The sequence below is a fragment of the Trichogramma pretiosum genome, unplaced genomic scaffold, assembly GCF_000599845.2.
Source record: "Trichogramma pretiosum strain Unisexual culture from Peru unplaced genomic scaffold, Tpre_2.0 scaffold29, whole genome shotgun sequence".
In the NCBI taxonomy this organism is placed as follows: Eukaryota; Metazoa; Arthropoda; class Insecta; order Hymenoptera; family Trichogrammatidae; genus Trichogramma; species Trichogramma pretiosum.
Window position 1 is genome coordinate 560,743 of NW_019641669.1, and position 144,179 is coordinate 704,921.

The 144,179-nt window shown below is 41.3% G+C and overlaps 6 protein-coding genes and 1 long non-coding RNA gene across 7 annotated transcripts; 3 read left to right on the top strand and 4 right to left on the bottom strand.

Annotated features, from left to right (window-relative positions):
• Positions 1-1,728: 1,728 nt before the first annotated feature.
• Positions 1,729-5,081, top strand: LOC106660062 (protein FAM76A). Its single transcript, XM_014382892.2, has 6 exons — positions 1,729-2,054; positions 2,871-2,935; positions 3,016-3,229; positions 3,295-3,431; positions 3,502-3,745; positions 3,821-5,081. Exons 1-6 carry the CDS (start codon positions 1,956-1,958, stop codon positions 4,118-4,120), a joined length of 1,059 nt encoding a protein of 352 aa, XP_014238378.1. The 5' UTR covers positions 1,729-1,955; the 3' UTR covers positions 4,121-5,081.
• Positions 5,082-9,709: 4,628 nt separating this feature from the next.
• LOC106660040 (PR domain zinc finger protein 1) lies at positions 9,710-21,450 on the bottom strand. The gene is made up of 5 exons (XM_023460425.1): positions 21,374-21,450; positions 12,642-12,956; positions 12,432-12,557; positions 11,129-12,335; positions 9,710-10,291 (listed from the first exon to the last, which is right to left on the bottom strand). Exons 2-5 carry the CDS (start codon positions 12,939-12,941, stop codon positions 9,741-9,743), a joined length of 2,184 nt encoding a protein of 727 aa, XP_023316193.1. The 5' UTR covers positions 12,942-12,956; positions 21,374-21,450; the 3' UTR covers positions 9,710-9,740.
• A 15,828-nt stretch (positions 21,451-37,278) lies between these two features.
• Positions 37,279-39,909, bottom strand: LOC106660118 (AMME syndrome candidate gene 1 protein homolog). The gene is made up of 4 exons (XM_014382962.2): positions 39,185-39,909; positions 38,339-38,449; positions 37,807-38,012; positions 37,279-37,649 (listed from the first exon to the last, which is right to left on the bottom strand). Exons 1-4 carry the CDS (start codon positions 39,325-39,327, stop codon positions 37,480-37,482), a joined length of 630 nt encoding a protein of 209 aa, XP_014238448.1. The 5' UTR covers positions 39,328-39,909; the 3' UTR covers positions 37,279-37,479.
• Positions 39,910-40,351: 442 nt separating this feature from the next.
• On the top strand, positions 40,352-42,959 carry LOC106660067 (ras-related protein Rab6). The gene is made up of 6 exons (XM_014382898.2): positions 40,352-40,702; positions 41,055-41,113; positions 41,381-41,540; positions 41,625-41,830; positions 41,897-41,963; positions 42,148-42,959. The coding sequence occupies exons 1-6, from the start codon at positions 40,633-40,635 to the stop codon at positions 42,213-42,215; spliced, it is 630 nt and encodes a 209-aa protein (XP_014238384.1). The 5' UTR covers positions 40,352-40,632; the 3' UTR covers positions 42,216-42,959.
• Positions 42,960-48,371: 5,412 nt separating this feature from the next.
• On the bottom strand, positions 48,372-97,927 carry LOC106660039 (neuroligin-1). Its single transcript, XM_023460380.1, has 13 exons — positions 97,906-97,927; positions 96,300-96,461; positions 87,935-88,132; positions 82,609-82,721; positions 81,748-81,980; positions 78,654-78,866; positions 78,371-78,509; positions 61,197-61,348; positions 57,604-57,722; positions 50,661-50,791; positions 50,093-50,556; positions 49,915-49,931; positions 48,372-48,826 (listed from the first exon to the last, which is right to left on the bottom strand). Exons 1-13 carry the CDS (start codon positions 97,925-97,927, stop codon positions 48,402-48,404), a joined length of 2,388 nt encoding a protein of 795 aa, XP_023316148.1. The 3' UTR covers positions 48,372-48,401.
• A 16,325-nt stretch (positions 97,928-114,252) lies between these two features.
• LOC106660107 (venom acid phosphatase Acph-1-like) lies at positions 114,253-116,248 on the bottom strand. Its single transcript, XM_014382950.2, has 7 exons — positions 116,153-116,248; positions 115,782-115,996; positions 115,600-115,710; positions 115,267-115,532; positions 114,915-115,198; positions 114,632-114,831; positions 114,253-114,571 (listed from the first exon to the last, which is right to left on the bottom strand). Exons 2-7 carry the CDS (start codon positions 115,875-115,877, stop codon positions 114,344-114,346), a joined length of 1,185 nt encoding a protein of 394 aa, XP_014238436.1. The 5' UTR covers positions 115,878-115,996; positions 116,153-116,248; the 3' UTR covers positions 114,253-114,343.
• On the top strand, positions 116,166-117,154 carry LOC106660108. Its single transcript, XR_002763544.1, has 3 exons — positions 116,166-116,254; positions 116,765-116,825; positions 116,956-117,154. It is a non-coding gene; the product is annotated as an uncharacterized LOC106660108 (long non-coding RNA).
• The last annotated feature ends 27,025 nt before the right edge of the window (positions 117,155-144,179 follow it).

A 144,179-nucleotide genomic window follows, 5' to 3' on the forward strand; every position in this document is an offset into this window, starting at 1 on the left:
ATTCTTATGATTGGTTTTAATAGTGTGATAATTATTGTACATATATTTCCTGTCAATACAGCCGTTTTTATAATTGATAACTTTGTGCAATAAAACAATATTTTCATATTTAAAAAAAAACTGAATAGTTGTATCATTCTACTTTATAGCACCTCCCTTACTCGTAAACATTTGATTTCCTCTTGAAGAAACTCATTAATTCGTAAGAAAAACTCTAATTTGTAAATTCGGGCGTTTATTTTCGTTCGCCTAGAAAAAAATGTACATGTGAATTCACCTCTCTAACTCATAATGTTTTTGAGAGGCTATTCTAGTTTATATCTATATATTTTTCGATAATAAATGCCTTCCAGACTACCACAGATTCATCAATCATAAATCAATCATAAAAGACCCATATATTGGACAATAATAAATTTTATGCTCACCGTAAGTTTTTTGCTTTATATAAAAGCAATTTTATCGAAAAGCGCACTTTTTCACATTCAATTTTTTTGATCGTCTATCGTATATTATGTCTTGCACGTAAGTCTAGATACCCAATGATCTACAGCTTTGTCTTCAATTCAGATGGACTCATCGAGATATTTTCAATGAATTTTTTGCCGCTGATTATGAACATCAAATCAATTTCAGTTATATTTATGAAAAATGAGAAATATTTTTAGATTTCTTAGACAATTCTAAACAACAATGTACTTTTATTATTTCATCTTTTGGTTAATACTTAACGTACGAAAAAAGCTTATGCAATAAAAAAAGATCTTCGTGAGTCATTTATATTTAATACGGAGGTCGAAAAAAACTAAAGAGCCGTTTGAAACAACACCCGATCCCTAATCAGCTGTTTACCGCGCTACGTTCTATACCACTAGAACCCTATCTCATTCATTCGACGCTCATGGTATGTTATTTTATAAATTCATGCCTGACATATATTTCTCCGTATGTGCGACGATCGGATTTCGAAGCCGAGCCGATGTGCAAAGTGCATACCACATGAAACTGATGATGCCAAGGAAAAATTACTTGCGATACGATGAGCATTAGAAGTCAATTATTACATTACAAGGAGCTCTTTTCATTATAGTCTTTAAGAAGAGACTGAAATCAATATTGATCGGCAAGTGTGTATTACACAAAGTTTATCTAATTATAAAGCTTCTTAAAATGTATAAAATGGTTTGTTTAACTTGAACGATTATATTTCTGCGACAATATCCGCTTAAGTTGTCCTTTGAAAATCTGCACCTTTTAACGATTCTTTTGATAAAAGTACGTCTTTTCGTTTACATTTTTATTTTCCTGCTTTTCCCTTTACTTTTCAATGGGATAGTTATAGAGAGCTTTTTTTGTAAAAATTCGGAATTCGCGCCCTGCATCTTTACCAACTTGACGCGTTGTCACTGGACTGGTCGGCTTGTAATTTTCAAATATACATGATACATCAGCTTACTCTAGTAATAGGAGTATATATACGGTATGTGCTATAATAGCACATAGTGTCTCTTGCATGGACAAGAGAATCAAAAGGAAAGACGTAAGCATAGAAAGAAAGAGAGAGAGCGAATGAATTTAATACGAATTTCGGCGTCACGCACCAATCAGACTGTTGTCGAACGCTCGAGTAAGTATCAGCCGCCGCCGCCGACTGCGGGGCCATCGCGCACGCTACACATAGACACATTACACGCAGTCTTCGGAGAGAGAGAGAGAGAGAGAGAGCGAAAAGTAGGAGATTGCCGACCAGACAGCGGCGGCGACTGACTGGCATTGCCAACCAACGCGACATCGCTCCACAGTCGCGCTTGTGATCCCATCGTCTACGACGACGACGACGACGACGCGCTAGCAGCAGTAGCAGCAGTCGCATTTTGCACGTCCAACCCCCCCAGGGGCACGCGAGCCAGGATCCATCTTCCCTTCTCTCACCCACGTCCCCAGTGCACCACACCATGAGCGGCAACAACACCTCGCAGACGCTGTACGCCTGCTCGAGATGCTTCTCCCGACATCCCTTCGAGGAACTGTCCTCGGGACAGCAGCTCTGCAAGGTTAGAATCTGTGTACACAGCATTTTAACTCTCTCTCTACTTTATATACAACGTATACACACTATATATACATAGAGCCTATGCACAACACAAACCCAAACAACTTTCAAATGTAATGCGTTAAAAGATGAGATGATGCATCGTCGCTCGAAATTTGTCACTCAGAGGCTTCGCTTCTCTAATTTGATTATTCACTCGGAAGGACAATCTTTTTTCTCCACGTACGCACGAATAAACGCTGTGCGTCCAACGCGATGCCCTGGCTTAAAACGTGGCGCGTGTGACCTTGCGCCCGTGTTGTTTTTATTTTGACCGATAGCTCATACGAAACGCTGCAATTTTTTCAGTGATGACTCCGACTTTTACGATCATTGACATTATGATACAATTGCGTTCACGCGCGTTCGCACGCAATGACTCGATTGCCAATCGATCACTGGGTTTTCTGCACTGCTTGGCTTCTCCGATAAAATTTCATCGCACGCTAATTCATAATTCCTCGTACTTTTGCCGGAAGTGAAATAACGAGGCATTGTGGACTATGCAGAAATTTATCGTAGCTTGCTACACCTATGCCAAATGCAGATTTCAAACTTATTCTTAACCTATCTACAAGGTTGTTTTTGCTTGAATGTCAGAATCTGTGCATTATGAATATATGTGCACACTTTTGTCTTATAATCTTTTTCAAGAAGAGTCTAAAATGATGATGCTGTTATGGTTGAAGGTTGAATTTGATTCACATTTGTTTTGTCACACATTTACACAATTACTTGACATTTGATAATATTCATTATCGATTATCATTTTTATTAGGAATGCAGAGGTACCTTCCCTGTTGTCAAATGCACATACTGTCGATCAGAATTTCAACAGACTATGTAAGTATTAAATCTCAAATCGACTGGAGATAATATAGTAGCAGTGTCATTAATTGATTCTGTAATTTCCGAATGAGTAGGAAAGGAAATACAAGCACGATTTGTAAGAAATGCGAGCAGAATGTTAAGGCATATGGTAAACCATCAGCGTGCGAATATTGTAATACTATAGCTGCATTTATTGGAAGCAAATGTCAAAGATGTACAAATTCTGAAAAGCGATATGGACGACCCGTCACTTGTGAACAATGTAAACAAAAATGTGCCTTTGACAGACATGATGAAGATAAAAAGGTAATACGAATAAACAAGAACAATCATAAAAAAAAACAGTACTTAAAAAATGTCTCTAATCCAAGGTTGATGGTAAATTACTCTGTTGGCTGTGTACATTATCTTATAAACGAGCTTTGGCACGAACCAAGCAAACTGAATCGGAAAGAAAAGCACATATGAAAATGGTACAACAAAGAGCTGCTAAGCACAAAGAACAAAAGTAATTATTATTGATATTCTTCATATCTTTGAATAATATCTAAGGAATAATATCATTTTTTGATTGACAGACTAAAAGGTCATAATAAAAGGCCTCACAGAGTAGATGTTACAAAACTTCCACCACTTTCTGATACAACTGATAATAATGGTCCTACACCTATTAAAGCTGCAAGAATGGCTGGTGTACACGATCCACATGACCCTAACATTTCAGACCATGTAGTTGCTGTGACATCTTTGAAAGAAAAAATTGCCAACTTACAAAAACAGATCAGTCAAAAAGATGGACAATTATTAGCCAAAGAGAAACAGGTGAGCCCTTGAGCCTGTTTACATATTTTATGAATAACAATGAAAAGCATTTTCTAATATTTCGATTGGTTTTAGATAACGGAATTGAAAGCTCACAATTTTACGGCAGAAACTGAGCTTAGAAATAGAATGAAAACTTCAGAGAAAGAATATGAAAATAAAATTTCTAACATGCAATCAAAAATTACTAATTTGTTGAAAGAAGTGGCAACTTTATCAAAAAGTACAAAAAGAGAAAGATTATCTCTTAATAAAAGTGATAGAGCTGACAGAGGTGATAAAAATGATAGAGGTGATAGAGGTGGTGATAAAAGTGATGTGAAGAGTGAAACTGGGACCAACAGTGAGAGTGGTACAGATAGCCCTGTGCCCTAGTAAGGTGTAAAATGTTAATTTCTGCTTTTGAGCTGCAGTGTGGAAAAATAACTCACATAACTTTCAGGCTGTACAAAACAGTTTTGACTTTCCAAGAAAATATTAAAAACTCATTTACAGTTTGCAGTGGTCAAAGTTATATTTTATCATTTTTCAACTATAAGTAAATAAATATTATTTTTCTAATCATTATTTTCATATGCAAATTATTCCTTTTAAAAATCATTTTTAGAAACATTGTAATTTATCTAATAACGTCTAACAGATGCATAGATAACTCTGTAATTATTTCACTAGCAGAAAATTGTAGCATTCTCTTTTAACTTTTTTTCATGTTTAATATAATAATTAATTATATTATTATTATTACTATCATTATCATTATTATAATTACAATTAGTAGTACTATTTCTATTATTACTAAAATAAAATTCTGTATCTTCTTAGATAGACCAAGTATCAACTCTTGTACATTGAACATTTTAACTTAACAATGAACTATATGAAATGCATGAAAATGTTGAGTTTAATCGAAGCAATTACAATTGCTCATGGACTTAGTGAAAACATTTCTAGCATGGTGATGGTGCTTCAAAATGTTCATGAAGTAATATCTTGTGTGCGTATTCTTTGACAATGATTTCGCAATGAAAAGTTGAAAGGCCACTACTAACAATTCAATGAAGAAGCTAGAGATGTCTTTCCACAGGTTTAATAAAAATATAACGATAAATATTGTGAATATTTGTCAATGATCAGATAGTTTAATTTAATAATGGTGAACACTGCATCGATAGATTATCTTGTAGAATTTTGTGTATACTGCGAGTAAAGAGCGGCTGTTGATCCTATTTTATTACTCCTAATGATTAAGCATAAAATTCATGTATGTCAATGGCCAGTGGCCAATTCACTTTGGTGAATAATTGTAGAAAAATTGCAATAAATATGTGAAAAGAAATTTTTGAAATTGTTGAAGTTGTTATTGACCTGCTTGTAGTTTTAAATGTTGTCTTTTAGTTGTCTGGTATTCAGGTAATGGGAAAACAAGGAAGTGATTAATCAAAGAAACCTCATTTTTAAATATCCAACAGCCATATATTTATTCTGTATTTTTAAGAAACAAATGCTAAATCGAGCATCATCTATTTTCATAATTATAATCCACAATAATAAATGCATAACAATCAATTTATTCGTACCGTAAGTTATTGCAAAGAAGAAAAAGTATATAACACACAAAATCAAGAAAGTTTTTTTAACGAAGCACTCGTTCAAGTACATAATAATCGTATTACAAAGTATATAGTCGCTTGCATTCGATCTAACTTTAACTTGTTGGAATGTATAGTTTGCTAAAACTATTGTTTTTTTTGTTTCTTTAATATTTGTTTACTTTTTTATGTTTTTCGTGAGTAACGTCGACGCGAGAGAGACACAATACAAAGACTAAATATTGCTTATTGTTGCGCCAAAGTTCTTTCCTTTTTTTTCGTTTTATAGCCGTAATAATTTGCAGACTCATGAGTTTTATAAATTGTTGCTCGTGACTAACTCTGCAACTATGTTCCTATTATCAATAATTGTTATCGTTTTTAATATTGTGATTATTTTTTTTTTGAAGTTGTTGGTATTGGTTACTGTTATCAACTATCAGCTATTATTATAGTTTTATAAATATTACAATGATTCGTTATTATTAAGTAGATTCGTAATGGAAATATCAAAGGTATGTACAATCAAAAATTACCGAGTCGAGTGTCCATATAGCGCGAGCACATTATGCGTTTAAGAACGTACCCCCCGTTTACAATACTTGTGTAATAAATAAACAATGAAATTCGACGATCCAATTGACGCTCGCCTCATTTGCCATGCGTAACGCGCGCGCGAAACGACGTCGACTCCTTTTTTCTATCGAAAGGCGCGCGTTCCAACGCATGGGTGTTATAACACACAATGGGCGCGACAAGAAAATCGCCTTTACAGTCTTTTCATTCGTGATTGTGTGTGGTGACGATGATGATGATACACTCGGTTACATGTAAAGAGAAGAAAGAAAGAAAAAAAAGAAGAAGGAAGTACAGACACCTATAGACGGGTCTGGTTTCATGTTATTTTGTATACAGTCTTTATTTAATGCTTGGCTTGAACAATGAGTGAATGTCATTCCTTTTTTTTTACTTTTTCAACGTCCAAGATCCAAGATGAGAAAGTCGTATATAGCGTTTGAGCACGATGACGATTGAGACAGCCGTAGAGATATTTTTTTGTTAACAATTAGACGTTCGTGTGTACTCTCATGACACGCGTATAGATTTCAATTCTACAATTTGATTAGTTTTGTCGGTTCCTATTATTTTTCATCCTAATTTAATCGAGCACCAATATGCCACAGTTCACGTCGATGATTTTATTTCAATTTGTTTTTTTTTATTTTTGATTCTTTATGACTACAATGATCATTTGCTTTTTTTCTTTTAATTATACAATACATAACGAATTAACTATTGTGCCACCGGATATCAACATAGTCGAGATAGGCAGCTCGATGTTCCAATGATGATGCCTTATTGCTTTAAAAGTTGCAAAATTTTCACAAATTCAGCTCACACTCACTCTTTTCCATACTTTTTTTTTACAAGCGCGTACATGTTTCACACTTTTCTACAAGAATTCAAACACCTATTATTATGGAAAATTTTTTGAAAAAGTTTATTGCACAGTCGATGCGGCCCAAGAGGTAATAAAATAAAAAATTAAATTGAGGATCGTTTTAAAATTGTTTGAAAGAAAAATGATAGGATTGACAATTTTTAATTGAATAAATTTAGTGATAATTTAGATTACTTTGACAATTTAAAGCCGTCTTCTTTTTTCACATTTTTGAGCGAGTCGAAGATTTTTTCCGTTAGAGCTGAATACAAGTGTGTGTATATGTTGTATGTTGTGTGTGTGTGTCGATGTAAATGAATGTGTATGTTTAAATAATCTTAAATGTTACGTTTGACGGTGAATGAAGGAAAAACATTTTTATTCGGCTTACGAACTAAATTACAATTAATCAGACTCTTAAAGCTGTTGCTGCTTATGAGGTTGGAATCTTTTAAAAATTAAAAACTAAAATATATACTCTATAAAATATTTAACGATACTATAATATGTCATTTATAAATTTTTCGTATATATATAAATATATTCGTCATATATTCATGTATATTTAATAATATTCGTAACCAAAATTTACACTTTTGTCTCGATTTTAAATTCAATTGCACAATGATTAGTTTTTGTTTTTGTTTTTCAAGTGAGGGTTTTATCAATCATTACGTGATCATTGATGAGTACGGTGGGTTAATGTATCATTTCTACATGGACCATGGTGAAGAATGAATCAAGTGGTGGATTTATTAAAAGTTGAAGGCACCCCGCCGAAGATCAAATTAACGCGTCGGAGCATAGATCATCTTGCATGTGTAAAATTTAGTAATGCATGTAGAAAATAAATCTACATCCATTTTCGTGCAGGGTACGAGCAAATAAATTTCTCTTTTTTTTCGCTTTAAATAATGAACACACACACCGCAGGCCGCGAATATTTTCGTCCCGCGCTTGAATTGATTTTTCACCAACAACAAAAGAAAAAAAAAATTAGGTAAATATACAAATTTAATCAGTCCTTTTGGCCTATAATATACACATATATACAAATAACTTTCGCTCAATTTTTCGCAATTTTATACAATTCACGCTGTGTGATTTTTAGTCATTAAAAAAGCCTCTCGTTTTCAACAAAAGGGCCCTGTACACATTCGGTGATATCAAAAGTAAATAGAATATACCAATCGTTTAATACTAACTGCATCTTATACCCATAGAATATAAAGATAATAATATAACAACGGATTCGTCTTTCATTAAATGCACCAATTTTTCAGTTTCTCTATCTCTCTCGTTTGTTTAATTTTTATAGAAAAAATTCGCACCTAAACATATATTTATACGCTTCGCAATCATATTATAATAAACGCACATTTAAAAAGAAAAAATTATATTATATCGAATTTCCGATTGGAGGCCGGTGAATAGTCTTTTTTGTTCACGTGTAACATAAATATACAATATATAAAAAAATTTTTTTCGCTTTAACAAAGAGCATCGCATTACAATTATATATCACAAATTAGAATTTCATGTGTATTACCAATGAAATTTTTTTTCTCTTTAGCTATCTATATTTACATAATAATCGCAATAGAAATATTCGTCCCCTTAGAGTTTAAATATATATATAATAATATAGATATATGTATACTATACATATAATTTTTTTCGATTGAAGCAGTTGCACAGCGAGCACACGTTCCGTAGCTTTTTGTTCAAGTTGGTATTATTATTGTTATTATTATTATTATTATTATTATTCTTATTATTATTATTATTACTAATATTATTATTACTATAATTGTTTTTATATAAAATGAGTAAATTTGCAAGTTTTACGTTACAGAAAAAACATCTAATCAGTCAGCTAATATAATATGTCAGTCAAGTTACGATGAGCAAATTCGTGAAAAATTTGTCCGTTTTGGTATCTATATAATATAACATAAAAGCCTTTTTTCGCCCACGAAAATAAACAAACAAACAACCGAACAAATTTTTAAAAAGTTTTTTTTTCTACCGATTAGTACCTTTACACGCAAAAATTGGTTCACTCCTATACACTCTTTTTCTTTCTCTTTGTATTATGTTTTCGAGATCTTAAGTACGTAGTACGGTATGTAAAGATGCGCAACCTACACCATTTTTTAAGTATTAATTATTTAATATTATGAGTTTGTGTGTGTTCAACATAGTCGATTCGTATAAATACTCTATTAAATTGATTCTCTTAAAAGTTATAGCAGTCGTGTCAAGATGTCTCGATAGACGATTGTGAGGGGTTGGAGCACCTCGTTGTTACTTTTTTTTTTGCTTTGCTCGATACATTTATTTTTTTTATTATATTATAATCGCAGAAAATTCGTCTTTCGCGCGCGCGCTAACGCATATTTAAAATCTTTTTTTTTCTTATACGATAGTACGCCGGATTAATACATCTCTAAAAGTGTCTAATAATACATAATGTAAAAAATTGTCAGTATTTACAGGTACAGGTCTCGTTAAGTAAATATTCAATAATAACGTGTGTACGTGTACGTGTGTTTGTGTGTAAAGATTAGCTGTATCAATAGTCGTTTCCCTGTTTTAATTTCGTTCTTTTTTTTAAGTGGTATATATAACACACGCAGCTGCGGAGAAGTCGGCGGGCAAATCGAATGCCCAGCGAGCCGCCTCGTTGCTGTTTCTTTTTTCTATCTTCGTTATTTTTTCTTACTCGTAATAGCCGAGGTCGACCCGAGTAGCCGCGTCCTATGTGCACTCGATTATGTGAGGCTGCGACGTCTCGATGACGCTCGGCCGACCCACGCTGTTCTCGAGGTTGTGCAGCGACGTGGTCGGCATGTTACCTGCGGATCATAAGAAGCAGATCCAAAAAAAAAAGGAAAAAAAAAAGAAGAAAAATACGATCAGTCAGATGTCGATCGGTAAGATTTTCTTTTTTTGTTTGTTTGTTTTATTGCACGCAAGACGTTATTACGCTGAACGTGGAATAATACAAGTGCGGAGTAGTCGTGTGACACGGACCTACGACATTGACGTCGGGCCCGTAGTCGTAGTAGGGATTGGGCGAGCCCGAGCCGAGGGCCAGCTCGTCCTCGACGCTGCTCGGCCGACAGCTGGTGGTCTTCCAGTGGGTCCTGAGGCCGCTGGCGCTTATGTACTTCTTGTCGCAGACCTGGCACGTGTAGGGCCGCTCGTTGGTATGCAGCCGCTTGTGCAGCTTGAGGTGCACGAACTGGGTGAACTTGGCCGGGCACAGGTCGCAGGCGTAGGGCTTCTGGCCCGAGTGCAGCCTCAGGTGGGTCTTGAGGTTCGAGGTCGAGCTGAAGCGCTTCTTGCAGATGTCGCACTGGTGGGGCTTCTCGCCCGTGTGCACCAGGTGGTGCTTCTGCAGGTGGGCCAGCTGGGTGAAGCTCTTGGTGCAGACGTGGCACTTGAAGGGCCGCTCGCCCGAGTGCGTCCTCAGGTGGACCTTGAGGTTCGACAGCTGGCCGAAGGTCTTGGCGCAGACGTTGCACTCGTAGTGCATCTTGCCGTCCTTCTTTTTGAGGGGATAGGGCAGGGAGCGATAGCCTCGGGAGCCGCCGCCGCCCTGGGACGAGCCCGTGGGACTGAGCGAGCCGACGCTTTGGGAGGAGCCGCAGCGCTCGTCCGGCGACATGCTGCCCGCCGGGGGCGAGTACCTGGCCGACGGGCTCAGGCAGCCCAGATGCAGACCTCGAGTGCTGGCGATCAGTCCCGAGGCCTCGAGCTGCTGCTGTTGGTGCTGATGCTGTCCGCCACCACCGGGCGACGAGGTGGTCGTGGCCTCGCAGCGGCCCACTCGGCGCTGCTCCTCGTACATGCCCATCGTCGGGGGCGGTGGTGGAGGAGAGTAGACCTGCTGCTGTTGCTGCTGCTGCTGCTGTTGCTGATGATACATGCCATAGGCCGGACTGTAGGCTGGCTGGGGTCTCGGCGACATGCCAGCGCCAGCCCCGTTGCTGATGTACATGGGTCCAGCCTCGGAGGTGTAGTGAATCGCTCCTCCGTTGCTCGTGGGCGGCGGTGGACTGTCGTCCATACGAGCGAACTTGGCCTCGGTCGAGTGGGCCAAGCCCGGACTGGCCGACCTCGTCAGTTGCAACAAGACCTGACCGCTCGAGCTCGGCGAGTTTCCGCTCGTACTGCTCGGCACTTCGTTGATCACCGGTTGCTGTTGCGGCAGTTGTTGCTGCTGCTGCAGTTGTTGTGGGTGCTGCTGTTGCTGCTGGGTCGACACCTGCGCTGGCATCTGGTGCTGGTGGTGCTGTTGGGGCGGGCCCTGGGTCGACTGAGCTTGGCTCGAGCTGCTCGAGTCCGGCGAGCAGGGCAGTATGTTGCTGTAACGATGCGACTTCTTGTACGAGTAGGCCATCTCCGTGGGGCTGGACGGCGACGGTGTGACCGAGTCGACCTGCGGTGGCTGGACTTGGCTGCTGCTCTGCACGATCACGTGCTGTTGCTGTGGACAAACGGCCGCCGCCGCCGCCGCTGCTGCGCTCGAGGCTGCGTCGGAGCCTCTCAGCAGTATGTTCTCCAGGATCGACGCTCCCGGACGCGGTGGGGTCTGTTGTTGCTGTTGGTATTGCCGATGCTCGCTGGAAGCCTCGAAAACTCCGGCGTTGCCGGGAGCGTAGCGCAGCGACGACTTATTGGTTTCCTCGTAGTACATCGGCTTGGGGCTCATCGGCATGGGCTTGTCCTCCTCGCTCGAGCTCGCGGCCAGAAGCAGTGTCGAGTTCTGCCTGCTGCTGCTTGATTCCACCGGGCTCGGGGAGCGTCTCAGCGCTTCGCTGGCCTCCTCGATCACGACGACCTTTCCGCTGGTCGTCGTTGATGGAGTCGGTGGCGACGTGCTGCTGCTCGCCGTCTGGAAGTTACCGCACGTACGGAACATCTTGATCTTGACCTTGCGGTAATCGTTACGCGACATGTTCTCGTGCTTCACGACCGAGCTCAGCTTCGGCAGATTGTGATGATTGATTTGCTGCGCTCTGGTGGTCTGTGGTTGCTGTTGCTGTTGTTCGGGCTGTTGTTGTTGCTGTTGTTGTTGTTGCGACGTGACCGAACTGGCTATTACGCTGCTGCTAGTGCTGCAGGTAGCCGCCGCCGCGACGACTTTGCTTTGGTGCTTCTTCGAGAAATCCAGCACGTAATTGGACTCGCTGTCGGACTCGCTGCTCTCCTCGGGCGGCGTGAGGATCTCGTCGTGGTAACCATTCGAGTGGTAGCCCTCGTCGGCTAAGCGCTCCTGCGGTGGTGTCAGTCGCGCCCGCCGCTGATCGTAAATCACCGAGGGTGGCGATGACGTCGACGAGGACGATTCGGCCACGTTGCCGCCTGCCTCGTTACTCATAGCCACATTATCCACCACCGCCGCGGATTGCTGAGCTTTCATACATATTTTTTGAAGCATCTCCTCGCCAGTCTCTGGATGGTTGAGCCTCTTGGCAAAGTCACGACAATACCAGACCAACAATTCTTGATTTGGCTCGATCTCCCTCACCGTATAAAAGTAAATGTTCATCTGTAAGTAAAACACGAATAGGTAAGTATCAGTATCATCACTGTTTCAATGTTTGTAATTATTAAGTCTGTAAAATAATAATAATGTCAATTTTACCTCATACTGGCACGCTATGAGATTTTGTGATTCTGTCGAGTAAGCCGGATTCACGTATCGCATCCAATTGGCTTTCTGCACGTCGTAGCCGTCGATGTAGTAGCATAGCTCGTTATTTTGATATATCTGCCGAAACGAGTTCAATTTTGAGTATACACGCTTTCAAATTAATATAGACGGAATACAAGCTGGCGCAGAGATGACTCTTACCCTCCAAAAGTACTTGCGATCGGCGTCGGGTGGCACCGCGTCCTTGGGGTGTATCTGTCCGACCAGCGGGCCGAAGCGCGTGCCCTTGGGTATGCGATCGGTGCTCCAGACGCCGCAGACGTTGTTGCGCGCATTGTTGCCCTCCTGCGACGGCTTGAGCACGAGATTGCGCGGCAGCGAGGCCTCCGCTCGGTTCTTCTCGTCCGGCCCCGTGTGCGTGTCCGGCGCTATGTAGTTGACCTTTTGTTGGAACTCGATTTCGCTGAGCTCCATGAAGTCGTTTTCGCTCGACGACCTCATTGTGACGTTCGACTACTGAAAAGCAAAAAAAAAAAAAAAGAAGATATAGAGTCAAAAAACGCAAGCGCCGATAGTATTGGTGTACATCGAGAGGTATTTTTATATGCGGGCGAACGAGTTGCTGCACCATGTTTGGTGTTTGTTGCTTGCGATGTGTGTGCGTGAATGTGTAGATAGTAGGATGGGTACGCTTGTATGTGCTAATATTTACAGGTATGCCTTTCGGACTACATGGAGCGCCGAGCAAAAGCCATAACATATACACTGTGCACTCTCTGCGTGTGCTCGCGACTCGAGGAAAAGTTCATTGGCCTCTCTCTCTCTCACTGTGCGCGAGCAACGATCGAGCGGGCATGCGGGCGGGTATAGGGTGAAAAGAAAGTGCGCGCCTACCGTACGTAGTATATATGTAGGTATATGCTGCAGCAGTATAGCAGTGGGGTCGCTTTCGCCCGAGAGAGAGCGAGCGCGAGGGGGTTGACGAGCGAGCTGTGCGAAGAGGAGGTAGAGGAGGAAGAGGAAGAGGAGGAGGAGGACGACGACGACTAGCTGAGAGGCGCGCACAGAGCTATATAACGGTATATGCTTATACAGACTGAGCGAACGAGCTGCGAGTGAGCGCGAGAGTGGGGAGGGGGTATAGCAGCGAGCAGTAGCGCGCGCGAGAGCCGATCTCGCTCTCTCTTTCTCTCGCGCGCTTTGCTTCTCTCTTCTCTCCTGCGCGAAAGTGAAACCCGGGGGTTGCTCGCGATCGCCCGAGTAGTAGTAGTAGTAGCAGCAGCAGCAGTCGTTGTACGTGTGTATATAGATAGAATTGCGACTGCTGCGCATTGATCGGCGCTCCATACCCTCGCGCTCCGCGTTTAAAACGGGCGGCTAAAGCTATATACTGGCTGTGGGGTGACTATTATATATCTGTGTGCGTGTAGCCAACGTGCGCCCCCTTCACTCTCACCCGGACTAAAAGCAGTGCACGGAGTAAAGAGAAAGAGAAAGAGCCGATCGTGCGCGACCGACCGCGGGGTGAGACATTACTATATGATTTGCTTGGCCCCCTTTTTCTACGTATGTATGTAATGTATGACACTTTTTTCGCGCCCGCAGGCGTGCATTTTTCAAAAATCATATCTTACGAGGAAGCTACAGCGAGGTTCGCTTTCTCGCAAACTCGTGCTTTTTTTTCGACGAGCTTGCAACAATGGGCGTTTGCACAGCCCTGAATGAACAAGTGAAAGTTTCGATTTTATCGAGAAGCGATAATAAGCACGATGGAAATGAAAAAATGCATATGCCGAATTCGAACTATTACAGGATAAATTGGACGACTAGATTTCGGGGGGGATCTACGAATGAGTCGTTGCGTGGTGTTCAGGGCGTATAACGTATTGTGTATTCATACACATATATAGTAGCGCGCTGGAGTTTTGGGGTGAATAAACCCTTGTCGTCGTCGGTTGCCTCTACTATCCCCTCCCCTCTGTCGCGCGCGCGAGAGCGGTCGTCGGCATTCGGCGCGCGCGAGCTAGAGTGTACACCAGCAGCAGCAGCAGCAGCAGAGCTTTCGCTCTCGCTGTATCGATCTCGGGGAACGATATGCCTCGCTCGTTCGCTCGCTCGCGCCGTCGTGTGCGCTTCGTCACTTGTGTGCATGTGAGTGTGTCGCGCGCTGCTGCTGCTGCTGTCCACTTTTTCCCCGTTTCCCGATGTCCCGGAAAAATGAACGAGCGAATGTGCGGACAGGATGCAAATGTTCGGATGCCACTACTTTTACCGCGGGCTCAAGGTGAACACGAGCTGGAGTTTCGTCACAAAGGAATTCTCACCTATATAATGTATATTTATGATGGCTGTTGCAGCGGAGTTTCTTGGCCTCCCCACACACGATATTTCACGCTTCACTCATTCACGTACTCGGCACACGCACTCACAACAACACACTCGCGGAGATGTATACGACGATGATGACTGGCGCGAAATTTACGTGATCCTCTGATTCCGCAGCGACACCGACTGCAGTAGGCGAACATTCGAGAGGAGCAAGCGCTTGAGTGCCGCCTGCGGCATCGAGTCGTCGGTTAGGTACATTATTGCGCTGGCAATCGGTACAACTCAATAACAAATAATAACGTGTTTCAGTCCTGCTTCTTGCTCGCCGTCATCGACGGCACACAAGGTTGTTGCGTCTTGGATCACTCGCACACCATACGCACACGGTTAACGCGCGGTCCACACAGTTCACACGGCAAACAGAGCGAGATCGTTTCTCCGTCGTCAACGCTTTCGGCAAGTTATTGGGAGTAGAAAAAGTCAGAGCTCGATCAAAAAGTGCCGAAGCACGTCTTTCTTGTTGCATTCGCGAGCCCCGAGTGTCGTTGTTGCGCTCCGTTCTGGCTTCGGACTGGCCGCTCTTGTATACTCGCGCTCGAGCTCTCGCACGTTCGTCGGTCGCTCCTCTCTTTTAACGCACGGACAGTCAGTCACTTTGTGTTGTGGCTTTACGTTATACGGGCCTGACTGCCAGCCTGACTGCTAGCGCCGAGACGGAGGCTGAAAAGCTCTCTGTGCACCGCGAGCGAGAGTGAGCTGCGCACGAATCGCGCAAGCGCCCTCCCTGCTAGTTTCCCTAGGTATAAAAAGTACCGAGTATCGCTCTGGTACTACAACGCCGTATAAAGGGCTCTGCTGGGCGCGCAAGCGCAACGACCCTCCCTCGCGAACTCGGAGCGCCGCGACGGACGTTGACTCGTACCACTGGAACGAGCAACTCAGTGCGGCTTGGTCGTCGCGATCGAGCAGTCGTTGCCAGTCGCTAGGCATTAGCAAAGGTCGTCAACGAAAATCAAGAAGAATAAGCAGTTGAACCGTCGAGCCGAACAGCCAAATCCTATGGAGCTCGAGCGATTTCGATAGCCCGAACGTAATGGGGTTGCCCGTGGCGCACCAAGTGGTAGGGATGCTATATCATACAGACCGTTGCTGCGCATACAGCAGTAGAGCTGCACTCACACAAGAGGTTTTAGAGCTAGCACAGCTAGCGGCTCGCTCGTTACGAGAGAATGTTTTGCTCTCAGGCAGGCGCGCGCGCGCGCACATAAGCAAAGTCTAAGCAACTACTAACCCAGATTCGCGAGGTCGTTGGCATCGCGGAGAAAAAGTGTGCAGCGGTGGCGATCGGCTGCGGCGTCGTCGTCGACGTTGCTCGCGCTGCAGCCTCGATCCGCGGTGTCGTTGATCCCGCTACTGCACACACGTATATAGTCGAGGTGTACGAAACGAAACGAAACGAGCTCCTTCCGCGATTCTCTTTCCTTGACTATTACTATCTATACTACTATTACTTGGAGAAACTCCGGAGCAAGCTGTTGCTGCTGCTCTCGCGCTCTGCGGCCGAGGAAAATTCGCTTGGCCTCGTTTTTCCCTCTGCTGTGCATGGGGATATATAATGCTACACGTTCGTCGACGTATATAGATATATGTACGTATAGGCGCCTTGGGGCCCCGCGTGCATCTTGGGTCATTGTGCTACTTGTACTGCCGCTGCCTCGGTCGGTGCATTCGCGTTACGCGAATGAGGTCGTTGCTCGATCGGCTCGTGTGCGCGACTCGTTCATTTATATATATAATAATATTGCCTCTCTCGCACCTTCTCGCACGCTCGCGCTGCGCGTGCATCATATGTGCTACGGCACGGCCTAACTGTACTATATACTCTTGCATTTATGTATGTATGTATGTAAGCAGTCGCAGCTCGAGCTGCTGGGGCGAAAGCTCTGCGGTACATAGCATATATATATATGAAAATGTGTATAAGCGGAGCTCGAGTCGAAGAACTGTTACTGTGCTCTCTGATACATCGGGACGAGTTCGTTGACCCAGCGCGGCCGGGGCACGGAGCAACTCGCAGGAGGAGGCGGCGCTCGAGAGTGCAATTTTTCGACCTCGAAGCGACGCCGTTGACGACGACGACGACGACGAGCCTATAGCTCACTCACGGGGCTCGCGCGCGTAATTCCAAGTAGGTAATGGATCGACTCGACGTCGCTTCCGCCTTCTCTCGCTCGTTGCAGTTCATCTCCTCGCGTCCGCGCGCTCTCTCGTCGGTCGTTCTCGCTCTTTCTCGGCCGCTCTCGCGAGCTCAGCGTCTACCTATATATTGCTTACTCAATGTCAATGTCGGCAGCGCGCGCGCGCGAACGAACTCTGCAGCAGCAGCGGCTTTCGTAAGCGGCCAACTCGCGTGTATTCCATATACCTGTATATAGTGCAAACACGACTCGTACGAATAGTAGGCGGCCTTTCGCCTTATATAATGACTTGCCCCCGCGCGCGCGCTCCGATGCGTTATTATTATTAGGAAGTATCTCTCGCCATCTCTCTATACGGTTTGACCTGCATCGCGCGGTGCCATTAGTAGTAAAGTATTTGCGACGTCGAATATCACATCTTGACGCGCGACTCCTTCTTCGAGCTCGACGCGTCGTCAAATATTAGCTTATAAACGATGCGAAGCATAGAGAGAAAGAATTAGGCTGCGGCTCATTATATACTATATCGCTGCATAGACGAAATTAGGACGTAGCGCGCTGCAGTTATGTACAGTAATAGCTACCGCATATCGCTCGGTAAAATTGGCCTTGAAATATATTCGAGTGTCCGCGTTTGTGGCGCAAGCAATATAAATAAATCTACTGGCAGCTATGCAGAAATAAGGAATTCTTCCGAGCGCAGTGCCATAACTGCAGATTCGGAGCTAGATGCCGATTTTCCGATCGGTACCGATCGTATTTTATATTTTTCTAACTCTGCGCCATACGGATAGTGACGAGGCGCCCCCGCATGACGATCGAGAGTCACGCGGCCGTGACTTTATAATTCTCTACTCGCTATCAACGCGCGTGTACTTATATTACGCTCGCTAAGGCATGTAGCGCATACGCGCACGGCCATGGCAGTAGCAGCAGCAGCATGAGCTCTAGCGCGGCGCGCGTCAATGTAGAACGGTCGTTGCACCCGACTCCGCTTATATTCTGCAGTCTCGTGTATGTGTGTGTGTGATGTGCAGCTCCTGCCGTACACGGCACAGCTAGCTATTGTGGCAGCAGCTCCTCTTTTTCCTCGATTCATTCCTTTCTCCTCGCTCTTTCTCTCTCTTTCTCTCTCGTATGCAGCTCCTTCCTCCTTTTTTCTCTTTCTCTTTCTCGTCAGCTTCTCTCTTCTCTTGTCGCGCATTCATGTACGTACATGCAGCTCTCGCTGTTACTTGCGCATCTTGTGCCGATGGCGCTGCCGACGTTTCGATTCCTCTTTTTCGTCCTCTTCGTCCTCTCTTCTTCTTCATTTTCTTATATACATGCGGATATAATCAGGCGCTCTCACTTCGGGGGCGTTTTTTCTGAATCGCTGCATTCCACCGCCGCTGCCGTCGTCGCGATCGTGATAATAATGATGCTCGCGAGGGCGAATTTCCATGCGATCGCGGATGAATAAAATGAAAAAAGGAGTCATCCTTTCGAGATCGACGTATTTTTTTTTTTCTCATAAGCATCGATACGCGTAAACGTTCGTATACTCTCTTCTCTGTCTTGCGCTTGTCCGCGTTTATCTAACGCCTCTCTCTTTTTCTCGGGCTTTATTCGAGTCTCCGCGTATATATATATATATCTATATAGCAGCTGCATGCATGGTACGTAGCAATTGATTTTAGTAGCACATGAAGTCTAGGAAAGGCCGAAGCAACGGTACATGCGAGTCGAGTGTGTGTGCAGTACTGCACGAGGCCGCGATCCCATGAAAGTGTGTACGTACGTATGTGTGTGTGTGTGTGTATGCACCGATACATAAGAATATCATACACGTTCGTAAGTATGTGTGTATAAAAGGCAAGAAGAGAGTGCAACGACCGCTCCAATAACTCGCCAACTCCCCCGAACACCTTTTGCTCCGCTCGTTCGTTCCTTCATTCTCGCGCGCGCGGTGCACATGTCATGAGAGTGTGTGTGTGTGTGTGTACGTTCATATACGCGATATATGTATGTATGTATGTATACGAGTCGCACAGGCCAATGTGTATGTACCGTTATGTCACTCGGTGCGGTGTTGCAGCTCCGCAAACTTACTCGCGTACGCATATACGGCTCGTATGACGAACGCATATATATGCATGCGTGTAAGGTGTGCATCTATGTGCGGAGCTCCGAGCCGATCTGTGCGTCGCCAACGCACGATATATATTTTGAGCGATTCTTTGACGGTTGGAGAGAAAAAAGTTGTGCAAGATTAATAATGAACTAATCATGAATAGTTCTAGCATCGAAATGATCATAAATTGCTGAAATTCTGCGTACCTGTGTGAAAAACACGTTTGGACACTGGGCGATCGTTTGAGCATTATATATTATAATGTGTAATAGTTTTAACCGGTATCGAATGAATGGGCAAATTTGTTTTTATTCCTTTTCGACGAGCAATTGCGTAATTTTACAAAAGCGCGCGTGGCTGAACTTGACCGTTAAATAATAGTCGCGGGCTCATGGGAACGATCGTCGTTGCGTCACGTATATGGCGAGTTCACGAATTAACATCCTCAACGTACATAGAGATGTTACGCTCGCATGTCACGCAGATCGTGACATTTACAAACCCGCACGTCGCTTACGCGTTCGATTCGACGCGATCCGATCGGTTTATACGTATAGTAGGTATTCAAATGCGCGCGCGGAGCCGCAGACGCAGAAAAAGATCGGCAAAGGAGAGCGAAAAGCGGAAGTATAACGGAGCTCGCGCGCGCGAATTGTACTTTTGTATACATGCGCGCGCTTATAGGCTGAATAGATTCGACGCTGGAACCGTTATGTATATAGCACGTATTTGTGTAGTAGACGTATATATAGTTATATGCACTGCTCGTCGGCAGAGGTGGGTGATAAAAAGAGAAAGAGAGAGAGAGAGAGAGAGAGAGAGAGAGAGAGAGAGAGAGAGAGAGAGAGAGAGAGAGAGAGAGAAGTCGAAAAGGACAATTCGTTTAACGGTTGTTATTATATATATTGCAGCTCACGCCGCGCATGATGTGTATATCTATACGCGGTCGAAAGGAACGCGACGAATACGAGGGATAGAGAGAAAGAGAGAGAGAGAGAGAGAAAGAGCCTGGCTGTGCACCAGGAATAAAGAGAATAGAGAGTATAAGTAAAGCTCGAGTTCATGGACCTCGGGCGAACGGAGCGAATGTACAAAGAGAGGGAGAGTCGACGAGAACTCGCGCGAGTGGCGGCCAGTGCCGAGGAGTATAGAAAGAGCAAGAGAGAGAGAGAGAGAGAGAAAACGAGCCGAGAACGCGAGGAGAAAGAGAGAGACTGAAAAGGAGGAGGACGACGACGAAGACGACGACGACGACGAGGCAGGAGGACGAAGGCAGCGAGGACGAAGACCTGCTGCGAAACGGTCAAGAAACGATCGCTTATAAATGCTCTATACTGGGTGCGCATACCTATATTTATATTTGTACGCATTACTGTATATGTATGCGCTTGCTGATAAAAACGAAATTCTTTCGCGTTAACCTTCTCGATGCGTTTTTATGCGTAATACCTTGAGAGCCTTTAGATTACAGGACAATGATGCGGGATCGCGTATACGAGTACATGACTAACTTTACGTGAATCATATTTGTGAATTGACGTAATCTCTGGTTACAATATTCTATGGTTTTTACATTGACTTATTTTTTATTATTTACAAAAATACAATACTTAAAAATTGATTGTTTTTTTTTTTAACAAATCGTAAATCAATCGGTCTACAAATAGCAGCTCAGTAGCAGCACCACATCCTTCACCTCACCACCTCCAACAGCAGCAGTATCTATAGTGGTAGCAAGTCAGCGAAAGAGATCGCGAAGGAGCGCGCGAGAAAGAGAGGAAGAGAGAGAGAGAGAGAGAGAGCAATGATCTCTGAGCGTCTCACACTTCAAGGTCAATGTCCTTTTTCGACCTTAACACTCGAGCGAAAGAGAGAACAGAAAGAGAATGGAAAGAGAATGAGAGAAATACTAAGAAGTGGACGATTGTGTAACTCAAAGCGGTCTGTATGAGTGTGTGTGTCTATACTACATGCCGTGGGTATGCGCGAGTGGTTTTTAAATATGCTAATCGTTTTCTTTCAATTTGGCAAGATAAAGCAGAGCAAGCTCGAAACACGAGTGAAAAACAATTTAGGATCGTTTGTCATGCAATTAGAATACATAATTTTCGATAACCAGTCGGAAACAGGGATTAATTAACGATACGTCATTACCCATTCGTTTTTGGTGATATGATTTTGTTGTTTATTTTTGCGTGTTGCCAATGTAATTAAATTAATCAAAAGCTCGATACGAGGGAAGTTGAATGAGGTTGAATGAGCGATAAAACAAATAAAACGTGCATCAAGCTTACCTCTTTTGCCGATTTTCGGGAAAATCGTTATCTTCACTCTTCTTCTTCTCTCTCTTAGCCGGTTGGGCGATCTTCAGGGCATATCTGGATCGATTTTTAGATTCATGATTATCGAGGTTGATCGGTACTCAGACGGTCTTAAAAAACGCGTACGAGCGATCGGTAGCGTAGAGGAGTGTATTGTCTCGCTGCACTTGCAGTCCTTTAGCTCATACCGCTTCGGCGGTTCTCTATTACGATACACCTCACACTTGTGTGTCACAAAAAATTATTTATTAATTTTTTTTTTTGGAAAAAACCAACCAAACAATCGCACAAAATCTATCTCGATCGTGTCAATCAACTTCGTTCGTCGATCGATCGTCAGTCACTCGAATGCACACATCGGTACGACGATATATCTGTATCTAATACAATACGGATATACGGATGAAAGTATAAGCGCGCATGCTACTATATATTATCCAGCACAGCGAAACACCACTGTGTTGTCGTTTTAAACGCGTGTGCGAAACTGAAACACAACAGGAAAGCGAGGCATCCCGAGAGGAGCGCACGAGGAGCAAAAGCATATCCTCATGGTGTGTACGTGTGTATGTCTGTGTGCGTGAGTTTGGTTTGCCTGGGTATATTCTATACAGCACCGGGGGTACATACACTTACACACGTATAGCGCGTACAGTGTATACACGGCATAGGTAAGTAAAGGTGCGCGCGAGGCGATATACAGCGGAGGGAAAAGTGGGAGCAATGGACGGAGTAGTTTCTCTGCTCATTCGTTGATTCTCTTTCGTTCTCCCCTCTGTGTGTTCTCCGCGTTCTGTTCTCTCTCTCTCTGTGCGCTGCTGTGCTGTGTGTGTGTGAGTGTGTGCAGTGACGGTGGCCGCGCGGCTACAACAGCAACAGCAGCAGGTCTGCGGGCGCACACACACACACACACACTTACACAAACATCGCCACCGCCAGCAAACGGTACTCGCAATTGCCTTTTTCGTTTTGCCTTCTCCGATCTCCACCGCCGTGCCGTGGCTCGAACCATCAGCCTCCACACACACATACAGACACATACAAGAGTGTGCGCCGCCGCGGCAGTGTTAATGACCTTGCCCCGGCTCATACCCACGTACTATGTAAGAGTACCTATACGGTCCCACATAGCATGCGCGGCTATATACATAATACGGAGCGTCGTATTATGCATTGCAACTTAACAAAAGGCATTACGCGCGCGGACACATTTACTTTGCACAGTCCCGATATTTTGTTGCGTATACCGGTATAATATGCTTTCGAGGATCCTTATCGGCCTGCATACGATACGGAGTATCGACTATAAAAAAAAAAAATAGTCGTCGTTGTAATAATATCAATTTCTATATCCGTCATCGTGCTCTCTACCGATCGCTAAAATAATCGCTGAGGATCCTGGAGGGCAATCGCATTTATTTCCTTTCTTTTTACTCTCTTATTCTTCTTCGCCGATCATATTTTTCGTCGAGTTTCGCGCGCGCCTCGAGAGTTTGCCGCGTTCGTTGACTCTTGCGGCCTGCGCTGCGTATATAATATAACGCATAGCACGTATCTTTCTCTTTCTCTCTCTCTCTTCCTTCTGTGCGTTCTCGTCCTTTTTCGCTCTTCAGCTATAGATATACTTTTATATATATAAATGCGCGAGAGGTGATTACCTCTTCCGCGATGTTGCCCACATGCAGCCCATGACGACGACGACGACGATGATCGTGATTATCGCGTCTTTCGTACGTATATACACGGCTCTTCGTACTCTCTTTCCGTTTCAGCGCCGTTCACGGTATTTGCCTTTCCCTTTCTCCATCCCGATATATCGCGATGTTGCCTTGCACCTCTCTTCGCGCGGCTCGCTGCAGCAGCGAGCTCTCTTCTTCGTTTCTGCGCTTCTTTCTCTTTTGCGCGTGCTTCACTGTCTCCTCTTTCTCTCTCCCTCTTCTTTTTTTATTCCATCCTTAATGATATCAAAGTTAATGCATGTTCGAGCGAAAATGAAGGAGGCGGTATATAGCTGCACATAACAAAACAATGTCAAGCGCCATCGCGGCAAAATTGATCGATTTCTGCTCTACTTCTCCGGCTCGGAAAAGTTTTCATGAAAAACGTACATAACGTATTATTATATACGGGTGCTTATGTAGAGTATACACAAACTGCCGGAACTCTCTGCGATGCAGATGAGGATTTTTTAATCGATAATTCTGGCGTATACTCGTGAGTCGTGGTTTATTTGGGAGCTGCGTAAAGCATACATGATTATAGCGAAACTTATTGACTTCGCGGCCCACTTTGCACGTGACTTTTCACGTAATCGTTTTTTTCTTGTTTGTGACGTTCGATCGTTTCGACATGACAAAAAAATAAATGAAAACAGCGACTAGAATGTTCGAACGCAAAATAAAGAAAACCCATCGAAAAGGTGCATTCGTCTTTTGACATATAATACAGGAAGAAGCTCGCGGATGAAATTGAGGTAACACGTTATAGCGCGCGTTTAGGCTCGCGCGAGCTGTGCTGTGCCATGCGTCGTTCGCGAGTGTGCTTTAGCCGGGGCCCCCGTAAACATAAACGTATACAGCGTCGAAAGCAGGTCAGTGATAGAACTCCGAGGAGGCTAACGAACTCTCGAGACTCGCGCGCGCGCGACTCCGCGATCGGGCTCTGCAACTGCGCGCACACGGCTCTGTTGTTCCTTTTTTTTGCGCGCGCCCGCAAAGATATATAGATATGTGTTTTCTATATTTATGTCGCCTCGTATGTATGCTTTTGGGCCTTCGAGTCGGGCATCTCAATGGTGTTTATTGCGCGTCCTCGAAGTGCGAGGGCGATATAAAACGAGCGTGTGCCAATATCGTACCGCAAATTATGCATCCAGAGACTTCTCGGCGTTTCTGCTGCTCGCGCGCTCACCAGCTGATTCGGTACTTTGCACGCACTCGCGAGTACAAAAGCGCAGACAATAACAATTGGCCATAAGGGCCGTGGCGCGCTCCGGCGCGAGCGATCCGTTATCCGAACTCCAGAGAGAGAGACGATATATATATTTTTACCCCCGCGCGCCCGCGATTCTAACGGCTCGCAGCAGCAGCAGCAGCAGCAGCAACCAAAGTGCAACAGCTTCGATCGGCCCGCTGCTGGCATGTATACATTATAATATGCGCTTGAGCGTGCTCAATCGTCATCGCCATCATCGTTTACGATATATATACGTCCGCGTATATACTTTTACATAATAACGTGACTTACGCGCGTACTTATAAGTCGATGCAGTGTGTGTGTGGCTTGATGCGATCCGCCAGCAGCAACAAGTTATTTTTGCTCGATCGCTTTTCTCCCGAACTCGCACACGTATCAGCACATATAGCGCATAGGTAGTCCCAAGCCATATAATCGGAACACGAAGAGAAAGAGAGAGAAAAGAGAGAGAGAGAGAGAGAGAAACTCGCCTCATGACTGCATCGGAGCTGCTGCTGGTTAGTGACCTTTGCGCTTGCACTACTTTGCGCGCGACTACATAGTGACGATCATCATCAGCGAGCCGGGAGGGAGGGGGCGAGCCCATATAGCGCGCGCAAAACGTATTTTACCTTCACCTTGTGTGCCGCTGCTGCTGCCTCTCGCGCCTCCGGATTATATGTGGGCAATTCGCATAAGCGCAGCATACGCAGGTATATGTATAATACTTGCGTCGACTGCGCGGCTAACTATATAATAAGCAGCGAGGGAGGGAGGGAGAAAGAGATATCCTCGGCGAACTGCATAATCCAGGAAGTGATTCGCCGATACATAAATAATGTGATGCGGGCTTTTCCAAGACCCATTTTTAATTCTCGCTTTATGATGTAGCTGTCGTTTTCTACCAATCGTTCGACGACTTGCCAATAGGTATCTTTCGATATGCTATTGTAGTACGTTATGGACTATATGGATGGGCACTCTTGCTTCATCATGAATTTCAATCAAAGTACACGACCAAGCGGCAATTGATAATGAAAACGTGCGTCGATTAACGCCGATTGCGTGCTGGGATAATAATACTATCATCATTTATATATAGGCTGAAAAGAAAAAGGCAATTAGCCGATTGCCGTTAAATAAGGAGCTACAAGTATACGTATGCACGCGAATACACGAAGCTCGTCGAAAGCGAGCTATATAAGCGGCAGGTACAGCTACGTCTTTTGCCTAGCTTATACTACATAAAGTTTCTTGGGTAAAAGAGAGAGAGAGAAAGAGAAAGAGATAGACGAGAGAAAGAGAATGAGAGAGTGAGGCTCGCGAGAGTGCAGCGCACGCGGGGCTCTCCTTGGCAAAAGGTGGTTACTCCCGGTCAACGACACACATCGCATTTTCTGCACGCGTACACATACAGACGCACACACACACACACAGACACAGACAATCGAGAAGGAGAGAAGAAGAGAGAAGTCGTCAGGCGCGCGCGACGATCATCGTCGCGCAGGATGATCGTTACGTTTAAGGTATATATCATCGCAAGCTGCCTGCATGAAGGGAAATCGCGAACGTGGTATAATGAGAAATGCGATGTGTGTATGTGCAGGCAGCAGCATTGAGGCAGCCCGCGGGTCCCTCGAGTTCGTCGACCCATACACGCGCGTCCTCGATGCAGCTCCAGCCAGCCAGCCAGCCAGTGTATGACAGGGTTAAGCACGCGGCTATACGTATATATATCCTACCTAGGTCGGCGAGCGCAGGCAAGCAAGCAAAAATCCCCGAGACGCGATCGTCGTCGTCGTCGTCGACCGTTAGTCTTGTTACTTACTTTCCGTACGTATAGCCACCAACTGCAGCCGCATGAGCCACAGCAGCAGCATGAGAAAAAGGAGAAGAACGAAGTAAGGAGCGCATAATGCAGCATACATAAAACACACGTAGACAGGGGGGGCCTTTTATTTTTTTTTTTTTTTTTTATTAGAGCTTTATTTAAACCTATGCAGGTTTATTTAGCTATACAATTTGGTTTCATTTTACATAGTATATCTTATTACAGTATATCACATTATTATTATAGATAGCCGCAACTTATGATAGTTTAATAATTATTATACAATCAATACCATATTTAACAATAATACAATTAAGATACCCATAAGCTAAGATTACCATTATAGATAACTAAGTACTTCATTTACTAATTTAACATTTTTATTTTAAAAATAATTATTAACACTGATAGTTATTACTAATGTTTTTAGTTTGAATCACAGTTTCCTTTTGTAACTGTTTGTGTATTAAATTTGCAAGCCACAGTCTTTGAAAAATTTTAGGATTAATTTTAATGCTGGTATATCGGAACATATTAAGAAGCTTTCTATGTTTAGAGGGAGTGAGTATTTCAATGAGCGAAGTGATTTTAGTAGGCTTTGTCTTGGGGATTCATATTTATGGCACTGCCAAATGACATGATTTAAATTTTCTTCTGAAGTCTCGCAAGAGCAAATTCCATTATCTATCATCCCCAGTCTGGCGAGGGAATAGTTTAGGCTGTAATGATTTGCTCTGGCTCGATTAATTGTAACAATTTGTTCTCTGTTTAAGTTTTTCTCCCAGTACCATGGTTTTTTTTGGCTTCGGTAGTATCTTTCAAAATAAATAGTTCCTTTAAATAGACTTTCGGAAATCATTTTGTCTTCGTTGTGGTCGTACGCATTTTTTTTGAAGGTTTCGAGCATGTCTGTGAATGGAATAGTGCGTAGAGAGGGAAATTCGGATTTTGTCGCAGACTTTGCCAGGAGGTCTGCTTGTTCGTTTCCGTCGATACCTATATGAGAGGGTATCCAAAACAGTTTGATCTCCGATTTGCCACGTGCCTTTTCAAGGAATTCTGCATACAGTTCTTTTATTTTGAGAATATAGGAGTTAGTTTTGAGACTGGTTTTGCTTGATGCTAGAGTTTGAAGAGTACTAAGGCTGTCAGTGAAAATAAAAATATTTCGGTCTAGATGTTTTATGGCTAAATTAAAGGCTTCATGCATGGCAATACATTCGGCTGTGTAGACTGAAGCTTTTTTTTCAATAGAGAGAGTTTCGTATATTTCGAGTTCAGGGCAAAATACTGCGCTTCCTACGCAGTTTGATTCAGAGATTTTGCTGCCGTCGGTAAAGAAGGAGAGAGCATTATTGTTTTTAATTATTGCATCAATTTCATTGTTAGGTTTTGGGGCGTCTTTGAGGCTTTCGCCGAGCAGGGAGTCAAATGGAATGGGGTTGGTAATAATTTCGTATTTTTTGGTGTATATATTTTCATTTTTTTGAGATTCTATAAAGGAGATGTATTCCATAAAGTCGTTTATGTTTGTGGCAAGGCTATTTTTGAGAGCTGAAGGTTTGTTTTTTGTAATATTGTGAAATTTTGTGATATTTTTGTGTGTTTGTGAATTTTGAAGTGCCATCGTTTTTGCAAGGAAAGAGTGACAGAGAAATTGTGCTCGGTTTTCTATGCTGATGAGTTTTGATTCAGCTAGTAGAATATTTAGAGGAGTGCTAATTCTAAGGCCTAGAGAGGTTCTTATTGCTGAATTTTGAATTCTTTCTAGTTTTTCTACGGCTTTTTTTTTGGAGGGAAAGTAGATGGGTAGACCGTAATCAATGATAGATCGGATGTAACTTTTGTATAGTATTATGAGTGTTATTGGGCTGGAGCCCCACCAGGTCTTGCAGAGGAATCTTAGTATGTTCATAGCTCTGTGGCATTTTTTTTGGACGTGATTAAGATGAATATCAAAGTTTAGTTTATAGTCAAAGTGTAAGCCAAGAAATTTGAGGCTTTCGCTGGATTTTATGGTGCAGTTTTCTATTTGGATTTCAGAAGAGCCTGGTGGAATGTTTTTTAAGTTGAAATGAACAAAGACAGTTTTTGATTCTGCAAGGTCGAGACCTATGTCAAGTAAATTATTTTTTAGCTTAATTATGGCTTTCTGTAGTATGCTCTTTCCTCTAGATGTATCAGCACATTTGGTGTATACACAAAGATCGTCAGCAAACTGGGAAATGGAAATACTTTTTTGGAGGCAAAGAGAAATATCGGAAACGTAGATTATATATAGCAATGGGCTTAATACTCCTCCTTGAGGCACGCCCTTGTATACTAGTCTGAATGTATTTTCAGGTAAAGAGGTTGTGAATATTTTGCGTTTATGTGTCAAGAAGTGAATAAACTTAATTGTTGCGGATGAGCAACCTATTTTTGATAATTTTTGTAAGAGAATATCAATGTTTATATTGTCAAAAGCTCCCATCACGTCGAGCGATGCTGCGAGAACGTCTTTTTTTTCTAAGAAAGCTTCTTGGATTTTTAAAGCTAGATTTAGCATATTATCGGTCGTGGATTTTCCTTTTCGAAATCCGTATTGATTTTCTGGGAGAATGTTTTTGTGCTCGACCCACCATTGTAGTCTGTTTTTTAATATTGTTTCAAACAATTTACATAGGCAAGACGTGAGTGCTATGGGTCTGACATTTTTGCCGTCTGACTTTGGAATGAAATGTAAAAAAGAGTGTTTCCAAGATGTAGGGAAGTCGCCTTCTGTGAACATCGAATTAAAAATGTCTGTGCAAATTAATTTGTATTTTGTAGGAAGATTAGTTAGAATTTCAAAGTCGATGCCATCCATCCCTGGGGATGAGCTTGTTTTTTTAAGATCGAGGGCTAAATTGAATTCGGCAAAACTGAAAGGGGTGTCAAAAAATGGATTTGGTTGGCTGTCGGGAATTGCATTGGGATCCGTTTCTGCCGAAGGAGGGCTGATTTTGTCCAGTGCAATCTCAGTATATTTTTCTTTTTCTTTATTGTTATTTGGATTTGAAGGTGCTGTTTTGATCCAGCGATTTTTGAAAATTTTGCATTTTTCCCATACGTATTTAGAATTTGAATGAAAATCTAGGCTCTCCGCAAATCTTATGAAACACTCTTTTTTCTTTTTTTTGAAATTTTTTTTAATTTGGGCACATGTTTTTTTGTAATTAATCAAATCATCGAGATCCAAGGTAGATTCCCACTTTTTGAAAGCGGCGCGGCGAAGGCGTTTTAGCTTGGCGCACTCATCATCCCACCATGGTACTGGGTTACTTTTTTTGAAATTGCTTGGTATTCTTTGAAAGCCTGGCGTACTATCTNTATCACTGAGACGGCTCACGAGCGAATCCGGGGCCTTTTATAAAAACCCGCGCGTATATACCCAAGGCCCACAGGATGATTATTATATATATGCCGATTTCACGTTTGTGTGTGTTTCGCGTGCTATAAGGTATGCTGCCGCTGCTGCTGCGCGGCATAAGCGCAAGTGGCACACGCGCGTACACATAATAATTGCAGCTGCATGCAGTATACCTTATAGCAGCACGAAACACACGGCGCGGAGGATCGAGAGCGTGTGCTTGCACGTACACCTATATGTTATACATGCCGTGTGCAGGCGCAGAGATCGCTCGAGCTCGAGTTCGTCGACCGCTCTTGTTTCATTCCATTTCGCGCGATCCACGGCACATCCTCCGCGAGCTCGAGCGCGGGTCTTTGACCGCGCCATATATACCTCGACCGTTTACGTATACGTAAAGGTGTAGCATTAAGATTGCCTTAAAAGTGGCCAAAAAACCATGATGCACGCGAGTGCAGTAATAAGCCAAAAACGAAGTTTTATTTTGGAGCTGAAGATCGTCTAATACGTTGAGTAGACTTTTTTTTCAAATCATATTCCTCTAACACCAGGACCCCGATTCGAGCGTCCAAGCTAGCTTTTGGGAATAATTATACCAAACTTTCCTTTCGCAACGCGGGCGGTTTGTTTTGGTAATACATATTACGGCAAATAGTCGCCTGACTTCTTTTGCTCTATGGCAAATATTATACATCCTGATCATCGAGTGAAATCGAATTTAATTTTTTGGCCAATTCGCAACTCGAGTGTGAGTCATTTTGAAATCGTAAGTATTCATTCAAGATCAAGGTAACCTGCGCCTATAAGCCTGTTTTTTATTTGCGAGTGGTATAACCCGGCCGTGAATTGTCAAACACAACTATGAGTCTACGTAGAAAAATTCGTGTAGCGCGTATACGCACGGAGACGCGTGATCGTTTCATTTTCGTTTCGCATAACGGGACAATCTTTGTGCCTCGCGTCGCGAGTATATAATATAAACCCAAGAGCCGAAAAAGTCAATGACCAGGATTGAACGATGACTCCGTGTATACAAGTATACGCAGAGAAGAAAGAAAGAAAGGAAAGAAAGAGAAAAAAATCAAAGTACTTGTTTTTTGCCTCTTACTTCTCCGTGTATAGAGCGAACGTGTTACGATATCGAGACAGCTGAAAAAAAAAGAACGTGTGTCTGGTATTTTTACTTTTTACTTTTTAATTTTTACTTTTATCCTTTTGCCCGTGTGCTGGTGTATTCGGCAACGCCTAGTTCGAGTTCAAGTTCAATGTACGGCGAGCGAATCTATAAACTAGGCTTGAGTATTATATTATATACATAAAATTGCAGTTCTTTCCTCGATACTTTGGATGATAAAAAGGCAGTGATATCGCAAAATTATTCGCCCATGCATCACACACCGCGAACGCGGAAACGATTCACCAATTCAACTATTTTTGCTCGACTATTTGGTAGCTCGCAACGCGCTCCCGCGCGCGCGATCGCAAGGAAGACATTGACCCTGGAAATGCGGCTCAAGTAAAATCTGGTGTGCAGCAGCTATGTATATATAACGGTAACGAGCTTGCAGCTCTCCTCGGTTCGGCGCAGTCGGCGCGTGCCGCAATTCACTATATAACACAATTGCTGCATTATTTTTATATTTATTGTCAAAAGTATCATCGTAAAAATCGTCGTTTTAAATTCGTTTGCGAACGAGTATCGATGCGAGCTGAAATCGAGAGAATATCGTAGCGACGAGGTGCCTTATTGACACTGAAATATTGAATGCGTTATGATAAAGCCCGGTGCAAATATATTGTAGTCCGGGTGTCGACGCATCGTACACATGTAGAGCGAGAATAAAAACGAGACTGCGCGTTCGCGTGCGGTTAACGTATATAGACTTGGCATTTGCATCTTTACGTACGTGTGTAAAAATGTAGAGCTATTTTTTGTGCATCTGCGAGGCCTGTCTGCCTACTAAATCCTTGTGCATAGATCGTACGGACTAGCACACATTATTTTAGCTTTAACCATTTTTGCGATCGCGTTTACAGAATAAAGAAAACTTTTCTTCCTTTTTTTTCATTTTCTCGACTAAGCCTAAGCCGGGGAGGATAATTTTATTTTCGTTCTCATTCCTCGAGATATGTTCAGACTTAGGAAAATGCATCGCGCGTCAGCCTCCGCGCACGGACAAAAGTGAATGCAATATATATCCACCACATATTATATCCAATGGGTGCTTGCAGCAGCAGCAGCAGCAGCGGTGTATATTTTCTTTTTCCATGTTCACCTAGAGAAATGTCTTTAGCGAGCGCCTCCTTGTGAAAGAGGGGAAGAGAGAGAAAGAGAGAGAAGTAGGCCTAGTTTTCCAGAAGAAGCGCGAGTAGTGACGGCACTAGGTCACGCATATTGCAAAGTTCCTTGGCGTCGCACGCGTATATAACTGCAATCTCTCTCTCTCTCTCTCTCTCTGTTCTTACTTCTTGGATACCTTTCACTGTACGGATACACAAACGTGCATGTGTGTGTGTGTGTGTGCATGTGCAAGTAAGTGTGCGGTGTGTGTGTGCATAGAAAGAGAGAAATTCAATTTAAGCGTTAGAAATCGCACTCGAAGTAAATCAAGACGGCACAAAAACAACTGAATATCATGTATAAAAAGTTTATCAAGAGATAATTTATTAATAAGGCGATTTCAATTTTCATTTGATAAATCGCATAACTATTGCCTTCGGTGATTTAAACTCTTATCTTAACTACGATCACTACGTGAATCATTACGAGGGTGCAAAATCATTTCTCTGAGTTTTCGTCAAAACGGACCATCTAATCTTTTCCGTATCCGCTTGCACACCTTTTATAATTATGGGTTAATGAACAATTGATTACAAAATGCACGCGCAAAATTGTATTTTATGCAACACACTCTGTAAAACCGTCTATATATAGACTCCGTGTGACTAAAGCCGACTATACAGTAGTAAGAGTTGTGAGTGCGCGGCAAAGGACATTGACCGAGACCTTGATACGCAGAAGCAGCTCAAGTGCGAAGCAAACTTGCACTGCTGCGCGTGGCAAGTAATACACACACACGGACACACGTATACACACACACACACACATACACTCGGGCTCGCGTACTCGTTCCGGGAGAAAATCTCATTCTCGATGTGCACAGACATCGTCGTCGTGACTGTCGAGTATTTTATTTATTACGGGGACACCGAAAATCACCAATAGACACGATGGTTTTTATGTAGAATTCATCCAGCATACACTTGTCGATTTTTTGGGGATTCACGTTTTACGTTGACGTTTTTCGAACGTAAACAGTCTTTTGTAGGATGCCCACTTTAATCTCAGTCTCGATAATTTGTTTTGTTTGTTTTAAAACCACAAGATCCAAGGGTTAACATGCTGACGGATAAAATTAAAATCGTTTCCGCAAAATGTAAATGAAGAAGACGAGCCTGCGTCAGGTTATTCAACTCTATTAGGTGTCGAACGCCGATGTATGATATAGCTTTGCGAACTTCTTAATGATACACTCATTGCTCCATTGTCTCGCAGTTTCATTATACGTTTTATAAGGACGATTTGAATTTATCTCGCGTCAAAACAAGCGATAAAAAACGAAATTTTTACCGAGGAGCCCGCGCGCGCGATCAAGGTTAGAGGTCGATGAACTCTGAATTAGTGAGATCGATGGGATTTTAAATTTCAAGGCCTCGTCATTACAACATTTTTCGAATGCTCAAGAGTTGAAATTGAGAGTTTAGATATTCGTGCCGAAAATGACAGGTCACTTGAGAAATTCTATGGTAATTAAACCAACTCTCTTGGGACAACGAACTCTCGTCACAACAAATACACGATGTCTCGATGCGGCCCTAAAGTTGCATATGGCTTTATCACGATTAGATAAAAGGAGTAAATTTTAAAACAAGTTCCACTGCGTCGAAAAATATACTCAACGATGTGAAAGTCTGTCTAGATAAGTGTTATTAAGTAACACTCCATTCCTCGTTTGTAAATAATTATATCACTGATCTCGTGTTTATAAGCGTTGGAAAAGAAAATTTTAATTCATCCCGCACTACTTTCCGTTTTAGTATTCAATATTTGTCGAAGAAGAAGGGTACACTCATTTGGCAGCATTGACCGTGAATCGTGTCTCTGTGTGTGGGTATATACGTATGCGGCAACAACATCCATACGCTCGCTAAACTCAAGTGGGACAACGAACTGCGATGAACTCCGATTGAGGCCGATCTCATGTAAGATTTCGCGCGTTACGGTCTTCCGTATTGTTGATTGTATATACATGAGTATTATCCTGATACTTGTTGCATCAATGCCAAAATATTGGTTGTAATGTAGTTTTCTATCTCGAAATTTTTCATATAATTAGAAAGAAAGGAGATAAACTTGAAAAAATCAAACATTATTTTAGAAAATATGTAAGGGTAAGATTTAGAATTTTTAAAATACTCGTGCGTGCGTGTGTCACCGATCTATCTAAACGCGCTTTTGGTATGTACATTGTACAAGAGCCCTAAAACAAAAATGTTACACCCCATGGTCGCTCCTACTCCCCACCCCGACCCTGTAAACGTCTATTTTCTTTCGATACCGATTCTGAAGCTATTTTTGACTTAAAAAGAAAAGAAAAAATTGATGAGGGTACATTTCAACAATACAAACCACCCTTAATTTTTTCAGATTTTTTAGATGCTTCAGACCTTCAAAAAGAAATCATCGAAATTTTTGAAAATTTATATACTGTGCTACGATGCAAAAAAAGCCTGAAAACTCTTTTTCATTTTTTTCCATCAAAGTATATAACCATGAAAAGAAAAGACCTAAACAAGAAAATTCAAAGAATGAAAAAGTTTTAAAATTTGTCTAAATAATCGAAAGAAATTTCAAAATTTTTTTAGTAAAAGCTCTGGCTTCTGCGACCTATTTTTGTTAAAAAAAACTCCGAACTACCGGGCAGAGAGCAAAGCCTCTGCCCATTAGGTTACGGCGGGCCCAAAAATTTCATTTTTCGGCTCTAGACGCTAGTGCCCTCTATGAAAAAGTCTGAATAATTCAAAGGTATGAATATGATGGAAAAAATGAAAAAAATGTTCAGGTTTTGTTTTGCATCGTAGCGCCGTATATAAATTTTCAAAATTTTTGATGATACTTTTCTGAGGGACTGAAGCATCTAAAAAATCTCAAAACATCCATGGTGATTTATATTGTTGTAATGTACCTTCATAAATTTTCTCAAGTCAAAAATGGCTGCAATCGGTATCGGTAGAAAACAGAAATTTATACAAGGGCTGCAGGGCGTAGGAGTGATCATGGGGTTTAAAATTTTGCCTTGGGGACTCTTTGAATATGTGCTATAACATAGCAAAATTCATATTATAATACTTTGATATTAGTAGAGGAGATCCGCCTATGCTGGCGCATCGCCTTATGTGGCGCACTTTTTATTAACAATGATAAGATATGTATGCAGGTTTATAAATGATGCTAAAGTAATTAATAACATACAAATAATTTGTATCAACAAATTACTTTAGCATCATTTATAAACTTGAGCATATCTTATCATTGTTAATAAAAAGTGGACCACAATAGGTGATGCACCAGCATAGGCGGATCTCCCCTACATTACGCAACTGAGGCGGGGGGTGAGGCCCGAGTGTATAGCGAGGGTTGTATTGACACGAGTGCAAGATTGACAAACACCTCATTTACGTATAGTTTTTCTCATTATGGAGTGCAAGAAAATTACTCTTAAGATTCCAAAGAGCTTTTTGAAAGTTTCGTTGAAACCTTCCCAAGAGCTTCGTATTCTCTTTCATGAAAATGTATGTTTAACATATCAGAACACAGGCTGAAAAATTGTGTAATGTTCTCTGTAATGTTAAAGACAGGTTAACTAAAACATTATATGCAAAGTATTATGTAAAAATCTACAAATTTCTTGAGTTTCATTAAAACTTTTATTCATATTTTGAAATGTTTCAACGCAAATTTTCAAGAAACTATTGAGAGGTTTACATGAAAACCTTAGTGTAAGCTTCCTGAATTATTTCCAGTACCGTTCGAAAAGCTTTTATCATTCTTTTTGAATGTTTTTCATTACGGTTTCCTGATAGATTTCGAATAACTGTCTGAAAATGTCATGAAAACTTTCAAAACATTTTACGTGAAGTTTTCCTTGTAATCAGAAAATTTTTTGGAAGTTTTGATTAGCACGAAATTTTTAAGAAAACCAAAAAGTTTCCGGTAAGTTTCAAACAACCGTATCATGAGTTTTCATCGCGCTTCAGAATGGTATTTGAGTAATCTTCTCTGTAATATTTGTAGACAAGCTTATTTAAAGTTTTCAAGAAACCTTCAAAAAAACTTTTGTCGAAACTTCCCTTGCAAAATTTCAGAAAAGTTTCTGGAAGTTTTCTGAAAGTTTTCATTACTTTTATATTACTGATTCCGGTTGGTTTTATATTAGTGATATTCAAGAACTACATTTCATGTAAGCTTTTGAATCTTAACTTCCATTTAAAGTTAGTTAAGGGCTTAACTAACATTAAAAACATTAGATAAGCCTTTAACTAACATTTTTTCGCGAACAGTAGGAAATTTGACCCGTGTGATCAACTGCGTTAGCACCAAAGCGCTTCAATACCCGCTTAATTATGTTACCCTTGTTCCAAAATTCCACCCTGTTGAATCAATTTCTTCTCTCATTGAAATTGAAATAGAGCCGGTTGGTGTGAGAATTATGATTTCAGAACTGAACTTAGGTCATAATGTACAGGATGCACCAAAAGAAACGGTTAAGTACCGACAACGAATACATAACATTTTTGAACAGTATGATCGAAATGGTATAGTTGCGTTATCGAGCACCTATGAGTCCGTGATGAATTTTCAGAGTTCAACAAGTAGATATTATTCGCTAAAATTTTTGAATACATAAATTTTTATTCATGATCAATTGCATACGAAAAATTTGATTCAATAATTGATATTTTCAGATTATTAGACAATCGAGAAAAATTTATAAATCAATTTGTTTAGTTATAAGAATTGAATTTCGCTCAAAACAATAAAATCGCTTCGAATTTTGAATGATATGATGCATAAATTTGTTTGAAATCGTGCTGTTGTCATTTTTATTCAACATTCTTCGAAAGAAAAATAGAGGCGCACGAAAACCCATCACAGAATATTTGTAAAGTATTTAATTGCTCTTTTTGATTCGTTACATTTATTAAAAATAAGGCATTGAAGTGCTTTTTATAACTTCATTGTCTTCATCAGATTAAAAATATTTCGAAGCAAAGTAATTTGTCGGTCTTTTAGATAAAACAAACAATTCTCACGTATTTTCACGCTAACTTCGAATCTTGAAAGAGAAAATTTAAGCTGATATAAACTTCTAGAGTTTAATAAAAACTGTCAAAAATCGTAATTGGTAAAATCGCAAAAATTGTGAAATTTCATAAAAAAAGCCTTTAGCTAAAATGTCAACATTTTTGCGGAAAATCACTTTTTCTTATTAAAAAAATCAATTTTCTAGGATTTTTGTAAGCTTTTCATAGAATACCTTGATAAAATACACGGTAATTTAATCATCTATTTAATTTTCCTTAAAAAATAAAATAAATGACAGCAAAGAACGAGGTAACACCCAATAATTGAGAGGTAAATAATTTTTTTCTCATTATACTTGTTATATCACTCATAGTATTTTACAATTGAAAAAAAATTGTAAATGTATACAGCGTCAATCTATGTTTAAAAGTCAGATAAAGTATTATATAAAACAATGCATATTCTTATCTAAGTAGGTTTTTTCAAAATGAATCAATGATAATTAATTTAGAGTCTTCTATAGAGTCCTGAGTTTTTCAACGTTCCCTACTACTACACCAATAGTTTTTATAGTCCTCATAACTAATACACATTCTTTCACTTCTGTATTTTGTTAATTTAATGCTCTTTCTAACATCAGGTGTGATGTTACCTTTGAAGCCTCCTTTACGTAGAAGAGAGTCAATAGTTTGAATATGATCCCAACCTGTAAATTAAGTTTTGTTATCATTTAATCAATTTCGATGTATGTTAATAAAATTTTAAAAGTATTCATGCATGTTAATTATGCATATTGTTTTAATTGTTGAATATTTGTTATAACCAATATAACAGAAATTTAAATAAAATTAAAAATATAATACCTTGTTCATGAGCCACTTCAGGCAAATAAGTTGCAGTTTTTCTATGGCCATTCTCACTTATAAATTCAATTCGAATACCATGATATCCTACAGTCCAATCTGCATAATCACGTCCATCTTCAAAGTCCAGTAAGAGTGATATACCAACATGAAGCCTAGGAATTTCTTCTTTTGTTATTGGGTTAAACCGAGAATCTTTGAAAGCACTGAAAAAAACCAATTTATATAAAAAAATTTTTCTTGTAAATTTTGTGAATAAAAAAGGCTGGAAGCTTTAAATATATTTTGATAAACCAAAGTCATTACAAAAGAATTAGTATGGATTAGGGCTTACATAAGTATAAGGATGTTTATTAATAATTTAAGTATCAATTTGAAAAAAGAGAAGGTACAAACTATAAGGTCATTTTGGATTTTTGCTCAAAAAAATTTTTGTTCAAGAAATAGAGCGCAATAATAAAAATTTTATTTTCATTTTCACTAAAAGATTTTAAAAAGCAACTTAAAATAATAATAGCCATCAATATCACACCTTGAAGCTGCATATTCTCGAAGTCCTTCATGAAGTGGTAACGCGCTGAATGTTCCTAAGCAGCCTCTTAATCGCTGATCACTACCAATCTTCCATGTGACAAAAAGTGGGCTAAAAGTAATAAAAAAACAAATTTTATTTTTGAAATTGCAAAATATTTTGTCCTTGATTAAATTTTATTATTTTCATAAAATAATCATAATACGTACATTGTACAGTTGAACCAAGTTGTTAATAAACAATTGATGAAATAAATTCATTTTTAGCAAGACATTCTAAAATTCTTTATCATGGGAATAATTAGATATAATTGTGCACAGTTTTATTATTTCATTATGAATATTTCATGTTTATACATCTCAATTTTCAGATCAAACATTGATAATTTGAGATACGTTTGACTAGTCATCTTAATATATTGATTGAAATTTACATATACAAGATCTTCAATTTAATTACTAGTCTAAGCAGATAGCACTCGATAAATCAACTATGATACAAATTTTATTTATGTACATTTTCAAAATCAAAATCAATAAAAAACAGGCCTATTTACATTAATATTACAAATATTATTTATAGTATCTTATAAAGAAATGCTCAGTAGAGTTTGTAGATTGTAGCATTCTTTCATAAATTGTTTAATAAAAACTTATGATATTTTTAAGATTTTGCCAACAAAAGTTAAGATTCATTGTTTCTGCAAAGGTATCTATATAAACCAAATAAGAATGTTGGTATTTTACAATAATTTATCCAGAAAACTAATTAAATTTTAATGTATTTCTGAAAATATATTTTTTTAATTTTCCTTAAATAATAAAGTTCACTTTGGATATTACTCACTATGGCTTATTTGAGAAATTCGGAGGCTCTGGTTGTTCCTGATGATAAAGATGGGCATGTAACACATCAAAACAAAAATAACCCATTTTAGGATCTACGACCGTATCTTCACCAGAAGCGTTTTTTCTGCAGCTAGAAGCCATTGCACCTTTGATACTGTTTCAGTCAAACTTTATTAGAAGGAATGAATTTTAATTTATAATCTTTTGTTTTGTGGCTTTTATAACAACAAAGCAAAATCCACTGGAGTTTGCTGACACGTCAAGAGCACACGTAAAATGTAAACAAGCACAGTACGAGGGAACAGAAAACAAAAACATTGAATTTCACTGACTTTGACACCTATAAAAAATCGAACGACTCGTGTTTGTTGTGTGACAATTGCTCTCCGCGACTGGGACCCATCTGTGCATGCAACATTAATGCGCGCTTTTTTGTTTTCCAGAAATTGTTGATAATTGTCGTGACATTTTGATTTCGCGCGCTGCTATTGGTTGGCGCTCGCGAATATATGCTTTCGTCTCTTTTGCTCTCGTTGCTCGCATTGCTGGTTCTCTAACCACTGCTGGTTTAACCAAATTGAAAAATTTAGCAAATGGAGAAACGATGGTTGTTACGATTTCCAACAAAAATAAGTCACGTGTTAAAATTCATGTATAATAAAAACGATGAATGAACAATTCTAACTATAGATCTTTTTAGGACAGTAGTTGGTGCGTATTTCGCATTTATTTTTCTGCACAAACCTTAATTGTCTCTATGCCGTCTACTCTGCACTCTGCAGGCACGTCAGCTCTATGGTTGCGCGCGCAGCCTCTTTTTCGATTTGCAAAACATTTCAAGTGCAAGGCAAATCAATTTTTATTAATAATTTATATAAAATTTATATTTTAAAAAAATGTCAATCGCACGTAATTTTCTAGATAAATACGTATCATCGAACAAATTGTAAAATATCATGCATAATGCCACGAATGCGTTGCAAAATAAATCCAAAGTCGATTTCACAGAGACGTTGTTTCTTGGCGATTTTTCAAAAACAAATAAACGCGCAAATAATTTTGCAAACAATTTCGTACAGTGGCATCCAAGAGCAATTTAGGACAGTCAACGGGGAAAAATTATCTCGTCACAAGTGGGCCTGGGTCAATTCGCCAAGAGATGTTTAGCAATTGGCAGAGCAGTTCAGCCGCGACGTCGACGTCACCCACACTCTTATTACTCATAAGTCTGTTGTGTGTCGGGAGGCCTCTGCTATAATTATTAACCATAAGGAGACGTTTTTCTTCGATTACACCGTCGCGTTTGTCCCGTGTTTGGCATTGACAAGAGACATCGTCCGGTGGTCGGTTCAGTGACCTCGACGGAGTACAGATCGCCCATTGACTGCTGCTGTGTGTGTTCGTGTTTGGAAAAGCGGAGGACGCTCAGGCAGCGCAAGCATCATCATGTCATCGTCGGGCGACTTCGGCAACCCTCTGAGAAAGTTTAAGCTCGTCTTTCTCGGCGAACAAAGTGGTACGTATCAACTGTTTTTCCACGCGCACCTTGACTTAGGGCCTTGGTCGCCTCGGGCGATTGGAAATGCATAGCGAAAGTTCCTGCGAATTGTTTCGCGAAAGGTTATAATGAGATCGATACTCGGTACACATACTGTGTATGTTCTCGTCAGCGCACCAGTGAAAGTCGACTTGTATGCATTACTGTACTATTGCTCTTTTAACCATTTATACACATGGGAATATTAATGCGCATAGGCATAGGCATTATAACGGGAATAGATTTTCATAGGTGCAATTCGAGAATCTGCACTTGTAGGATTTGTTTACAATTTTCTGACTCTGACGTTTGTTTGCTTATTTATTTATAGTTGGAAAAACATCGCTCATAACGAGGTTCATGTACGACAGTTTTGATAATACTTATCAGGTGATTATTTTTTTCTACTATTTAAATATTTTTCTATGCTAAAAAATTTTACCTCTGCATTGGAATATTTGGGAAGATGCTTTCATCTATTATCTCAAAAATTACCATGCATGACTCATCCTCTATGCAAACTTTTATGGTATTTTTTTTAAATTCTAGCTTGTGTACTGTAAAATAATTGAAAATTTTAATTTTGCGGATGCATGAATGTTTTGTTTTTCAAAAAATAAATTACTTTTTTTCTAAAACTATTTAAAACTTTTTCAGGCAACTATAGGAATAGACTTTTTAAGTAAAACTATGTATTTAGAAGATAGAACTGTAAGACTGCAACTTTGGGATACTGCCGGACAAGAACGTTTTCGTTCTTTGATTCCTAGCTACATCAGAGATTCAACTGTTGCTGTTGTTGTTTACGATATTACTAGTAAGATTATATTACTTTCAACCTAGTTTGAACTATGTTTTGATTAATTCAACTAATTCTTATTCTTATTCTTATTTTTTATAGATGCAAATTCTTTTCATCAAACATCAAAATGGATTGATGATGTGCGAACGGAACGAGGAAGTGATGTAATCATCATGCTTGTTGGCAATAAAACAGATCTTAGTGATAAGCGCCAAGTCTCCACTGAAGAAGGTGAACGCAAGGCAAAAGAACTGAATGTAATGTTTATTGAAACTAGTGCTAAGGCTGGCTACAATGTCAAACAGGTATGTATGACTATTTTATAACTTTCTAATGCTACAATATTCTTATTCGAACTTTTTGTGTTTTAGTTATTCAGGAGAGTAGCAGCTGCCTTACCTGGTATGGATTCAACTGAAAATAAACCTCCAGAAGACAGTATCCTTTTAAAATTGATTATACAACGTACAATAATAGTAATTGCATGAAATATTCAAGTTTATCTATATTTGATTTCATCTAAATTGCCATTATTTTTTAATTATAATTTTTGCTCTAACTTATGATTTTTTATATTTTCCTTAATGATTTTTAAACACTTTTGTGTTGTTACTTATTGTAGTGCAAGAAGTAGTACTGAAGGATACACCCATTGAACTGAATTCCTCTGAGAGCAATTGTGCATGCTAGAATAATGCTGCTCCATGGTTGTTGACGATTTTTACGAATATTATATGCGTGACAGGTACTTGTTATCGTCTCGCGAGAAAAAAAATGCAATTTATAGACTTACGATATATAAGCGGAATGTTTTTTGAGCTCAATTATTAATAACAAAGAGTTTTTACTGCCAAAAACGCTTTTGTTCAGACAATCGGTCGTAATTTTACGTATAACCACGATTTTAAGCATCTCTGTTGATCATGTATGAATATTCGAGTCTATTGTTGCCACGTTCCTCGAAGTATATAATTCTATTTTCACTGATAAAGTTGATTGATTTTTTTGCAAATATTATGGATGGTTCTAAAGTTATTATCACGCGTTATAGTTATAGCAATAATAGCAATAATTACACATATTTTAAATGAAATGGTGCATTTTTCGCGCGGTATCAGAATATTAACTTTTAAGCTATTGATAATTTGACTTCAATGAGATTTTCAGAGAGTAAGGGTATAAATCAAAAGCGTCAGTGAATTTTAAATAGAACTATCGGTTTTACTGATGATTGAGCTTGCGTAAAAAAACTTGACTGTCTAAGGATAGAATTACTTATGATACTAAAAGCGTTCAACTTATCGAGAGAGAGAGAAATATATTTAGACGATTCGATGCATCGGCTAAGAGAACATTAACTAACGAAATAAAAAATACTTATACTTTAATTTGTATATAACGATCGTGAAAAAATTGAGAAATTCTATATTTTCTTAATTAACTTAGTTACACGATTTTCTTTATTATATTTCACCCGAATGAATATTTTTCATTGACAATGTATGAATATAAGTATTATAACTTTGAATTTATAAATACATCAATATTTTTAAACTTGTGGCCTTATTTTTATTAAACGTTTTTTTACGCGTTTTTTGCGGAAACGAATACATAATGATAAATATATTTGGATTAACCTCGCACCAATTTTTTACGATGAGGAAAAAAGTATTTTTCAGCATTTCTAGGAGTTATAAGTGAAAAAATTATTTGAGTAAATAATGATTAAGATGATATATTTTACATGAAATTAGACGAAAAAAATTTTTATAAGCTTTAATTTTGCTCATAAATAAATTGGTTTGACATTTTTATTTAAAAGTAATGTAAAATGTTTATTATTTGAAATTTAAGCATGAGAAATGGTTTGCTTCAACTTGTGTTGTCGATTTGTACCAACTAATGCACTATAAACCCTTAACACACAACCGTTTGACCGTGCACAGCCGTGGATCTACAAAGTCAACAGCAAATGCAAAACGGCGGCGAGGCCGAGGGCGAGGGTGGCTGCATCTGCTAGAAAGATTTCTCGGCATCAATATTCATCGAAGTGGAAAGAGAACAAAAAAAAACATGCCAAGAAAAAATTACCAATAACGATGGCGCGCATGACAATGACTACGTAGCTCTTTTTTTCGTGCGATCATTCTGTGTGTTACGAAGTCAACAGTGCGCGAAAAATTTCACCGTACACATAGTCGACTCATGAGAAGCATACTTGTAAACGCGTAGTACACACGCATCTATAAGTCATTTTTTTACACCTCAATTTCAACTAAGTAACTGTGCGTGTCCGCACATAGTTTTTGTTCGAGCTATCGAGCAAATATTACGAGAAAATTTTATCTAAATGGGTAATTTGCTTATCTGTTATCGACCCGAACTTTTTATTATCTTGCTCAATCGCTCAAGCAACTTCGATGCGAGCTCCGTCAATTTTTCTACATTATTTTTGTATACAGCATTGGGATAATATAATGAATGAAACGTATATATTCGTACTGTATTGTAAAGATGAATGTACTTCCACAAAATAAACTTGACGTTATACGATTCCCATCTAATCGGATAAAGTGAATGTTGAACGATTTCTTCATGAATCATCGTGTGGGAGTGTGCGAATGACGAATCTACACGCGAAAGGGCCGTGATCTTTGTTAAATTTTCGCCGCCCGACATGTGTTTCTTGCCTGCGTTACGCCACGATGCTATCGGAAGAGCACGTTTCAATTACCAGCTAATAATGTAAGTTGCGAATTATGTTTTTTCAGGCAACACGACATAATAACTTGGTGAAAAAGCTAGTGTGACTGAGTCACATTTATTATGTACGCTTCGAGTAAGAACATGATATAATACGTAGAAAAATGGTGTATCGTATGTTATATAGTCCCGCACGAACTAAGGTTTCGATTTAATAAATTTAATTCAATTATGTACCGTCGAGTGAATGTTTTTGAAAGTTCAATGCCGAAAAAACGAGTGTGCATTGTCGAACGTTAGACGATCGTTTTTTTTCAATCTTCCAAACGAATGAGTGTGTGCCTAAAACAATAAACGAGGAAGTTTTTCGATGAAGAAAGTTGCCAATTTACACCTTAATTATGAAACTGTAGATTTTTTAGTAAACGATCGTAGCTGACGCTTTTTCGACGCCTTGTAGGTAAATATGTAACGTTAAAAGCAAAAAAAGCAAAAAAAAACAGAAAAAAACTTGCATCGCTTATTTTGTTAATAACAAGTAATAGAGATTTAAATGGTTGCTATGAAAATGATATTTTCCATGTGTGGACCTTCGAATAGTTGAGTTTGAACGAAGAATACGCACATCAGTGGCTGTTACAATAATTAGCTCGAAACTCAGCACGTCAAAATATTTTGTATGCCCTCATCGTGCTATCCTCAAAGCAGCTTGACACGAAGTCAAATCCGAAAGAGGTTTAGAAGTAAAATAGCTGAAATCGGGATAATTTATGTTTCAGAAATACGCTTACAATTTGTACGAGTCCACATTTTCTACAATTCGACTGAGTTGGTCATTTTATAATAAACAGCTGTACTTATAGTGATAAAAGTTCATACTATCGTGTAATTTCCAGTTGTCCTCATCGACTGCACGAGTAGCGGTAGCTGTAATAGATATTGGCAATTAACGAGTAGATAAAAAATTCGCATAAAAACGAAATAACAAAACGTATACTACAGGTAGTTTATCGATATTATAAACAAGAAACCAAAAATTAAATTAAATAATAAAGCTGTCTTTGATACTGTAATTTTGCAAACGAAACATTTTCTAACTTTGTGATAAATTTTCTACTGCGGATGTGTTACCGAAAATGTCCTTGGACCGTATATCGATTGACTCGAATTGAATTTTCTCAACAATCGCGTTCGGATTCGAGGAAATTTTAGATTTCTTAACGGGATAAAATTTGATGATTAAATAAAGATAGTTGATGAAAAAAAAACTAGTAATATTTTCATGTGTTTTTTCGTTAATACAGAATGCTTCTAAAAGAGCAACGCTTGAGCCAGAAGTCGCGTACGTACCGATTTTCAGTCACGTATATAGTTAATGACTGAGTGTAATTGTAATGAGACTTTCCGAGTGCCGTTCGTAACTCAATAAGTGCAAGCATTATAAGCGTTTAAATGTTTCGAATAAAGGTCGACAAGTACCGGAGTGAATGGATTTTTTCAAGGAAAATTTTGTCATGATTTGTTCTTATACGTGAGAATAATTGTGTTGGATAACAGGTGAACTATCAAGACACTAGCGAATTAATATTTCAATATGAAAAAAAAATTAATGAGAGCTTCGTACGAACCGAGTGCAGAGGGGATGTTTGAGTTTGTAAGCTCAAATTGATGAAGAAACAAAAAAAAATAAATTTGAATTACACTTTTGATGTAAATAAGTCTTACAAACCTTTATTTAGTGAATCATTGTGGGAGCCTCATGCAAAAATTAATTTAAAACCATTGGGTTTATGTTTTTGTAATTGTTTACATAGTCTTTATTTTTTTCAATATCAATTTTATGTACAAATTAAAAATTATGTTTATTAGGAGTTTGGAGCTGTGTCACAGAAATAAAGCTGAATTCCAACAATGATTTTTTAAAATTTTACTCCTAATTATGATTTAAAAAATCAATAACAATCGTTTATAATTCGTCTCACCGTTAGAAATATTGAAAAAATATAACGAAACTTTTTTACTCAGCTCTGATCACTTTTGAACAAGATTTTTCAGGATGATTTCATTCCCCTTTTTCAATTCGTTGACAATAATAAATGATTAAACCATAATAAAATTTATCATTTTTACTAGTGAAAATGTTTAATTTGCATGCGAAATAATAAACCAGTTTTATATTTATTCTTGTTTGCTCTACTGATTTTTATTTTACAGAATGTGTACAATAGTTCTTCCTCCTAAATGACCTATTTTCACTCAAGATTTCACAGATTTTGAGGATGTTGAGCGGAAAATATTCTTTTTTTTGATTGCTGTTTTCCGGCGCGAGAAGTTATGAATTTTATATACATTTGAGCGTTGAAGTTCCGGAACTGCATAAATCGTCGACCGCAAAATGACTTGGCGTCGTAATTATTTTGGAGTAAAAAAGTCTTCACCGGTATGACGTGTTTTTTTTTTATAAACTAGTCACGCAACTCCCTAACTTGTGTACGGCACAAATTTTTTTCCATACATAAAGAAGAGCACATTTTCTTTCATAAACTCGATAATTTTAAACTCGTCTTATTCGCCTCTCAAAAACTTAATTACTTAAGGCGCCCAACATTTCAATATAAATGTAATAACTTTTTACAATAACAAATAAATTTGGAACTTTTTCAATTAATAATTATATTCAACTCATTTAGAAAATCTATATGTTGTCGCTTGACAGTTATTGAATTTTTTCATAAACCTTATAATTCTTCTCGCTCGCCGTGCAAATTTAATTACACAGCATTTATGGAAGTCGAAGAACAGCAAAACTCGTAATTGGTAAGTCGAAATGTGATTTCGAATGAAATATTGCAATGCAAATCTCAGTTCCAGAGTGATAAATATATCTATATAATATGTATACGCAAGCACTCGTTGATTATGCAATTTTCTAATGAAATTTGTACAAAACTCATAATAAAACGTCACTCGCACTCGCGCGCTTCATTTTCACAATTAACCGCCGACTCTCGGTCTCTCGCGCCATTACAGTCGCAACTTTGAATTATCCCCAAGGATAAATTAGACTATATATATACTTTTGTGGAGAATCACATTCATGTTTTAAGAAATTTTTTTTTTCATTTGCACACAACTCACATACTCACGAACAACCGATCGATATATTTATTTATATATATATATATTTATATTTCTTTTGTCTCATCACGATCAACGCTGCGGTTTTATTTTTTTATCATTCGCGAATATTATGTATAATTATATCAAGTATCGTTAACGCAAACGTCTTTTCCGACACGCTCTACATCGTTATTTATTGTGTTTTTTTAGTCGTTATAGTAAAAGGAGGGGTCGAGATTCGTTGAGAAATTGTTCGAGCTAAATTTTATCCATGAATATAAACATTATATACCTCGATAGTATTTTACATGAGATAAATGATAAACGAGACCCAGTTAAGTTTTAAAAATTTAAAAGATATATCAATCCACGTCTCGCAACGACAGAATCAGTTTTTCATTATTTTTTAGAATTACTTTCATATTAAATTTTCTTTACATTTTCTAAAGTCTTTGCTAGTCTCATGCAAACGGTAATTTTGCATCGAAGAAACTCTGTTTGGTCGAGTTTCCGTCGATACAACGATAATGCAATATTTTCAGCCTATATCATTTTAAAATAAAATTCGATCCCTCGAGTTTGTCTCAATATCAATTGTAACAACGAGGAGGTGAAAAAAACAACAACAATCGTCGATCGAACACAATGTCAGGATTTTATAAGAACGTTCTCCCACGTAAGCACAAGGAGCGTATCAAAATGCATCTCTCGAGTATATTAAAAAATCCATCGTATTTACAGTGGCAATGATCGGTTTTACAGAGCTACTTTATCAACGGCGACAGGTAAGTTTTGTTATTGGATTCCGAAGTATAATTAACACTTATGGCAGTAGATTCGAAATCCCACGAAAACCATACCGTACCGCGAGATGTGCCTTATCTTATAATATATATTTATAAAAAGTATGTACACAATCGAAACCACCGCACGCAGCGGGTGGTGGCTTACACATCGAGACACGTATATAGAAAAGTTTTTTGTTCGTTATAGTGTTCAGTTTTTTTTTTAATTTTAAGAAAACTCGACGCACTCGTGGCGAGTCATCGTATCTCAGACTCTGAGCTCCTCCATTATGGTCTGCTGCTGCTGTTGATGATGTTGCTGCTGCTGCTGCTGCTGCTGATTGGCAAGCTGATGATGATGTTGCTGCTGCCTCTTCAAGGTACTCGAGCTGCCGGCTTGTTGCATGGACATGCCCATCTCGACCTGCTGCAAATGGTTCGGACTGATGATGAGATTTTGCTGCTGCTGCAGCAGCTGATTAGACTGGAGCTTGTCGCTGGTCGCGATGATGCTCGGCTTGGCGTTCTTGGGCGGGGGCGGCGGCATCGGCACCGAGATGCCGTGATTGTGATGATGATTGTTGGGCGGATCGGCGAACACGGCCGGCGGCAGGTGATGGTGCTGCATGTGGTGGTGGCGCTCGATCGACACGTGATGCCCGCCACCGCTGCCGGCTAGAGACCCTTTGCCCTCTGCGGGATTTTGTCACATGAAAGAGTCTTGAGCAATTTTAATACGTTATCACGTTGATTTGCAAATATATTATTATCGTATTATTATCAATGCATATGATGATGATAATGATGTCGATTTGATATATAGATATTTTATCATTTGAATGAGAAAAAAAATTCTGATTACTCTAGCAGTGTGACGTGAATGTGTCGATTGGTGCAGGTGGATGGAATGTGCGGATATACTGTGCAGATAATGCTATGCGCTCGAGTGTGTTGCATTCATCTAATTCGGATGCTCGTATATATTTTTTTTTTTTTTTGGCGTGCTGCATTAAGTGACAGTGTGTCTTTTTTTCTTTTCTCGTGTTGTTTTTATAATGCAGTTCAGTTCAGTAAAAGCTAACCTACGGAAAATCACACGCCGGCTAATATCGGTGCCTCGAGCAGATTATACGCCGATATATCGGTAATAAAGCGATATATTGAAGTGAAATTTCACATTTCGGTTTGGCGTATCCAGTACGGTTGACCTACAAAAACAAAATGAAAAATCCCATTTAGTTCTTTTTCTTAATTGGCTTTTGGCATAGCTCTCTCCTTTTCTCTTTTTTTTGCAACAAAAAGGAGAGAAGATCGAGTGCACGACTTTTCTTTTTTCATGTATTCCGAATTTCAAGATATGGAATCACAGCCAATTGCAGAACTTTTTGTATACAGTGTACATTTTCAAAATTCATAATGGCCAGCTTGTAAACAACTCATTTCATTATCGATTCGAAGTAATTAATCTAATAATTTTGTCAGGGCATTTTGAATTTTGTTAATGCTCACCTTTTTTAGTGCAGATGTTTAGTCACAAAGTGAAACCAAGCCAATTGGAGAACTCAATTTGATTTTTCAACATTAACGATTCATATCCGCCATTTTGAATCTTGAAAATTACTCTAAACATTGACGTTTGACTTTTTCATTTACTTCAGTCTCTGTTATATATTTATGTGGTCTAATTTTTAAGCAAATAAGTTAAAATCACGCATGAAATCATTTTGTTTGCCAATGATTTCTAAAAATACACGCATAGCTATGGTCAGTTAATTTTTTACGGACGAATGAATTTTCACTTCAAAGTTTCATAATAAGCAAATTCGGGTAAAGAGTAAGAGGTTCTATTATTCTTTCCTATGTATGAGAGCAGGAAAAAAATTTGAGTAGTCGAAATTTTCTTCTTTTTATGGATGAAAATGTAAACGTCAGCGCTATGATCAGGCTATGCAATAATGCTAAATGATAGACTGCTGGAATCTATTTTGTATTCGAAAAAGCAGGGTGATAATCACGCTATAATATAGGTAAAATAAAAGCTGTCGAGTTAGACTGGTGTACCCACCGAGTTCACCGCATATATTGTTGGGCATCTGTCCGTTTTCCTGCCTCTTCTTGGGATAGTTGCTGCCGCTGTTGCTGCTGCCGTTCGGTGGCGGCTGCTGATTATTCTTGTCGCGCTGATAGTAGACGCCGGCGAATATCAGCACGTTGAGTATCAGCAGGCTGCAGCCGATGGCGATGGTGACGCTCAGGGCGGTGCTGTAGGCGGCGAAGCCGTCCTCCGGCTGGGGCGTCGACTCCTCGTAGGCCAGCTCGCTCGGCTGGACCGTGGTGACGTTCGTCGGGGTCGGGCTCGTCGCTTCCACGGTGGTGGCGCGCGTCGAGGTCGATGGTAGCCTCTGAATGAATCGCGGAGGTACCTGCGAACATGCACCCAGTCGGATGAGTACAGAAACCATACAAGTGTCAGAGTATTTATGCATTTGTCGAGCTGAGACAAGATCGAAGATATAATATTATGTACCTGCTCGGCGTCCAATAGGTGATGAGATCTGGGAACGTCGTCGGAGCCAGGCTTGTGCAGATCTGGCACCAAGTTCAACCAGAACGACAGTCTGTGAGCTCTGTAGTGATTTTTCAGCTTTGATTTGATATCTGCAACAATGAAAACAGGTATTATCATTAAAACAATGCGAATAAATAAAACCTGAATAGATCAAGTCGGGTATATTTTGGGCCAAGATGTTCTGTTTTTCTGATTTTTGGCTTTAATCAGTAGGGTGTTGAAGGGACAATTACTTTGCACTTTTCATCCGGCTTTTATAAATTTTTCAGAAATCGTTTTAGAATAGTTACAAGTCCGTTCCGAAGGAAGTGGTAATTTCTGGGTCCTCTATCTAAAGCAATCTCTTCGGTGAACGCTGAAGCATAAACATCACAACAATAATTATCCGGTTATTGTTTCTGCACTGGTGTAAGCTGAATTTCCTCCCATTGTTCTTGTGGAAATTGTTTTATCTAATAATTTTTTCGTCTCTAACCAAAAGGTTTCGATTCAATCATAGTTGATAGATTCGAGCATAGTTGGAGCTACATCGAGCAATGTCGAAACTGCATCGAGCATAGTCGGAGCTGCATCGAGCATAGTCGAAGCTGCATCATTTTTAGAAAAAGCGGAACAAGACGCAATTGAGGCGATCGCAAGAGATTTGGAAGAGTCAACGTCCCACTTGTTGGTTCCTCACGAAAGTGGCAGAAAATTTGAAAAGCACTGTGAGTCGGAAAAAACGACAGAAAATGGAGAAGAAACTATGAGTCAGAATAGTGTGGAGGAAAAAACCACAGAAAAGGGAGAAAAGTCAACGTCCCACTTGTTGGTTCCTCAAATACAATGTACATGATAAGCTATCATGTTCATTGTATTTTCCAACCCGCAACTTGATACGCAGACGTATTGGTGTCTGGTGAGGATGTTGGTTTGGAAGTTACGATAGTTCCTACTAGCAGTCTAAAAAATGGATTGTCACTTGAGGGAGTGACTTTCATGGGTTGGGCCATCTAGCGGTCGATTTTGAAGCTTGAAATAAAAAGTGAAGAGGGGAATGAAATAATAGATCCAGGTTTAGTTGTTTTAATGAGTTCTCTATTGAATCTTATTAAGTCCTAGACCTTGTTCTTGGGCATTAGCTTAGATGTAAATCCAGGAGACGACTGTGTTAACTATCCGGTGACAATGCGCGAGTCGATTGGCAATGTGTTCTGGTTAGAGTCCAGGAGCTGACTGCATACTGCCAGACAAAGTGGCTCGATGGAAGCAACAGACACACTTTATTTATAAGTGCATCGGAACAATTTTTTCGTAAATATTCAATTGTTTGCTTTTGCGAATTTGTAATGCTCCATCTGTTGACGGAATCGAAAAGCTCATTACTACATATTACACCTCTTACGTGTTCTCACTTTGAAATTCATACGACTTCATCTCTGATAGTCCAAAAAGAGAGATAAATGGGGATAGAGGGAAAGGTGTGACAGAATCGACACAGGGTTAAGGGGAAAAAAAGGGAAAGTATACTAAAATTCCTTCGACGTATCAAGAGAAAGTGAGAACTGTATATATTAATGTGTAAAAATCCAGCTGATTTATTTGGAAAATGAGTCTTCGAGCGATTCATATTTTTTTCCCAGACTCGAGTATTAATATTTTCTCCCAGAGTGAATGTTTGTCATGCGCGTATAATCGATCTAATTACTTCATCCGAGGTAAAAAAAATAAAAATTAAATTAAACAAATGAATAATAAACTCGTTTTTCTGGCGTATTATTAAAATGAGATACTACTAGCTCGTGCGCTCGTACTTACATCCACACCCGCGCGAGGTAGCCATGCGAGTTTTTGCACCATTAAAACATTTATATACACCAACACACACGTAGCCAGACCAACGCAGAAGTAGGTGAAATTTTCATTTGAACTGCCGCCGCGTTCGTACGCGTCTGCCTCTATATGCTTTGTGCATTTTTGTATTATACATAATAACATATACGTTGCTCTCGAGATTCGTCATTTGGGGGTGACGCTATTCTAAATGCGCGCAGGTATAATTACGTAATGAAGCTTTGCGTTATCCTCTCTTTTTATCTTTGCACGCGCGCGCGTTAGAGCTAGTACAGTACGAGTGGAAAAAGTTTTTTAGACGCAACGAGCTGCAACGAGCTGTATGTGCTTTCCCACACAAATACACAGACACAGTCGGTCCGAGAGCAAGCGAGCGCAAACGATTTAGTTTTAATTTTTTGTTAGAGAAACATACGAACTACACTGCGTAGTACTACTGTCGCGCACGTTTGTATGTACCCTGGTACGATATGCACGCACGCGCTCGCGCGTAGATAAGGTTTGAATTATGGAATAGACATCTCGTACGTATCACCATTATTTTAATTTTGGTTCGCGTGTGCGGGTGAGAGGCAAAAAAAGGCTCATGGCAGCTGCTAGCTGACCGCGACTAAAAACTGCGCGCGGTATGCATAAAAATTTCGCGTTGCTGATCAAATGTGTATTGTAAGCTCACGCTTTTACTATTTCGATGCGCCGATCTTTTTCATCTGCAATACATCGCGTTTGAAGGACGAGCTCTATGATACGCCTTAATTTTTTTTGATATTATATGGTGATATAATCATTTAATATGGAACGAGACTATACGCAAATGATAAGCTCGAGTCGTGGCGCGATTTGTATCGAGTAAAATACTCCACGCGCGCTCCTATTACGAAAACTTCTCGCTCATCTCGTAATTACATCTTATTACGCACGTTATAAGTACTACTGTGGATGTGTGTCTCTTTCTCTCGTACAGGAGGGTCGCTTTTTCTACCTACGATATTATAACGCAAGCTCCAGGCAAAAGAAGTTAAAAGCTCCCTTTCTCTCTCACGTGCTAATATAATGCTTTTTCTTATGTACCCGTCCCGGTCTTATCTTAATTTTCAGCGTTATAATACGTGGCTTTTTCTTAATTGAATCGGGTTCGCATATCGCGGCAAATTTGGGTTTACTTCGGCTTATTACGTCGAGGTAAAATGCCCAATATTCCATAATATACATAGCACTTTTGCGATTTTCATCACGCTGTTGTACTTTACCTAGTGTTCAATAAGGTCATAATCAAAGCGGAATTTTTCACGAGAGAAGATTGGGTACGAGGCAACGAATTATCCTCGAGAACGAAAGGATTGCCTATATACAATACACATAGACCTTGCAATTAGCTGGGGTGGCATTTACTTCTATTTGTTTGTTCGAGCTGGCATCATGCCCGGTCCGCACGGATGCTCTTTTTTTGCCTTTCTTCCTTTTTATTTTCATTCTCTCTCTCCTCTCTCAAAACTCGAAGAAAAATGCCCGCTACACAATAAGTAAACAGAGACGCGCGCGAGGCAGAAAAATGTACTCGTATATCCGGCTGGATGTATCGCGCGAGCTTGCGCATATATGTACGTGTAAAATAAATATTTGACATTCGCTATCATTGAAATGTGCAACGCGAGAGAAGGAGGAGGAGGAGGAATAGGATCGAGTTTTTCTTCGTGCAGGCAGAGGTGGCGAACGAGGGAGGGGCCCCTCGAAACAGCTCTCTCGCATCTCTCTCTCTCTCTCTCTGCTGCGAAGACGTACTGCAGGTATATGACCCGCGTAGCGCACAATTGAACCATATCATTTTATCGAATTCTCGGCCTCAAGTATATACTCCTCACATATATATCGTGTGTGTGTATATGTGTTATGGGCGAGCACAATCAATATCCCGGCTAAGCTTGTATATAGGCGAACTTTGCCTCCCGAGAGTAAACAGGCGCGCACACAAACACCAACTCGCACACACACGCACTTGTCCTATTATTATTATATATAACTATAGCTCTATATGTATGTGCATTCGGACTCTCCAGGCGGTGAGGCGGCGGCTGGATCGAGAGCGCAACTTTGACAAACAAATAATCAATGAATTGAACGGCTTTTCTCGCTGCAGAGTGTGCCAGAGATAGAGCCGTGCGTATCTCGCCGCGTAAAATATACATCCGCAAGCTCGCGCGCGTTTATATGCACGCTTGTTTAGTATGTGTGTCATAGTGCGAAGCGCACGTAGCGACCGATGGGTCACGGAATTTTGCATGTGCAGTCATACACACGCACACGTGTGCCGCACGCGCTTAAACCGGAGAAAGATAAATAGACGATTCCGGCCAGCTATGATTTTTCATAAAGTCGAATATTTTGCCGTTGCGCTATCGCGCGTCGGGAGGAAATCTAACTCCGTCTCTCTCTTTCTCTCTCTCCCTTCGTTTTCTAGCGTAGATATATGAATAAAGAAAGAAAAAGTAAAATCGGGCGCGCATAGTATCATTTTTACACGCGACGCGGGACACACAATGCCTGCGCGCCGCCGCGCGACTCGGAGCGAGCATCGAGCGATAGCCCCGCCGGCCGTGAACGCGCTAAGGTTTTCTGAATTTATATGCGCAATACACGTGTACACACCCACACACACACACACGCAGCAGTATACCTACATGTACAGCGGAGGCTATTCGATGAGCGGGAAGAGGGCGTAGGAAAAAAAAGGAAAAAAAGTATTAGTACAATTCAGCCGAGTGAAAAACGTTCGTTCGGAATTCGAAGCGTAGCCCGAAGAGAGCTCGAATTGAAATTTTCTCTCGCCACGTACGGATATACATATATATATTTATTTCGCATGTATGTATATCGGCGCAGTACTAGCTGCAAGTGTACATCGCGCGCACACGCGCGTACACTTGTTTGTAAAAAGGAGAAAATAAAATATCCGTGTGTGCGCTCACGACCACTCGAGCAAAGTTTATTCCCGCACTCGAAATCCATCGGACGCGACGCTATTTATTATTTATGTATACATCTTGGATATCCATTTGTCGACAAGGTGGTTCCTCGCAGTTACTCAGTTTTATCCCCGATACTTACGTTGTACAGAGCAGTGGGGCGCGGAAGACATCGCACGGTGCAGCTCCCATAAGCAAAGACAAACGGCTATTTTATTCCACGATATAAACGCTAAACTCGTTCAATCAATTTAAGAGATTTTTGTCGCTCGAGCTTTATTTTCTCCTCCATCTCTCGATGATTATATACCTACGACATCCTGTCCGTTCCGTATTCCCTGCACTCTCTCTCTGCATTATTTAGTCTATAATGCTCCTACATAATCTTCTCGGGCAATATTCCTTGCCTCCTGCACTCGAGAGTCCGTGCGGAGCCCGAGAGAGCAGAGAAGCTCACGCACTGTAGCTGCTGCCGCTGGGAAGGTTTTACCCTCCTCTGCGCGCAGCTGATTCCGAGAGTCCACTAATCAGCGAGCATTAGCTTCGCTCAGGCAGGCCCGTATACATATAGATAAGTATGAGGCGTCGGAGCTTGCAGCCATCGAAGAAAAGAAAGAGGCCAGGGGGCTCGGGGAGAGAAGCGAGGAGGAGAATTAAAGCTTGAATGTAAGAAGAAGATGAACGAGCCGAGCGATAGGTAGAGGCAAAAGTTGCGGATGAAAAGACGTAAAAAAAAAAAGAAGCAGCGAGAAAGAGAGATTGATCATCGATGCCTGGTGCGCATATATATACGTTATATATAAAACGAGTACGCTCCTGGGCTTTTTTCTCTTCGATTGAAGACGGGAAATTAAAAAAGAAAGCAAAAAAAGGAGAGTGGATCGCACAGTGCAGTATATAGAGAGAGCCCGAGAAAGCAAATAGGTTAATTCGAACAAGTGCCTAGAGGATGTGCCTCGGTGAAGATTTTTGTTTTGCCGACCTTCTCTCTCTCGCCTCGTCAGCGAGAGTGTGTTTATTCAATTGTCACAAAGAAAATCTACGCGAGTTTCCCCCGAGCTTTATTCAAGATTGTTCCATCCGAGCGAAACTTTTCTCTCTTTCTCTCCACCTCTCACTCTCTCTATCTGTCCCTCTTCAGCAGAAAGTAAACTTTCATTCCAATTAGTCGACGAATGCGCCTCAATGTGTCCTATACTTGACGAATCATCGAGCCCTCCCCCAACCCACCTTCTCGTGCGCGAAACTTGTGTGTGTGCGTCGATATCGCGAGAGCAGCGTATGCGCTCAAATAGGCCTGTATCCGGAAAAAACAAAAACTTTTAACGAGCGAGAAATGGATACACCCGAGTTTCCGACCAAGTATACGCGCGATGCATCGTCTATTTTGATTTTCGTGTATTAATTTTGCTTAGCATCGAACTTGCTCGATGGTTCAAATCGATTCGAGTAGGCAAGCAAAAAGTTTCCAAATAATGAAAATTCTCTCTTTTTATTCTACGCGTTACTTTACTACGTGACATTAAAGGAATCGCTGAAAAGGAAAATGTACACTTTTCGTATGTACGCTTATTTATGCGAGATAAAAATTATTTTCATAAGTGTAACTGGCTGTTCTTTCAATTTTTCACTCGCGAGAAAACGCAAGAAAGATTACGAGCGATGGAGGAGGAGCTTGTCTCGTGAATTTATATCCCCGAGTAAAATAGTAACGCGTATACGTCGCGCAATGTTTCAGTATATGCGCGTATGTGTGTGTATATGTATGCGCGTTACTTAGAGGACTGCATAAGCCGCGAGACTTGAAGTGTACGGGAACAGATGCCGTGGGTGGGTGGGAAAAAAAACTTGGCTGCCGTATTTATATACGAAGGGAAACTTGACGCGAAAAACACAAACGAGTTGGAATAAGATAAATAAGCTGTTGCTGCGGGTAAACGTGCCACTGTATACTGCAGAGGGCTCGTGGAATTTTATCCAAAGATGTTCTCCAAGTATGATTGAAAGCTTATTTATATGATTTATGTTGGATTCATGGTGCCGTACTTAGTGGTGTGCTTTTGACGCGCATCGAGAAGCTTACATAATTTGTATTCACGACTTACCTATGCTGATGTATTTTTTATGAACTGCTTCGTAGGCAGTCCACTCGAGATTTTTGAGTTTCGATCTTTCCGGTCTGGACACTGGAGAGCCCGGCTCGGGGGTTCCTTCGTTTGGATTTCTGTGAATCAAAGAAATTGTTCTTGTCAAAAAAGAATAATTGTTGAATTCCAGCATTGTAGAATTTTGCTTAATTTCTGCAATGATAAATATTTTCTATATTTATAATTGAAAATCATTATTTTTTTTCATGTTTCGAAATGCGTCAAAAAATTTATGAAAATCGATGATTAGAGTATATCTGAGTTCGTTGAGTTCTGAATACGGGGGGACAGAACTGTAGCTGCACTAATGAGGAGACCGAAAGAAATCTATAAAAAATAAGTTGCCTTCGAAATTTCACGAATCATAGACAAGAAAATTCAATACACATACTTAATTATTTTCTCAAGGTAAATCACAGCCCTATCTTAGGTAGATCTCCTTTGTAAGTTTGTCGGGTACGAAGTGCGCTCTGGGAGGTTTGTCTCATTCATTCACAAAATGCAATTAATATGCGATGATAAAAAAAAAGTCTTATATGAGTGACTAACTCTATTAATTATAATCAGCGCGTTTAAAATGCGACATCTATTGACGGGTTATCAAATCTTTTGTGAATTATTAATCATGTTTCCAAACTGGCAAACAACTCAGGGAATATAATGTACTATGAGCTATACAGTAAATAACCAAATCAACCTTGTAAAGGTGAGTCTATGCAATTCAGCTTGCCGGAACTCAAATATATATCTTAATGGACCCAGCGTTTGAATTTTTTTTATCCTCGAGTATGCATTATTGAATATGTATCCCATGCAACTAAAACGATCCAACTCTAAACTTTGAATATCATCATTTTACGCTTATAATACTTTATTCATTCTCATGACACATGTATATTTTCCCTGAATGACTAAACAGTAAATACAAACTTTTCAAGCTTACAACGAGGCATGTAACAGCTATTTGTTGCGTTTACTTCAATTTCTAATGTGCCTGAAGCATAATACAGGTCGTAAAATACATGTAACGAGAAAGGAGGGACTGCATTAATGTATCGATCGACAATATGGGTGAAAATTCTGATCACGGATCGGGCGGGCGCACGAGGTGCAACGTCAGATCAGCTAGAGATTATACATGCAAATTCGTATTCTACGGAGTCGCGCGCCCCAGCTTCATTCGTGCCGAATCGATATATTTTAATGCACTCTCGATTTATATACTCCGATACAATTAATTATACGGGCTTCTTGTGTGTCAATAATATTTTTTAATCGTACGTTACGTACATGATAATATCAGTCACTCACTAAAGACCAACAATTTTTCCTGACTCTTTTTTTCTCACTTTTTTCTTAACTTTAAAATGTTTCCCGACATTTATCAAATAATTCATCTATAGATCGACGATGAGGATCGATTTTGCTCTCGAAAATGAAAGAAGCTTCGCTGCAAATGCGCATACAAACGCGTGTACGCTTCGAGCATCTGTTTGTTCCATAGGTATGCACAATGTATAGTATCGAGATATATATAATAAATAATTAGCTAAGTGCTCATCGGATCATATACGTAGTGCATTAATCTTTTTCACGAGTGACTTTGTTTGGCTGTTTATATATATTGAGCTTTTGTCGACGGCTGCTGATGCTGCTGCGAGCGCACCGACGTACAGATACACACAGAGACACACGCGAGTACTAAATTATTCTCTTGCCTTTGCTGCTAGCACTCGCGGCGTCAATTGATTTATTCGATTCGCGCGCGCGCGCGTACATAGGGTTGTAAATAATTCACGCGGCTTAACAGCTCGCATGCGCCGGGACAGTCAGTGCACTTTTAGTTTTCGCGGGGCGCATTGTTGATATTTATTATCGCTTCATTTGTATTTACTATATACTCGAAACGTCGTGTAACAAGGATAACTCTCGGGCGGGCCGCTCCCTTCGAGCGCGCGCGTACGTATGGCGTTGTATAGAAAATTCACGAGCTTTGTTTAGGCTTTGCGCTACGCGACTCGAACGAGGTGGTGCTACGTACAAACGTACATCTAGCCTCGAGACCATAACTGGGCTCGTAATGTACTTTTGAATACGAGCTAGGCGAGCGAATTATTTATTCTTTCGTTGCCATTCGAGCGAGATGAGGGCAATAATTAAAAGTTTGCGGACGGACGCAACGGCGTATTATATGTCTCTATTTCTCCGGAACATTGCGTGTATATAAATATCGCACTCGTTCATTAATGTTATTTTATATCATGTTCGCACATTCGGACAGGTTTAAATGCAATTGCAATTCAGCGCTTCCGTTAATGTCGGCTAAATCATATCCCGCAAAATTCTATATTGAATAATAGAGATTTGCTTTATTCGCTAATGCATATAGAATGTCACATTATATGAGAACATTTAAAAAAAAACCGTTCACTCAATGAAATCAACTTTCATTAACTACGGAAAATTACTGATTGAAAAGGATTTGAGATCAAAGAATACGAGATTTTTAAATGATTTAAAAAAATTAATAGGCTAACATTCCTACAGCTTCCACGATTTGTAGGATTAGTCATATAAATTCGAATTAAAGAATAAAAAGAGCTTCTCTTGAAATATTTTTCATGTAAAATCTATTGCGAGAATATTTACGAAACATAAAGGGCGTTTTCAGATTGTCACGAAATGGTCACTTTACTGATTTGCCTGGAGGAATAACATACAAGGTCTCTCATTTACTTAACCCACAACACCTTGTTTGTTATTCCTCCAGGCAAATCAGTAAAGTGACCATTTCGTGACAATCTGCAAACGCCCTATCGAGAACAAAGCGAAACACACTCAGACACTGCTTGGGACGCAGGTGAATGTAGAGTTTGAGTTTGATAAGGTTTTATTAAAGTTCATCTCATAGAGATAGTGAACTATCACCATTTACAATGCAGATATTGGTAACAACGGATAAGATAAAAATCGCCACACGAAAGGGGGGGGGGAAGTTTCGCCAAAGAGTATCATAGTCGTGAAATAACCTTGCTAATATACAACCGATGTGTTTACTGGTTGGTGTGAAACTGAGCTGCAAGACGAGCAAGTGATTACTATTCGTAAATTATTAATTATTTTCCTGAAAAGATATAATATATGCTATATGCTAGTACTATACAAGAGATTGATTGAAAGTATGTCAGTTATTTGCGGCGTATAACCTTAAATATTTTCTTGTTGTGTATCGTAAAAATTTATAGTGAATACATACAATCAAGAAAGTGATGGAAAGCCTCAGTTACGTAGTTAGGTGAAAATTTTTGTGTGCATTACTACCATAATCATTTTTAAAGTGATCATTCCATTAAACACGATATTTTGTTCTCGCAGGAACACATAAATAGTCCTACAGACTAGATACCAATAAAAGTCTCTAATGTTTACGCGTTCTTCCATGTTTCGGGACTCCTAAAAACAGTTTCTATCTCCAATTGTAAAGATTTTTTATAGAATAGATCACGACTAAAATAAGCCGGTATACATAGAAAATTATGCATTAATCTTACCCAGTCCTAGCGAAGTTGGCCAAATAGAGTATCACACTTTCTGAGAGGCCGACCTCGGTCCTCGTGTAATTCTTTGGCCAGTGTGCGAGTCCGGCGACCAGTGGTGCACCGAAAAAATAAGGCAGTTCCTCTCCATGAATGCATCCTTGCCTCTGGAATTTTGGAAGAAAAAACATTAGTTTGTAATAATGCAACATTTTGTTAAGACTTAAAGGACATAATCAGTGGTGGATTAGAGCCATTCCCTGAAACTTTCATTTGCTGCTCACGTAATGCGAAAACAATTATGAGGGCTTTCACTAATTTTAGAGAAAATTTAGAAAACATTATTTAGTTTCAATTAAATTATTAAATATGGTTTTTCAGATAGAACGTATTGTTATTACCAATCACATCTTTTTTAAGCAGAAATAATCCGCCTTTCAGCAAGTTTATCAATATCAATTAAAAGTGCACTTTTGATTAATTCAAGATCGCAATATTGTTACGTGAGGTTTAACAAAAATCCTGAAGCCGAGTAAGTCCTCGCCCCATTCACAGTTCCAACTAAGACGTGAAAAAATTCGACTGATCTAATCATTGCATAAATAGCTGGAACCAAGTAGCTAGAACAGCTAAGAAACAAGCGCCCAAAAATGCATAGAAAGTATAGTAATTAGCAGTCATCTGATTCAAAAATAAAACACCACGATAGTGAAAAAGGATGTGAAGATAGTTGAACGCCCAAGGGTTGGTAATAGGCCTAATACACAATTATTTCAGCACAATTTTTATTGAAATTTTAGAACACCATATGTATGAGTATCTATACATATTTACAATTGTCAATCGTCATTTTTTCTCGCAATTGCGGTTTGCATAGTCTTAAACACCTTTATGTATTTTCTTTTGGTGTCTGAGCAAACTCGATTTATGTCCAAATATCTTCTCGCAATAGAGGCATGCATAACCTTTGTGACCATCGTGTATTGTCTTTTGGTGCCAAACCAAATACCGTTTGTATCCAAATTTCTTTTCGCACCTGTCACACGCGTAATCTTTGCGACCTTCGTGGACTGATTTTTGGTGGTAGAACAAACCCGATTTTTGTTTAAATTTCTTCTCGCACTTGTCGCATGCGAAGTCTTTGCGACCTTCATGAACCTTTACTTGGTGCTGAATCATAATCCATTTATAACCAAATTTCTTCTCACATTTGTCGCATGGGTAATCTTTGCGACCTTCGTGAACAGTCTTTTGGTGCTTCAACAAATCTGATTTACTTCCAAATTTCTTCTCGCACTTGTCGCATACGTAATCTTTGCGACCCTCATGGACTGTTCTTTGATGTCTGAGCAATCGCTGTTTATTTCCGAATTTCTTCTCACACTTGTCACAAGCGAAATCCTTGCGACTTTTGTGTACTTTCTTTTGGTGGGAGAACAAGCTCGACCTTTGTCCAAATTTCTTTTCGCACTTGTCGTATGCGTAATCTTTGAAGATTTTCAAGGTGAAACCTTTGCGACCCTTGTGTACTGTCTTTATATGCACGAGCAAACTCTGTTTATTTCCAAATCTCTTCGCGCACATTTCACACAAGTAATCTTTGAAAACTTCGTGAAATATTCTTTTGTGCTTGAGTAAAGTTGATTTATTTTCAAATTTTTTTTCGCATTTATTGCAAGTTAAACCTTCGCGATCCTTGTGTACTAATTTTTGGTGCGTAAACAAACTAGATTTTTTCACAAATTTCTTCTCACATCTGTCGCATGCTAAATCTTTGCTATTTTTGTGTTCTGATATTTTGTGTCTACTCAAATGACTTCGGAACTCAAATTTCTTCTTGCACTTGTCGCATGAGTAATTTTTGTGTTCATTGTGAGTAGCGTCTCGGTGTGTTATGATACTCGATTCTAGGGTAAATGTCTCCTGACTAATATCAAAAACGTATTTTTTCTCGTAGGAAACTTCAATGTCGTGTTCACTTAAATCATTTTCCGAAACAACTTCTTCGGGTTTCTTTTCACTTTTATCCATTTTAGTGCCTCGAATAAATGACGTATTCTTCTATTTAGGAAATGGAATGAGTAAAATGTATCATTAGGTGTTATAGCTTATTTCACCGGGAAAGACAACACTTGAACTAATTCGATTTTACTATAAACATGATCGGTGTGTCGAGGAAATATGTCAAAATCGTTTACGATCAATTTGTTTACAATCGAGGTACCGATTTATCTGTTTATACAATATTTCTACAACATTCACAACAATTAATATTTTAACTGGTCAACAATTCCTTCGAAGGATTCTGCCAAACAAAAGACGAGGCCAGAATGCGCGCCTATGCAATGCCAGAGTCTAATTTATAGCCAAGTTTTAAGAGTTGCATCGGATCGTTTTTTATTTTTAGCTATTTTTTTGCTCGTAAAGCTCTTTTCGTCCCAATAGAAATCCGAAAATTTTTTCCTCGGCACACATGTGCTATCTCGCTCTCTATCTTTCATCGTGTACATGGAAAATTTGAATCTTGTACGACTTACAACTGGTGCAAGTAAAAGAGAGAGAAACAGATATCGTTCGAATAAGGAGAAAGACAAAACTACTACAGTATTTCAAATGGGGGGGGGGGCGCTGTGGCAAAAACAACTTTTGTATTGGATGTCTTTGCTTGCAGGCATGACGGAAGAAAGAGGCGAAGAGAAAGATAGTGCATTATTCGATAAAGCTTATATTCCGTGCACGATGCATTGCACAGCAGCAGCAGCAGTAGCTTAGATGCAGCGAATCTGCCCTTTTTGCCCGTTTTTGCCTCTCGAGAAGAGAGAGAGAGAGAGAGAGAGAGAGAGAGACCCCAGCGGGAATAGTCATGTTTTAACTTTCAGTCTCTTCTTCTTGTTCTCTCTCTCTCTCTCCCTTTTCTCGCGATAGTAAAAAACTTATGGGAGAAAAAGTTTTATAGCTGCGGCGGCTACGTACGTATACGTGCGTACCGAATCCGTATGGCCCTCGCTCTCTCTCTCTCTCTCTCTCTCTCTCTCGCTCTCTTGGTAAACGCATCCCCAATTCCCGTAAGCGACGCCAAGCTTTAAAACCGCCCTCGGTGCTCGTATTATATCCGCACGTCGTGGCGCTCGACAGTTTTGTGCGTGCCGGGGCCCATATTGCGGCTTCAAAATCGAAAGCTCCGATGCACTTGAGATTGCGAAGAATCCTTGCATCGATCGATCGATAACCGGCGAGATCACGAGTAATCCGCACTATAAGATTCGAGATAAAAATGTATTTATTCGCATTGCGAGCGAAGAAATTCAATCAAGCAAATAGACAGCGAGCAGCGTCTGTATATTTCGCCGGGCTATATAGTTGCTGCGGTGGTGCAGCAGTATATACCCCAAAAACCTATATTCGTCGCCGCGAATATATATCGGCGGGGCTCGGCCAAAGCCGCTCACATAGAGACAGACGCCCCGGCTTAACAATGCGATATCTATGTATATGAGCTGTGTGAGCCGCATAGAAATCCTATACACATACACGTTCACATGAGAAACTTGCAAAACTTTGTTTCGCGCGCGTAGCAGCAGCAGCAGCAGTCGAAGTCGAAGCCCAGCTCGCGCGCGAATTGCCATTCACGATTTTCTCTCTCTCTCGTAGCCGCAAGCTGCAGCGCGTGTGGCTTTGTGTGCTTCTCTTCTCCGAAATAGTTGCAGTAATAGTACTGCACCTCGAGAAATGGCATTTCGATACGCGTGCGATATTTCGTTATGTACCTTTTGCTTCGTTCTCTCTCTATATATAGATGTGCCCGGGGTTCGATCGAGTCCTCGCACTCTCGAGCTCAAAGTTTAGCCATCGGTGGATGATAAATACGTCGGTGTCGTAAATAGGCTTCAACTGATTCTTCGCCAAAGTTACCGGGTTGGAAATTAAAATTGCAACAATAGGTCGGCGTGTAGTTTTCCCCCTTTTTTTCTTCGTCTTCTTCTTTATCCCCCGTCCTCTGCCCCCCTAAAGAAAATCTTTCGAAAGTAATGCTATCGAAGAGAGAAGAGACTTTTGGGGGGTAAAAGTTTGTTTTCCTACGGCCAAGATGTAAGACAAAGAAAGTTTTAAAGCGATTTGGATTTTTATTGCTGCGTGCACAGTGCAGATGCTGTACTTTCGACCGGCAACTCTTATATAAGAAAAAAAAGACGAAGAAGGAGGAGGTAAAGACCGACGGCGCGTATCCGGATTAAAAATCTTTTTAGTTTTTTTTCCTCCTTTTTTTTCTCGATAAAACTCGAGCTTTTTGTTGACCAAAGAACAGCGGAAAGTCCGCGCGCGTGGATGATGAAAATATTCAATCAGAGCAATGTCACTTTTCCCCCTCCCACGCACGTTTAATAGTACATCGGCCTGCAAGCTCTCGATCTTAGTTATAATAGAATGTACACAGCGTGAAAGAAAGAGTTTTATATAAGGTGCGATGGAAAAAAAGAATAGCTTGGTCATATTCATCGATTATACTTGTACTCGTAACTCGTGTTCGTTATCCAGCTCCATTTTTTCCGCACATTTTCACGTTAACGTCTGCATACAACGCGCGTAAAGAGCTTGCAAGCTCGTGTGTACGTGTGTGAATGTGAGGGCTCATTTTTTCAACCCCCGCAGGCGCGAGAGAAAAAGCTGCGTTAAAAAAAGGTCCACTCGAGCGCGCGCGCCACTGCGTGTAATACGTTCGAGCAGGTGATTATTTCGTACATGTAAAACGTATATCCCATTATAAGCGCGTGCAGCATCAAAAATGCCGCACGTCCTATTTTTCGAGATTTTAATCAAGTTTTAATAACGAAAAGCACGTGTATACGCGGGGAATAAGCCGTGCCGTGGCTCTCTCACGAGCGAGCAGGTGGCCGGGTCGTGCAAAGCAAAAACGAGATATCAGCTCTCTCGTGTGTGTGTGATAGAGGGGGCTTAAATGTATTATATAGTCCAAAACGCGTGTCTATACACTCGTACACGTATAGCTATACAGACGTGTGTGTATAACCGAATAGCAGAAGCGCAAGGGTACACCTAAAGAGAGAGAGAGACAGAAAGCCGCACGAGCCCGGGGTGCAGCAGCCTACCGGCGCAAAAACACAGCGAGAAAGCTAATAAAGCGCAAAGAAATACGTGCGCCTGCGCGTGGCTGGCACGGTCTGCACTCTGCAGTCGTCGAAAGCTCGCGCCCTGAGCTTGCGCGCGCACACACACACACTCACTCGCAACCCTGTGTATATAGCTGTATATTGAAAATGCTATTTAATGCTCTTTCATTTCGCATCTCGCTCGCTCTCCTCGCTTTTCTGCCACTACCGCCTCTCGGGCTCGCGCGCGGGCCGTTGCGCTTTCTCTTGCACTAGCAGCTCTCTCACTCAACTCTCGCGCAGCATTTCGGATGTCAATGTTGGGTAAAAGCTTATTCGTATGCGCGAGGCGCGGTGTACGGCTTTGCCGGCGTGTGTTATGTGTAGCGCGCGCGAGAGAGAATTACGAGCTTTCGGGGAAAAAATGGAAAACGTCCGCGAGGCGCGCGTACACATGCGGATCAAAAGAATTGCTAAGTTTTTCCCTTTCCCTCTCTCTCCCTGTTCCTCTTTCCTTTTTTCGCACTCGAGCTATGGCAAATGAGATGTGACGCGGCCGCCATTTCTAGTCGTACTGCACGCAAGACGAATTAGGTGTTCGCGTATTCAGCTGCGAGTGCGCACCATATTGGTACGTATAATATACGCCGAAGTGTGTCGTGCGGCTAAATTGCCCATACACGACTCGAGCGAGCGCGATACGGGCCAGAGTGAGTCATTCGTCGAGCAAAGCGTAATCTCATGTTTTTATTATGGGTCTGATTTTTCAATCTTGCTTATATGGCCGAGTAGCTGGCTATCAGAAAAGTGCAATGCGTTGACGCGCGTACGTGTGCTACTGCATTTTTCAACGGTTCTACGAAGTCTTCTTTTTTATGATAGAGATGTACGTGATCGTTTTTTGCGGATGACAAGTAAAATTAGAAAGAAAAATAAAAAATTTTCAATATCAATAATGGCTTGATGAACAAAAAATGACCGTTTGAAATCTTTTGATAGTTTATTACTGCTTCAGAGCATGTTCATAGGTACTCTGAGACAATTCTGTTTTTCGCGGCTTAGGACTGCAGGTATGCTACTTTTCATGCCCAGGCGCCCAAAAATCACTCTTCTTGATTTGCACATCGACAGCAAAGTGGTCACTTTCGGGACCCTAGCATTGGCTTTTTTTTGACAATTGTTTGTTTCAGCAGTGAGCACCGTTTTAATAACTTAAAAATAAAAATTTTTTTGTTTTAAAAAACTTGAATCAATTTTCAACTCCTGAGAATGTGACAGTACTTCCATCTTTTACCGCTGGATGTCGAGTACCTACACTTCTATAAATCTGCAAGTAGTTGACTAAAAGCAATTTATAAGTAAGGTTCTAAAAGATTTTAACGTGATCGGCTTGTTTTATTTTTTTTTTATTTTTTTTTTAAATTTTAAATTTTATTAAATTTATAGTTCTTGCCCGGCGATAATGTCCCATTTATGTCCAATTGTTTATTCGACCAAAAGCTAGCCTTCGAATGTTGAACATTTCTACCAGGGAAGATGGAAGAGTTTTTGCTTCGCTGAGATGAATTGTCTATAATGTATCGAAGCATATGTTAATTGCGTCGATCATATTGGTGAAGGTTCGAATTGTTTTCGCTGCAGCATTACAATACGCTTTCAGCCGAGCTTTCAGCTTTTTTTCCATCGTACGCATTATCGGTCAAGAAAATGAGAAAAACGAGCGCTCGCACGAAAAGTAAGTGAAAAACTTGAGCTCTCGGCCTGCGCTAGCGCAGGGTTGCAGGCGTGGAAAATGAGAACTAAAACCAGGAAAAAGACTGCGTACAGAATAAAATGCTACTAAAGGGTTAAAAGAAAAAAAAGGGAGGGAATGAAAGAAGAGAGATAGAGAGAGAGACAGGGAGAGAGAGAAAAAGACTTCTCTCGCTCAATGCAGTCCAGTGTAATTCGAGCGCATCACAGTGGAATAGAAAAAAATGCGGAAGATACGCGCGCACGCTCGAGTTTCCAGAAGCTCGAACTTAGCTGAGAAAAAGACAAGTTGAGCTTTCTCTCTCTCTTGCTATGCGCGCAAGCTCGTTTTGTACACTCTTTATTTTTACGTTATATACGTACTTTATATAGGCCGGGGGAGCAGTTTTAAACGCATCGATGCAGTGGACGCGACTGCAAATTTATTCGATCCGTGCGCAGAGCAGAATTGTACGAGCGCAACGTGGGTGTGTATACATGTGCGCGTGTATATAACGCACGTATGCATCGCGACAAAAGAGAAAGAGAGAGAGAGGGAGAGAATATCTCGAGAAAACGATGAAAAATATTTTTCGACATTTCTCTGCAACCCTTCCGCTGCTGTTGCCGTTGCCGTTGCCACGCCACCCACGCGCATACTCGAAAATAATCGTCTCGAGGTCCATCTAGCGTAATGGCTCGAAAAAGGTGAAAAAAAAGAAAGATGCAGAGAGGGGGAGGGATAGAGGAAAGGAAGAGAAAGCAAAAAAAGAACGCTTGCCTTTGTTGCAATTCGCAGTATTGAGATTGTAAATTGTCTAGTAGAACGAGAACGTATACCTTCGTGTTCCTATATAGGTGTGGGGTGGCACGTGTACATGTGTGTACGCGAATGTTTATATACGTCGGCAAAACGCTAGAGGCTGTTACGCAAACTCCAATACATGTATTTGTGCACGTGTATTCGCGCGACTATACGTGAGTGTACGTGTGCAAGTGTACGAGTGTTGCTGGTGCCGTTGCTCCTGCCACTATATATACGGCCCAGGCGCCGTGGCGAATGCTCAATATGAATATGCAAAGGGCCAAGTGCCGCTGCTGCTGCTGCTGCTGTGCAGCAGCTATATAAGCTCGTGCGCGTAAAGTCCTGCAAAAGTCAATTAAATTCTTTCCAGAGGCGACTATAAATACCAGTGGAGCGCGGGTACGGGGGTATAAGGGAACGGCGCGCTTGTATACCGGGTCTAGCGGGGCTGCTCCAAGCAGAGGCAGCAGTTGTACACTACAATGTAATGTGTGTGCCACATACACATAAAAGGGCAAGAAAACTAGTTTTCGCGCGCGAGTTAGCGTCCGAGGGAGAGAGAGAGAGAGAGAGAGAGAAGCGGTCGACGCAGAGAGAAGAAAAAAAGCTCGATGCTATATATGCTACTACGACGCAGCCAAGATATAGCGCGGGTAGGTTAGTACACACACGATCGCACACACACGTTCGACCGAGGCGGCAGCAAAGGCCATACAAAAGGACGAGAAAGCGGCAATGTTAGTGGTGGCTATTTAGCAGCACGGGTATTTAGAGGAAGAAGGGGTAGGATAAGTGAGATTCAGCTATTCGAGTGACACTGCACTCGAGCGATAACGCGCGCCCGAGTCTACCGCATACCAGCTAGTGTTGCTCCCGACAATTGCACACGCGTACGTATATGTACTCGAGCAGCTCCTCCTCGTACAAGCTCGATTCGTTTATCAGGGCCGGGGCTCCGAGTAATTTTACTTCCTTTTTTACCTATTACGTTTGTTTTACTCATTTATTTTATTTATTTTATTTTTATTTATATTCACTAGCGAGCTTCGATATTGTTGACAAATTCAAAAACCATAAACGGAACATCCACCCATAAATCGATATATCCTGTACGCGCGCGATCATCGTCATAATTCATGTGTCGGAGGCAGATTGAGCGCGCGAGGCCTCGTGCAGAAAGAGAGAAGCTACCGCGCGCGAAGAGTCGAGTGTCGAGAGGCGGGGGGTGAAACAGCAGACGTTGTTATTGTAACTTCATGCATATTACGAAACAATTATTAGCTCATTTGGAAAGTTTCAGTTGCCACGCGCGCTGCCGCTGTTGTGTTCTAGCTGCTGGTGCCGCTACTAGCGTGCCGCCGCCCTCTCTGCAAGCTCGACTCGCACCGACGATGTAACTCTCTCAGCAAAACATAATTCATATACACACGCGTTATCATATATACATGTATATGCGCAGGGCGCGGAGCTCGCTCGCTCGCTTGCTTGCTTGCGCGCCGGGCTATGCGTTATACTGAAAATTTTAACGCGTCGAAATTCCCTCGAGTTGTTTCCTAGCGCAAACGCGCACACATGCATAGACGCGCGCAAGCTCCTGCAGCAGACGATACGTACCGGTGTATTTTACGTATGTATGTGTATTTCGCGCACAGTGCACATGTGTGTGTGCGAGAGAGTAGTGCATTATTGATTAGTTGTTGCCGTGCCGACTGTTAATCAGAGTTTTCGCCGAATAATGCAGATTTAATGCGCTTATTTTGACGTTTTGTCCTGTATAGGGCGCTTCGAATGCTTTCCTATTGATATTGAATAAGCTTAGCGTCTCTCGCATAAAATCATTATGTACATTATTATTTAGTTCAGTACCGAAACGTATGAGTCGAGTACGCGATTTCAGACTCGAACGACGTCGTCTTGAATTTTACTTCTTTCCAGGCACGAAGTGCAGTTGATCTTCCCCGCGTTCTTCGGCTCGGAAAGCCTCGCAGCGTTTTATATGTGTATTATAAGCAGGGCACGAATTACACGGCGCCACTACTACACGATCGGATCGACAAGAGCAGCAGCAGCAGCAGCAACCTAGCAAGAATAGCGATCCATGATTAGCATAACGCAAGGCTTATTAGCAAAAATTACGCTATTAAGCGGTTTTATCGCTGCCACCGCAAGTCGGGCCGACGATGTTTTCCGAGCCGGTGTGTACGTGAACGCCGTGTTCAGTGTATAACATAATACGCGTACACGTAAGGCACGCACGCCGCTCGCGTATAAGAGCCGTATAGATCCGTCGGAGGTATCAGCGCTTACATTATAAACGGGCGGCTGACTGGCTGGCCGATCGCTGCTCGGGGTAAACGAGGCGAACTTTTAGCACGAGCAGCTCGAACAAAGGCCTCATTGGTTTGCTCCGCTTCTATACAGTACGTAAGTACGATGTGCATAATACCGTATACGAGGGAGCGCTCCTTTCGCTGCATAAAGATGCGATTAAAATAACTCGTGTAGGAATTTACGCCGTTGTAACGTAACAATTTTTACGCACACGGATCTCACGAATGGGTATACGTATGCAACGAAGTCGACTGCATTTTCGCGTGCACGTCTTGAAAACAGAGCGATATGCTTATGGCGAGTGATTGACTCGCTCACAACAATTACAATGTTGATACCTTGGCAGAAATACTCAACATTTTTTTATGAGTTTTTGGCCAATAAAAACGTTTTTTATATTGACAAATATAGTTCCACGTTTCCAACTGTTCACTGAATGGCTAATGTTCAACGCTCTGTAAATGTATAAGTCATGCTCTGACTTATACAATAATTTTCACTTTACCGCTAGCGGATTTACGGATAAAGGTCCTCGCCATCTATTGGTAAAAAGTGGTATTATTGTATTTAAAGTGCTTGAAAACTGGTCTATTTTTCTTGTTTACGTCTTTTGACTCAATAGGCATAGCTCTCGATAAACCATCTATTAGAAGTTTAATACAAAGACACCTTTTATGTAAATCAATTTGAAAAGGTATTTTCAGCATCGGTGCTGTTATCAAATTAAAAATGTAGATAATGCAATGTTGTATGTTGATGTTATAGTCACGCACAAATGAAAAGAAATTCGGGAAGGTGTACCCGAAAACTTTTCATTTCGAATAAAAGTTGACTCTAACATAAATAAATAAAATTAACTTTCCTTTGAATTTGAATAAACCTACTGCGATTACTTTCTTTTCATACAACTAACGTCTGGTATATCAAATGAATAAACCATAAATTTTTTTTCTTTATATTTTTATGAAAGTAATAGATTTAATATTTTTCATGTTGAACAAATTTATAAAATTTTACAGAAAATTAATTGATAATTGTAGTTTTATTAATAAGATAACTGTTTCATTCAATTTTATGTATTTTTTATTAGCTTTTGGGATGGTTGGAATCAGTTCAAACGATAACAATAGAAAAATTATTGATTTTTACGAAAAAAATTGTTACCCAATCGAAAATAACTTTTCTATGGCCGTATCAGAACAAAAAATTAACCTATTAAGTCCCAAGAGGACGTTTTTTTGACACTCATTTCGGTCGCTGTATTTTTGATGAAAAAGGGGTCAAAAAAATATGCAAGTAGCCTGTTCTTATGTTAAATTTAATGCCCTTTTAGAATCTAAGCTCAGATTTTTTAAAAAATAATCCGGTCAAAAGTTATGGTTGATTTTATCCAAAAAAAGCGTGATTTTAAAAATAGTACGACGAAAAATGTCTTTTTTCGCACAATTTTTAGTGCGCAAAAAGCGTTTTTGGACACTTATGTGCGGTAAAATGCCCCATTTTGGACACGGGTGTGCGGTAAAACGCCTCATTTAAATGAACGTATTTTTCGCCTACTATTGCATAAAATTTTGTATGCAACACGTGCCCAGCTTTTTGCGCACAGTGTGCGGAAAAAACACCCACTCCTGCCGGCATAGCCGGCACTCGTGTCTTTTTCCGCACACTCGTGCCCAAAAACGCCTTTTGGGCACTTGTTACATAAATAACTATTTTATTTTTTGATTTTCCAAACGGAAAACATTTAAAATCTCATGGTTTACGAGAAAGTACGAATCTTGAAAATTAGAATTAAAACAAAATTCTTAATATTCTTTTTTTTTTCAAAGATTCTGATCCTTGCTACGCATGTATTTTCCGAATATGATTATTTAAAAGATTTTAAGGTGATGCCGAACCCCCAATTTTGACCGATCGAGCATTAAAAGTGTAAATTTTGTAACGGGTGCCAATCCGGGCGAGATGTGGTCCGTTCAATCCTTGTGGATGCTGAAATGGAGTCAGGGTGATACTAATAATCAGGCGTATTATTTAATGTAAAAAGTAACAATAAGGTAACTTATTTGGCGCCAGTCACGGATGTGACGCCTTATCAACAGCCAAATGATTTACAATTAAATAAATATCATACACAGAGTATAATGCGTAATTATAAGACTCGGATTTGTTCGCGTCGGCTCGATGATGACTCTACTCGGTGGGTGAGGATATCTAGTATACGGGAATTCGCGACGAGAGAGAGAACGCAACCTGGCAGGCAATTGCTTGAAATACGACTTACTTGTTGTGGACTAGAGCTGTGGATGGCCAAATATACCGGGCGACCTGGACCCATGAAAAGCGGTAGCAGGACCTTGGCAGCGGAAGACAGACCCTTGGGTAGCAACGCAGCTCTCACACACTCTCGCCTGGTATATGTTCACGGCGCAGTATCGCAGCCCGACGGTTTCACACACGTTCGCGCTATAGGGCTCCCAGAGACAGAGTGCCTCACACCGCTCACAAGCCTGCCTTACAGGCCCAAGGCGTTAGTTCTCATCATCGCCGGTGATAGTCTCGCGAATACAGGCGGTCTCGGTTACATGACCCTCATTCTTGTGTCGTGCTCTTCCTGCCCGAAATATCATCTCTCGAAGTCGCCTCGCGTTCGCATCGACTCGCGAAATTATCATGTCGCGACGGGCGTAAAGTTAAAGGATGGGAAAAGGGATGAACACCCACCGGACTCTGCTCTGGCCGAGTGTCGCGTAACACGCCACCGTGTTACAATATAACAACTTTTTTACTAGACCGATTACGCCAAGCACTTTCATTTATGAAATTATGTATTTCAAAATCAATCATTGAATTTATTAAGAAATAATTATAAAATCGTGAACCCCAGTACAGTTAGAGGACCAGAAAGCCAATATATTGGCGCACCTCCTAATCGATACTTAGCCTATTATCGATCAATGATTTAAGATACCTTTTATGCCAGGTTTTATAGTTGATATGAACTCTGAAATCCCGGCCCTGAGAGAGAAGTCGAACCGGTGTACTATTTGATCATAGCATGTGGAAAGTCGACTTAAAGATTTTTCATATCAGTGGGTCCAAAGTAGCATTTCCTACTCATCGCTCTAAACGGAGAGTTTATATTTTCGGGACACAAAGTATGAAAGAGAGGATATCAACCTAGACCAGAAAAAATCCCCAGTACACGCGTTTACGTTTTAAAAGTTAAACATAAAATTCTGTAAAATTTCATTTAAATTAAAAAATAATGTTTTGAAAATAAATAAGAGGGCTAGTCACAGTTATTTATACCACACATGTTATTTTTAATTATTTCCAAAAGATTTATCACGGGTTTATATGCTCTAGCAGCATAATAAAAAAATGGTTTATCATAAAATATAAGATTGTTCTGTAAGATAATGGGGGTTGCCTTTAGAATTCGAAAGAAATTGTTTGTATAATTGATGAATTCTAGAGGACGACCATTAATGCTCTAGAAAGTTCAACCAAATTCATGCTATATTGCATACCTGGATGAATATATTCATTGTCAGTTGTTCATTGTAGTTGTTCATTGTAGTTGTTCGCAATGTTCCAATTATTTTTATAAATTGAAATTTTTATTGGTTACTTTTTCAAGTATGAAAAAAAGAATATTGGAAGAAGGATAAACACCATCGTGAACCCCGAAAAAAAACGTAATTAATTTAGAACTTTTTTCATCATTATAATAATTCTATGAATAACTATTTAATCGAAAATAACTTTATATTGTTTTAGTTTATACTTCTCGAATTATTGATATTGTAGTGACAACTGAAACTTTATTTTAATTAACTTTTTTATGATGCAGGTTTATGAAAGATCCTTTGGTTGTATTATGTGAAAGAAACGTACAAAGTTAAATAACATGTGTGTTAAATAATTGTCAACATAATAAAATTAAAATAATTGAAAAATGGATAAAAACGCTATTTTGCAAATAGAAGAATTTTATTCAATTAATGCTTACTGGCTAAAAGTGATGCTCAAACTAGTTTTTTTCTGGCCATATAGTAACTATACTATTGATTTAGTAGGAAGTATTTCGATGCAAATCATTTTACTGATTCCTATTTTTGCATCTGTAATGTTATATTGTTTTACTTAAAAAGTATTCAATTCATATTTGGCTAAATGAAAAATTTATCATCAGATTTCTCGAGCTCACGAAGAAATTTTTTTGACTGCGGAACCGGATTACGTTTTATGTGCTGAAACAATACTACAAACTTCGATGGGTTTTGCTGTTATTATACATCAACAAGCAGGGTTTCTGAATAAAAAAAAAGTATACAAACAACATATAACTATCCGCTTTATTAAATTCTGTTTTCAATAAATTCACTAATTGTAGCTTGCTGCCTGTTTACTAATGATTTATAATCAATGGAAAATGGAAGATAATACAAAGGAAAAAAATTGCATTATACAACATTTGGGAAATAGTTATCAACTAGGGTTGATAGCAAACTGCAAGTATAAATATACTAAACTTAGCAAGTTAATTAATTTAACCATTACGAGTTTTTCCTCAGGTTTTGTTTATATTGTTTTTCTGGCGTTTGTTTATGGTCCGTTCATTCGAATGTACACAATTGATAACGTTAGAGGCCAGCTTCTGTATACGAAGTATTTTTTTAGCTACGACAAGTACTATGGTTGCATATTTGCATTAGAAACGATCTGTGTGCTGATAACATCAACTGTGATAGCAGTTTTGCTGTTTTCATATATATTTTGCAGTTCACTTCTATTTAAAAAATTTAAATATACAAAGTAAAAGCGAAAATAAGCTGATTAATTTTAAATTTTAAGAAAAAATGATGTTTATTAATATTTTTAGCGATCATTTTAATATGAACAATAGCTTCAAAATTCGTACGCATCGTGGCTCGAAATTTGATTTGAATAAAAAAATTGAGAGAAGATTGATCAAAAGTATTATAATTCACAATAAATTTATTGAGTTAAGTTTTTATCGCGTCATAATATTTTAGAAAAAATAATCCATTAAAAACATAAAAAGTTATAAGATTACAATGTTTTAGATTATTCAACGTCTGCAATACATTCATTCGCCCATTGATGCTGATAACTTTGAGTAATACGCTCGTTGTCTTCACTGTTTTAGGATTTATGGTATCCAAGTTATTCTGTTCTTTTTCCATTGAACGTTGAAAATACGATCAATCCCTTTTAAATTTTTTTATCGATCAACTGTCAGTTCACTATGTACTATTTGTTTACAATTCATTCATGGTCTTCTTAGATGGTAATTCAGATAAAAAATGGGCTCACGATGGATACTTTAGCAATAGCTAGCGGGTTCTTTGGATGCATGTTGATGCTAGTGGCAAGCGGTGTTCCAAGTCAACTTGTCAGCGAAGCTGGCAATGAAATTCGATTGACTTGGTAAAAGTGAACAAATAAATTCTGTTACATAAGTATAAGATAACCCTGTTTTAATAGTTACTTCAATGAATGGTACGAGTGGACGCCAGAAATCAGAAAATTGTTTATTATGGTGATGGTAAGGACGATAAGATCTTGCAGTTGGCAAGCTGGTTTGGGCATCAACGTAAACCTTCAAACTGTGACTTTTGTAAGTGCTACAAGAATGATTCATTTCAAATAAATACTAATAATTTGTGTATCATTAGATCATTAAAACAGGAATGTCTTACGTAACGACAATGATATCCCTTTATTCTTAGAATGCAGTGAATTGCAATGGAAAAATCCTACTCAAAAATGCAATATAAAATTTTTGAGTTTAAGGTGTATGGGTCCCCTTAAATTTGAAACAAGTGGCTTTTATAAATTATGTAATGGTTATTGTAATTATAAAGAATTTAAAAAATTAAAAATTAATGGTTAAAATATGAAATTTGAATGTTAGAAAATTAATTTTTGTGTGCATGTACAGTGTGAATGTACTTTTCTTGTTTTTCGGATTTTAGGCTAAGATCAAGATTACTGACTCAGTTACATTTTACTCATTTATACAAATTTTTTCTTCCATGAATTTTACTAAAAGTTGATAATTTATGAATCAATACTGATTTCGAAAGTGGCATTTTTTTCATGCCCAATTTAAAATATTTATTTTCGAATAAGGGATTGACTACTTTCTAAAAAAGACTTGAAAGAGATTTCACTAGAGTTTTTATAAACAAGATTTTTGCAAACCATGCTTTATGTAATTATATTTACTTGCCACTTGCAGGTATACGCAGATAAAAGCACTCGCCATCTAGTGGTCGAGGTACTATCATATTGAAGTTGCTGTAACTGGCCTAGATTTTTCGAAGTAATTTAATGGTCATTTTAGGATTTTTAAAATACGCTTCATATTTGCAAAATAATCAGAACAATTGCCAAAAACAAGCAAATTAATGGTAAGGTATTTTAAAACTTTTAATTTGCAATATCAAAAAGGGGTACATTTTTGTTAATATCAATATCGAGCGTTTTTACGAGGATAATGATAATTATGATAATTGTAATTGTTGTACGCTCATATTATGAGCCTGATATATATTGATAATAGGCGCGGAATCATCGACAGGCAATAATACCGTACAGTATAGCTGCGTTCGGCTGCTTCATAATATCCAATTTACTTCTCTCTCTCTCTCAATCGACGTTATAAATACAGGCGTGTTCAGCAGAAACAGCCGCAAAGCTTGACCCATTTATAATAAGCGCGTATAGCACAGACCGCGGGTGTCCAAAGCAGGCACGGTGTACGCAAGTATACAGCGCGTCGGCCGACGGCACCCCTCCGGCGTTGGATTAGACGGATTTAAAGAGTATAAGTCGACATTAAACCGCTAAAGAGGCGCGCCCCCTCGGGCATTCCAAACGGATTTTGCTTCCAAGCGGCTAATATTTAACGATTATCGTCGTCGTCGTCGTAGTCGATTATGCAGTCTCGTCGGCAAAGAGTCATGCGGATCGTAGCAGCTATATATAAGTAAGTCGGCGAGAAATTGCATCTTGTATGTGTGCGCTGCGTGCAACAATCTACGTTACGACGTAGGTATACATAGTACCGGCACACGTGCGCGCTCAGTCTCGTGGAAAATGGAATGCTCGCTTCGGCAGAAAAGCAGCAGCAGCAGCTCGAAAAAAAACACGAAAAAGAAAAAAATTTAACCAATTGGACTTACCTGCGGGTAGTCGCCAAATTTCGTCTGGTAGTCGAATACGTAGAGGTAAGAGTTCCGATGGGACTGGCTGTGGAGATCGGCGGTGCGCGTGGCCGGTGCTACTGTGTTGGCGTCGCCGAGCGCCTCGAGCGTCTCGTCTCTGTGTGCGGCACACGCGTACACACGAGCAGCAGCAGGAGCAGCAGCAATTGATATCCACGACAGCCGGGAGGAAGACAGGGGTTAATCGACAGAATTAGAATTATATACGCGGTTAAATCGAATTTAAGCGAAATTCGTATACCTTATGTTAACAGGATGCTGAACGGGCTTCTCCCAGTCGGTGTACTCGTTGATGATGGTGGCGAGAATTTCCGGCTGGTGATACGTGTACGTGTTCCTCACGAACTCGCGCAGTATCTTCATGCGGCGGTCGGCCTCGATGCCGTATTGCGCGTCGTCAGCCGTCAGCGAGAAGTACGCCTCGGACCTCACGACGCCCACCATCAGGTCGTACCTGTGCGTAAAAAAACATGTTATTTATTTCAGTTACGAGCACGGACATTATCAGCCTAATAGTAGACAGAGCCGCGCAAGATTGGCTATTATATACAGAAAGCCACTTGGACATTATTATCTAACTGCTTTTACGAGCTACTGGCCCCACGGCACCACAGAGCACTCGCCAAAAGGCTATCTCTCCAGGGTGCGTTTTTTACCCGCAGTGACGAGAGAGATAGAAAGAGGTAGAGGGTACGGTATATATTAGCAAATAGCTGCGATTACGCCCGTTCGCAGGTTTTATTTTACTCCTCTGTTTTTTTTCTTTCTTTCTTTTTTGCCTTCCCTGCGGTATATGTTTTCTATTCGTCGGTTCTGCCAGAGGCGGCGAATGAAAAAGTAAATCGAACTCTGCCGAATGAAGATTCATGGCTACACGAGCCACGCGTTGGCAAATTAGCTCATTTTCAAGCGCGCCCGATTAAAAGTTACATTTATTCAACTGTGTACGAAGTTGGGGGAAAAAATCTTACATGCTACAGCGCAGTTGAAAAGCTGTTTTCTTTGAATAATATTTATTCGTATGGTGTGCATCATACTTATACACTGTTACGATTGCTGAGTGCAGTATTATATATATGGCTGATTCTATGTAAAATCGAACGATAAAAAATTATTGATCGTGTGTCACCCTTTTATAGATAGTCAAAATTTTTTCTGAAACTCAAACTTATTGTTATTATTAAAAGAACATTCCTAGCTCCATCCTGAGTGATTTTTAGCAAAAAGTGCTTTGATTTTGACCTATATTTCTGTGTATAGTAGCAAAGTTTCACGTGTTCGGACCCTATTAAAATACTTTTTTTTTTGAAAGTTTGGTCAATTTCTAGAAAAAAAGGCTTTTTGTCACTTTTTGTCCTAGGGTCACAGTAAACTGATTTAGGTCTTTTTTTAAACATTAGCAACAACCACGAATTTCGGAAAAATGCCAACTTTGAGCCTCTAAAAAAGGATGATAGATGGTTTAAAAAAAAAATGACGTCATAAAACAACAAATTTTTCGTGGGACAAAAAAGAGGTTTTAGCAATTTAATTTCTTATAGAATCAGTCATATGTACAATACACGAAAAGCTTATCCTTTTTTCGGCATATCATTGGTGCGCAGTGGTCAGCGGTACGGAGCTTGCGCGCGGTAATAGTTAATACCGGCAGCAGCAGCTCACTGAAAAAGTTCAGCCGAGTGTAATTTTTCCAACTTTTTCGCCGAAAACTCGAGCGCTGCATATAGATGCCTATATACTGAATACTACTGCCGCTGCTGCAGTTATGCGTGCATGCAAAGTTCATCCGTCCGTCTGCAACAGCAACAGCGTATCATGTAGATGCGCGTGTGCTTATGAATGAGTTGAAACCGCGGGCTCAAGGGAGCGCATTATTATAATATGAAGGAGTCTGTGAATTTACATTCGAGAAGGGGTTGCTTAATTGGTATCTTTTTTAGCTCTATACATGAGAGATTCATCGGGCAAGTTTTTCATTTCTCTGGGTAATGACAAATTATATTATTTTATTATATTTTTTAGTAAATCAATTGAAATTAGGTGAAGAACGTAGTCTACGAAGACGAACGTGCTTGAACGACTAAACGAATGATTGATATAATACAATTTCAACAGGTGCACGGACTCGTTGGCCGATCGCTCGATATTTTTGTCACGTACACGAGCTTCAATCAATGCAAATTTATTTTCTTTTCTCTCCTAGGAGAGCCTGTAAATTCATAAATATATCCACGCGGCTATCAGCTTTCTAATGGCTCATGTCACACGTACTTTACATCCTTGTAATTTCATGGCGTTGCACTATTCTCAACGTGCGGGTTTGAAAAATTTCCTCGTTGAAAAGTAACGATAAAGAAAAAAAAAAAACAGCTAGGGTAGTAGCAGCAGCGGCAGCTCCGTACCTCTTGCGAGTTGCGCTGCTACTGCTGCTACTGCTGCTGCTGCTGCCGCTGCGAAAAAAAAACTGAGCGATGAGATTTCAGTTCGCTGCCAAGTTTTCTAATTTCATTCCGTCCTCACGCGTTGCGCGGCAAATAAAATTTGACTTTTACTCCCTCGGGGAGCCGTCCAGGCGCGCTAGGCGAGCGAACGAGCGAGCGACTCGACGAGAGCGCATTCTTGCTCTAGCTTTTTTCCTTCCTTTCTCTCTCCTTCTCTCTCTTTACAACTCGACCACAGCATTTATTTATTCGCCAGTCGAAAAGACGCGTTTTTCGCCATCTGTCGCATCGCGCGTTGCCACAGCAGTAACAGCAACGGCGTTGGCTTATACTTTGCCTATGCTCGGACTTGGAAATCTTACTCCGCGCGTTGCGTAATCTTCTTTGTTCCGTTTTTTTCTCGTGCGCACCCCCTACTTGCTGTTTCCCTCTTTGAAGTGGCTCTAGCTGCGCTCGACACTTTTTTGCCTCGGTCTTTTTCATAATTTACACGCTGTTCACGAAGCATGGAATTGTGTAGTTCGCCGGTTTCTCTCTCACTCTTTATTTCGTGCACAGCAGCCACAAGAACGCTCGTAGCACGCATCTAAAACTACCTAGCCTCGTCCAAGAAGTTGCGCTTCTTTTTAATGGATTAGCGGCCGCTCCGAGGCAAGCGTAGCATCGCGTCGTACATCTCTTATGTATATATTTTCGTCCCCCCATGGACGAGCTGTAGACGCGCGAGATGCTAAGTGTTTTCGAAGCTTTACGATGCAGCAGCTGTAATATTCGCACGCGGGCGCACATGAATACATTTAATCGTTATATAAACCGAGGGGGAGTGGCGGCGACTACATAACGCGTGAGAAAAATTGGTGAATCGTTTGTTTCGCGACCGCGCGCAGCAATTACCTCGACAGTTTGGCGACGACGTCCTTCCTCAGCAGAATATTGTTGAGCGTATTGATCGTGTCGACTTGAAGCGTGTAGTCCTGGTCCTCGGGCTCGCCGGGATCGATGACGACGCCGTCGATGCTCGGCCCGAACGCCGGAGCGAACTCGAGGCCCCGCACGGGGACGGCCAGCAGTTGCGACAGCGGCACCTCCCTCAGGCACGTGAGCAGCGCCTGCGAGTCCCCCGTCGTCTGTGGGTCAAATTTTCAGCGTGTAATCTTGAGAATTATTGATTAAACACGCAAGCGAACGAGTCTGTTCGGCGTGAAAATTTCGAAACTCAAACTTGGATCGCATATGTAGTGAGTATTGAACGTTACATTTATGTACAGTAGAAATCAATACATCAAACATAATTGGATAGACGATTCATCTTATATTAAAAACTTTGCCTTTTCTCATGTGATTACAAAAATTCGGTCACTCGCCATCTAGCGGTAATTTAGGTACCACTTGATGCTCCACTCGATAAGAATGAGTCTTATAAACGAGCGCAATGATTCCAATTATGTGATTTCCACTGAATATATCAATCCAAAAGATTTGAAAAAAACAAATTTTGTAAGGAACATATTTCGTCAGAAGCGATAAACGTTTCTGATAAAAATACATGCGTTAAAGGCCAATTATACGAAAAAGAATCTGCGGAAAAACTCACTAAAAGTTTCTGCTTTAAATGGGAAAAAACAAAAAAAAGCGTATAAAAGAGAACGAAAAAAAATAAAGAAAAGTAAAGAAAAGTGCGTGCTATATCTAGATCGTGCAGTGCAGCGTCGAGTAAAGTAATTTATTACTATGTTTTTTTTTTATTATTCCTACCGAACAATTGAGATTCTTGGCAACTTGAGTCGCGTAATTGGCAGCCCCTCTTATAAGAGCCCAGGGTGAAAGCGCACTTCCAGACATGAGTACGCCCCGATGAAATAGTAGACCTGCAACATACAGCACACACACACACCTATATAACGATCATTTGCAACATTACAAAGCGTCAATTAATTAGAGCGTCAGTGCGGCGGTGGCGGCTCGTGCGGAAGGGGGGAACTTGGTCTCTCGCACACTCGAATATCGATCGGACACGCGCGGACGAGACCTGTGTGACTCTGTATGTGTGTGGGTGTAAAAGCTTTCGCATGATTTTCAAACTTGGTGGAAGAAACCTTAACGAGTTTAAAAAAAAAAACAGAAGAGGATAGAACGAGCCATTCGTTAGTTCTCGAGCTTTGTAAGCTGGGTATACATTTGTGGAGGGATACCTTGATATACATACGGGAGCTTGCATCAACATGTGTCTCTATCGCTTAGACTTTAATCGGACGCTGAGCCGCCATTAATGCGGACGGGGGTCGGACGAGCTCTCGTAGGACGAGCGCGGCAGAAATCGCAATTACATCGAAAGGGCTTAAGTTGGTCGCGATTTGGCCTCGCTCACTTTGTGCCCCGCATTACCGCAGTAGTGCTCCCATGCCACTACCTACATGCAGTGCGCGAGTTCAGCTAGACTATACCTGTTCTGTATGTATTATATATAGGGCAGAGAGCAACATTCGAAGCGATTAAAGCGATTCCCTGGTCGCGCGCATGCATGCTGATCTCGCGCGCGCGCGTGCACCGGATCGTCTCATTTTACAAGCGGGGGAATATCTCTCTCTCTCGCTTTACACTATTTTGCCTGCGCACTCGGAAAACGTTTTCGCGTCGCGCTTACTTTCTTTGCTCGCAAGAGCGTGCAGCTATACGCGCAGTCAGACGTGTTATACTAGTTATTTACACATCAAGGGCTGTATGCGGTGTGGATACAGTCGAGGTGTGTTTGCAGCGTTGGGGCGCTGTAGTCGCCGAGGCTGCGTAGCGAAGCGAAGCAGCCGAGGCACTACAGCGTCCGCAACGCTGCAAACACGCTGAGACGTATCCACACCGCTAACAGCCATTGATGTGTTAACAATTTTTCTGCATAAGAGCTCGTTTTGAGAACTATATCATGCATAATTGTTATGTTCCATTTAATTTCTTTATAGCACTCTAAACTAAAAACTGTAACTTGGCCGCTAGTTTTCGGCTCTCGTCTACATACTGTATATGCGTATGTCTCGTGTAAAATACTGTACATGCAACTTGTGTGGATATGTTTTTTCTGAAAAACGAGAGGTTGCATAAAGCACTGGTTGTGCCAACTTGAATCTCATTACACTGATTTTCCTAGTGTCTTGATGAGTAGAGTCGGTATAACATCGGTCACGCTGCATTTCTTTCCATTATTCAGTTTCTACTGCTTCATTTTTACAGTCATCGTGTTTAGTGCGAACACAAACATGAATTAAAAATGACATTTCTATCTCGTGTAGATATGTTTGTATTCAAGAAAGAGAGGTTAAAGGCAGCGCGAGTTGGCCTGCCACTTTGACATGTAGCAGACAGCACAGGCTACACGCACGCGAGCTGAGCGAGTCGTCTCGGCTCGAGTCTGCGGGATCGCATACAGTCGAGGAGAGCAGCGCGCTACGTGGCGACAATTCACACTTCTCCTCGACTGTAATCAGGGCTCCTCGACTGTAATCAGGGCTCCTCGACCTGTATTCAATTGATTTCAGTACGAGGAGAAGTGTGAATTGTCGCCACATAGCGCGCTGCTCTCCTCGACTGTATACGAATGCCTTACTCACTGAGCACGCTCAGCGCGAAATCAGCCTCAAACGGGCTCGTATGCTGAAAAATTATATATTATATCCTCGATAGCAAACTCGTCGTCGTACCGGGGGCTATATACTCATCTACAATTATAGAGCAAGCATTTTATACTAGATATATACGCACGCAGACAGGATCATATAACGACATTATCCAATCGCTAATACTCAAATCCCAATTAAAACTTCAATTAATCCAGCCGCTCCATTCTCATTTACGATCTATACGTCCTTCCGTTCGAAACTTCCTCGTGGCCATGGCAAACGCGTATTATACCATAGTGGCGCGCGGCGCTATAGTAAAGCTGCGTTATATATAGATTTTGGAGTTTGCCCTGCCACTGCCGCTGCGCAAATATATATATAGCACTATACACAGGGTCGTGGCTGCATAATACTCGCGCGCGCGCGCGAGCGTCTTGCAACGGGCCTTCTCTCGAGCTTCTCGCAGTTTCTCTCTCGCACTCACTCTGGCACAAGTTAAGCGAAAAGGTATATAGCCGCGCGAAGCGCTGGTGCGGCGAAGCTTCAATTTTACAACATCTAACATATATCCGCTTCACTGTGTATAGTACGCTGCACCTTGACTTTTATGTTCCTTTTTACATCTCTCTCTCTCTACTCGTACGTCGGATGGTCCGTAATTTTTTTTCTCTCTACCGTGCAAATAAGCGCGCGAGATACCATGATTGATCGCCGGCGCAGACTCGAGCTTTATATGTATTATGTATTACGTCACCGAAGACCAAGAGTCGAAGAGCTTTTTTATTCTACCGGAGCTTTTTCCGTCTTTTTTTTGTATCTCGTATAGGGTGATAACGCACCCGAAACTCTGCGGATCAAATTTATCGAGAGCTCGATTGTATTGTGCATACTTTGGGAGCTGCACAGGCCTGCTGCAACAAAAGCTCTATATAGGTAAAACTTGGTCGCTTTTTTTTTATTTCTTCGTCCGAAACCTTTGGGCGAATATAACCCCCCGAACGAAAGGCTAGAGCTACTTGCGCGAGGATAAAAACAGAAAACGTCCGTACGCGATCGTGTTCGGCTTTCGTCAATACACGTAGCCAGTGGTAGCATAGACGATGTTACCATATTTACGTGTGCATGCTGCAAGCGGGAGTAGACATTCTATAAATATCGCAAACGCACGATCCGTTTGATTTATTCTTTTGTTACAATCGCTGCGCAGCAACATCTCTGCTCACAAAAGCCTCTCCGTTTCAAAGTTTTAATACGCTTTGTCATGCTAATCTTTTTTCTTTTTTTTTGTGAAAAAAATACATTTCCGAATTCCTTTCTTAACGAAGCAAAATTCATATGTATGAAACGTCCACGCGCGTAAATCGAGAAAGTCGACGAGGTCGCACGCGTACATATACACACTGTACATTTAGATTTTGGTCAGACGGTGCGTTTCGAGCGTTGGCCTTCTGCGCTGCGGTTCACGCGATGCACTGCAGGCAGGCCAATCGCGTGGAGTCGAGCTCGTGAGCCTCGATACGGCTAATCGTATCGATTTCCCACCTGGCCGCGTGTATACGGCTCTCAAGCTCAGCTTAAACGCGCGTTCGCATTATTAGTCCTACTCGGTTACTCGGATGGATTCGCCGGCGCGCTGGCGCCCCCTCTATTTATGTAAAACGCCTCTGGTGCGCAACACGCGACGAAACGCGTCTCTCTGCTCCTAATTGTCATTTCTTTTGTTTCTTTACTTCTTCTTTACTATCTTTACTTATACAATTATTTGTTCTTTGCCACTTGCAGATTTAGATAGATGAAGGTACTCGCCATCTAGCGCTAGAAGCTGGCTTTAATTACGATTGAATTTTCCTGAATTTTTATAAAAATTCCAATCAAAATATAATTTTTTGTATAGAATAATTTTTTGAATATAATTTTTTGTATAGAAGAAATTAAGTTTTCTTCGTTTATTTTAGCATTAAAAATAATGAATATGATTGTATCTTATTCAACTTTTGTTTAGTTATTTAAAAAAAAATCATTACACTGACATCGCGATTCTCATGCACATAAAGTAACGCTCTTCATCTGCGCTCCTCATCATTAATTTGCAATTAAATGAAAATATTTGATTTGAAATTAAATCTGTATTCGATTGAAGATTTATTAGAGTAAATTTTTGAATTATTAGACAAAAACCTTAGTTTTTAAAGTGATATGAAGTTAAGTATTAGAATTCAGAGCACGTTAAAATTTTTAATAAATACATATCGCACACAGCGTGTTGATAACGCCCTATTTTTTTAGTTATTTAAAGTTTCGAATCAAATTTAATTTCTCTAACTTTACTTTTAAATCATTAAAAGTTGATATGATTACAAGCAGCCGCATAATCGCACACGAGTGTCTCTCATTTGAAAGATTCATTATGATATCAAGACTACTACGGAAACTCTCTCTGAGTATTTTTTCATTGTGCCTTTTTATTGTGCTAAATACCGGTGAAAGTTTCACTTCAAAAATGTTCATGAAAATCGAAGCTGATAATTACGGCACACACACACGGGTGTGCGCGTATCTGCTGCGTCCACTTATTAATTCGCTATTGGTTCTTGGCCACAGAGAAGCGAAACTTCGAAAAAGGGCTCTGTGACTAGATGCTCGCGTGCGGCCAGAAGGCGCTTGTTTGCGTATCGAATAGCCCCCCGATATATCGTAGATATAGATAGAGTATACATTCGAGCTGCAGCACAGTTTCCTAGCCTATAAAGCCGTGTATACGTAGCTAAGGTAAGCGAACGCGGCTAGAGTCTGCTGCTGCAGCTAGTGGTAGTAGACCTGCGCGTTGGTCTCGGAAGTGGACTGGAAGTGGGCTGGACACTCGACTGGCTCGCTCGACTCGCGAATTAATTCTCTGTACAAAGCGGTATACGCAGCAGCAGGTCGAAGTCTCTTCTCATGCTCACGCTCGAGCAGTGTGCGAATAAACGCTAGCTGGGGCGCGCTGCTGCTGCTGCTGCAACTTCCTCGAGCGAGTGATTTAGCTGGGCTACGCGGCGGCGTTGCTGCATGTTCTATTTATATATCTACTATCGTAGCAGTAGCAAGCTGGCCTTTGGTCTCGCGCCCGTCCGTGCTCGTGGCAACTCCCAACTTTTGCTATTGGAGGGAAAATTCAATGCGCTGCGGCTATCAAATTGACTCTGTACACTGATATGTTTGCTCGAGCTCTAGTCTGCGCTGCTACTGCTGCCGCTCTGCGTTTACTTATATAGCAGTAGTGTACAATATACTGCTTCGAGCTTCTTGATAACAGTTACCTCTCTAGAGCTTGTGTGTGCGAAAATCTCTCTATGAGTGTTGCATCTAATTGGTGTTATGTGTATCATACGCGTCGGGGCGTTGAGCGCGCGAGCTCAAAAGGAAACGTCATTAAATATGTACACGTGTTGATTTTACTACATGATGATGAAAGAGAAGTGCATGATAATTACCATCGGGCACGGCTCGGCTCGTCATGAGAAAGTTGACGCAGGCTGCCCCGGTACCGTGGCCGACCAGCGTCACGTTTTTCGGATCGCCCCCGAAGAAGGCGATGTTCTCCTGTACCCAGTGCAGCGCCGCTATCTGGTCCATCAATCCGTAGTTGGCCGGCGAGCGCAGGTGCGCGTCCGTATTGACGTTCAGAAAACCTGTTTGACACAAGACAAAAATTCGGTTAGTATTGCTCTATATACGCGTCTATGTTCTAGCGCTCGTTTAATTGAAACATTGCGGGGAAATTTCTCGCGTTCGAGTATTAAAATTACTCGACTTTGTCCGCAAGCTTTCGAGTATGTGCTGCAGCACACACACACACATATATTGCAAAATATATATAGGTGCACCGTTAGAAGTTTAGCTAAGCCCACCCCCGCTCCCTGCGATAGTCGTGTGCGCAGCACGTCGACATGGAAAAGCCATGTATTCATGAGTTACGCTTCGAAATTCATAACGTTCTCCGGTTAGCCATTGTTTCGATATTTCCTCGTGGTGGTCCCCCGCCTTTTATTGCGCGGCTCCAACTCCACGCTACAACGCGCGTTTCCCACACCCTCACGCGTACGTTTCAGCCCTTTCTTTGTTGTACACATTTCCTTCTTTCTTCGACCTCCTTTTTTTTTCTCTTCTATTTCATCCCTCGGTAACCGTTTATACGTAGCGCATATATTTATAGCGCTGATTCTCATAGACCAGCCAGAAATATGATTTATGCATTCGATAGTCCAAGGCATTCGTTACTCGCATTATATACACAGCTGCGAGCGGCGAACGCGCAGCAGACTGCACAACGTGCACACATACACAGACGTACACGAATAAATAATTGTTTTTGCGACTTTGTGTATTTTAGCCGCTCGTACGCGTATGAACGAGGCATTGGTTGTTGGCCTTTACAAAGGAATAATTCTTGATTTTACGGGATATTGCTTCGGCATATGCACGCGCTCGTGGTTACACTCCGCAGCATCGTGCGACCATCCCGCCGTAAATCGCGCAGGCTTTGAAATAACTCAGCCTTCAGTTGCGTGTCTCTATTTTTCCTCTTTCCTATGCTACATCGCCAGCGCACGCATGTACGTGTTGATCTACCGTATATGGTTTATCACCGAAAGTATTACGATATTGATTCTACCAGATCATTCGAAGACCAATCAAGTATACAATTACTTTCACTTTTTCACATGCGTATTTACGTTTAAAGGTGTACGCCATCTAGTGGTAAAGGATGATAGTAGTGTTATCGTATTTTTGCAATATTTCTAATTATCTTTTTTTATTATTGTTAGATCATTATTAATGTTGAGCATAATTTCTATCAGATATTTCCATTTTTTTTCCTGACTTTTCTTCAGAGCTCTTCGGGACTTCCCTTTTTTTTATTTAGAAATTAAATTTTAGTATGATTCAGATAGCCTATAAATAGTTTCAATAAGTTGAGCGAACTAAGGTGTCGTGAAAATTTTTCTTCTAAAAAAAATGAGATGAAGCAAGGAGGCGCTGGAATGAGAAAGATAGAGAAAGAAGGAAAAATAGTAGAGATATATATGACGCCAAGCGTTTGGAGTAGAGTAAATTTGTTCAGAAAAAATATGACGATATCAGGTGGAATGTTACCCTGGCAGTGACACTCTCGCACCGGCTCTCGACGAGAGAGAGAAGAGAAGCAGTTACTTTGCTAGTTTTCATTTTTATTCTCTCCCCTTCGCCCCTAGTTTCGATAGATGGCCCGGAGTAAGCTATAGCTCATACGAAAGTGGTGATATTCTCACTCCTGACACTCCTCGTATAACTCTCCAACTTTTATATTTCTTATTTCGTTTTATGACCCACGCCTATGGCTTTTACATTAGATGGCATTACTTTGCACTTGTTGTACCAAAACGTGAATTTTCGACCACTAGACTAAATGCACATGATCACTTTTATCATAATTGAAGCATTAGGATATCTTTTGCGACTATAAAATGTGTGAAAAATGAAGATAATTGTTCGAGTAGGAATGAAACTGAATCAATCGAATTACATGAGTAAAGTTCTATTAATTATTATTGAATAAGCGCCTGCTCTGAGAAGATAAAATAAGTATAGGTTACACGCAGTATTTGAGCGTTGCTCTGTTTCTCGCGCATTTCATGTGTTGTAAGTGGTCTCGTTGAGACCACAAGTTAATAATAAAGCTTTACAATAAAAAACCAGAATAGGAATTGTTATTGACAGGCAAGAATTTAAAAACATTCTTGCAAATAAAGTTCAAGTTTTGTATTTTTTTCATCTATATCACCGTGTTGTTAAAGTATACATAACATCTTCAAAACTAACTATAACTCCCACAACAGCTCTTTATCAACGATTTCTACAAATTCTCCCATTCAATCTCGTGGTTGCAAACTTCTGTTCAATGATTACATAACATTGACCTTTCACATTCACTCAATGTTCCTTTACTTTGTGAACTCGCCTAACTTGCGCTTAATCAAGTATACTACTTCATAGTTTTTTTCCAATATAGTATATAGATATATTTATTCACGTTTACGTTTAGAGTGCACAAAGTCACTTTGATACGAGGCAAAATTTAGCCTCTCTCCATTGTAACGGTCAGCTTTTACATCGGGGCGTAACGAAGTTCGAAAAGGGATTATCGAAGCGGGGATCCAATAATCTACGATGGACAGGCATTATATATAAAATGAAAAAATAAATTATCGTATGATCCTACATTTTTAACGGTCAAACTTGAGCAGGTCCAATTTCGCTCGAGCTAGCTAGCTCTGGCGACTGGCGGAGCGGCTGCCGCTGCGACAAAAGTTAGACGTATAAATTTCAGCAGGTACTCGCGCTCGCACAAGCTTCGATTGTTGTGGCACACGCATTATTGAACTTCGGTCTGAGCCGTGTACTTTTGTAAATTATTCACGAGTGCGAATAGCAAAGTGCGCACCAGATATATAATACAGCACATATATAGTAGCTTGCAAGCTGCGCGTAAAAACACGGGCTGCGCGTTGAAACGCTAATCGGGTCAGCTGCAGCGATATATGCAGCGTCGCGATTTACATCGAATTCACGATCATGCAGCTCTTTCTTGTATATTACCGCTTGTTCGCCGCGTGTGACGGTGCAAAATGCTCAACAGCGAAAATTTAATTCCGCATTTTCCAGGGGCGCACGCGCATCCTCGCGTATACACCTACTTTTTCTGCAAAAAACAAAAAATCAGCGACCCGTTAAACAAAAGCGACACACACACTGCAATCGTTCACGCTAGTAGAGGCGGCGCAGCTCATAAGCTGCATTGTCGCGTACACATATAGCTTTACACTGCATAACACCGCGACGCCCGAATTCGAATAAAAAAAGGGGGGGGGGGGAAGAGAGAGAGAGAGTCTAGGCTTGTGGGAAATTTTTCCCCTTCCTCCTCGCGCTCACATCGTATATATTTCAGCGGTTAAAGCTGCAAACAACGAGTAAGCTAGAGCTTCGAGGGAAGCTATATTCAGTCCGTGCGCGTCGCATATAGCGTGGAGCTTGCGCATTTTTCTTTTATCATTATTATTATTTTTTTTTTTGCGTCGTCGCTGTTGTCAAAGCGCGTGAAAAGCACGCTAGCACACGACGACGAGGACGAGGACGACGGATACGTCGAGTGAAAAATGCCTTCCGCGGCATTAATTCAAATTTTCCGGAATTCGAGTCATTGTTCTCTTCGACACAATATCGCTATATGCAGTAGGCGCGCAGTGCGTGTGTGGACTCTCTCTCTCTCTCTCTCTCTAGCTCTAATGTATATGCCGTGTGGCCCCCGCACGCGTCGTCTATATTTGCAACTCGCTCGCGCGTATAGTTGCGAGAGTCGGCCGCGCGCAATGGTAAAATACCGGATGTTCCTCTCTCTCTTCCTCCCTCCTCTCCCGTTCTGCTGCTGCTCTCTCTAGTAATCTAGGTGTTTATTACACCCGCCAGTACTCTCTCTCTCTCTCTCTTTCTCTTTGTATGCGCGCGGACTGTATGTATGTACGTGTGCTGGTGGTTGCACACAGCATTCCAACGAGGTGGGAGAGCTGTATAACGTTTTGGGGGTCGAGGGTGATATAAAAGTAGTGCTTATATTTTTCCTCAGCCATTGCGCTGTTTGCTCGCTCGCTCTCTATATATAGACAGTCCTAGCTTTAATTTATTCCAATGGTTGGTTGCGCTGAGTGAGTTTGCGTTTTTGTTTTGTTTATTTTATTTTATTTTATCCCGACCGGGGGTTGCTTTTATCTAACCGCTACGTATTATACGCCTGTTGGCTGGCTGCGCTTTGTTGAATTCGAGATACGCTTAAATATTACATATCGCGAGATCAAGAGTTGCGGCAGCGCTTTGAATAGGTGCAAAATGTTTTCTCGATTATTACGTTCTCGATTCGCCTTTTATTTAATTTTTAATCCGCGCGAGCATAAAAAACGTCGAGTTATCTCGCATAATCGCAATTCCAAATATTCCAGTTCAAAAAGCTACTCCATCGCGTGCATTGATACTCCGGTTGAAATGTCAATTGAACATTTTTAAGAAATAATTTTCCACTATCTCTATTTTCATGACGTTCGCGAAAACGCACCCGTCGTGCACTGAAATAACTAAACTATTACATCGTAGAGTACACTACTACGTGGCATCACGATCGATACGCGCGCATGCTTCGCGTGACAGGTATATTTTCGGGTATAAAAGTAAAATTGTCCAAAAGCACTTGATGGAACAATCGTTATACACAAAGATCATTTATAACGCATTTAAAAAAGAGAAAAAAACGGGTAAAAAAATTCAGTCTCTAGCCCGTACGCGCGCGCTCCATATGAGTGCATTGACACGTCTCGATATGAAGTCGCAATGGTTGCACAGGGTCTAGCGCGCGAGCCTCGTGACGTTTGATTGATCGATCGACACATTGGACGATTTTGCATTTAGCAAAAGAGAGAGAGAGAGAGAGAGGAAGAACGATCCAATAGAGTAGTTCGCAGCACTTTCGAAATGGAGATCGGTAAATATATATCCGGGTGCAAAAGGTGTTTACACGGCGCCCGACATTTCGTATTCGTAAAACGCGACGGCTTATACTCAAACGTAAATATCATTTTCAGTCGTTTTAGCTGCGGATAATTTCGGATCTTTGAGAGAAGAATCGAGCTCGGCAAAATTACCGCGAAAGCATATCTCACTCTCTCTCTCTATCTCTCTTTCTCGCGCTCCGGCGCTCGCCCGTCGATTTACGGTAATGAGTTTCCTATTAGATTGTCGCTCGTCGACGCCACCGCGTCGTCGTCGTCTTCCTCCTTTCGATGTCGTCATGACGACCCAGAGTCATCATCCTACACATTATATATTCGATCGTTGTCTCGCGTCGCTCCCTCCTTTTCTATATTCCGTCAGATTTTTATGATCCTTACGCGTTCCTCGAGCTTGGCGAGCTTTCAATGCGACGCTTTGTAAGCATCGAGCGTTCATTTTCGTTTCATTTGTCGTGGGGTAGGGCGCGCGCACATGCGGGCGTCTTTATACATCGCCAGATACGATGCGCGTCAGTGCTCTCAACGTATGCCACGCGATCGACTTGCGGATGCTGCGTCTACTTTTCCAAAACCTTTATGAAAGTTTTATCGCCGGGTGGGTATTATTTGCTTTTTGAATATTTTTTCGAAGCAATATCTCACCCGCCTGTACAGGTTTTACAGAGGAGCGAGCAGATTTAACGCGTTTTAACTTGTTATCTTTGTTTGCGTGACTGAAGTTCGCAATATATAGTACATGCTGCAGTTATATAACACGCGAGATCGTCCTGAGGTATTATGCGTAATAAAATACCCGAAATGTGACCTCCTTCTAAAGTTTTGCTCAGGCGATTGGAAATTACGCATCGGTACATACAGAATGCGGTAAAAATGTGGTAACCCCAAAAAATTTTGCGAAATAATTATTAGCGTACAAAAAATCAAAACCCCCATAACCAACCTATATTTTGATGAGAAATATAATGGTGACCTTGGATTTAACCTTGAATATAATCTTAAAGCTAAAACGAATTAAACATCAATTTTTTAAAAAGGAACCCCAATTTTTTATTACAGATTGGAAAAGAGCGGACAATTTTACGTTCATTTATGCTTTTTGTTTAATCTGCATTGAATTTAAGGTTTTTGTTAACAGTGTAAATAGCAAATTTTAGAATAGTAATTTTTACTTTTCCTTACAAAAATAAGACTCGTTTTTTAAATCAGATTCAAATCAAATTAGTCAAAGAAATTATAAAATTTTTTTTTTATTTCTAGTAATTTTAAGTAACATAGGTGTGTACGTCTAAATTATGACTTTTATCTGTCATAGAGTTCTTTTATTTGATGAAAAGCCCAATGCCGTGCCTCTTTTCTCTTTCTGGAAGAAGGCTCAGTACGAGGAGAAGTATCGCTCGAAAATGTGTCTAGACTCGAGAGCGAAAAGATCACAAACACGCGGGTGAGGTATTTCTCCGGGACGAGGGCGTTTCAGCATCGGCAGCTTTAAAGTCGCAAGGCGACTTCGTTGTAGCCTCGGGGCGTCGTCGGGCGACAGTTTCTGATAGCCCAATCCACGAAGTATACGCGAAGATAAGCGCGCGTACAGCTCGAGGGAGCACATGGCTCGTATATAAAACGATAAATATTGACGTACTCGTCCTGATTTTATCACATCGCAACGATCTAGCCTGCGCAGCGTCGTCGAGTCGTTGCACACGTACTTTTGGTCTGTGTTTCACGTGTTCCACGCAGTTTACGCAGGGTAAATAGACAAACCAGCGATTGTCTAATTTACACTCGACGTCGCGCAATCGAAATTATTTCAATTAATTCACACTCGTTTGATTATGCGGTCATCGATACATCTAGACGTGCGCGCGAAGTCTCGCACAAGCTGACTTATCATAACTTTGTGAATTTTCATCAAAGAAGGAGCCATACCAGTTCAACTGAGGTCGTCTATATAATTCTATATAAGTAGACTTATGTGTATGCAACAGCCAGGCGAGCTGCTGCGCTGCTACTGCACCCTATCGGCCTGTCAAGAATTTCAAGAATGTTCCGTGTCCGAACTTTTTCCTAAACACGCACAGGCAGGCACATAGTATATATGATGCGTACGTGGCACGGAACCAACAACTTTTGGTGTTGTCCAAACGAACGTGCAAGTACTGCAACTTTTCTCTCTCACTTGCTCTCCCATCGTGTACAGGAGTTGTGTACATACGAGCAACTCCACAATTTACAGCTGCTAAATTATTGGCTGGAAATAGGTCCCATTTTTTTTTCATTGGACGCTTGTAATGAACATTGATTGCAGTTCCCAAAGCTTCGATAAAGCTAAAAATATAATCACAAATACTTTAGAACGCTGAAAAATAACTATTTTTATTGAAAAAAGCGTTCTTTTCAAACTTTGAAATGGTCATAACGAAAATTTTGATTTTTCACGCATTTTTATAGCATCTTAGAACCTTCAAAAACAATAATCTACGTTGATTTCTAGCGTCAAATTAAAAAAAAATAATTTTAGCTGAGAAGTTGGCAGGTTAATTGTAGAATTGCTTATACATAGAGCTGCGTGTGAATCTGCATGATTTTTGATACTCTGTTGACCCCACCCTTTGAGTGAACACATATAAGCTGCAGCACACATTCACGTGCACAACTTTATACATACACTTCCTCCTATATACAAAAATTGTATACGGCTGACCATTTCTCGACTCGTATCACTTGGAGCGTCACGTAAACGCACATATACATTCGCACACGCGCACAATTCCACGGGCATTGGCCGAGTGTTTATTTGCTCTTTTTATTTTACTTCGCTGCGACAGCAGTTGCGCGTGGAGGCTCCAAGTCGTCGTTGTCGTCGTCGTCATCGTCGCGATACTCGTAACACGCGGCCAAGCTCGTGCTATATACGAACATACGTTTACACGCGTATACTTTCGATAAGGCTATGGTATGGCCCACCTATGCTTATGGAAATGGCAATGGCGTACTTGCGAACTGCGTGCAATTTTTTTTATTCCTCTACCAGCTTTGCGTGTGCGCACGGATTCATATATAATGCACGTATGTGTGCGTATCTATAGGGTCGTTCAAGCGTTACAGAGTAGCCCTTACGCTCGAGATTATAACAAATATCTCACGCAAACGTTGCACAAATAGTCTGAACAATGGCGATTCAATTTCGCGTATACGTATAAAATATCGGTGAGCGAAGAAAGAGAAAATATTTAACTGTATTATTATTTAGTGTGCGTGGACTTACCTAAAATACCGAGCCTGTAGTTGACGGTGACGACGACCAATCCGCCGTAACTGGCCAGCACCGAGCCGTCGTACGGATTGCCCGAGTTCCACTCGTAGCTCTCGCCGTGCAGGAAGACTATCACAGGATAACTTTTGCTGCCGCCCGTACTCCTCGCGCCAGCTGAGAAACAACAGAAAAACAAAAAATTCATCGTTTATTATCGGGCACATAGAGAGGAATTCACATATGAGCAATCTTATAAAAAAAAACTGAGCAGTCGCAAAGATGTTTCGATTTATATGCATATAAGCTTCGAAGGAAATAAGGACGCGCGGACGATTGATTATTCGACGTCACTCGTTTCGTACCTCCCTGCACGTCATACGCGGGGGGCCGTTAAAGTGAAAAAGCAGCAGAAGTAGTAGCGTCGGAAACAGCCTTTGGTAAAAGTGTATATCTCGTAGAAAGCGCGCAAGGAGCGAAGGAGCAGTTTATTGATTTTGCCCTGGCGCAAAGTGAAATTCAGCAAAATCCTATCCACTGCGCGCGTAGCTCCTTTTTGTATATGTATCGAAACATCTATATAGATAGATGTATGTGCTCGCGAGAGAGAGAGAGAGAGAGAGTTGCGCTCGCTGCACTCATAAATATTAAAAATAAATAAAGCAGCCGGTCTCGATCGATCGAATCGCGCGCACTCCTTCAAGTTTCATCTCTCTCTCTTGAGCGGGCGCGCGCAGCAACATACATCAGAAAGTCTCCTAGCTCTTGAGCTTTTTTTGCGCTCGAGCTCTTACCTGCACACGGCTCGAAATCCAAAGCAAGTGTGTATATAGGTGCGCGCATATATATTTATGTACGCATGCCGCACGATCGAGTCCATCTCAATTTCTTATCGAAGCCATCCACCGTATCCTTGGCAGGCGGGCATTTGTTTTTTCACCGTATATAAGAGAAATAAAGCAAAATAAAAATAAATACATCCACCGTGCGGCGCTGCGCGTATATACCCACTCACACACTACATATATATCCCGAACACACGCTCGATCGCTCGATGCGCCCGAGTTTTTCGTGTACATATAGCTCGGCGAGCATAATTCGTCGTTTGGCAAAAGCAATTTAGTCGCAGTGAACGGCTCCTTGGTTTTTAGGTATAGGCAAGGCATCGATACAAATGACGCGCGGCGTCTTGCTTTATTTTTCGATACAGACTCTCGATGGAGCACGACGGAGCAGCGCAAGGCAGAGGTATACGCAAACTGGGATACAGATGCAAAATCGCTGTACGGCAAATTCATTCTTCATTCGAGCGAGCGACGTCGAGGATATACTCTACTTCCAAGATGAAGAATGTCCAACTCTGCATTGGCTTGTTTCACTGATAAAGTACGTTTAAAAAATATGCTCGGTGAAAAGTCACGAGAGCTTAGCACGCACTTCAATTTAGTTTTCAATTTTTCTTATAATCGGCGCCACTTAAATGAAAGAAGGAGACTACGGAGAGCATTGTGTCATTTATTAAAAGAGGAGGCATCGGACAAATAGAAAGTTGTTCACAAGAAGACTTCACCAGGAGTGTAAAAAATCATTTTCATTCAGAGCGTGCGTCACTCGGCTTAACCAGGCGTCATGCGGTTAGCCATTTATGAGTTTCTATAAATTTATGTATACGCCATCTGTTTGCAATGTATGAAACGTAAAAATTACTCGTATTTTTTCAATACTATAAAAATTAGTATCCACACGTGTGCCGTTCAAACTCTATATCTCAGAACTATACATGCTTGTACACAAACTGTAAACGAACATGTACCGCGATATATATCACGACAATCGTGATCCTTCCTTGAAAAAATCGTGTTAAGTCGTTTTATTCGTCACCTCATTGGTCGAGGAGTAACTTCTGCGCCTCGCTTCGTGATTGGTCGGAATCTTGCATCGGTCGCTCGTATAATTTTTTTAACAGGGAAAACTTAAATGTGGCGTTGGCAAAAATGTTTATATTTGTAAGTCATCGGTTATTTCAATTTCATATTTGTTATTTTTTCAATTGCATTTTAATTAAGAATAATCATGAAACTTTCGTCTATCTTCGACTATCTTACCCGTTGATGTTAGGATCAATTAGAGAAAAGTTTATCTTTTTGGTCAGGTCAAAGTTTATCTTTTTATCAATTTGCAACTGTTCATGACGGTGTATATTGAAGTTTTTATGATGATATGATTTGATAAAAGTAGCTTAGAATAATTATTGTACATCCACTTTAAATACGATAATAATACTTTAACTCTATTCTACTAGATGACGAATATCTATATCTGTAAATCTGCAAGTGACAAAGTAAAAATAAGAAGATAAGAAGATATACAATTTGTTTAATTGTATGAAACAGTATAGCGACTTTTGCTTTTGACAGTCTAAGACTTTAAAACTGCCCTAGGCAAACGAGGGCTTACCTATAGATATATAGTTCAAGTCATGCGCGTCGCGTGCACACGACGTATGAGCCGATCTGTTGCGGTAATTGGATCGCCTGGGCTGGTTACATACATACATACATACATACATACATATACGCGTCATCTCCGGTGAGAGCCAGTAATCGTGGAAGCAAGCAACGACGCTTCCGATATGTTATACAGGATACATATACGTACATCGTCGTCGTCGTTGCGATATTCCAGCGATCGGATCGCGGATGCTTATCGCTACATACAATATGAAAATGCGAATACGCAGCCCGATGTTTTCTAATTCCAGCCTAGTTTTATCGCGCAGGGCCAACGTATATATTTTGCTCCTGCGCCTCGGGGGTCATTATTGGTCGCGATTCGATTGGCAACCGCCCCGAATGTCGCACGACGTATGGAGCCGCAATATCTCGATACAGCAGCAACGATCGTGTGCGTGTCTGTGTGTGTATAGTGCACACGCAATTCGCGCACGAGATTACACGAGTCGACTGCGTAGGCGTACTCATGCGCGGCACGGCGAGCGCGCGCGATCGGTCGAACTAAACGGCCTGTATTATTATATATATACAAGCGCGAATTGCGTATATAACGCGTAAACGCGTCGAATATCGCTCGTTTAATACGGCGGCAGTAAGCGCGATGATGCGAGCTCGTGGCGCGCGCATTTATACGTAAACCGACGCTGCTATATACGCACGTATACATACATCCAGCATTCGTAATTCCTTCGTTATTGGATGAGCATTTGTTGGTCGCGTGCGAGATTCCATACGTGAATCTCGCTGGTCGGGATATATAGCGAACAAACGAAGAGCTTTGAACAAAATAAAGCACACCTGCAATATGCACACCTAGCATCGTAGTATATAGGTATGATATAACAATATAGAACTGGATCGACGCGCGTTTATCGCTATTAATTTCAATTTTGCGATCGCAACGATAATGGCCCGAGGGCCATAAAAAATGTGCTTATAGATGTCACCCGATTCCCGGCTCGCGCGATCATTTAAATCAAGAAAAAAGCTCGTCTTGCTTCCTGCCGAGCGAGGAGAGTTTATATATATATGACTCGAGCTGCTCTTTTATGCGCGCCTATATGGCGCTGGCTGTCGATGAAAACCGGTAATGAAAACACTCGATTAGATCGTAAAAATCTTTAAGGTCTTTTCCGCGCATGAAATATATATCTGTATAAGGAAATGCTTATACGCGCATTCCTCGTATACTCACGAGCGCGCGCGAGAGCTAGAGTATAAACGAAGAAAATCGACTGGTGCACGCACGCGGAGGGACGCAGTATAAACTCAATAAGCCCTCCATTAGTACGGCTATTATATTCGAATGGTAGCTGTACGCAGTAACGAGGCAAACGCAAGAACAAGCTCCCGGGGAAAAGGGAAAGAGAGAGAGAGAGAGAGAGAGAGAGAGAGAGAGAGAGAGAGAGAGAGAGAAACTGAAGGGGATAAACGCGAACCCGTAATAGCCTATATAGTAGCTCGTTATTGTATACGCACACACATATACAAATTTATTATTTGCACCCGCGTGAATATGAGAATAAACGATATCGCGCGCGTTCGACCTTGTTATTTACTGTTTATTTAAGTCATCGAAGAAATTTAAGATCCGGGGCTGGCCGAACCACCGTAGCGAAGGAAAAAAAGAAGGAGTTTATTGAACATACATATTATTGAACAAACGCGTGGAAGCCGAAGAAGCATCGATGTATACCGACGATATGTACGCACCGTCGTACTCGTATACAATATATCCAATTGTTGGATTGCGATGCTTGCCTGGTCATTCATCATGCAATTTTTAAGCCGATATAGATCCGAGGATCATAAAAATCGTAAAAAAAATGGAAAGAAAGGAACATTCGATTTCCAGCACGCACACGTGTTACTGTGTGCACCTGACGTGGAGCAGTGGCGTTGATACGTACATATTATATATGTACACAGGCTGAGGTAATCTGTGCGCAATATCTGTCGGGTAATTTGACCGATTGCTAAAGTCCAGAGGATATAACGCGTCTCTCGTGTTTCAGAGTCTGCTGCTGTTGCTGCTGCCACTGCTGTTCCGTCGACTTTTAACACATATCGAACGCGACGGATGTAGAAAAGCTAGACTATAACTATTATTAATGATTGTTTCCCTCTCGACGAATCAATTCTTTTTATTTTATTTCGTTTGAGCTTGAAATATTTTGAGCTAGTGACAGCTGCTACAATGTTTCTTTATTAATTGTATAGACAGTGCGACTGTAAATTTTTATTGAAGACATACAAATATGGCAGTTTGAGTAGTTCAGAAACGCTCTTTTAGGCTAATATAACTCCACGAAGAAAATTGTTAATAAATAAACATTTTATTGTGGATTTTTGACTTATGGTTTTCTTTTGACTATCTAGACATTTCGAATTTTCGATTTTTTACTTTAGACCCTTTGTATCCAAATTATTACCAATGATTTGCATTAATTGAGTTAAAAATTGTAATTAAGTTATTCAGTCAACTACTGATATCCATAATAGAATAAACCCAAAACAACCTCACGTCGTATTCGATTTGCATTTAAATAAATAGTATAGGCCGAGGCTGCGAAAAACAGTAAAGCTTCAGGATACGTGTAATTAGTAGGGTGTACCCCTTTTTTAAATATTTCGAATAAAAAGAATAAAATAAAATATATCTCAGGAGCCGAGTGAAAAACTGTAAGATGGTATATTTTTGCAGGTCTGTGCACAACATGGGTGCTGAAATCAAAAATTTTCAGCTCGGAGTAGCACGAGGCAAATAAATACTAATTAAGCTTTGCGATTTTTTTTCTCCCATAAGAAGGGTTTAACGAAAAATTTTCTCTGAACAAAAAGTGCTTAATTTTGATCAAAGAATATGTGTGAATTTTTTCAGATTTTTTCGGACCATTTTTGGATTTTTGGAAATATTGACGAACGCCAAAAATCCAAAAATGGTCCGAAAAAATCTGAAAAAATTCACACATATTCTTTGATCAAAATTAAGCACTTTTTGTTCAGAGAAAATTTTTCGTTAAACCCTTCTTATGGGAGAAAAAAAATCGCAAAGCTTTTCATTTCCACATTAGTATTTATTTGCCTCGTGCTACTCCGAGCTGAAAATTTTTGATTTCAGCACCCATGTTGTGCACAGACCTGCAAAAATATACCATCTTACAGTTTTTCACTCGGCTCCTGAGTTATATTTTATTTTATTCTTTTTATTCGAAATATTTAAAAAAGGGGTACACCCTAGTAATTAGTGTCCGAGGCGAAGCGGACACTATCTACGTTGAAAGTCATTAGACTTATATCAGTAGGTTACTGAAAAAGGGTAGTTATGTTTGTTCTTCAAAACCAATTTGTTTTATCTTATAGTATAGCCTAATGCTGTAAATAAATATTTCAACCCCCTATTTAAATCTTAAGTTTTTACCGCAACACTTCGAAAGTATCAAATCTTAAATTTGAGCCCGTCATATTAGCTCGCAATCTTATGTATCTAAAACATGTCCCGTTTACGCTGGGCGAGAATCATTGGCTACCACCGCCTCTATCGCTACTGTCACATGCACGCAAGCATCCCCTGGCATGATTTGTTAGATATGCACGAGCCATCTCTCTATTTTTCCCTCTTCTTCTTCTTTCACCACTGCGCCTTTTCTACATGCGAGAAAACTAGAGTGAAAAACGAGCGTGTTCCACTTTCTTACGTGGCTCGCGTTTATGTAGCAGTTTTTACGCTCCAAGCAGACACACACCCACTCACACATACACAGACACATACATTCGCCGTGTTTATAGCCTAGAAATTGAGTAGATATAGAGAGAGAGAGAGAGCGAGAAAGAGAAAAAAAACTACTACATTCTCAAAGCCTTGAGTTTGTTGCTGCTGCCTTGCATCTTCTGCTTCGTTTGCTCGACATGTCTCGGGCTTGTGCTACTGCTGCTCGCCAATTGTGCATGTGCACGCGGTGCAAGCAGGCAGGCAGGCAGGCAAGCAATTCTCGATGACGTCGACTTTTTTACAATGTGTTTCTCTCTACGTGCCGATAATATACTGCAAGTCGAGCTTTTTCACGATCCTATCTCTATATATGTACGCTATGCTCCAAGGGGCCAGCTCCTTATACGACCGTCCCTGTACCATATTACTGGGGGGAAAGCAAACGGTAATGCAATATTTAAATCTGCCTGCAGATTTATTTCAATGCGCTGTAAAAACTCGGCCGAAAAAAGCAGATGGAAAAATATAATTTTTATTCAAAAATCAAGAGCACGAAATGTACGCGACTCGTAGCCGGTGCACGTTTGAAGTATTGCAGCGTGTACGCGCGAGAAAAAACCGCGCTTAATCGTACCTATATATATATCGTACCTATATGTATAGCTTCACGCAGCTCATAACCACGCGCGCGCGTTGTACCGTATATACGCTTTGCGACTTAATCACATTATTTCGATCTATTTATTTGAGGCATTCGTCGGGGGATCGTTTTTCATTTTTCGAGCTATCAGCCGAAAATGTTGCACACACGCGCGCGAAACGGCTCGTTACTCCATTTTATCTCTTTCTCTCGCCTCTTCCTTGTCGCATTGTTGTCCGCAAAACGAGCGCTCGTTTGCTCGCTCGCTTGCCGGGCGCGCGTCACATGTGCATGCCACCGCTACCCCCGCATCGACTCTGCTATATAGATATGGCACACGTGAATGTAATACGTGTATAGCTCGAGCTGTGCGGAATCGATGAGAAAGCAATAACTTGATGAATATGTAAAATATACGTTGCTTATACAAACTCGTCCTTGTTGGGTATGCTTATGCGTATACGTATTTATATGCACGTGTACATGGGCTGGTATGTGTATGTGTTTGTGGAGGGAAAGGGCGGGATACGCGCGGAGACGAACATAGATCGAAGAAAATTGCTTACACACGCAGAGCTCGCATGTACCATAAAATGGAGAGAGAGAGAGAGAAAGATAGAGGAGCAACAGCAGCAGCGGCATCGGCAACAGCAATTGCTAGGGCCTTTGGCAATTTTGCCAGCGTATGCACGATGTAACTTCTTTTGTGCTCGACAAGCATCGGGTTATAACGGATACTCGACTGCATCGCGAGAGCATATTATATTTGCCTCTCTCTCTTCATATTTTAACGCATATAATTTTATTCGCCGTAATTTATTCGTTTATGTATAATGCACTCGCGTTGTGGAGCAGAAATTATTAGAAATAATTGAAAATGGCTCTAGTCAAATACGGAGAAAATTCGAGCTTTCTAAATTGAACAAAATCCATTTACACGATGACTACGCGAGCTTTCAATCAACGCCAAAATTTCCAACTTTGCCCATTTTGAGAAAAAAAGTAGCAGTTTGGTAGTTAGGACGAAAAAAGGGCCAATCGCGGCGGCGACGACAACAACAAAGCGACTTTACATGCGGTATAACAGTGCGAACCGACCTTGCGCGCCGCAGCATCTATATATTACTATATCATCGAATCCAAACGACAAAAGCTTCAAAAGACACGTCATTGGCTCGCAGTATCCAATCAATCATCTGCGGGGAACTCGGGTGCGATCTACTGCTGCTGCTGCTACTGCGCGCCTTTTGAAACTCGAATGAGTGCCCTTGCATCAGCAGCAGCCGCAGCAGCAGCAGCAGTAGTACACGTAAACCATAGACCAGGGCGACGAGAGACAGCCACCGAATCGGAAAGAGCTTCGCACTGTATACGAAGCTGAAAGCTCGACGCGCGCGCGCGATGATGCAGTGTGTGCAGTGCCGCGCCGCTACCACCACCGCCGTTGCCTGCGTACGCCTGGTGTATATCGAGCCAATTAGAGAAGCGGCGCGGATAGATGTAACGCCAGCTGCTGCCGCTCTGTCTGTAATACCAAGTGCATGAGCGCAATCACTTGACAAAAAAAAAGAGGAAAAAAGGAAAAAAACAAGCAGACGAGTGTTTCACGCTCCAATAGGGACGCGCGGGCGAATCATCTCGTCTATCGTGTCTCTTGCTCGCAAACGAAAGTGACGACTTACATCACGTGTGTGTATGCGTAGTAGTATAGTAGGAGGAGTATGTAGCTCTTGTCGTTAACGCGCAAATCTATGTATGTATGTGTGACTCCGACAGTCGTCGCGCGGCGAGTTCTCCGCGCGCGCAAATCGGAATGAAATCCCTGTGGGTGCAGCACAAGCGGCCGAGCCGACTGTATATACATGAGAGAGTTAGAGCTGCGAGCACGTTAAATCGTGAGGGAAATACTTATTTCTCGCTCCGATGGCTTTTTCATACCCATTTGATTTTTTCTCTCTCTCATTTTTTTCGTTTGCGTATGGCAAGCATTATTCGCTTCCTCCTAATTTTGTTTTACGGTCAACACCGTGCGCGCGCACGAGAATATTATTTCGCGAAACGAACGTTTGGCCGAGGCGAAATATATAATAATACATAATGTTAGCAATAAGATACACTTCGCGTGCTAAACTGTATATGCGTGTCTGCACGATGTGTGGCGTGCGTGTGTGTGTGCCGCGTGCGATGTGTGTGCGAGGGGAGGGGACGCTGAGCGCGTTGCGTGACTGTGGTGTGTGAGGCGTCGAGCGCAGACTCAGGAGAGTCACTTGATTTTGGGCCGTCTGCGGCGAGGGTCGTGTGACCGGGATTGTACCTTATTCTAAGCTTTTCATCTAATAATAATTATTTTTCATCTTTTTAACTTTGGCTTCTGATTCATTCGCATCCTGACCATAACAATAATATCGAGAAATATGTGCAAGAAGCTGCGAGCTCGACTTATACGCTCGCGCCGCAGCGCGCCCCATGATTTTTACATTCGCGGCGGCGGTGGCAGCAGCAGCAATTCGCAAGCAGTTGGAAAAGAATAAGGCAAGCGATGACATAAATTCAATTCATAGCTCTATGACAAAAGTTCAATTGGTACAAAGCCAACATTCTACAGTCTTTTATGCATATACAATACAATACATCTCGGCGAGCTATATACGTGTGTGTGCATCTGTTCTATACGGGCTCGAGTCAGTGCACACCGGTATAACACGTCACACGCACACACACACACATGTACGCACAGTGCACATAGTGTGTACAAACTCTATACACACATACACATACGCAAACGCGCGCACGAGACGTCGCTCGATATTTTTGCTCAGATGCAACTCTGCCTGCGAAACGTACATACGTACGTACGCCTCGAGGGAAATAGCTGTTCTCTTTCTCCTTCTCTCCTTCTCTCTCTCTCTCCCTCTTTCTCATTCTTCTGCCCACGAAACTTTCCCAGGTCTTGAGATATATACACGTACAGTTGCAGGGGTTGTGTACATAGTTATAGCACGTACAGTGGTGGTGGTACGGTGACGGTGGTAACGTTGCGCTGTCGTCGGTTTACGCGCGTGGAGCTCGGTCAACTCGATCCTCGAGCAATGGAAAAACTATATCCCGAGTACATCTGTCTCGTCGCGCTGAGCTTCTCTCTCCCTCGTTCTCCTTATCTTGGGCTTCCTTCTGCTTGTTTTCAGTTTTTTTTCGCCCCTTTTTTTTATCTTTCGTTCTCTCGCCCGCCTTTTTTTTCGTGCACTTTGGATAATGCGCTTACAAGGCGCGCAGTGCAGTGTCGGGGCGATACTCGATAATGCACACGGATGCACCGCGTAGCGAGAGAGAAAAAGAGAAGGAGAGAGAGAGAGAGAGAGAGGACTGTGATGAAAATTAATCGCACTGCAGCATAGCAGGACATCGCGGATTTATCAAGCCCAGAGCCGAGGCTCGATCGACCTAACTCGCTCTTTTCCTCTCTCCAGTGATCCTCCGATTTACCCTCGGTGTATGTATTGTGTATGGTATATAAATGCGTTTAATTATTCAATTAAAGTGCACTTGTAAATGAAATTATTCATCCTGGAAAGCTCCAACGGACGAAATAATTAATTGAAAAGTGTAAGCGTATACGGCATTATATAGTCGAGGTGCTCATGCACCCCGTCGCCGAGAGGCCTATAGCGCTGCAAGCTCGATCCGTATGATTAAATTCTATGGTAAAATTCAGTGAATTAGCCGAATCGAGCGAGAAATGAGCTAAAGCTCGATAGCAAATGTTCACGCAGAGCTTTTCAAAAACGCTGCGGTAGGAGTCAGATCTCACGATTATGACCGATGGATTTACAGGATGAGCGAGCTTTTGAGCGTTTCGAAAATACCCTTTGTGGGTATGAGCGTCTGTGATTAGTGATGTAGCTTCGAGCCACAACTGGTCGAGTGAGATGTAACTCAAGACCAAAAAATGTTATCATAGTCATGATGTAAAACGCGCTGGACTTTGATCTCATTTTTCACTGAAAAAAATTCGTATATATTTTTGTGAAAAATAAAAGAACTAACCACAACATTAAATGGTAAAGGAAAAAACCTAATAAAATTTATTTTCAACATATTTTAGATGCAGGCTCGAGTTGCGAAAAAAGCGATCATTGCGAAAAAAGCTCGTCGCACAAGAGAGGCGGAATCTCCATGGACACGGCCCCATACATACGGTCGAAGTTTGAAAAAGCAACTACGCGATGGATATGAAAAAATAGCTCACCAATACACGTGTTTGCTTGCGATATATAATAAACGACGCGCAATCGTCAAACAAGATGGTGGCGCGCGCGAAATGAAATTTTTCGCTGTCGCGAGCATCAGCAGCCGCGCTACCGCACTTTTATATTATATATAATATACATCAGAATATCATCGAATTACCGCACTCGTTCGGTTACGCTGGGCGTACTTTGCATTTAATATACATATTATCGCGTGCGTACACGTCGTGCTGTGCACGGGACTGCGCTCCTCACCCTTTAAAATTATACGCGCTCTGCCAAGCTCTCTCTCTCTCTCTCTCTCTCTCTCTCTCTGCGTATTGTGAGCTGCAGCTTTGTACGGTGTATATTCAAATTCATTCGTCGCGACCGCGCGACGAGCCAGCAAAAAACGTCGAGGGCCGCTATTACGTATACCGAACAATCCGCTTGCAGGGGGCAAAAAATCCAGGTATTTCCACTCTCTCTCTCGTTCCTTGTCTATCGCCGCGCTCGGTCTAATCTCTCTCTTTCTCTCTCTCGGCTCTGCAAACACGTCTTGAATATTCAGATATTTTGTCTCTCCCTCTCTCTCTCACTTCTCTTTCATTTGCGGGGCTCTATATAGCTCAAGCTCTAGTCCTCTCTCTCTCTCTCTCAACGTTGTTATTTATCGGTTATGCGTGCGGCATATCTGAATTATGGCCATCGCGATTTTCTCGCCCTCTCGCGTGTGCTGCGCTACTCTCTATATATATGCCATATACGTATATTATCGTCGAGGCAGTAGCAGTAGCAGTAGCAGCATCAGCAGTGGGACATTTTTGCGGGTCATGTAGGATACCGCGCGGTTTAATAAGGCTCCTATTATGCGCGCTCCAAACAGCTTAAATTTACGACCTCTCTCTGATCTCTCTCTTTTTTTACTCCAGCTCTTTTTGCTCGACAGTCCCTCTCTCTTTCTCTATAGCTGCATATTTAGCGACGCTATTTATGTGGACGGACATTATTAATACGTACATCAAGACGTTACGGAAGTATTATCCATCGTACCGGGGGTCAAGAGCTTGGCAACGCAAATATACCAAGGCTCGAGTGTATGAAATTTCTCGATCCACGCATCGATCGTTCGTACTTCAAGAATGAACGCGATTTACTAGCTTCGTAGCTTAGCGGTACATAATAGCACCCGTTTCACTCAGCAGTCCTAATTTTAATTGCTGCGTATATGCGCTCCGATCGTTCCTAGAGCTTGCAGCGAGCTTTCGGTAGATCGATGCTGGCTTAAATCTTGACGAGTTTCGAATGCTCGACAAAAACTTCGATAGAATTCATGCCGCTGCACAGCCGTATGTAGCAAGTTATGCTTACGTGCAGCTTACGCGGTGCTCGAGTTCGAGCAACGTAGCTTTTATAAATGAAAATTTGTGTCCACGTGTACGTTTTGGTCCAGCGCCTTGTACGTCGTCGTAACGTACATCCGAGTTTTCGAGCGCAAGTTCGAGTCTCTATGCGAATAGAAAAATTTGATTTCACAACGACGACGACGACGACGACGACCAAGACGAAGACGACGATGTCTCGTGGGAAATGCGCACCCGAGTTCCTTATTAGATATTTAAGGCGCGTGCGCGCGCGCGAAAGTGCGTGAAAAAATGGTCCGCGTCATTCTTTCTCCCTTTCTTGTGGCGGTACACTCGTGCTGTTATGCGTGGAATTTTACGATACCTTTCCCGTTTCTTTCTTTCTCTCATTTTTTTCAGCTCGCTTTCTACTCGGTGAACGTTCCGAGACCCGCGCGCGCGCGTGCATATATTTTCTCTCGTAAAAAAATCTTTCATAAAAGTTCCGATACGGCTGCGCCAGGCGGGGGCGCGCACGCGCGCATTTCTCGATTTAAGCGCAGATTCAACTCTCGACAGCTTTTTTTTTATCTTTATCAATCGTCGTATAACGTATAGATATATATGAAATACGATCTATAGGCATCGTTCTTCGATCATGCCGACAAGTCACGCTGCGACGCGTTTGAGCTTGCAGCAGGTATAGCAGCACATAAACTCGCTCGCATACACACGCGCGCACACAAGCAGATTTTCTTAACGAAGCTATATATATCCAAACTCGCGCGCACACGCGGAAAGTTCGCGCCTGCGAAAGCAAAGAAGTAGTAGTATATAGCAGCAGTAGTAGCAGCAGCACTTGTAATGAAAAAAAGCGCGCCTACGCACTCTATATATGCGGGCATAAAAGCAGCTACAGCAGCTCCGAGCTTTAACAAGATCCGAAGGGGGTAGTTATAGATATGTAAATCGGCTGATCGATCGGCTTGACTAGCGAGGAGGAAAGACCTGAATTACATTTGTATGTAGCTGCCGAGTTTGGGTGTGTGTGCGTGTGCGAGTGCGTCGACGCGTACACCAGAAACACGACGAAGCGAGAGACTGATCAAAGAGATCTTGTTAGCGACTTTAACGGTATGTACACCCACACACGCACACACATGCTATACACGTGCTTATAGAACTATATAGCGAGCTCGCGCGGTGCTTATGTATAGATCGAAAAAATTTGACAAACTCGTTCCCGTATTTGGAGAGCTTTCGTGGACATTTTTTTTCTTTCGTGCTACCTACTTCAATTTTTAACATTATTCTCGGATATCGTTCTAGTATTTTACACTAGTATTCAATGACGATTGTGCGAAACAACTATTTGGAGTTGAATTCGGAGTTCAAACAGCAAGTGGAATTATTTCACCTCTCAAAGAACTATCTTGAGAGTAACGAGATTTCCCTTGTACTTACTGGGAATGAGACGCCCTCGAGGAATTGTACATGCGCGTGATCTGCAGATCGAGCTATCGCTATATACGTACACGCCGTACTGCTTTTTCGAAAATCCAATTTGAAAACCAATGCACGGTTGTACGCGAGCTTGCGCGAATGCTACACTGAAAAAGTTCACTCCGGCACGAGCGAGTCCAATATGACGTACAATTTTGATAGAAATGAAAAATATCAATAAGCCAAAACTCCCAATGTATTTTTGGTTGCATATAGGCCGAAATTTCTTTCAAAATATCTCAATGCAGCCTCGACGCCAGGAAGCGAAGCCGCGCGTGATCACGTGGGGGAGAATGAAAAAAATTTCCATCAACAAACTCGCATGCGTATATACGGCGCACTCGGAAAAAATTTTAAGCTAAAGTCAAAATGACCGGCTCCCTCCGCTTTGTCCCTCTTCCTCCCTCCTCGGGATGTTTGCATATAACAGCTGCCTGTATACGATCGCAGCTACTGATCCACATCTCTTAAATTTCGCGATCGTGTCTACGCTGATCTATTTTGAGTCCACTATCGCTGCTCGCACGCTATCGCACGCTTGCGGACGAGATATACGGATGACAAAAGTACGCGCGAGTATAAGAGTGTGGACACGCGGTGTATGTATCGGCCATTAGATTTTGCACCTCGAGCCAACTTGGCCTACAATAATATACGATCGCTGCGTGCCAGTCCTCCATATACACGTATCCAAAGTAGTATGGATGCCATGGGAAATAAATGAGAGAACTATAGAGGGCGAAAGCTCGTTACAGCGATCCCGGGGACACAACGACGATCGAGCACGCGGATTTGGCCCTGCGCTTTCCGCGTAATTGGATTATTCATGCGCCGCTCACGCGTGCCTAGGATCTCAGCTCTACATCACGAACGCCTGTATTCGCGATTCGTGCGACAATTTTTATTTTTTAAGTGAAACCTGTACTGTAGCATTGGATATTATGAGTAAACCCGTAAAAAAGAGCGATCGGTGATTCTGAACACGATATGCTACCATTTTTGCTTCCTCTTTTACTGAAAGTCCCGTGATTGACTGAAAATGATGAATTTTTTGAATGAGGGGTCGCAAGTCGATTTGATTACGTATATGCAAACACGTCTGCACGCACAACCCTTGAAATAATTAACAATTCTGCTATGAACAATACACCATCATGAATAACACTGAATCGACCAAATATCAACCCTGACTTATATAATCCTGTCTTCACTTTGTCACTTGTTGATTTACAGATACAGAGATACTCGCCATCTAGTAATAGAAGCTGGCCTTAATTATGATTTCTTAAGCATAATTATGATTATTTTTGAGAAAAAATCTTTGCCATAGAATTAGAAACTGTATTGTATAAGTGTTGCGTGACACCTATGTAAATGTATATGGCGCAGACACACCCTAGAATAACTAAAAATTAATTTTCCTATATTAATCCTACATCGAAACCGTAACTCGGCGCATTACAACTTGAACATGAAAGCTTATTTTTGATTTTACGAATAGCGCCGAATGATAATCCTAAGTCGCTTATTCATATATACGCCCGTTAACACAAATTAATATTATATACTGTACCGATCATAGATTAAAATTCAAAGAGCTCATGCCCGCAGCCAACATCGATTTCAAAATGAGAAATATATTTAACACGTTTAAATTAACAATGAAATTTCACGAGTGTATAATTCGGCCAAGAATCGAGTGCAGCGGCGAGAGCGAAACACGTCAAACGCTGGCGTATTTTGACTTTGGTTTCAGTACAGGAGCAATCGCGCCGCGCAAGGCTACACATATACCGCACGCGAACGCGTGTATATACCTGCAGACACGGCCCAGATTTCATCTTTAGCATTATTATCCCCACACAAAGGCTGAGCAGCGGCGGCGGCGGCGGCGGCTATACGGAGAGGTGGTGTTTGTCAGCTTGTGTATGTGTGGTTTGCATCAAATTTAAGCTCCGCGAGCGTGTCTATGTATACGCGTATATGTATACGCGTAGTTCCGTATGCGCCGTGACTACAGTCGCTGTATACAGTACCACCACCAGCACCCCTACCCACACGCGCGTGCATAAATACTCGAGGAGAGCAAATCTAATAACGCACCTCGAGAAAGCTCCAGCACTCGCGGCGTCGGCGGCGCGTTTATGCGCCTCCTTATACGGTATACCGCGTCTACGCGTAGACGCCGCGGCTTGTTGCTGCGCCCCGCGATCGAAAGAATGCCTTTTAGATTAGATTCAGGTAACGGCGCAGCAGGGGTACAGGATCTTCAAAGGAATTTGCACTCGCGCTGAGAACTCGAGTATATACGGCTGCAACTTCACACTGCGAGTGTGCGCGTGAATACTATATACGTGCGGGCTTTTCGAGTGTAAGTATACGCTATATACTTAGAAAATTGGCTCATATGGAAATATACACACGAAGAGCTTGTCAATTTGCTGAATTTACATTACTGCAAGAGCAGGGAGACGACGGTAAACACGACTAGTTAGATTTTAGTTAATGTGATTGCGAATCGTGTAAACGAATTATACTGTAAGGATTCATTGTAGAAACAAGATGTTGTTCATTTTTATCTCGAGTTTTAAAATATTTTCATTACAACATAATTGCTAGTCCTTAAAGTAATGAAAAATCGATAATTCAAAGATACACACTCACGCACGAGTATACATTTAACGCGCAAGTCGGCTTATAAACGAAGTTGCGCAAGCCTGAAAGTTTTATATGATTCTTCGCTTCGCGTTATATACTTTATCGGAAAAGGGTTACCCCCATCAGCGTCGGCACGAGTATTCACATTATCGTAATACATTTAAAGTTTATCGCGGAAGTAGCTCGCTCAACGCGTACGCAGAGGAGTGCGTATACTTATGTACACACGTGCACCGCCGAGCTTATATACGGATAAACGTATGTGTGTGTGTGTATACAAACAAAGTTCCAGCTTTATAGAATATAGTCCTATCGTACGTAAGCACGTGTGTGTACGCTTGTGTGCAAGGATCTGCTACCGAGCGAGGATAAATGTACGAGCTATTGGAAAGTTCGACACAAACGCGAGATAGAAAATTTTGCTCGCGCACCAAGGGGGTATATAGAGGATGAGGGCGAGGAGGAGTAAGAGGAGAAGGAGGCAAGCTAGCGGGCGGCGGGTGGGCCAGTGCAAGCCGGTAATCAATTTCCCCGGTATCTTTACCGATACACGCCTATTAAATCCGGAGATCTTAAAGCTTCCCACCATATCTGCCTGCATGCCTGCTGCCAAAGTAGCTCCACTCGCGCGAGCAGCGGCAGCACGGCTATATATACACGGAGAGGTCTTCTGGGGATACGCGAGCGGAGCTGTAACTCGCAGTACTACGCGGTATATACCTATGTATATATTTTAGCGGAAGCACATCCTTATATACATACGGATTCGCGCGGCTTAGCTCTGCCTCTGCCTTCACCTCTCGTTGAAGAAATGATGAGAGTTTAGTCAACGAGGGGATATTCAGGCGCTGAGGAGCAGCGCACGGCATTTTTAATTCATCGCTCGAGCTAGGCCGCGGATTTTCATTTCTTCCTATATACTTATATACACATATAGAGCAGCACCCGATGAAATTACCAACGTGCACTATGCGCTGCCGCCGCCACACGGCGCATTACATATAAAACGTCGCAGTTTATCTAGTATGTTAATTGCTACTGAATTATTTAAATTACAAATGGCAAGAGGGATGTAATTAATAATGCCCGTGATAGATCAACTACACGCGCGAGCATCGCTAATCATTCGAAGCTGCTGCTGCTGCTGCTGCTGCTGCTGCTGCGCCAGACACCGACGAGTAGTGTGCGTTTTATCGTCCGACCAATTTGCCTCGATGCAGCAGCAGCGTGATTTTCGATAACGACCACCGCGCCGCGAATTAGGCCAGCTTCTGTCTTCGATCGGTTGGAGCTACGTGTGTAATTCCGCGTTGAATTATGGAGCTGAAAGGGTTGTCAATGACGGGAGGCTGGGACGTAATAATTTTTCACGCTTCGTTTGAGTTATTACTATTGAATTAATTTTAACATCAACTTTGATACATTAACAATGTTTAAAAATATCGAAAACAAATAACAAGCGTTTTACAAATTGAACCATTTCCTCATTTTGGAATAGAACCATTTGTGCAGGTCTCCGTCTTTGGGAATAAAAAGCGATTCCTCGGGTTTTCCGAGACAAGCCTCCAGTATGTCATCGGGCATGACGTCTGCCATGAGGTCGAGGAATTCTTCTATCGGACACATGGGTTGATCGCATCCAGGAATAACCAACTCCTCGAATTCCGTGGGGATTCCGTAGTAATATACCACCTGAATATCGTAGGTTGATTTAAAAATTGATTCGAATCTTTATCGATTTATCGTATTTACCTGGATATAATATTGGGATTCTACTTCGTGGAGCTCGAAAACAATGGCACTCGAGTATTCCGGTATAAAGTTCCACCACGAATCCATGGCTATCAAAATTCCCGCCAGATTGTTTTCGTGCGCGCTATAGAGGTGAATCTTCGGAGTCTTTTTGATATCGTCGATCGAAAGATCATTGAGCATTTTCCTCAAAAACGTACCTATTGCGATCAACGAGATGAGCGCACCAAGATTTAATCAAACGCACGGGTTGGAAATGACAAATCTTAGTCTTTATCGTTACCTCCGTGTAATTTCTTCATCAGCGGGCTATAGCTTTCGGCTCTGTAGTGAAAAACTGTGGCACCGATAACCGGGCCATTTGGGAAGTAGATTTTCGTCCACTCGGGTAATTCGAGACCCATCTCGCGCTCGGCCATCAGCGTGTGGAAAAGATGGAAAATCGCCTTGGTGTCGTTGACCTCGCGTCCCATCAAAACCGTCAAGTTTTTCATCAAGTCTCCGAATTGAAGAAGGTCTTTCTGGTATTCGGCCGACTGCTGGACGCGAGCGCGTTCTTTTTGATAACTTGAATTATGATAAATCGTGAAAAATAAGCCGAAGAAAATTCGAATAATGAAAAAAATGAAGATTACGCAAGACAATCTGTAGGTCGCAGAAAAGCATTGACTTCATGTGGCATGGTGAAAAATGGAATTGGTTGCCAGTCTATCCCGTCTATCCAAACTTGTTTGTCTTTCGGTGGGTATAAACCGGCTAAAACCATTAGCAAGCTCATTTTGGTTCTTGTGAAATCGGTACTTGTCGCGGATAATTCGGTTGGATCATAATAAGGTCCCAAAAATTCATTGTACCTCTTTCTCAAAGACCTTCCGATTTCAAATTCACGTCTTTTTCCACTCTATACACGAGTATACAAAAACATGTATTAATTTGTGTAAACGTTAATTTTTAAATTATTGACTCACATTGGTTAAATCTCCAGCGTGCAATGGATAAAAACTAGTATTTAGATACGGATCATTCGGATAGTATCCCAGCGGTGGGGGTTCTGGCAAACGGTCACCGTGCCTGAACACCTGAACAATCGAATAAAATTGTCATTGAATGATTAAAAAAAATTCTCTAGCTGAAACAATCAAAAACTTACAACGCTAATTTTTTTCAAGGATCCACGATAAGGCGTAGCCGAGTCAAGATAAATTTGAACCGCCAACAGGCACAATAAGAAGAAGAATTTTCCCATTGTGGATTTGGCAACGAGGTAGAGCTACGTCAAATAATTCGAATACGGTTTTAGTATTCCCAGCTATGAAACTAATTCTGCAGCAAATAACCGAGTTGAAAAGTATTTTGTATGTTTAGCTGTAACATAAATTTTACGATGAAACTCGACTATAACTTTTAGCATATTTTATCTTTTACGCTTGAATACACAAAATAATTATCAGAATTATGCAGATCGTTTTAATTGATTATAAGTTCATCTGTGCACACGGATAATATTATTAATTTGCTTACCAGACTGAAAAGGAAGAGAATAAGTATTGCACTCGCAATTAGTTAATGCCGACTCAACTTCAATTGAACGACTATAGCCTTCAATACTAATTCAACAATAAGGTAAGAATATCGTTAATTTTGTAATACGTTATTTTGATGTTGTGCCTATGTTTATTTATTTAGTACGTAATGTAGCGAAAACGCTATTAGTTCGGTTAATTTACACTTGAATACTTCTCATAAGCACGTGTCTATAGTATAACACAATACACATGTAAGTCACAAATTGATGTTTATATTATAACTCACGCAATAGATTGAGTTATTTAATTGAAACAAACTCAGCTTTTGTTTTTTCAATTATGAAAATAATTATGTTCAAAATCATATTTATATTATCATGAATGAAAGAAATCACAAAATTTAAATTTAATAAAAGCGATGAAATCCATCCCAACGACCGTTTAGAACAAAAACGTTGTAAGATGCGATTATTTGAGAAATAAATGAATGTCTAGGAGTCGCATAAACTTGGCATTCCGTTCTGTTAGATTAGTTAGTTTATAACCAAAGAACAATTTTTTATGTTCAATTGATGCCTCATTATGGCGATTTTTTCTGACGATCCAGTATTGCGTGGTTTGCATTTTGATGGATATAATTATGGAGTCAAGAATCCCGAAAAAACGAGGTGAGCATTTCAAATTTTGATATAAAAGTAGAGTAAACTCAAAATTCTATCGCATCCGTTATAAACAAAGCAAATCGTGCATTACTGTTTGAAGATAATTTTAAGACTAACAATTCAATTTTTTTGAAAGATACGGCTGCATCAAGAAGAAATGTTCTGTCAAGCTACTGATCAATGCTTCGCATGACCCAAAGACTATCAAAATAGTCGGACAACATAGCTGCTATAAATCAACACATCAATCTTTGGCAAAGCGCTTATTACGAGTGGCTCTAAAAGATAAAGCTTCTAGTGCTCCCCCAAAAACTTATCCTAAAGATATTTTTGATGCCGTATGTAAAGAGTGAGTAAGTTTTGTTTCTTAATAATATTTTCCATGTAAGTGATTCGATTTACTTTACAGAAAAAAGTCTTTAGCAATTGAAAAAAACGATTCAACGAGCACTAGATGAAAAACAGAAGAAATTTGACAGCTCGTAAATTACAACGGAGTACATCTAGATCCAGTTGCATAAAAAAAGAAACTTTCGCGCCCAATAGCTAGGTACTGAGTTTTTGAGTGTCACAATTATCAAAAGCACTTTTCAAACACACTTGATTCACATAGTGCGATTATAAGATTTTACTAATTTTTAAATATACAAATCATATTTTATAGGTTATGCTAATTTTGATCAACAAATCGATACATTTTAATCATTTTAAAGTAAAAATATTATTGAAAACTTTATGTATATAATAATTTTTTATTTGTCTAGTATCCTATAACTATTGCATCATTCCATGATTAATCCGTTTGACTTTTTTAGCAAAAAAAAATGTCCACATAAAAGCTATGCAAAAAGCTCAACTTTTATTTGTCTAATCTAATAAAATGTACGTATTTCACTACAGTATGGTGATCATTCCAAATAAATCAGATAAACGCAAAGATCCATTTGTGTATAATTATAATCTTTCGCATCTCATTTATTTTTCAATTTTATTGATACAAAATGCATATTTAATATGAGTAAGAGCTGCAAGCGATGGGAATGTTGAAATTTGTTAATTTAACGACGATACACATTTTGCATTACAACACCATATTAAATGTAGAAAGCTTTTGAGCATTTACGCGTTTCAAATGTCGCAACATAATTCAGCCTGCTGAAAATACCTTCTTCAGATTGAAAAATCAATTAATTGACACGATGGACAAAGTAATCAAAATTAGCCCCTATCGCCATTTTCAATTTGTCTCATTTTATAATCAATGAAATGATTCTCTGAGGAATCGTAACCACCGTACAACACCAAATTTATAAAAGGTCGAGAAAAAAAATTGAAAATTTTCAACAAGCGCTGATGATTCCGCTCCTCCTATTTCCCCTTTAGATTCCACTGGAAAAGCGTGAAAGCTAATGATTCGAGAGAAACTTAACGGGGCTTCAGGCTCGAGGATCGATTTTTTCGCTTTGATAGACTTTTTAGACAGAGGGTTTAGTTTTCTTACCAGCCCTTGACGCCGAAGATTAAGGGGGCAAAAAGAGAAAAGAAAAAAAACGAGTGCGTGCAGAGGCTATTAGAAAGATAATGGAATTTCGATGGACCGTTTGATCGTATACGGCAAACTTCGGCATCGATTGATTCTCGCGGTTTGTGTTTGGTCGAGCCGATACGAGAAACGTCATTTACGTCGGCAATGCTTCGCCGAGTATACATTATTTAACGCCGTTCGAAATGGTGCACGAAATACCACTGGGATTGAAAGAACGACCCCGCCCTGCTGGTTTAATCGATCTAGTATATCGCCCGACACCTCTTCCTGCAACGATAAGTCAATTATTTTTCTAAAAAAAAAAATTATTTCCTGCGTTGACGAGTGGCTGATGGTCGTGAAAGTGATTTCATCGATCTATACTCTGGTGGTGACTGAGAGGGTCACTGATCGGGTTTTTACTGCAGTTCAGGGTGAAAATAATGTCAAATTTTAGGGTCATGCAGGAAACAAACAGATGTCGCAATTCAACTCGCCGATAACCATTGTGTGGATAAGTAATCTCCAAATGAACGATTAATATATTTTTTACATTTTTTCGTTCGTTTCGTTACGATCATTCAAACGATCATCGAGAAGCTAGAGTAAATGAGAAATTTTTAAAACATAAATTTTTCAAGATTTGTACTGAATATTTATTTTAACAAGTTACGTGGTATCTTTTTTACATCTTGTAATTTCAGATGCATTAAAAGTTGATGAGAGTGATTCTTACGTTTTCCTCCTGACATATTGTAAAGCAAGAAAGATAATGAGAGGTTCGTACGACCATTTCATTAAAAATTTCAGGCAAATTTTGAGTTTTTTTTATGCAAATGAAATTTACATATATTATTTCTGTAATGATTAAGCATGCCTTGATTCAAATTTACAATGTGATGGTACAAGTTGTAAGACGATGAAAAAACTCGATGAAAAAATGAACGTGCCCCAGTTGCCCCGGTTAACTTGCAAAAAATGAACAAGAGAAAAAAATTGACGTTATGGAAGCACGAGATTTATACACGAGCGAGTTATCAACTTTCCTACAGGAAGTTTTCTCGAAAAAGTACAAGAAAAAGAAAATGTCATTTAATTTTTTTCGGTATGTAATTATTCATAGCGGCACTCTCACCTGACGGTTATACGCTGTTATCTCGGAGGAATTTTTCTCCAAAATAGCGCCTGGCGCGACGCGACGAAGAAAAGCACAGTAGAACATCGGCCGAAACAACCTCGAAAATCGTTTCTCGCTGCGATTGCCTACATCGCGCGCGATAGTCATTCAAACTCGTGTGCGAAGAACATTTAACCGTAACACGTAGCGGTCGTAACAACGAAATTATCATTTCACGAAGCTCATCCGCGTGCATATTATAATTTGCATATCTGCCGTGCGTGCGGATCGAAAGGACCGAGCTGGAGCCGGCTTCTAGTATCCTACGTTGGCTTGTACGTATAACACACTGTGCGCACGCGTTAAACCTATATCCTCGGGGCTTCCTCTCCTATATTAATCAAGAGCGATGTGTGTAGACAAATTTTGTAGCCAGCCCGGCGAATTTTCGCGTACACACGCTCATCGGCCGACTAAAGCCATTACACGCGAGTAGTAGCCTTACAAAGGGCTGGGCAAATATAATCTCAACGAGTGCAGAATGGCCGGCTTTTTTGCAGCGAGGAATTTTCATGCTGAATAAATTGTATTCTCTCCCAGTTGGCGGCACGCGCACAGTTCGTATTTGCATAAATACTATTACGTCGAGAAAAATGTTTATCGAGTTCCAAAGTCTTCTTCGTTTTTTTCTATTTTTTTTTAAGTAACCTCAAGAAGTAATTAAGGCTGTTTTTAAAAACGCACTCGGGTCAGCCACAAAGAAACCGTACGCAGAACGAATGCGAGAGCCCGCGCGTGTATGTGCAAAAGGATTTTCGGGACGCTTGCGTACGCACACATAAATATATTTGGCCAAAAAATGTCGAGCTCGAAAATACCAAGTTTATTCAATGAATTAGTAAAACAAAGGCCGTAGCAAGGTCGTATATAGTCGCAACGTCGTCGTAGTAGTAGTCGTCGCGCGCTAGTACCCCGTGCTGCTGCAGCGGGTGACACTGGGTAAAGCTTTTTCAGAGGCGAGTAAAAGGCGCTTAGTTCGTTTTCGCCGTGTGTGCGTACATGGCGTGTGTACAGTACGGTGGAGCCGTTGGAAAAACGCTTCTCTCTCTCTCATATTTGTACAAAACAAGTCCATTATACACGCAGTCCGTGTATATACGTATTAGGCGTACCAGAAAATTCAGTGCCGCTGCCGGTGCAGTGCGCTACCAAGATCAAAGCGAGCTAGAGGGAATGGATAAATAAAAATTTTATTTGGTTAGAATATTACGAGTCTAAGCAATACGCTCACTCGGGGATGGGGTACACACAGTATAGCCAGCCGCCTAACTATATAATTGTTAATATTTGTGCGCATTTTATCTAATGCCCCGCATATATATACTCGCGTCAGCCGGATAGATTCGCATACGCGCCTCTAATGCGTTTTAGTCATTCTTTTTCCAGTCGTGTGTCGACGCACTCTCATCCCGTGCATGCTATACCTATATACGCACTCGAGCTAAAATTGAAAACTCTCTTTTGGCGCGTGCGAACGGGAATGTAATCTATCGTCGATAGGCTAATACACTGAAAATTGAGTAATCGCGCGCGCACGTACCTAGCTCATATGTATAGAATATATATAAATGTGATCGCAGCAGCGACGATCCGACAATTTTATTGAGCGGCTAAATTGCCTATGTGCTGTGTGCTAGACACTGCACTATACTAGCTGCGTGCAGCTGTTATCAGGCTAGTACTTAGCTGTAAAATGCAGCGTTATAAGCTGAATAGTCGTTACTATCTTATCTTGCATCTGCAGGCTGCTTCCTTATGGGGTGTATATAAGATAATTTCTCTTTCCCTTTCTCTCCTTGTGTCTCCTCGAGCTTGCAAGCTCTCGCTCTTTCGGCTGCTGTCGCAAAGCGGAAGATTTTCTCGTTCAACTCGCTCTCGGAGCTGCTGCTGCTGCTGCACTGCTAAAACCGGAGCCAATTGTCGCCGTTTTCGACGACGGTGACGACGATGCAATCGAGGAAAACCCTTATAGGTACTGTTAGCTACGAGATTATATTGGGGAATCTTGTTGTAACGATTTATAGGTTCACAGAGTACACGTGATTCGGATAGTTCTACGTCGTTTCCCATGCACTTTGTATTGTAAACACGATTCACCAATATAACGCGTATACATGTATTAATTACGATTCGTATATCTATTAGGATTGTGCGAGTACGTATTAATTTTTCGAGGTTTACTCATCGAGTTCGAGTCGGGTTTTAGGCGATTCAGAAAAGTTCGAGTACCTTAACTCCGAATCCATCGTGATTTTCGTTAGCTTATAAGTATGCATGTTAATTTATCTTATTTATAGTTTCAATTAATTTCTTAATAAGGCTCGATCAATTGAAGCTTTTTCAGGGGCTTGCATAGTTTTAATACGTAAACGGACGTCAAACGAAGGAGACGGGAATTTACCTCTCATGAATTTTTGGTCATAGAATATAATCTAACGGAAACTGTTGCTTTCTTGCACCAGATTTAGCCTCGTGTATGTCGATGTGCGACAAGAGGCGTCTCTCTTCGTCCAACTTCAAGCGGACCTCCGGTTGACCTTCTGCCGCTCATCATGTATGCATTATGCACGTGGCACACTATGCGATTCACGCGTGTGTATTTGTTTTGGATAATTCGCATGAGAATTATTCTGATTTATTTGTGCCCATAAATAATACCAGTTCCATTTTATTTATGACTATATATATTGTGTTTGTATTCAGCGTATTTTTTGTTGTCTCTTTTCGTCTAGTATATTTATCGTAGTACTTTTGAAAATCTGTTATTTCTCTCCCACAACGTGCCTCGAAGCTACGTGAAATATTTGATTTCCTTGCGTATTTCGCTCTTGGATTTAACGCATTTGATTGATCGTGATCATACGGGCACATTTGGTTATTATTCAAGCTTTTTTTTCATTCAACTACGAGCTTGCAAAACAAAAAGAGAAAAATAGTAGAAATGTAGATCCATCCAATCTATCAATACGATTTAATTGTTGTGTGCGTATAATGGAATACGGTCGTTTATATGCAAAAAAAAAACAGAGTGGAGAAAAATTATCAAATAAACTATAGCGTGAATGTTCCCGGTATGTTATGTATAAAAAATCAAAAGGAATAGGTTTCTACTTATCCTCGTTGATTTTTTTCCGGCTTGTAAAACTCGATACTGCACGCGTAACATTAAAAAAGTATCGCGAAGCTTTAAAATAGAGCTTGCGGTACGTTCTTCTCATTCTCAGCTTCTCAATTTTCCTTTATCCATCCATGGAAATAGTACATATTTATAAATTTAAGAATGTCGTCACGTACTCGTTCTCAAAGTGCTCATATAACTTAGAATAAATTAGAGTGTCGGGTATATTGCTCTTTCTATATATTTTTACCCCGTCGGATGGAGGCGTGATTCTCATTGCGTCATTGCTTATAACGTCATCGTTTGCGCTTATCTATAAGCCTTTCTCAGCACGTTTCGAAGAATTCCGAGTACACGCTATTCTGAAAAAAAATTGCACCGAGCGGAATAAATTAGTAATCAGCTGGGGTAGGAGAAAAAGAGGAAGAGATACAAAGAAAAATTTTAAGCCGGAGACAGATTCATAGTTGACCATATATAAATGAAAGTAAAGGCCTCGAGTCTCAGCTGCGGTACGCTACGCGCGATCATAATAAAAATTTGTCGAAAGCCATAAAGCCTGCGCGAACCCTTGCCTCGCTCAAACTTTCAACTACGTCTATTTCTCCTGTAGCAGTAGTGTAGTTTCGCTCTTGCAGTTTCTTGCGCGCAGTCACTTCTTAACGCATGAGGCAGCAGCAGCAACAGCGGCTCTTGCGCGATTCGCACAAACCGAGGAAGAAGTAACATATATATATACGTATAGTCGTCGAGCTACGTGGGGGCGAGTTCGCGAGCTGCTTGAGCTCTCAAGCGATAATTCTCCCAACTCTCCGCGAACACCGACATCCATATAGCACGAGTTCTTCCTCTACATGAGCAACATCCATACATCCTCTCGGTTCTGTTGCTGCTGCTGTTGCTTGCGAGTTAAGAGAAAAAGCGCAGCACGGGATGGAGGACAAGACCAATAGGACTATTATCGTTTTTTTTTTTTTTTTGAAATGTTTATTTAACGTACAGTAAAGACTTGAGTGTGTATAAGTACTCGAATTTTAGGACAGTTAAAATTTAATAAAACTGAGTGTTGTATAATAGAAGTTATGAAGCAATTCCATTCTTATTTTTAAGGATAAAACAATTTGATTTAATATATCTACTTAAAATTATAATTACTCCATCAATTATAATTGGCAATTTATCGTTGCCCATTGTTAGCTCCGTTTCTATTCAAGTATAAGGATCAATTGACTGAGATTTCGCTCGGAGTAACGATTTAAAGATTTAAAGAAGCCATAATACAGCTACGTCCCAGTATCTGCAGCACTTTACGGCATAGAGATATGTCCATGTGTGCTCGTTGCTGCTAACGCAACTGCAGGCAAAATAACAATATTTCTTAGGGTGACGCAGGCGATTCTCGCGTCGTGCCAACAAGAGTCATTAAAAAAAGCCGTTCCACGAATGGCTGATAAAGAGAAAAAAGGGGACACACTCACACACAAAGTCGTCCGATATGCCTCTCTCCCTCCGAATGTATAGTAGAGCACAGTAGCTGCACAAGGAAGTAGGAAGAGCGGTAGCGGCGGCTCCATTCGTTTTCTACGCCTCAAAGGACATAGGATCCATCGGTCGCTCGACGAAACTACCAACGAAAGAGAGATGAAAGAGAGAGAGAGAGGAAGGGAGGGATAGAGAAATAGGTCGACGAACCTGATCGATCTTACCGTTTTCACCTTAAATCACGCGAATGAAGCAGCGTCGAAGGCGCGACGGGGGGCAGCGGTATAGCTGCTGCTGCTGCTGCGCTATCGGTCTCGAGGAGCATTGGCTTCTCTCTCTCTCTCTCTTCTCCGTCTCTCTTTCGTTATACGGCAGACAGGTCTCTATCTCTTGCACGTGCACAGCCGCAGGATCTCCATAAAGAGGCTCCAGCCAGCCAAAGCTCGGCCAATGCCGCTACCGCCGCTCACTCGTACACGTGCAGCAAGCTAGAGCAGCCAATCGATCGGAGCTTTTTGCCCCCCTGAGGCGTACGTTATATACTACTACCACGGACCAACGTCTTTCTTGTTGATTATAACAGTGAATGGATGTGAGTGTGTCCGTGTATGTGTGTGGACAATCTGCTTGCTGATTCGGATAGCAAAAAGCTTTGGTGTATTATCCATCCGGTTGCACAGGTAGCTGCTAGCTGCGATGGAGCAGCTCGTTTTTGTGCGCAGTTTACATCGTTCGTCGTCGACGACTTCTCTCCTCGATTCCAAAGTTTTTCCATTTTTCGGGTATAGATATGCTGTAACGATGAGTTATTTCTGGTAAACAATTGGTAACGATATTTTCATGTTGCAGCTTCGTTTTCCTCCTTTATTTTTTCTCTTTCTCTTCGAGCTCGACAAGAGAAACAATTTCATGTATACGAGGAGAGAATAAATGAATATTCTTGTTTCGAGACAGAAGAAATAAGAATCGGAATGAAAAAAAATAATAATAATAATAACAGCAGAAAAAAACAGAAATTTGATACAAATTATCGAAACTCTTTTCGAACTCGTATAAATTGGATCTATGAAGTGAACCATAATTTTACAAATCAAAAAATGTACTCTTTATTGAGTGGATCATATTGAAAAAATGTTGTAATTTTTTGGTATCGGAATTTCCTGCTATTGAATTTACAAGAGTAAAAAATCAAGAGCAAATTTTTTTAATATTTTTATACAGCATTTGGTTTCATGACTGTTATTTTCAAAACTTTGTTTCATTTCCTTTTGTGTTTGAGTTTCCATTATAATTGGTAGATAAAATAATTTATCAACAAAAATTAAATTTTAATTTTTCATTCTAGGCGACTTAATGTCTTTACATAAGAAGTCAAGAATTCGTAAATTAAACTTCCAACCTCTCTCTCTGTGGATTCAGGTAGAATTTGGCCTAGAGATCTTGAATGTTCAGAATTTCCATGTAATTTATAATGAGAGGCATGTAAGTAGTCGGAAGTTAATATTTGGATTGTATTACGGTTGACGTGGTAAGGCCTATATATTATATATACGTATAGTTACGCCGGGAATATAGAGGAACAATAGGAAGTGCAAAAGTATGAGAGAGAGAGAGAGAAAGAGAAAGAGAGAGAATCGAGAGTCTTGTAGCTCTAGTTGAAATTCAGCTGACAGAGTTCGTTACTTTTCAACAACACGTAGTAGTGGTGTCAATGCGAGATGGAGCGATGGGGAAACTGTGACTTTTGTTTCGAAGAAATTTCCTTCTAACGTCATCGTCTGCTAGTTTTTGCGCTGTTATATGCATCTTGTAGCGACGAGCTTCTGCAGCTTGTAGGATATAACACGCAACAAGCGCGCGACGAGCGCTGCTATAGTAGCGGGGATCGCATCACATTTTTTCGCTCTGCTAACTCCTTTTTCCTTTTTTTCTCCTAACAGCAGCTTCTGCCAATCTCTGTGTCAATGCGCTATATTACTTCTGTCAGCTTCTCAGTTGACAAATTGAAAAGGGGGAAAAAAAAGAAGAGCGAATAACAATGTTATAACACGGGCTCGCGCGGGTTAGTAGTAGCGCGGGCCTTTTTGCAGGCAAATCAAGGCGAGCTATTTTGCGAAAATTCAACGTATTTAATTAAAATTTAGCTCCCTCTCTCTCTCTCTCTCTCTCTTTCTCTCTCTCTCGCTCTCGGGGTCGAGGCGCAAAGAATACGAAATAAAGCCGGGAAATTTTCACGAAACGAAGCGAAGCCACTACACGCGCACATGGTCCTCGCTCTCTCTCTCTCTTTCTGGCTGTGTGTGCATGTGTACGTATAAAACTCATTGTATTCTCTGCGTTTGAACGCAAAAGGCATCTCTTTCTCTCTCTGGCTGCGTACGGAGACACGCACACTAGCATATACCAGCACTGCGCGCGCGCATGTACGTACGTATTATATGGCGAGTGCAAAAGTACACGAGAGAGAAGAGGCTAATTTCTGTTCACGCGCGAGTGGCATGGCAGCAGCGTAAGCTCGATTCACCAAGCGAGAGTACCGCGTGGTAGAGTCAGCGCGCACGAAGGGCCTCAACCATAGCCAAGATAAACAAGATAATTAAAAGATAATGAACGGATAGCGAGGGAGCACGTGTGTGTATGTGTGTGTAGGGTAGGTAGAAAGAGACTTGATGCAAGAAACTTGATCCTGAGCATACGTACAGTCTTTGAATTGCCCTCTCTTTCTCTTTAGCGCACAAGGCTCGAGTATAGTCCACGCAATATATGAGCAATTCTCCAAATGAAACGCATTTTTGGAGGTAGAATCGCGGCAAATTTTTTTTTTAACCTACGCGGATACGGACCCCCAGGAAATGTTTTTGGGGGTCCTAGGAAAATGTAACCACGTAGGAACCATTGAAATTTCAATAGTGCTTATTTTTACAGCTACTTTTGTGATTTAGAGGACGAAAAATCATGTTTTCTCGTAAATTCGGCTAATTACTCAATTTCTAAGTCGCTGAAAAAGTATCAAAACTCATCTAAAAAAAATAACTGGCTACTGTGTTCGATAGGAAATTTTCTCAGCTGTCCAATGGTGGTATCAGATTTTCCGATAAGTCGCACATTCACCGAGAAAATCGCCATCAAACGTGCCAAGCTAAATATCTCGAAAAACCCGGTACGGAAAAAGTGATCTTTGAGGTTTAATTTCAATTTTTCCTCGTGAAAATGAAATTTATCGAAAAATCTGAATACGCTATGAGAAAGCTGAGGAAATTTCCAATCGAAAGCATATCTTCATTTATTTTTTCAGTGGAATTACGAACTAGTTTTGATTGTAGCGAGCCGGAAACCTCGCGACCGCGCTGGATCAGCTCGGAAACAGAAAACAGCGAACAACGTGAAAGAAATTCCCATGTATAACATTGTAATTCGACTCAAAAAATAAATGAAGATATGTTTTCGATAGAAAATTTCCTCATCTTTCTCATGGTGTAGTCAGATTTTTCGATAAATTTCATTTTCACGAGGAAAAATCGAAATTAAACCTCAAAGATCACTTTTTCCGTACCGGGTTTTTCGAGATATTTAGCTTGGCACGTTTGATGGCGATTTTCTCGGTGAATGTGCGACTTATCGGAAAATCTGATACCACCATTGGACAGCTGAGAAAATTTCCTATCGAACACAGTAGCCAGTTATTTTTTTTAGATGAGTTTTGATACTTTTTCAGCGACTTAGAAATTGAGTAATTAGCCGAATTTACGAGAAAACATGATTTTTCGTCCTCTAAATCACAAAAGTAGCTGTAAAAATAAGCACTATTGAAATTTCAATGGTTCCTACGTGGTTACATGTTCCTAGGACCCCCAAAAACATTTCCCGGGGGTCCGTATCCGCGTAGGTTGAAAAAAAAATTTGTCGCGATTCTACCTCCAAAAATGCGTTTCATTTGGAGAATTGCTCATATATGTAGACTTTTGCACGCGCGGAAACGCGAACATTTCATGCTGCAATCTACCGATAGAGTTCCACGTATACGCGAGCTGCACACGCGCTCGAGTGTGCATAACGCGCCGCGCATTAGTATTACCGCGTGAGGCAGAAAAATGACTAGGTTCGTGCTGCTATATGTAAAATCCAGTAAAAGTACCTGCGGCTTTCTTCTTCTGCGGCAGCTTTTTTCCAGATTAAACGAGTATAATGCAGCGATGCATTATATACAGCCACATCGGGTCGTCGTCGTCTACTTTTTGAGGGACAAGTTTATTTTATTATTAGGAGCGCGCCCGGCAGTAGTAGTCGTCCCAGCAGAGAGAGGCGCGGGTTTCTCGCTATTATGCGGGCATAATTCAAGTCGCAGTGCGCCCCTGCATTATTAAACACTAACACACGTACATATATACGCACTGTGCAGTGAAATTGTCGAAAACGCTGGTGGGTGTGCACCTCCATCCCCCGCAAAGCGAGGCTTCCGTCTTGCAAACCTCATCCGTCGCTCTTTCTCTCTCTCTCTCTCTCTCGTATACACACGTATATATTGCGCGTGTACATATATTCAGAAACGACTAATGCATTTCGACGGCGCTCGCTATAGCTTTGTTATATGTATACATTTCTCTTTCTCCTCTCTCTGTCTGCCTCTCTCTCTTTCTCTCTCTCTGCGTCTCGTTCGCGTATATATCTGTGCACGATACCTATATACAGATTTGAGAATGCCTAACGGGCTATTTGCTGGGTGCGAATACATTATACGGTATTATTGCGTATTCCTGACAAGGTTGAATTATTATCTCCAAGTTTATACGCGGCAACAGCAGAGTAGCAATACCAGTAGCAGCAGCAGCAGCGTTGCAACAGAAGTAGCTGATCAGTAGCTCGCTCGAGCCTGCACCGTGTGTATTAATTTATTCTCTCTCCGAGCAATGTTTCTCGTTTATGGAAATTTTTCTATTTTTCTATCGGAAAAGTCGACAGCTGCTGCTACGGCTCGGGCGTGTTTTGAATCGAGCAAAGTCTAAGAGGTCTGCACGCTGCACCTTTCGCACGCTGCGTTACAGCAGAAGCAGCCACGGTCTGCTCGCGCATTATAAAAGAGAGCGTAATAATCCGCAAAAGCAATTATATGAGCAACACATTGCTCCCCGAGCTTATTAAATTAAGCGCAAAACAGGCGCTCGAATTGCATAAATTACTCGTTACCATTTTCAACCACAGCCAGGCAGCACGGTCCAGTGCTTCGAGGGCAGCAGTAACAGCAGCAGCAGTGGCAGCAGCCTCTTATTCTCTCACTACGCACTTTGCAAGTTAAATGCAATATATCTAATCCTCGCGCTCTGTCCACGTCCCTCATCCTATCAGAGCTGCTCTATCTCTTTTCCTCCTTTCTACTCTCTCACTCACTCAGTCTCTTAGACTCTCTCTCTCTCTCTCTCTTTCTGGTTAATTAATAAAGTTTTGAATAAATTCAATTAAATTTCGTCCGGGCTTTTGGAGCTCGTCTTTTTAAGTTGCGCCATAGCAGCAGCAGCAGCAGCTCTCGAGCGCCTGGACTGTCAGCAAAGTTGCTAACACTAGAGGCGCCTAGATACACATAATCGTCGCGCGCGCGCCCGACACGATCACAACAAAAGCCATCAACACAGCGGCAGCGGCGACGGCGGCGGCGGCGGTTCGCACCTTTGTCGCGCGCGAGAAAGAAGATGGCCCGCATTTGCATCTTGCAAGCGCCTCGCACACACTAACACTCACTCCTACACACACAGACCTTTGCAGCAGCTGAGCTTGCGCTCGGATCTTGAGCGGGGGTGGGCGTGTGCGCTCATGCATGTATATAAATATGCACCAGCGCTATGCGCACTGAAGAGATAGAGGAGCGAGCGAGAGAGAAGCATCGAGAGGCTTTCATTATCGCTTCGGCTTCTCTCGCTCGTGTACTTTCTCTCTCTCTCTCTCTTCCTCCGCCAGAAATGCGAGGCATGAATTATTCAAGCCGTCGAACTGCTCACTTGTGCACTGTACTGATTCGTACGTATATGCCTGCTGCGCGTGCTCATATGCTTCTAATACCCGTTGCTACGTATACGTAAGTACGGCAGTCGTGTGCTCGCGTGCGTGCACAGCGCACCCATTGCCACGACGTCGACGACGACTGCGAGCTTTTTCTCAGGCTTTTTCCGAGTAATTGGGCCTTGAATGTCTGATTGCTGCAGTTGAATTTAACCTCTGATTCCTCCCTTTTGCCACCCCCTTCGCCGCTGACAGAGTCTGTGTGCCGACTGCACGTCCAGATACAGGTATATAACGATGCTTGCGGATTATATATAAAGAGCCAAAGAGCAAACTGTGTGTGTGTAGAGAGCTGCGGCGCCCGGCGCCGAAGCATAAACCTCGATGAAGTTTCGTACTTTGACGACAAAATTGAAGTGGTTGGAAATTTGCATTTTTGCGCGAGCGAGTTTTGGAAACCCAAGCATAGACGAAGACGGCCGGATAGTGAAAGAGAGAGAGAGAGATAGAGAAGAGCATCGGCCAGAAGGAGAGCGAGTGAGTGAAAGAGAGAGAGGGTAAAAAAAAAGTCAACTTCAGTGTACCGCACTCAGAACTCTTCACCATTTAAGGGGTAACAGTTTTGGAAAGTAAAACTTCGCATAATTGTTAGATGGCATTTTCATTATTCCAGCCGGAAGTTTACCTCGCTTTGCCCCCCACGCACGCGCCACGCGCAAAATTGCAAAGTTAGACTGCCGCGGCGGCGCACGGGGCGGCGAGAGGAGTAGATTATGTGATTTTTGAAGCAAGTTAATGTTTTACTGTATTATCCAAAAGTTTGTTACTAATTTCAACTTGCTGTATGATTTAACTTTGAGATTATTTGCCTTTCGTGCCTTATACACGTGCAGCGCGCGCGTCTACACGACAGCGGCAGGAGAGAAGGACGAGGAGGAGATTTCACGTTTTATCTTAATGTGTCATATTTAAGTGCTCTTAAGCGACTACATAGCTGCCTACCCTGTATAATACTTCTTCTTCTTCTTCTTACCTTGATTGCGAGGCTATATTTATTTACGTTTTGGCAAATAAATACATTTCATTTTCTCTCGCTCGAACTTCGACTGAATGTGTTTTGTTTCCAGCGTTCAATTTGGAAAACGGCGAAAACCTCGGCGAGCTGCATTGCTCCGCAGCTTGTACAGATCTGTGTTATACACTGTATGTGTGTGCGTGTGCAGTAGTGGCGCACTTGTTTCCTTTCTTTGTCTTTTGCCTCGACTAACTTCTTGGCTTTCCCGCCGCGCGCAATGCAGCTGCTTCGCTTTTATGGGCCGTGCGGCGATAAGCTTCCACGATCCACCTTCTTCTTCTTCTCTTCTGCGTCTTCCTCACGCAACCTTCCGCGGAGCAGCAGTAGTAGTGGCATTGTCTTATTGTTCTTGCGTTCGCTGCGCCACGATATCGTCTTTCTCTCTTTTCTCCATTTCTCGTTTCAAACGCTAATGATTAACTTTATCCTCGGCTGTTTCCTCGCAGCAAAAACATGAACGTATTTTAACTTCGTTCTCGTACACATAACTCGCGCTGGTCGACTATAGGGAGGGAGGGGAAGGGGCTTTGAATATAATTTGCTCTCGGCGTAATTTTTGATTTCGTTTGCAATTATAGTTAGCACGAGTTGATTTCCGACTCGATGTTCGCCTGCGTATATAAATTATATACGAGCGCGTACGACGATCATCGCCCTCCGCCGCGCGTCGTCGCGTACGGATAATCCTATTGTGCCATAATTACTATAGAACAATCGTCGAGTAGGTCGTTGACAACCCACGCGTGCGTTCATATACAATGCTGCACACAACGTACACTGGCGCTGGAACATAAGCGCGCCATATATCGTAAATAAAAAATCGTCCCTACATTAAATCCGCGCGGCGACTGTGCTTGCGGATGGGAGCTTGCGGATGGGAGCTTGCGATATATAGGACAGAAAAAGAAGAAAATAAAGGGCGGAAATTTCGCCTGGATAGTTTGCGTTTTCACGTGCAGGCACGCGCGCGCGCAGGCGTTGCAATTACGTCCGCGAATTCATTAGGAGTCAGTGTTCCGTATATATAACGCGGCACGAGCGTGCTGCAAAGGGAGAGAGAGACACTGGGTCACGCGGAAAGAAAGTCCGAGCGCAGCAGTAGCAGCGGCACTGAAACGCGCGGCAGATTAATACGTGTATACTCTGTAACACGCTCTGGCGCGCGTTTGGTCACGAAGGGCGCAAAGAGCGAGAGAAAGAGAAATAAGCGCGCCGAGCGCGATGTACGAAATTAATTAAAATTTTTCGGTAATAAAACTGAATAACTTTCGCGGCTATCAGACGCGCTGGCTACATGAATTTAATGTTGCAGAGCGAGTTTTTTTCTGACCACGTAGCTCTCCTTTTATCCGAAGCACACTAGAAACGAAGTGAGCGCATGGCGATGTATCACAGGAAAAAATATCGCCGGTCGATCAATCATCCCATAGTCGCAGTCGATTCATGAGCGATGTGCCGTTTTTTTGCGACAAACAATGGATTATATAAGGATCTTCGATGGTCGATTAAGCACGAATGAGATAATACAGCTACAGGGATATGTGTCACTTTGTGTATGGGTTTATATATCATATCACATACAGGACGACGAGGACGAGGACGGCGATGTCGACTATACGACGATGGCTGACCGTAGCAAGAAGCCAAACGTTATACGCGGGCTGCTTCGCTCAAGATAAATGATTTTTTCCCCCGCACGCCGAGTATAGTATATAGTATACGTGCGGTGCAAAGCTCGAGGAGCGCTCGAGGCATCGGGAAGAGCGAGAAGAGAGAGAGAGAGAGAGAGAGGGAGAAACCCAAGTCTGCTAAAATTAGTAAGTTAGACGCCACGATGGATTTTCCCCTTCCTCTCTTATATGCACCACCAGCATTATATAGCACATCGTACTTGCTATATAGGCAAGTCAAGAGTAGTACTACAAGTATGAGATGCTTGCGCACACGAGAGAACGATGCGCTACGCAGCTGACTCGCAAAATAATATTATGAAGTATCTTATTCTTTCGCTAGCTATACAGCGCGTTTCGTTGCTCGATTAAACTTAGCTCATAAATTTTCACATTTATACGCTTTATTTCACGAAACGAGTTTCATCGCGTATCGTGGTGCAATTTGTTAGCTCGAGTTCGCACCCCGCGTGTCTATGGGCAAAGCAATCATTGAGCCATTTGTTAAAATATTTGTCGCACAACATACTCTGTCTTTTAACAATAAACTTTGTATCGGCTTACTGTAGTATACATGTACAATGTACTTCTCTGCGAAACTATTTCCCACCGTCTCCAGCTCGAGCAACAACCTGACGCAGTTTCTTCTCCCGGAGAAAGACGGTTATATACTTTTGTAATATATATACAACTCCGCACGAGAGAGAAAGGTGGAGCTTTGCGTGGCCCGCACAAAGGAAAGAAAATTCAAAGAAAAGATGAGGTGGGGCCAGGGACTTTCTGAAAATGCTGTGAGAGAGAGGAAAAAAATGACTCGAGAACTTGTACTCCTTGCGCGAGAGCCTAGCTCGACGTACGAGCTGTTTCGTGAGCAAGGAGGAAAAAAAGCTCGATGCGTGCGAGTGTGCAGGCTTGCGTGTATATATAGCGAGTCGACTTATGTTTCGGTTCCGAAGCGTATTTCCTATCCCGCGCGCTCGCAGGGACCGCCCGAGCTTCAAAGGCATCGAAACGTTATTTAAGTCATGTTGCGCGGCCCTGGCGACTTCCGCGCCTCGTATATATACAACAGTGGTTTGGAAATTCAAGTAATACTTGGGAGCAAACATTTCGCAATAGTTTCTTTTTTTGTTCCTTCGAACAAGTGGAGTTTGTCGGAAGAATTTACACGGTTAAATTTCCATCGAGAATAAAAGCAAAAGCTGAGCCCTGTTGAAAAATAATTAGAATCACTGATACTTTTTCAAAGCGGTGAGAGGGAACGCGAATTAAAAAACTTTCTCATTAATAAGTAAACAATGATCGTTACATTAAATAATATCACTTTTCGCTAGTTTTCGCGTTATCGCTTTTTCGAGGCGAAAATTGTAAATTGTTATCCCAAAAATGACTGCAGCCAAGCGAAAGCTTTCCCAAAATTTATTTTCCCAGCTACATAAAGAGCCGCGTCTCTTTTGCATGAAAAGCTCGAACGGCTCCGAACGAACCGTTAAGCGCACAAACGCCGGGCACGCCTCGTTGTAAATGCATTTTTAACGTTATTCGAGACACAGGCAGACGGGAGAATGAAACTTTGGGACGACAAAATTGCCTTTCAGACCGAGGGGGCCAACGCAAGCAGTCTACATAGGCCGACGGTGGCAAGAGCAGCAGCATCAGTAGTGCATCACTAAAAAAAAACTAGAGAAAAAAAAAGCTCCGAACCATACCGGGCACTTTTCGACAGCTAATCGATATAGTACACGCGCGCCCGGATGCGTGCGTGCGAAACACGCGTACTACAAATCCAGTTTCGATCGAAGCGACTAAAAATTAGGCCTTTGACCGATTGTGAGGCAAAAAAGCTCGGCCCCCGTCGAGCTGCTATAAGTACGGTACGTGCCACTATTGTACTTTTTTTTCAGTCGTCTACTATACTCCGTAAATTTAACTGGGGCTATGGGTCGCACACACTTCGGCGTACTATATAGCACGTGCGCACCTACGCAAATATACTGCCACGTACGTGCGTTCGCTACAGATATACGCGCATGTGTGTGCGTGTACGAATATGGGTATATAACGACGCATTTGAAACGTCCTCTCGAGTAAGGAAGTATTCGAATTCAAGGGTGCAAAGTGTGAAAAACGATCCGTGCGCGTGGCAGTGCGAGCGAGCAAGCGGGTAGGCGCTCGACACTCGAATCTCATTTCAGTGAAGAATCAAGGACGCACTCGTGTCACATGGAAGCAGCGCACGTTTATGGATTCGAGCCATCCAAGCTCAATCAAGAAAAAAGGCTCGACGCTAAAATAAATACCCAAGCCCGAATGAATATAGAGGCAGAGAAAGAGAGAGAGAGAGAGAGAGAAAGAGAGGATTTAGTCTGTCAGTGGGAGAAGAAGAGAAATAGAGGGATAGAAAAAAGCTCTGTTGTCTTGTTTGTTCCAGCTAATTCGAGATTATGGCCCTGGAGAGAGCGAATGAAAAGAGGATGGAGTGGGTGAGAGAGCGAGAAAAAAACGTCAGCTATGGCTTTTTGCATGTTAAAAGCGTGCGCCAAAAAACAGACGAAATACACTCACACAGGCGCTAAATACTGCACAAAACAATACCTGTAGCGAGCACTACGGGCATAGTGCATGTTATAGTCATTTTTGTATGAAGCCGAGCTGAACTCTACACGTTTACTTTACAATCGCGGTGGCCTTGACAAAATTTGACTCACAAGCTCCTTTCTCATTTCGTCGAGATTCCAAAGCGACAACTCCTACAATCTCTGGTATAATTTTTATATCTCTGCCAAATAATGCGGCTCACTCGAGCCGCAACTATAAATCATCCAACACAATAGCATCAGCATCAGCAGAAAAGTAATCGGCGTAAGTTTTGACTCCTCGATGAAGTTTTCCGATGGGCTTGAAACCCTGTTATTGAACCAATCGTCATAGGACAATTTGGTTGACATATTTGTAAACAAGATTGAATTTGAAACAAATTTGCATATGCTTGACTCAATTCAATTGAAATAAACAGCATTTATTGTCACTGTTTATGCGCACAAAAGCACATAATACCGAAGCTTATAATTAATTTATTCTTCTTCTTAGTTTAGTATAGTTATACTATAGTTATAAACAATAAGGAAAAAATAGTACATTTTAGGAAATGAATACACCGAGCTATTAAATTCGTAAATTCAACGATATTTTAATTTAAAAGAAAATGGTTTATTTTAAACTCAATAATAACATTATGGTATAAATAACTATGTATTCATGAACTAACTTCTGTAAGACTTATAATAAGTTTTATTTTATTCACGAACTGTACAAAATTTGTGGTTATTGTAGAATTTATACTATAAGGTCATAAAATGTATACTATTGAATTGTATAAGAGCACAAAAATAACAAGCTGCTATCGCCTTCACTGCTTGAAAAAAGTTGTTGACGTTGGTTTCAAGTTTTTCGGTCGCTTTCTATTGTTTCTAATGCTTAAAAGCTTTTCTATTGTTTTAAATTATTTATTCAAAAACCATTCTTGAAACATTTGCAACAAAATAGGTAAATATCAATGTTAAAGCTATTTTCTATTTGTAAAGTAATTTAGTGGAAAAAATACTTTCTTACACAAACTATCTATTTTAAACATGAAGTCTCAAGTTAAAATTGAAAGAAATCAAAATCGGTATGGGGAAATGGTTACTCAGTTTCCTTTCCAAGTAATAGTATTGAAAATTCGTTTTTTTGGCCGTATCAACGTAAATATACTCAAAAAATGGGCAAATTATTCATCAATTTGTGTTTTATAATTCAAGTTATTAGGAACGGTGTGTATCTGAATAGCATCGAGAACAATTTTCTTTCTAAAAATTTTTAATACTCGATAATTTAGTGGTTAAAGGTACTCGAAGGCATTCACGAAACAGGTGTCGATAGTAGCACACTTGAAGGCATAAGTCAATCTATCATGTTTTTGATTATAATATATTGCTATGGTTATACAGCTTGTAATTACGAAAAGGTTCTTATAATTTTTCCATTTCATCTTCAACATCATGTAAACATAATAACTTTCAGACACTATACATGATTCAGATTGAGTTTACTAATACATTAATGACCAGAATAGTTCATGGTAATGATACTTTTGGACAACAAATGATCTTGCAGTCATTCAAAAAATACCTGAACTTAAACTCTATTTTAACAAGTCTGTAATTTAACTTTTTTAGGACCACATTGAATAATCATATAATTGATGACAATTTGCATAGTTACATTCATTCATATGTGTGTCAACAGCAGTGCAGTCTACTGTGGTTTTACCAAAATTTTAAACATGGGCACTACCAGGAAATCAAACTTTCAAAAATTTATTGCCTCTTCATTATGATTTTCATATCAATCAGTATAAGTATTTTTATCACAATTTTACAATTCAATTTATCGCTCTTATTATCTTCAGTTTTATGGTTGCATCATTGAATTTTTTTCAATTCTCATGTATTGGATTCATAATTGGAGAACTTCTTCGATTACAGTATGTGAAAAATACGATTTTAAATCACACCATCTATCTTTGATATTAATTTATTATTCTTTCATGTACTATTTTTACTATTAGATCAAACGTATACTTTGCTCTCTGTAATGACATGATTTAGTTCAAATTTGTTTGATAATGTGAAAATAAATGAAAACATTTGCTTACAAATTATTATTTTTAAGAAAAAAGCTATTTGCCAATCAACTAGCCACGGTTTTTTCATTTTTATGAATTCCAGTATTGTCTGGGTATACATAGAATACACGGCGTGTTTTTGTATGTGCGAGGCGTTGCGAAGGAGATATCGCACGCGTAATAACAATGGTCGAAAGGGAATATGGCGGCCGGCCCCGGTATCGTATTCCGCGGAGCGCGATATTACGACAATGCGTGCGTGCGGTTTGCAGCCCGATGGGCTGCTGTTGCTGCTGGGCGCAAAAAGGCGCAAATGCTGCTGCCGCGCCGTTAACCCGGGCCGCGCGCGTGTATAGAAATTTTCCAGCTCTTATAGCTCTATGCATCGGGTGAATGGTGCGCGATGAAAAGGCAAAAGTATTCAAATTAACTGTCGATACGTGCGCGCATATATGCGCGCGAGCATTTCAGTATTTTAGTTTTACGCGCGTCTACTGCTCAATGGCAAATTTTCAATTCCCACTGTTCTCTCGTGCATTATATATTTTTTTTCCTACCCCCTCGTGCACTAGCTTTTATGGCCTTTTCATTCATTCTTTTTTTAAAGCCTGGAATTTATGGGAAATTTTATTCGAAAGCTTAATCACAACCTTCGGCGTTCGAAACGAGAGCTGAATGTCGAACTGCGGATCGTATAAGATACCGGGGGAGGATGTGGGGTAGAGAAAAAAAGAAGTAAATTAGGATCGATCGATAACCGTAACTCTATCTTCATCAATGGCCTCTAAATCGAAGGAATCACCTCATCGGCTCATCACCTCATTTAAGAGCGCGCGTGACACTTTAGGAAATAGTCGGAGAGGAGCACGAGGTCTTTAGCCAGGTGCCGTCGCAGCCGCGATTGTCAATTTTTCACGAGCCCGCGCCAGAAACTGTAACAGTCCCTCGCAGAGGAAAATTAATCCTTCCGCGACAATGGATATCATCGACTCGCTCTCCTTCTCGGCTTCTTGCGAGTGCTGTAATTGTGCCGATTAAGAGACCACGAGACAGATTTTTTTCGATTGAAAAATTGTACCGCAGACTAAGTATATGATCTTGATTATATTGTAATGAATATTTAGATTGGTACAATATATTTAAAAAGTCCATCCTTCCTTCCTTTGCTCTATAGGGGAATGTCCCCTGAATTGCGAATCCACTTTTATAATTTAGTAACCCGATTGTGGGCTCTATTTTGTGAGCTTTGAGCTGACCTCTACACTCGATTACATCGCACCGTAGTTTACATCAGTTCCCATCCAAATCCAGATCAAAACGAAATCAGAAATTCTCAAATTACAGGATCAAAAAAACGAGTCTCGGAATTCGGCGAACGTTTCAGAAATAAAAGCATAAGCCGACGCAGGTGGCTTACACGAGATAGAGCGAGCGCAAGAGCGAGATAGATTCTCCATAATTTCTCTCGTATATCCAGTAGTGCAAGTCGACTCGAGGCAAGAACGCAAAAGGAAGAAAAAAAAAAGGACTAGCGCGCTCGCGTACTGCTGCAGTGCAGAGATAGACATCGTGTTCCCTCGGGAAGTAAGAATGAGAAAGCTAAGACGTTTCGTCACTTCGGCGCGGAAAATGAAAAAAAAGCTCCTCCTCCTCCTGCTCCTCTCCACCCACCCCCGTCTCGCTTCATCCGGCCTGCTACATTTCTATTGTACGAGTGTCGCCCGTTTTCTTTTCACGATTAAAAAAGGCCTCAATGCGCAGAGGGAAAAAGAGCGAGAGAGAGAGAGAGAGAGAGCGAGAGAGAAAGAGAGTTGGAGAGAGAGGGAGGGGAAAGAGGGCGAGGGAAAGGAAAAAAAGTTCGACCATAAACTAGCCACATATACGAATCACAAATCTCTGGTTTTCCGTTCTACCAACTAATGGCTCGCCGTTATTTCTGACACGGCAATTAATGCTCGCATGGCAAGCTCTCCACTCTCTTTCTCTTTTACCCTCTCTCTCTCTCTCTTTCTCTTTTCCGTGCGGTGCTCGGCACCGCGTGCGAGCGTTGGCTGGCATCGATGACTCAAATAAAAATGAATAAAAAAAAAGTTGCAGCGAGCACACACACACACACACACAAACACACGTATACACGCGTGCACAGCGGCGCAAGCACAGGATGGCAGAGCACCGGGCGAAAGGGGAAATTCTGGGGCGAAGCTAGTAGTAGCGGCAATAGGTATACATATACTGCAGACTTGACACATATCGATATACATGGTAAAATATAGTTATAGGAAAATATCTATATGCATGAAGGTGGAGACTGCACACCTATATACATATACATACGAGCGTGTGTGTGTGTGTGTGTGTGTTGGTATAGATTCGCGCGCATGAAACAAAACCGCTGTGATGTGCAGCAAGCTGCGTCGGCGGATGTTTATCGGACGTAAAATTAATTACCCTGGCGCACGCCCCTGCATGATTTTCCCGTCAGAGTCCAAGTGTGTGGGTGAGTGCAGAAGCAGCAGCGCGTGTGTGGATGTGTGCGTGTGTGCATGCGCGAGCTAGGCTACATAACAACCCTCAGTGTAGCATATACCCAGAGAGCTGCGAGCTCCTTATCTTCCATGCCGCACGTAATTTATACGTTAAGTTGCCATCTCTCTCTCTCTCTCTCTCTCTCTCTCTCTTGCTCTCCTCTCCCTCTCGACTGTGTGGTGTGAACGCGCGAGTAGTACACTACTTCACGTATACCTATATGTATGTACTATAAGTGTGTATATATGGAGGCAGCCAAAAGAGTACCACTGCAGCAGCGGCAACTCGAAGCCAGTCGCAGCGGTCATGATATGCACACATAGCTAACTCTAATACACAGTAAGTTCGAGCGAAAGCTAGATGAAAAATGTCCTCTGATTTCCGCTGATTACTATACTTCCACATTCGCAATACTGCCCTTGCAAGAGAGAGAGCTATGTAATTAATCCTTCGTCGACCCGAACGTCCAACTATACTGCCGCGCGCGACTTCGTTTCTCGTCACTGCGCTAGCTAGCTAGCCGCTGCCGTCGTCGTGCTACATAAGCATATATTACTGTTTGCGCCGTTACTTTTTCCGTATAGCCGCGAGCTGCTGCTGCTGTTGCCGCAATTTTACTTTCATAAATACGTCCGGTATACGTGGCATGCGAAAAAGCTCGTTGCGTGCCACGTGAAACGAATAAACAAGAGTCGGAAATCAGAGGTGAAATATAAAAATTTCGTTCACAAGATGGACGAGTTTATTAAGGACGTAGCGTTCCACGCCGCTCGGCGCGGCGAGTCGTAAATTTATCAGGAGCTGAATTTTGGATATAAATACTCGGGCCTGGAGGCTTCGTTACGATCAGACGCGCGTAAAGTTGAAAATACGAGCTGAAAAATAGCCCCGTGTGCCTCCAGACAAGCAAGCCGTGGCAAAACGTTAACTTATTTGTCAGCGCTCGAGCAAGCTGCAGAAGCAGTAGCATATCAGCAGCGTGGCAGCAGCAGCAGCATTAAGCTCTCGCGACTACGGGGGCCCTCTTAACTCGTACACGTCGGTATATATATGGGGAGGGCAAAACAAGAGGCGGTGTGGCGGCTGCAGCAGCAGCGGTACACGCCAACGCCAGCAAGAGTTAAACTCAAGAGGCAGTAGCAGCAGCGAAGGAAGAAAAGCTTTATGTATGTAACTGCGCGAGTGCGCGATGTGTGTACCAAGTATGTATGTATGTAAGGGTCGGATTGTAACGTCTTAATGCACCGAGCCACTTAATCATGTTCTTGAATATAGTATATATCTTAATCCAGCTTACACCACTGCCGTCTTGCCTCTGCTGCAAGCTTCTCTGTCCGATTCTCATACACCCACCGAAAGATATGATCTTTGCCAGTTTGCTAAGAGCTACTACTACTCTTCGCTCCCTCCCACTCTGCTTCCCATCCACCCAGCCAACCTTTCTCTCTCTCTCTCTGTCTCTCTGAGCTTTCGCGTGTGCAAGCTGCAGCAGTTCGCGATTCGTGTACGAGTTTACGACACTTTGTTTGCATCACTCAGCGCCGCGGCGTCCTTTTCCGCGGATCCCCGCACTGTATGACTATTAACGGAGTTATACCGCAAGCAGCGAGAGTTCTCAGGGACTCGAGCTGCTGCTGCTGCTTGTCGCTCCAGCAACATTGACTCGTCGTACTTCTGAGCAAACTTCAGTTCTGCGCGACACAGAGATTTCCTCAAGAGAGAGAGAGAGAGTGCGGAAGTAAGCGATTCTTTCTCTTTAAGTAAAATGGATTTCTTAATTGCATAGTAACGACTCTACCATGGAACGAAGTACGTTAAATGATCGAAAAATTAACTTTAAATTGTTTAAAAAATGGTGCTTCGATGCAGGAGACGTTGCGCTAATGAAACACAAGTTACATCGGCACATATACACGGCCCAGATAACAAGCGAAAGTACAAGTGTAAAGTAATTAGCAAATAGTCGAGCTGGGCACGATGTTTCATTTGGCATCCGCACATATTTTGAGTACACGCGAGTAGCGGCAGAAGCTCGGCTATGTGGCACGCCCACACTCACACACATACCCACAGCAGCAGGACTTGAGTCGCGTGTCTCAAAGCGAGTAGATAGTAACAGAAGCACTGCGCTTCTATTCTACGAAATGGGCATGGAATGCCTTTGGGAAGAGCTCGGAGAACGGAGACGGGAGTTGAAGCGAGTGGAGTCGAAATCAAGGGAAGTACATCTTTGATATAGGGAGTAAAGTGTATGTGTGTTCGCGCACAAGCTTCTGCAGCAAGCGGAAACCCGCAGAGCGCGCGCGAGCGAGTACGCGGCGCGATCGAAATCCTTAGCATTCATTCGGCTCTGGAGGAAGAGAAAGAGAGCGAGAGAGAAGAAGTTCGGTACGAACGCAAAGGAGTAGAAGTAGAGCTGCTGCCGGAGTACAAGCAGAAACGAGTTTTCACTTTCTCTCTGTCTCTCTCCATTCTAGTGGGCGAGGATGGGCGATGATGTATGGCTAAAATATGACGCAAGGGTTTGTAACTGCTGCAGTTGCAGTGCTCTATGCGGAGTAGAGCGACTCAGTAATCGGAGTGGGTTCTCTCGGGGGTGCACACAAGGAACTTACTCTCTACCAAGACCGGTTGAGAGAGAGAGAGAGAGAGAGAGAGAGAGACTCGAAAGTGCCGCGCGAGAAAGTCAGTAAGGAGGATACGCTTCGAAGGACTGTTTTCGAATTCGTTCCTGTGCACATTCGTGCCCTGCGCGTCGTACTGCGCCGATCCTTCACGATTAAACACTAATTTCCAATCTCTTCGCCATTATTTCTTTCCTGCTTTTTTTATTTTATATTCTTTCCTCTGCGTATTCCATATTGCGCCAATCCATCATTGTTATAATTGCGCGACTACATATATCTAGGCGGATCTTTTCTGCCTTCATTTTTCAAGCTTCATCATCGCTAAATCCATGCAAAATTGCTGCACGAGCCGTCGCATATTATATGGTTCTGATGAGTACCCGGCGAACGAACGAGAGAAGGAAGCACACGAAAAAATTGGGGGGATAAAAAAACGAGAAGAGGGAATAACTGTTATGCAAATCACGGACGTTACAAAAAAAAGGTAAATATCGGAGGAGGCCAAGAGAGAGAGAGAGAGAGAGAGAGAGAGAGAGAGAGAGAGAGAGGGAGAGGAATACCATCGCTCTAATTTTTCGTTCGAAAGCTCGTGTAGGCCCGCTCGTATATGCGCCTATTGCCAACTAGTGCCACTATGGCGCGAGTGCCTATCTGGGCAAGAGACAACAGAAAAAGAGGAGGAACGAAAAAAACAAAAAGAGAATCGCCCCACGGTCGGGAAAGCGGAAATTCAAATATTGCTCTGTATGCGCTGTCGATTATTATTTCAAGCGCCTTATGGGCGGGGGGTGGTGGCAGCCGCGCTCGGTTTTCATCGAAAAATTTTGTTGAAAATCGGCGCATATTTGATCAGGCCATGGCGAGAGTGCATGTAGCGGTCCAAATTCTTCGATGATATTTTCCCCGCACGCATTTTCGTGTGTGCCCGCGTACCCATTTAGTTTCTATCGGCAAATTGCGGCACGCACATGATGTATCGATCTTAGCTGCGATCGACGCAATATAAGTATTAAGTAAAAAATAAAAGAAGGGAGCGGGGAGATGAAAAAATATTTTTTCAATGAAAAGGACCCCCTCGCGCAGCACCACCGCGAGCCGATAGTGGGCCGGTCGCACTTTATGAAGTAAACAAACTCGCTGCGCGTGTGTTGCGATAAAACCGCAACGATAATAACACTTATCGGTGCTGCCTGTTTTTATATTCGAGAGAGTTGCACACGCGCTGCACAGCTGCCCGATTCCGCCCGCCGCCGCCTGACTGCGAAATTTATGAAGCAAGCAAGAGTATACGCGAGCGAGCGATATCATCTTTCACTCAAACGCGCACTTTTTTAGCGTCATAATAAAGCGCGCGTATACACGAGGTAGCTAACAAAAGTCGATCTTTTTTTTCTTTTTTTTCAGCTTTGTTTTTTCTTTTATTTTTCGCGTCATTATATATATAAATGCACGCATATCCCGAAAAAAAGCGCGAGAGTAGCTGACTTTATACATAATGGTATA

Excerpts from the sequence above, each read along its gene's own strand:
- LOC106660062 (XM_014382892.2), top strand. The coding sequence starts at position 1,956 with ATGAGCGGCAACAACACCTCGCAGACGCTGTACGCCTGCTCGAGATGC. Across the intron at positions 2,055-2,870 it reads CGGGACAGCAGCTCTGCAAG|GAATGCAGAGGTACCTTCCC; the intron begins GTTAGAATCTGT and ends CATTTTTATTAG. Across the intron at positions 2,936-3,015 it reads TCAGAATTTCAACAGACTAT|GAAAGGAAATACAAGCACGA; the intron begins GTAAGTATTAAA and ends CCGAATGAGTAG.
- LOC106660040 (XM_023460425.1), bottom strand. The coding sequence starts at position 12,941 with ATGAGGTCGTCGAGCGAAAACGACTTCATGGAGCTCAGCGAAATCGAG. Across the intron at positions 12,558-12,641 it reads ATCGCAAGTACTTTTGGAGG|ATATATCAAAATAACGAGCT; the intron begins GTAAGAGTCATC and ends TCGTTTCGGCAG. Across the intron at positions 10,292-11,128 it reads CAACATACTGCCCTGCTCGC|CCAAGACCTTCGGCCAGCTG; the intron begins CGGACTCGAGCA and ends GCAACGTCTGCG.
- LOC106660118 (XM_014382962.2), bottom strand. The coding sequence starts at position 39,327 with ATGGCTTCTAGCTGCAGAAAAAACGCTTCTGGTGAAGATACGGTCGTA. Across the intron at positions 38,450-39,184 it reads AATTTCTCAAATAAGCCATA|CCCACTTTTTGTCACATGGA; the intron begins GTGAGTAATATC and ends TATTACTTTTAG. Across the intron at positions 38,013-38,338 it reads CGAGAATATGCAGCTTCAAG|TGCTTTCAAAGATTCTCGGT; the intron begins GTGTGATATTGA and ends GGTTTTTTTCAG.
- LOC106660067 (XM_014382898.2), top strand. The coding sequence starts at position 40,633 with ATGTCATCGTCGGGCGACTTCGGCAACCCTCTGAGAAAGTTTAAGCTC. Across the intron at positions 41,114-41,380 it reads GTTTTGATAATACTTATCAG|GCAACTATAGGAATAGACTT; the intron begins GTGATTATTTTT and ends AAACTTTTTCAG. Across the intron at positions 41,964-42,147 it reads AAATAAACCTCCAGAAGACA|TGCAAGAAGTAGTACTGAAG; the intron begins GTATCCTTTTAA and ends TACTTATTGTAG.
- LOC106660039 (XM_023460380.1), bottom strand. The coding sequence starts at position 97,927 with ATGGCTAACCGCATGACGCCTG. Across the intron at positions 96,462-97,905 it reads GGCTAACCGCATGACGCCTG|CTGGCGCGAGGAGTACGGGC; the intron begins GTTAAGCCGAGT and ends GTTGTTTCTCAG. Across the intron at positions 78,510-78,653 it reads CAGCATCCTGTTAACATAAG|AGACGAGACGCTCGAGGCGC; the intron begins GTATACGAATTT and ends TGCCGCACACAG.
- LOC106660107 (XM_014382950.2), bottom strand. The coding sequence starts at position 115,877 with ATGGGAAAATTCTTCTTCTTATTGTGCCTGTTGGCGGTTCAAATTTAT. Across the intron at positions 115,533-115,599 it reads ACGCTGGAGATTTAACCAAT|AGTGGAAAAAGACGTGAATT; the intron begins GTGAGTCAATAA and ends ACTCGTGTATAG. Across the intron at positions 114,832-114,914 it reads GATGAAGAAATTACACGGAG|GTACGTTTTTGAGGAAAATG; the intron begins GTAACGATAAAG and ends TGATCGCAATAG.